The sequence below is a fragment of the Argopecten irradians genome, chromosome 1 (assembly GCF_041381155.1).
Source record: "Argopecten irradians isolate NY chromosome 1, Ai_NY, whole genome shotgun sequence".
Taxonomy (NCBI): domain Eukaryota; kingdom Metazoa; phylum Mollusca; class Bivalvia; order Pectinida; family Pectinidae; genus Argopecten; species Argopecten irradians.
Genome location: NC_091134.1, coordinates 1,725,678 through 1,869,856, shown reverse-complemented (window position 1 = coordinate 1,869,856; position 144,179 = coordinate 1,725,678). Strand labels below are relative to the sequence as shown.

General features: G+C 35.2%; 2 protein-coding genes and 1 long non-coding RNA gene across 8 annotated transcripts; 1 reads left to right on the top strand and 2 right to left on the bottom strand.

Annotated features, from left to right (window-relative positions):
• Positions 1 to 48,379: 48,379 nt before the first annotated feature.
• LOC138314830 (uncharacterized) lies at positions 48,380 to 104,309 on the bottom strand. Of its 4 annotated transcripts, XM_069255414.1 has the most exons (5): positions 104,156 to 104,309; positions 78,745 to 79,004; positions 58,961 to 59,287; positions 54,019 to 54,203; positions 48,380 to 53,329 (listed from the first exon to the last, which is right to left on the bottom strand). In XM_069255414.1, the coding sequence occupies exons 2-5, from the start codon at positions 78,983 to 78,985 to the stop codon at positions 52,367 to 52,369; spliced, it is 1,716 nt and encodes a 571-aa protein (XP_069111515.1). In that variant the 5' UTR covers positions 78,986 to 79,004; positions 104,156 to 104,309; the 3' UTR covers positions 48,380 to 52,366. The 4 variants fall into 4 exon arrangements, with proteins under 4 accessions (XP_069111515.1, XP_069111506.1, XP_069111524.1 ...); XM_069255405.1 differs by lacking the exon at positions 104,156 to 104,309 and having other exon boundaries at positions 78,745 to 79,234; XM_069255423.1 differs by lacking the exons at positions 78,745 to 79,004; positions 104,156 to 104,309 and adding an exon at positions 62,640 to 62,704.
• Positions 78,821 to 114,954, top strand: LOC138314854 (uncharacterized). Of its 3 annotated transcripts, none has more exons than XR_011207428.1 (4): positions 78,821 to 78,960; positions 93,287 to 93,363; positions 113,133 to 113,236; positions 113,557 to 114,954. It is a non-coding gene; the product is annotated as an uncharacterized lncRNA (long non-coding RNA). The 3 variants fall into 3 exon arrangements; XR_011207427.1 differs by having other exon boundaries at positions 113,544 to 114,954; XR_011207429.1 differs by lacking the exon at positions 78,821 to 78,960 and adding an exon at positions 80,754 to 80,817 and having other exon boundaries at positions 113,544 to 114,954.
• A 4,986-nt stretch (positions 114,955 to 119,940) lies between these two features.
• LOC138314823 (peptidyl-prolyl cis-trans isomerase H-like) lies at positions 119,941 to 128,228 on the bottom strand. The gene is made up of 7 exons (XM_069255392.1): positions 128,085 to 128,228; positions 126,922 to 126,986; positions 124,645 to 124,713; positions 124,202 to 124,244; positions 123,720 to 123,812; positions 122,217 to 122,304; positions 119,941 to 121,109 (listed from the first exon to the last, which is right to left on the bottom strand). The coding sequence occupies exons 1-7, from the start codon at positions 128,145 to 128,147 to the stop codon at positions 121,000 to 121,002; spliced, it is 531 nt and encodes a 176-aa protein (XP_069111493.1). The 5' UTR covers positions 128,148 to 128,228; the 3' UTR covers positions 119,941 to 120,999.
• Between the last annotated feature and the right edge of the window lie 15,951 nt (positions 128,229 to 144,179).

Sequence of the window (144,179 nt, the reverse complement as noted above, 5' to 3'; positions counted from 1 at the left end):
GTCAACTCTGATTTTACTCTACTACAAAAATATGTCAACTCCTAGGGTAGCCATTCTTTTTAAGGAAGCTTAACCAAGCCTTGAATGCTGCGTCGCCAAGCCAACTTCAAAATAATGGATAATGTACGTGTCGCATTCCGCCTTACTGGCGTCCTTCATCATTGCCCTATAGCCCAGGGGAGGATGTATGCTATCGTCATACAGGTTTGAGACAGATCTACAGCTTAACTCTTAATATCAGAAGTCGTTTTCATTACCAATATGCATTTATAGATTGGGTATGATGCTGCTTCTGTCCGATATCAGTTGCTAAATAAAATGATCAAGTCTTTTAAATATCAATAAAATGGTATATTTGTGATAAAAAAAAACAACGTATCGTTTCACATACACTATCCATGTTAAAAAAATCAAAATTTATGTGATTATATAATGCGTCAGTATTGTAAAGATCATTATGTATTATTATTTGAGCTAGAATGACTATTGGATTAATCTTGCACTATCTCGTACACGCACTTGGTAATACCTTAGCCATCATCACCCCCCAGAGTGAACATGACTGAGCGGCTAGTCGTGACAGGGATGGGAACACAGTCTACCTACTTGTATCTTTTAATCGAGTCATTTACTCAGCATCAGAACGTTTTATGACACATTACGTTTGTTTCTCCAGGCAGCTGAAAAAATCTGACTAGTCAAATGTTGAAAATTAATCTGGTCACAAATACACTTGGTGAACCCTGGAAATCAATAGGAATCTTTCTTTATTGTGAAACTTAGTCATTAAACCTTATATGTTTTACCTCATTTACCTCATGGGTCGGTCTGTGGTTGTTGGCTTCGAATGCCACGTAAATCACAAACAGGAACGAAACGGCTTAATATAAATGTCAATCAAAAGTAAGAAAGTAAGAATCTATCACTAGATAACAAATACGTGTGACTTAGAATTATACGTGAATTCAACAGATTTTCTCTTCAAAATTAAGTATATTCTTTGAAGCATAGATCAGGAACAAAGCTTGATCTGAATGATGGTTTAAACATTGGTTAGAAGACGGCGGATGAAATCAAAAATTAAAATATGAATAAAAGGATCGAAAATAAAGCAGAATTAAATTCCAAAACAATGTGTCGGAATAGTTGCGTGTTTTAGAAAACTGTGGAAGATTTTTTATTTAAACTACTTTTAATAGTGGAAACTAACGAAAGATGTTAGTATTGTTGTCGTCTGTTCCTTTATTTTATTGAATATGACGACGTATAAAACTTTTTTCTGATCGAAAGAAATAACTTGCTATTTAGTATTTATCTAATTACATAAAAAAATAATGATGTCAACAAACACTAATCTTTTCTGTATTTCTAATTTTGTATCTTTATGTGTTTTCATTTGAAACATAAAAAAAACAATAAAAAACAACGTAACAATGTTCTAAAAACAGACAATGAGCTAATTCACCAATAACGAACGATTTAAATGGGATGGAAGGGTGTCAATATGCTCTGACCGAAATAATTCTGCTGGTTGATTGGATGCCTCCAAATACAGGGGAAATCTCCTGATATAACACAGCGGACACTTACAGAAATTGATTTACCGCTTTCATGATGATTGCTTGGACTTGGTATTCCAGATAAACGTCACCCTTTACCCTTGTGGGTGACAGTCGGCATCACGAAGTCCCAAATAGCTCCGTAGGAAGGAAGCAAATTCTATATGAACCTCCTTTCGCATGACCAGGAAAGACAACACGATGTTTAATGTCTTTTATTTCTTTTTCACGATATTCATCTGAAATGTTTTTGTGTATTTTTTTTAAATACTTTTATTATTGCCTTTAACATAAACTTCGGCATTTAAACGTTCAAACTCGCGTTGTAATTGTTTGAGTTCTCTAAATTAAACAACAGTTCCTCGAGGTTTGAGGAAGGTTTCGAGTTCTCCAAATTAAACTACAGTTCCTCGAGGTTTGAGGAAGGTTTCGAGTTCTCTAAATTAAACTACAGTTCCTCGAGGTTTGAGGAAGGTTTCGAGTTCTCTAAATTAAACTACAGTTCCTCGAGGTTTGAGGAAGGTTTCGAGTTCTCTAAATTAAACTACAGTTCCTCGAGGTTTGAGGAAGGTTTCGAGTTCTCTAAATTAAACTACAGTTCCTCGAGGTTTGAGGAAGGTTTCGAGTTCTCTAAATTAAACTACAGTTCCTCGAGGTTTGAGGAAGGTTTCGAGTTCTCTAAATTAAACTACAGTTCCTCGAGGTTTGAGGAAGGTTTCGAGTTCTCTAAATTAAACTACAGTTCCTCGAGGTTTGAGGAAGGTTTCGAGTTCTCTAAATTAAACTACAGTTCCTCGAGGTTTGAGGAAGGTTTCGAGTTCTCTAAATTAAACTACAGTTCCTCGAGGTTTGAGGAAGGTTTCGAGTTCTCCAAATTAAACTACAGTTCCTCGAGGTTTGAGGAAGGTTTCGAGTTCTCTAAATTAAACAACAGTTCCTCGAGGTTTGAGGAAGGTTTCGAGTTCTCTAAATTAAACTACAGTTCCTCGAGGTTTGAGGAAGGTTTCGAGTTCTCTAAATTAAACTACAGTTCCTCGAGGTTTGAGGAAGGTTTCGAGTTCTCCAAATTAAGCTACAGTTCCTCGAGGTTTGAGGAAGGTTTCGAGTTCACTAAATTAAACTACAGTTCCTCGAGGTTTGAGGAAGGTTTCGAGTTCTCTAAATTAAACTACAGTTCCTCGAGGTTTGAGGAAGGTTTCGAGTTCTCTAAATTAAACTACAGTTCCTCGAGGTTTGAGGAAGGTTTCGAGTTCTCTAAATTAAACTACAGTTCCTCGAGGTTTGAGGAAGGTTTCGAGTTCTCTAAATTAAACTACAGTTCCTCGAGGTTTGAGGAAGGTTTCGAGTTCTCTAAATTAAACTACAGTTCCTCGAGGTTTGAGGAAGGTTTCGAGTTCTCTAAATTAAGCGACGGTTCCTCGAGGTTTGAGGAAGGTTTCGAGTTCTCTAAATTAAACTGCAGTTCCTCGAGGTTTGAGGAAGGTTTCGAGTTCTCTAAATTAAACTGCAGTTCCTCGAGGTTTGAGGAAGGTTTCGAGTTCTCTAAATTAAACTACAGTTCCTCGAGGTTTGAGGAAGGCCCCGAGTTCTCTAAATTAAACTACAGTTCCTCGAGGTTTGAGGAAGGTTTCGAGTTCTCTAAATTAAACTACAGTTCCTCGAGGTTTGAGGAAGGTTTCGAGTTCTCTAAATTAAACTACAGTTCCTCGAGGTTTGAGGAAGGTTTCGAGTTCTCTAAATTAAACTACAGTTCCTCGAGGTTTGAGGAAGGTTTCGAGTTCTCTAAATTAAACTACAGTTCCTCGAGGTTTGAGGAAGGTTTCGAGTTCTCTAAATTAAACTACAGTTCCTCGAGGTTTGAGGAAGGTTTCGAGTTCTCTAAATTAAACTACAGTTCCTCGAGGTTTGAGGAAGGCCCCGAGTTCTCTAAATTAAACTACAGTTCCTCGAGGTTTGAGGAAGGTTTCGAGTTCTCTAAATTAAACTACAGTTCCTCGAGGTTTGAGGAAGGTTTCGAGTTCTCTGAATTAAACTACAGTTCCTCGAGGTTTGAGGAAGGTTTCGAGTTCTCTAAATTAAACTACAGTTCCTCGAGGTTTGAGGAAGGTTTCGAGTTCTCTAAATTAAACTACAGTTCCTCGAGGTTTGAGGAAGGTTTCGAGTTCTCTAAATTAAACTACAGTTCCTCGAGGTTTGAGGAAGGTTTCGAGTTCTCTAAATTAAACTACAGTTCCTCGAGGTTTGAGGAAGGTTTCGAGTTCTCTAAATTAAACTACAGTTCCTCGAGGTTTGAGGAAGGTTTCGAGTTCTCTAAATTAAACTACAGTTCCTCGAGGTTTGAGGAAGGTTTCGAGTTCTCTAAATTAAACTACAGTTCCTCGAGGTTTGAGGAAGGTTTCGAGTTCTCTAAATTAAGCGACAGTTCCTCGAGATGTGAGGAAGGTTTCGAGTTTTCTATATTAAGCCATAGATCCTTGAGATGTGAGGAAGGTTTCGAGTTCTCTAAATTAATCAACAGTTACTCGAGATTTGAGGAGAGTTTCGAGTTCTTTAAATCAAGCAACAGTTCCCGGCGATGTGAGGAAGATTTCGAGTTCTCTAAATTAAGCAATAGTTCCTCGAGATGTGAGGAAGGTTTCGAGTTCTCTAAATTAAACAACAGTTCCTCGAGGTTTGAGGAAGGTTTCGAGTTCTCTAAATTAAACTACAGTTCCTCGAGGTTTGAGGAAGGTTTCGAGTTCTCTAAATTAAACTACAGTTCCTCGAGGTTTGAGGAAGGTTTCGAGTTCTCTAAATTAAACTACAGTTCCTCGAGGTTTGAGGAAGGTTTCGAGTTCTCTAAATTAAACTACAGTTCCTCGAGGTTTGAGGAAGGTTTCGAGTTCTCTAAATTAAACTACAGTTCCTCGAGGTTCGAGGAAGGTTTCGAGTTCTCTAAATTAAACTACAGTTCCTCGAGGTTTGAGGAAGGTTTCGAGTTCTCTAAATTAAACTACAGTTCCTCGAGGTTTGAGGAAGGTTTCGAGTTCTCTAAATTAAACTACAGTTCCTCGAGGTTTGAGGAAGGTTTCGAGTTCTCTAAATTAAACTACAGTTCCTCGAGGTTTGAGGAAGGTTTCGAGTTCTCTAAATTAAACTACAGTTCCTCGAGGTTTGAGGAAGGTTTCGAGTTCTCTAAATTAAACTACAGTTCCTCGAGGTTTGAGGAAGGTTTCGAGTTCTCTAAATTAAACTACAGTTCCTCGAGGTTTGAGGAAGGTTTCGAGTTCTCTAAATTAAACTACAGTTCCTCGAGGTTTGAGGAAGGTTTCGAGTTCTCTAAATTAAACTACAGTTCCTCGAGGTTTGAGGAAGGTTTCGAGTTCTCTAAATTAAACTACAGTTCCTCGAGGTTTGAGGAAGGTTTCGAGTTCTCTAAATTAAGCGACAGTTCCTCTTGATGTGAGGAAGGTTTCGAGTTTTCTATATTAAGCCATGGATCCTTGAGATGTGAGGAAGGTTTCGAGTTCTCTAAATTAATCAACAGTTACTCGAGATTTGAGGAGAGTTTCGAGTTCTTTAAATCAAGCAACAGTTCCCGGCGATGTGAGGAAGATTTCGAGTTCTCTAAATTAAGCAATAGTTCCTCGAGATGTGAGGAAGGTTTCGAGTTCTCTAAATTAAGCAACAGTTCCTAAAGATGTGAGGAGAGTTTCGAGTTCTTTAAATTAAGCAACAGTTCCTAAAGATGTGAGGAGAGTTTCGAGTTCTTTAAATCAAACAGCAGTTTCCGGCGATGTGAGGAAGGTTTCGAGTTCTCTAAATTAAGCAACAGTTCCTTGCGATGTGAGGAAGGTTCCGAGTTTTTCAAATGATGCAACAGGCCCTGGCGATCAGGGGACATAGACTGTATTTACTCTAAAATACATTCTACACACTCTTCTAGCGAAAACGCCATGATATAAAAATGATAATCCTAATTCGAAAGTAATTTAGTTATGCCCTTGTAAGGATATAATTTACCGTGTATCCTTACGCGAGAAGATATACGGAAAGGGTAGTGATTCGGTGAAGAGATATCTTAGTAAGTGATATCTGTTGTAGAAATATTGGTGAATTCTGCTAATAGGAAACACATCATTTTGTTACAACTTCTATATATGTAACATAGACAGTCGCTGAAAATCGACTGCATGCTTAATTTTGCTGATCTCGCATACTGAACATGCAACTATCTTAATAGTAATGAAATTGTTTGATTTTAGTGCTCTGTCTTAATTAGTAATGAAATTGTTTGATTTTAGTGCTCTGTCTTAATTAGTAATGGAATTGTTTGATTTTAGTGCTCGGCATCAAAACGTAATTGTAATTGTTTGATTCTATTGCTCTGTCTTAAATAGAAATGGAATTGTTTAATTATAGCGCTGTCTTAATAGTAATGGCATTGTTTGATTTTAGCACTTTGTCTTAAAAAAAAATGTTTAATTTTAGCTCTCTGTCTTAAATAGAAATGGAATTGTTTTTTTACTTAAGATACTATTAACAACTAAGGTCATATAGTCACAAATTGCTTCTATCATGTCTAGCATACTGCCAAAGACACCGAGCAACAGACCCCGCTCAGTCACACTGATGTAGCTAAGGATTATCTCGGCCCGAGGACATAACCCAGAGCCTTTCTCACAGAGTTAATGCTTAAGGTGCGGTAGACACTGGGAAGAAGAAACCTATTTTGTTAAGAGAGAAAAGATAAGTCTTTCACGTAATCGGGCAATGGATGAATGATATATAGTTCTAACGCGTTAGTGATAGGGTCGCATCGGTTGAGTAATAAACCCAATACACAAAAGGACAAAATAATCAATGCGTGGGTGGATGTTGTGATGGAAGTGCTATTGATTTTATATACAAGGTATGTATAGAACAATTACCTACATGCACCTCCAGGATATGGCTTCAAATCGTGATTAATTTCATGGATATATATAAGAGCTCGCTCGCTATTTAGCTGACATTATACAGTTATTTTCACCCTGTTTTTAAACAGTGCAATATTCACGTTTTGTATAAATTCTAAAAATATATGGCCATTGACATATTTAACGATTCTATGAACATCACTAAATATTTGAAAGGGTATGGAATAACTTTTTGCTTCGTTTAAATTCTGCATAGCCATTGGTGTATAAAGGTCAAGAGTTCCACTATCACAATGGACATACCACAGCCCCCCAAAACAAACAGACATAAGGAAGGCCGTCCTTAAATGACGTTTGTTGTTATTAGAAAGTTAAAGTGAACAGTCGGGCAAGGCTGGCTAAAGTCGGTAAAAATTGTGTGAGTGTATCCAGTATATTTTTTTATGAAATATAAAAATAAAATCTTTCGTCAAAATCTGCCTGCGTACGAAGAAATTAATTTAAAGTATAAAAATCCTAAAACGTCCTCCCGGCTGACTATGTCCGTGGTTACATTTCCACGTAGCCTCGCTTTCAATGCTTTCAACTTTTCTTTATTTCAATGGTCAGAACTGGGAAACGTAAGCAGAACTTGACCGTCGTATTAATATGTGAAAACTTTTGGAAGGCCAATGAACGCATTTAGACTGGTTTTCTTTGCCCGACTATTCACTTTAATCTAATACACCAAACTATATCATTGGTATAATATAATATGTATCAATTTAATCTACCTTTTTATAAAATATTTACAATTTTATAAATATACAACAAACTCAATGTACCCAGAAGTGAATGAAGAAAATGTTTTAGTTTGCATTTATTTATTTAAAGAATGACCACTGAAGGCAAAATTTGTGAAACATGACGATATCCACAAACTATATCCGACTACAATGTATACCAATCTAATATATATACAGTTCATTTACGAACACAGTATCCACAAACTATATCAGACTACACTGTATATAGTTCATTTACGAACACAGTATCCACAAAATCATATCAGACAACAATACATACCAATGAAATATGGATATAGTTCATTTACGAACACAGTATCCACAAACTATATCAGACAACAATGTATACAGTTCATTTACAAACACAGTATCAACAAACTATATCAGTCAACAATGTATATAGTTCATTTACAAACACAGTATCCACAAACTATATCAGACTACAGTATCCACAAACTATATCAGACTACAATGTATATCAAACATATTTATATATACAGTTCATTTAATTGACTGTAACAGTTTATATAGAGTAGCTACAATGTATCGATGTCCTAATGAACCTTTAATCGACAATTGTAATGCGATCACAGATTATGTCAATCCTAATCACTTCCGCCATCGTACTATTGGTGGAATCAGTGATCGGTCGGATTGTGCTCACTGTGGGGATTGATCTCAATAACGCTACCATTACTGGATGACCTTTTCTCGCAGCCATTTTACTTCCTAACTCATGTTGGCGCAGACTGGCGGTGATAATTACGTAATTAGTGGTAATTTGGCTCGGAAACCAAAGTAGAATCTGTCAATATTGTCGATTTCCCGTAACCTAATGGCGTGAAATGGAATCGGTTTGCAATAATCGGAACCGGTAATCGTTTGTCTAATTCAGGCATGGATTAATTGTTCCGTATTAGACTCAGGCCAAGGTACTTGCTGTGCCCATAGCACGGTCATAAAGTCGACATATGTTCTATCCCCCTGCCCTCGCGTCACCCTTCACTCTATCTCTTTATTTGGCTTTTTGCTCCTTTGAGGGAAGACTATATGTTCTGAATTGAATCTGTTCACTAATTGAGAGCCAATACATTCTATTGTAGAGTTGCCCCTACTGATCTTTTCAGGGTACAATGAATTGGACTGGTCGGTTAGTTGATTCGGTCCAGCTAGTGACATTAGACGTCCTTCTCTGTATGTACTGTGTTACGGCGCAGGGATGTTTGTATGTTTTGGGAGGCTGCGGTATATTGGTGTTGTGTGACTTGTGTCGTCGTGTAACTGTAAAAGTCTGGCCCCTTTTATGATACTATCTCATTGACGGACCAATCGTGTACACATATTCGGTCAAATTGTATTCCAAACCATTCAAAAACACCTGTGTGTGGCCCCTTACAGCTATACCAATTGTATGCTATATAATATCTCCATTAAAATGTCAGGGGAAAGACAGCGTTTTAGATAAACAAGATTTAAAAACTCATGGACAATTGAAATAATGAAATAGTTATGTTTTATTGTGAAGTAAGGTGTATCTTTTATTGACGCGAAACGACTGCACAAAAACATTGGATTCAGTTCTGTTCTCAAGACTTTATCGGACGTTCTGATTGATCAGTTTCTTCCCTTTATAAGTGACGGGCTGAAACGAAGGGAAAACTCAAAGCAATGCTACGTATTCTGATGGTAGTTAGCCATATTTGCATTCTTTATTTAACTCGAGTATTATTTTCTTACTCTAAATGTGTGTCTGGCTAGGTAAGAATATTACTTAAGTTAATCATTTAGCAAAATTATATCACAAATATCATAGTACACATTCTCACACTCATTCACACTGAATGAAAATGCTATTCATACGGGGCGCCGATTGGGACTTTATCTTTTTGTAATCAAAATCAATTTTGTCATTACGAAATCATTTTCGTCTTACAAAATTATCTTTCAGCACAAAAAATTCAATTTGGTCTCTCTCCACAAAATTCATTTGTCATGAAAAAAGTGAAAATTGAACGCAAAATTGATTTTTTTCTACAGAAAATTCATTTTTGTCATTACTAAATTCATTTTTGTGGACGAAATTAGGTTTTATTAGACAAAAGTGAAACTTGAAGACAAAGTTTAACTTTGTCACAAAAGTCAATTTTTCACCGAATCCAGATATTGATATATGCAAATGAACTGTCTCATTACGATTTTGTGACGTGGCCTCTCAATGGATATAGTGACCGTTGTTATGACACGCTCGCACAGTGTTAAACCAATGTGGCATTACATAATGGATAGGCTGTAAGAACTTTTGGAGAAAGCTTTGTTTGTTTGGTTAGTTTTACGTCCTATTAACAGCCAGGGTCATGTAAGGACGAGCCAGGTTTGTTGGTGGAGGAAAGCCGGAGTTCCCGGGGAAAAACCAGCGGTCAGTACCTGGCAACTGCCCCACATGGGATTCGAACCCGCATCCCAGAGGTGGAGGGTTTGTGGTAATATGTCAGGACAACTTAACCACTCGGCCACCGCGGCCCCAATTGGCACCTGTGCTTATATCATCCGTGTCATTCTTGTGGATGTTTAATATACTTACTTTAATCAGCAGATTATGCCACGACTTCTTGTGAAAGGCGCATGCTCTGGAATATCATTCATAAGGCCTAGTAGAAGGGGAGAGAGGTTACGATATCAAGTATAGGCCGATTACGTACATACAAAAATGCATACTCTATGGAAAATAGTCTTTCAAGGAAATGCACATGAATTGTCATAAGCATGATGATTGCGTACCTATTCAACAAATATTTGTTCACTATCACAACTTTCAAGTCCGGTTACCCTTCGCCAAAGATTGAGCGAACTGTAAACGCTTCAACCAATCGGTTAGCAGCTTACAAGTAAAGGACAAACATGGACTCATATCCATACTTAACTGACGAAAATGAATTCTGTCGAGACGAAATTGAATTCCGTCGAGACGAAAATGAATTCTGTCCACAAAAATGAAATTTGTCATTACAAAAATTATTTTTGTCCACTGAAAGATGGTCTTGTCTAATAATTTTTTTTTCATAACGGAAATGAAGTTATTATAAAAATAACAACATGTTTTATAAGACGAAACTGATTTTGTTACGACAGAATCCAAAGTGTCACGAAATTGAATTATGTCTACAAAATCGAATTTCGTCATGACTTTTGTCCACCGAAAGATTGTTTATATAACAAAACTTATTTTTGTAATGTATTATAAATGTTGTTTATCTGAATTCATTTTTGTTGAACAAAATTTATTTTTGTATGCACAAGATTGGATTTCGTGTACAAAATCACAAGTGTCCTATTTGGTGCCCCGTAATTCAGGGTTAGTAGCGAGCAACTGTTACACAAGGGTTGATAGATAGATATCTGTTTATCATAATCAATTAAGTTACGTACATTAGTTTAACTACAAACGTAAAATAATTAATCTGTTCATTGTTTTGTTGTGTAAGTATATTAACAGTTGCAATCCTTTGTTGGCTTACACGATCCATATATAATGTACATACTTTTTCATCTAATACTGATTACCATACCTACATACAAGCCAGAGATACAGTGACACTTTATCAGATTACACAATACCTCTCCTGACATTGCCTCGTGGTTCCCATGGCGACGGTCTAATACGTTTGTAACTATATTGGATATTGGGTGTTGAAATCAACATTTCTGTCCTCTGGTATTTAATTTTATACAATTCTAAGTCCTGTATCCAAAATAATCGATTCCGTCTGCAATATGGCGGACTGTGTTTTAGTAACATGAAGTCTGATTGGATAAAAAGTATTAAACATCCGGGTAATATTTTCAGTAAAGTTCTGGCTTTGGCAATCTCAATCTTATGTGTATGAATTATTGAGAAGACAAGACAATGAAATGGCATGGTGTCCGCCGCGGGATCGCTCAATAAATAGGCGGAATGTGTATTGGTTCTCCCTCACTATACCGCTCCGTGCCTGGCAATATTTACACACAAAACGGACAAATATTTACTATTTGTAGGAACGCATTACTTTTTACGCATACGTTTGTATTTTTAAATTTATAGCCGCAACTTTTCATTAAAGATGCTCCACCGCCGACAGAGCATAAATGATATTCATCATTTGAACAATAATTGGTATTTAATCGTGTAAATAATAGCCTAATTAACACAAAAAATAATATGAAATAATTTATTTTGCCTTTGGTGCATGCACATTCAGTACTTCATTCCATATAGGATATAGTGGTATTTTTTCGGGATGCAATTAATTGTTTTTTGTATTTTTAACCTGAAGTAAAATTAAAAGCTCAAACTTTTCAAGAGTGTTAATGGTGTAAAGTAAGTAACTTATGTAACTGAAGAAAAATACTAAATCGTCTGCTCCTGTTTTTAATAGTGAAAAAATACCATTTGTCAGCGGTGGAGCATCTTTAACGAATGCATTGAAGCAAATGAGAAAATGCTGGCCAAAATACCCGCTAGTTTATTTCAAACTGCACATTACAGACATGATGATGATAGAGCATGGAACACTAAAACACCAAAACACTTAATGGTATATGTGATCGCAGTGTGAATGAAGGTAACTCTATTGTTTTTGTACATTACAGAGTGATCTGCCCTTGTACGTTACAATCCATACCTACCCGCAAAGAAGAAAACTTTGTAGTATGCAAAGACTGAACAAAAAGAGTAAAAGTCACAAGGAATGGTCACTTAATGATGATGAATTTTACATTAATATACAATATGTATAATAATAAGAGGCATCGCTATCTGCATTTGTCAACTCACTAGAGTCTTCATTATCACCATTTAGACAGAGGCAGACTAGCATTGGGGATACGTACAAAGGTTATCCTATAGATAAAGTCAATAAATACATTATTGTTGTACCTTGACTCTGTCAATGAATACATCATTGTTGTAATGAATACATCACTGTTGTACCTTGACTCTGTCAATGAATACATCACTGTTGTACCTTGACTCTGTCAATGAATACATCACTGTTGTACCTTGACTCTGTCAATGAATACATCACTGTTGTACCTTGACTCTGTCAATAAATACATCATTGTTGTACCTTGACTCTGTCAATAAATACATCATTGTTGTACCTTGACTCTGTCAATAAATACATCATTGTTGTACCTTGACTCTGTCAATAAATACATCATTGTTGTACCTTGACTCTGTCAATAAATACATCATTGTTGTACCTTGACTCTGTCAATAAATACATCATTGTTGTATATTGATTCGGTCAATAAATACATCACTATTTACCTTGAATCTCTCAATAAATACATTATTGTTGTACCTTGACTCTGTCAATAAATACATCACTATTTACCTTGAATCTCTCAATAAATACATTATTGTTGTACCTTGAATCTCTCAATAAATACATCATTGTTGTACCTTGACTCGTCAATAAATACATCATTGTTGTACCTTGACTCTGTCAATAAATACATCATTGTTGTATATTGATTCGGTCAATAAATACATCATTGTTGTACCCTGACTTTGTCAATAAATACATCATTCTTGTAACTTGACTCTGTCAATAAATACATCATTGTTATACCTTGACGTTGTCAATAGATACATCACTGTCAGTGTTGTACATTGACGTTCTCAATAAATACATCGTTGTTGTAACTTGACTTTGTCGATAAATACATTACTGTTGTACATTAACTGGCCCTGCAGGTAGGGCGTTAGAATTGTACCTGCTGCCCCTATTGCATGATCGTAAAAGGCGACTAAATTTAGGATCTTATCTTTTCTCTTCTTCCTAACTGACTTTATCTTTCCTAATGCCTCCCTTGGCACCGCCTCACTTTTGGCCTTGAGTTGAGCGTTCGCCCCTGTGAGGAAGGCTCTGGGTTCTGTCCCCTGGCCGAGACACACCAAAGTCTATAAAAGTAGTAGTTTCTGCTCCTGCTTGGCGTTCAGCATACAGGGAGTGGGACGACTGGTTTGCCCGTTGTCAGTATAATGTGACCGGGTGGGGTGTGTTGCTTGGTGTCTTCGGCGGCATGCTTCAGTGATATAGCACTATAAAAAGGGCAACAGTTCCACTATACAAGAAGACACAACACAAACATACCGCAGTCTCCCAGTACACTCACCTCGCACAACATACACGCAACACACCGCATGCATGGGAGGCCGTCCTTACATGACCATAGCTGTTAATAGGACGTTAATAAATCAAACAAACAAATTGTACATTAACGTTCTCAATAAATACATCATTGTTGTAATTTGACTTTGTCAGTAAATACATTACTGTTGTACCTTGACTTTGTCAATAGATACATCACTGTTGTACCCTGACTTTGTCAATAAATATATCACTATTGTACCTTAATTTCTAAGTGATGTGATATAACTTTATGTGTTTTCTTTTTGTATTTCATGAGAAATCCTTAATATCTGAGTGATGTAATATAACTTTGGGCGTTTTCATTCTGTATTCCATGATGAATCCTTAATATCTGAGTGATGTGATATAACTTTGGGCGTTTTCATTCTGTATTTCATGAGGAATCCTTAATATCTGAGTGATGTGATATAACTTTGGGCGTTTTCATTCTGTATTTCATGAGGAATCCTTAATATCTGAGTGATGTGATATAACTTTGGGCGTTTTCATTCTGTATTTCATGAGGAATCCTTAATATCTGAGTGATGTGATATAACTTTGGGCGTTTTCATTCTGTATTTCATGAGGAATCCTTAATATCTGAGTGATGTGATATAACTTTGGGCGTTTTCATTCTGTATTCCATGATGAATCCTTAATATCTGAGTGATGTGATATAACTTTGGGCGTTTTCATTCTGTATTTCATGAGGAATCCTTAATATCTGAGTGATGTGATATAACTTTGGGCGTTTTCATTCTGTATTTCATGAGGAATCCTTAATATCTGAGTGATGTGATATCACTTTGGGCGTTTTCTTTCTGTATTTCACGTAGGAATTAATCACGTGTGACTGTTTTGTTTGAAGCTGATGATATGTAATACCAGTATCCATAGATACTTGGTCGGTTCCTCAAACAAAGTCAGGGGTTCCGTAAAACGACACTTATGGTCAGAACCGTAACAAGGCAGCATGCACAAAAACAGCGAACATGTGCACGTGTTGGTCAGTATGTAGTTGTGGTACAGAATACAGCACACCAACCACTATTGACAAAATGTTGATTATAAAAAAGAAATTATCAAACCGAATACTATACAAGCATCATCACAGAGGGGTCAATACGTTTTATAAAATTCGAACGATAGTACAGTTTTTACAATATATAAATAAACAGTTAAAAACCCACTTTGAGACGTCAGCAACGTCCCAATTTCTATGCACATACGCAATTCGCCGTCCTTAAATGAGCTTATCATTAGAACGTGAAGTTTTAATAATCAACAAAGATGACGGGAGTTTTCATTTGTCATTGAAATGTCGAAAGCGAGAAAGACTTACTTATTACTATTGTTATATGGTCCTAAAATATACATTGTTAACATATGTAAATTCTTCGTATGCAATTTGCCATCAAATATAATGTATGTTATAAAATAATTACAGCAATACGGATTATGTGTTGTAGAACAGCTTATACACATAACACACAATATACATGGGAGGCCGTCCTTACACACCCTGGCTGTTAATGTAATCAAACAAACAAATATAATAGATAATATTTCTATACCGAGGGGAATACCAATGTTGGATTAATAGATAAAAACACAGCCGTATTCAGATGATGCAGGTGTCGTATAGGTGAAGATTTATAATAGAATTTATCTGATGACCGTATATCGATTTGGCAATTCACTGTAAACACATACTGTCTTTAAAATACATGCATGGAAAGGGTTGCATTAATCATTTCAAAATATAAATTTTCATACTCTAGAAAGTAAAAATGATCTGGTAAAATCGATTCGGATATAATAATAACTATCGCCATAATGAAAACCCGTTATTATTTTAAAGGTCTCTATGTACTATACACTGCACCAGTAATTGCACATTATTTTACATATCTTTGTAACGCATATATCAATTTCAATCATTTGTTTTTGTTTTTTAATACCAAAAAGCTATGTTCTTGATGTATATCCTCCATCTATAGCTAATCTTAATAAATATATTGAACTGGAATTCTAATTCTTCCGTTATCTTTGTATTAAAATGAATGGCGTTTTTTTTCTGTCCATGTATATAAATGAATGGTGTTTTTTCTGTCCATGTATTTAAATGAATGGCGCTTTCTTTCTCTGTCCGTGTATTTGAATGAAGTGCGCTTTCTTTTTCTGTCCGTGTTTTTATGATTCCGTGACATTTTCTTTTAAAAATTAGTTGCGTATTTAGTTTCCGGTTCCGTTGTCCCTGCAGACTACCTTTACACGTTTTCTCCATTTATACAAGACCTGCGAAGGAACTAAACCTGATTTCGACATCGTGACTTGTACAAAACAAGCGTCATGCATTAGTCACCGCGCCTAACCCACGGATTCGAAATCTACGTGAAAGTGAACTGACACATCGGTTTACGTGGCGTTATTTATCACGAGATTTCTTTTTACTCTAAGAATTTTATTTATTTATCGAATTATTTCTTTCTATTTTCCTATTGTTATTGTCGATCGATGCTTTTTTACTACTAACAAATAGTGTTTGTTTAAATATCTATTTTACAATGTATAAGGAGGAAATGTATCTGATATCTTCTATTCCGTACCAGATTGATCAAACACCATGACTTTGTAGCAATATCGATTTAATGGTGACATCGGATTCCAGTGTAAAAACCCTCGGGTTTAATGCATATCCCCAACACATTATCCACTTCACACTTCTACTACAGAGACATGCATAATCTCATCGAACTAACACCACAGTACTGACAAATAATATCATGTTGGTCGACTCTCTTATCCCACGATGTATACGACCATACGTTAGAATTACATCATATTGAAGCTGCATTGGTGTATGTTGATTGTTGCGTTAGACTTGCATTGTCGTTAACAGCCAAATACAACATCAATGGTCGTAAAATCGCCATAAAAGGCACTTGTTGCATCGAGAGTATCATACTACAGATGCATATAAAATTAGCATTACAAACGCTGCCATTTGATAGTGAGAAAATAACAAAAACAAATGACATGGTGTTTCGCTTCCTTACTATATTTCTACATGCATTGACTGACTTGCTGTGGCGAGGAAGTAGAATATCAAGTGGGCAACCTTCATCCATGCTCAACAATCGCATAAAATTAGTATATCATTGACATTAGATGTTGCCGTTACTAACTGAAACAACTCCAGCCTTCAAAAGATATACGGCAAAATATTTCAATGAAAATATTGAACGTACGAGAGTGAAGAAATACATACAAATGCTCGATAACAATGCTTGCCATCAATCATTTCAATGATGTTGTAACAAAATAAACAATATCTACAGAGGCTAATGTTTTGAAAGAAAATGTTTGTACAGAAATACTAGGATATAAGTAGGTAACTGTTACAGCTTTGATATCACCATCCACACGTACTAAGACAAAAGGATCAAGTGTCGATCTGACAGGAAATCATGTCACGAGGTATCTTATGATGTTTAATGTGTTTATTCTACTCACTATTAGAGCATCTGTGTAGACTAGATTGCCTGCCGTAGTTTTTCTACTCTCCGCTAGGCTTCGCTCTGAAAATACAACTTAGTACTTATGAGCGCAGCCTAGCGGAAAGAATTGGTACTAAGGCAGGTTATCCAGTCTAAGCATCTGTGTAACCTGTGGTACCAGTTATGATCACAATTGATTCTACAAAACACAATCACAAGACGATCAGCACATTTGAGAGTTCTTCAAGGACTTGTAAGTTTGTCTGGTAAGCACACAGAAATACAAACATGGCTTCAAGCATCAATAGCTAAATTTACTATGCCTAAAATTATTTCGATCGTCATAATTCAGCAGAGAAAGAACAGCTCGGAGAATAGCATTCGTAAATATCTCAACAAAAATCGAGTATTCAACCTTTACCCCTAACCGATAATTTCTAATCAAGTTTTGTTTAAGTTTACGTTTGTGTGAACACATGGTAAACTGTGGGATGAGATACCGTTGTACCTTATATGTGAGGAGTCGGAGTATATAATGTACATATAGTTAGCGCAAGTCAAGTGTCTACCAATGTGCTTTTCGGTCATCAGTATTCTGCCCTGTCTAAACCGCAATAGAAGTAAAATTAAAATCGGTACCGATTTTTATATTTCTCTTGTTATATCACGAATATGAATTCTATCTTGTTCACTTGAGCTCGTATATCATGGGTAGGTGTCATGTATGAGATATCAATCAGTAGAAATGCTTGTTAATAAAACGTCATCTTCAACAATATCTTATGACAAATCTCGGATAAATATCACGTGATTGTTACATATTGTGAAATAGGGTTTGGATATTTCGGCATCAGATGTATAGGAGCGGAAACCACATCCGCCAAGGCAGTAGTCTTTCTGCGTATATTCACTCCATGAGATCAATAGAAGCGACACACCTTGTGGTGACTAGACTCCGGGTAATGTGTTTCTGGACGAGACGTATCTGTAATGACATGCTACAACCGAAATTATCGAAGATCGCCGAGAGGCCTTTAAGGCGATATCTATGATTAATTCAATGTAACTCCCGCCAAGAGTTAAGCATGCATCCATTGTTTGATTTGTTCTTAATGGAATATTTAACATAGGTAAGAGTTTGAATTGTTAGGCTTAGATATATGTCTTTTGATATTTTTCTTACATTACACCCATATATAATCTACAATGGACATTTGTCTTTATCCAATACAATGGCGATGCAGTTGTTCAAATCTCAAAAAATGTATATCAAATATGATGTCCTCTGGAAATACCAGGACAGGCATTTAGTTTGGTTTAATATATTTAGGAGGTACCAACAGCCAGGATCATTTAAGGCTTTTGCTAGGTCGTAAATATTAAAATAAAAAATAATAATATTCGTGATGTGTCTAGTTGAACTCTTGCCCTTTTAGTAGTGCTATATCAATGAAGGATGCCGCCGACGGCACCAAGCTACACAATATACAACACATTATACTGACAACGGACAAACTAGTCGTCCCACTCCCATTATGCTGAACACTAAGAAGGAGCAGACGACACTACTACATAATAAACTATATATGATGTGTCTCGGCCCGGGGGACAGAACCAAGAACCTACCTCACAGTGGCAAGCGCTCAACCGCAGGCAAAAAAATGAGGCGTTAGGAAGAAGAGAGATGATAATATTCTAAATTTAGTCGCCTTCTACAATCATATGATACGTGCATTTGATATAATTTTAACGCTCTATCCACAGAGTGAATGTCAAAGTTGTTCCGGTGTCGTAATTTACATATAACGCCCGCGAAAAAACGTCCGTAAATGATCCTTGCTGTCAATGGGACATAAACTAAAACTACACCAAGTCGTTACCAGTGTGACCGGACGGTTTGTATTGTTTGGTGTTGCTGGTGGTGAGCTCAATGAGATGAATTGGGTTTCCACTTTTTCAGGAGACATAGCAGAAACATTGCGCTCCCCAAAATCATATCGGATCTGTAAAAATACGTTTTACACTGAAACTTTGATTTCAGTTTGTTATACTGATAACTAGATTACATATCTAGTAAATAATGCACTCGATGCATAACCACCTTAGCACTATGTAGACTTTTTATGATAGTAAAGTTGGGTTTATATAACCCTTTACAAGGAAGTGATTGTTGATCTTGTTTGTAATTACTGGATGTCATATATGTGTGGTGATCAAGAAACGGATAGGAAAACAGAGAAAAGCGAAACCTGACACAACTATTGGAAAAGGAGGGGTTCTGGAGAAAACAGCGAGTATGGTCCGAATATTAGATAACGAAGATAATAAAAGCCCGCATATTTCCCATAGGATTTTTACCGGTAGCTCGAATGATCATAAAATGCTATTTATCAGGCCTAGTATTCATAAACCAGTCTCATTTGTTCCAATACGATCGAAATTTCAAGCCCAGCATATTACAATATGATTGCATTGTCCAGTTTATTAGAAAACTTGAGAATGGAACAATTACTATTTCATGGGCAGTAAATTCATTGTAGCGTCAGTAAAAATAATGTGACGTCATTTCATGAGATTTTATGAAATATGTTTCGAAAGTTAAAATGTTTACTCGTCAAGGGTCGCATTTTAGACTTAACTATTTATATTTCATGTAAAAAGTTCATGTTTTAATCTTTCTGAATAGATTTTGCAGAAAGTTTGTTCTTTCTAAATCAAGAAATGTATACATTTTAAAATATGAATTGGAGAGGACTTAAATAGGCGTAGCCTGATGTCCGATCTATTTGATGTATTTAATGTCAATAAAATATTGTTGAAATTGAAAATCAAGAAATAATGGGGATCTGTGTGCTTACGTTTTTGTCGAATTAAAATATTTGTTATTTTCCAATAATTTAAAGTTAATGCTAAAAGTGTAAGTAAATTAAAATGTAAAAAAATAATGCAAAAGTGCATTTACTACATCAATGGTTAATTCGTCAATTACTATGCACATAGTAAAGATATAAAGCAAAACTAGCGCGTAAAAAGGGGTACAAATTTGGCTCGACTCGGAGGAAAACATACTTAATATGCTATGTAGGTTACGCAATGACATATATCAGCATTGCATGGACAAAAATTATTTATATCCATTACCTGCATAACTTCACATTTGATTTGTTTTTTTGAATAGCAATGAAAAACCATGGACTATGTTCAAGTCATAGTTTCAGACGTGATAGATGCGTTTGGTATTGTGATTTAGAAAACTGTAGTAAACCATTTGTAACAACTTTCCCCTATATTACCATGCCAACATACAACCTACTAATCCAGTAACGAGGCAGTACACGAACTATGGCAGAATCAGTTGACTTCTCCCAGCATGCTGAGTCATTTCAACTGATGTTATATCCATTATAACAATGATATAGGTATTGTAAATAATATCCAACTAGGTTGTTTACACCAAAGTTATTGGCATTATCGATCATGGCTGATTATACATATAAATGAATATTAACGACCCTTGCAAAATCGACATGGTCATTAATACTGTACCCTTCATTTATAATTCATAAATAATTTAAATGATTCGAAGGAAGCTGTAAATCGATATTCCATCTATTATGGAGACATGTGTATTGCTGAAATGTGACATCCATCATAATACTTATAAGAAACATGACATGTTTATTGAATGCACTTAATAAGAGGCCTAAGAGTCCTACCCATTAGCATTCCATCCCTTCCGCGAGTTACCTGTTGCTAGATCGAAATCTACCTGCGGCTGTATATTGTATGTCTGTTGGACTTTCCTCCACAAAACAAGTCTGATAATCAAGACGTAATAGTCTTTGATGTAGATATTGATTTTAATGTTTAATGAATTATTTCATTTTTATTGGAAAACTAATTGAGGTACATATCAATTATTTAACTTTGAAATTATGTACTGTATGAGAACTCATTCATGCATTTGAACATCTGAATAAAAGGTCAGAATATTGTATTGTAATAATGACGACTACAACGTACGCCACCATCCTGCTATAAAATAAGAAGTATTGGTTGATCAGCATCGGATACATACAAGATATGTTATGATATTCAGAACTGAAACGGAATCATCAGATAACGTTCAATTGAACACTACATGCCATACGGTCATACAGCAATAATTCAGAAGGTCGTCATAGAAACTGACGAAAGACGAAAACTCAACAAACAATATAGAATTAAAGGACATTTAGAGAAAAAATGCAAAAAATATTGATAGTTTCGAATGATCGAAATAGACAAATTCTTATTTCGAGAAAATCTACCGATTTGACTGTTTTTCTCTGCTTACATTGAGGTAATGTTAACAATAAATACCTTTAGGTTCGACTTATGTTCCTATTGTCACTGTTCTCCTTATTGAGCCAATGGTACCAAGTAGTATGTTGTTAGATTCCTTCACTCTTTACATCAAATGGAACCGTTACCGCTAGCTTATGCACTTTCGAAATTAAGATATTACGTGCATTTTACATAATTTGGCATGAGAAATGTCATCATAATGAAACAACCGGCTCTATTTTCGTGATTTTTGTGACATAGATTGGGAATCGGGTCTATAACTCCCTGCAACAGCCTGTAACTCCTGAGCTAGTATCCCTCCCTGTGATTTGGCTTGGGGTCAATTCAACCTTTTGTAATATCATTTACTTTGTTACTTTTCTAAGATAATTGAATGGATCACCTGATTGTTCAACCACCATTTACCAACAATGGTCTGAGGTAAAACAATGGTATATGAGGTATAAAGCTCTGGAACGTACTGTTCTGGATTCGGGTATGCCGTCCTGTGTTTCGTTCCTCTGTTTGGACATTAGCGTATAGATATACCTGGTTATAGATTTTAGGTTTTATTTCTGTCCCGTTGAAGCCGAGGTATTAAGACTGGAGTTCCCGGAAATGTATGGCCGAACTGCAATACCCTATCACAGTTATTGGGCCATCCATTGAATATCGAAAATTTCGGGGACAATATTAGTAACACAGAACAATATAAATGAAAACTTATCCCTATAGGTCATGTGTGCTTTTGTCTAATTTGATCTGAGAGAGAAATGAAGGCATACAAGGTTATAACGCATTCAATATTTTATTACCTCAGGGAATCCTGTTTCATATGATGTTTATAATACGTTTCTATTACCCTACCACTTATTTAGCTTTGTAAACACCCCAGAGAGACGCCTGCAACAGTTAGTAATGGAAAGATAATGCCTCGCCATGGTCATGTTTTTAAACATATCGTAGCCTTATCAGTAATGGCGCTTTCCTCTTCCATACTGGATCCCTTTTGGTGCATTGAACTTTTTTTTTGTATACATACACCCCGTCAGATGCCTGTGAAATGATAAAGTATGTAATTACGGATATATGTATATGGAGATCAATAGTCAGTCATTATTCGCTGCTTATTTCATTTGCTCCATGCTATTTCCTTCTGCTTTGTAATAGAGTCCCGTGTAAAGTACTAACAGTTAGAGTACCACCAGCGTGACTGTATATATAATACTCTACATCAATAGATATTACCGTTCCGGATCGGTGATTTTACTGATCACCTGGTAACGGCTGGTGGTATACATATAGATCATCTCACAATACTGTGTTCAAACTTCCGTATCACATACATCTAAAACATTTGATACCCTACAAGAAAATACTGAACAAGATTTCAATAGAATAGTGCATTAACTATGTAAAATATTCTTAAATTTGGATTTTATCGCTTTATATTAAAACATAATTCTTTGATATCAGTTTAGCATGTGCTTTTCCGTTTATTCGGCATATTAACCGCCCATGTGTTGTATGAATATGATCTCTCGGTCTAAAACTCTTTCTTTATACCCCATCTTATCTGTTTAGTTCAAATATTTGTTCTCCAATCTAATTTTATTGATGTTTATCAATAACACATGATTTTATGTATCAAGCTTGAATTTTGAAGAAGTCATTAATAAATGACATTAACAACAAACATTGTCTCCATTATTATTCTTTTCAGTACAGCAAACATAGCTTCGGCCACTTTGCCCAATGTTGCGAAACTGAAATGACATAAATATGTATCTGAGTAAGATTTCCTTTTGCACCCCCCCCCCCCCCCCCCCCACACACACACACACTCAAATATGTTAAAGTTATGTTTTGTGTATTATTGTTGACGTATTCAATCATAAGTACATAAAGGGATAAATTTTTCCTTACTAAAAAAAGACATATCCTTTTTCCCTTTTTCTTATATTTGAGTGGGGGTGCAAAACATTTGAACTGTTGACCCCTGTCGTTGCTATAGACATATGAACTTTAATCCCTGTCACCAAAAGTAAATCGACTTTCGTTTGATGCTACCTTAATAGATGTTTGCAGTTCAATTGTAGATTATAAGACTCTTTCATATGTAGATTTGAAGGACAGGGATATTCTACCCGAGGGTCACAGAATGTAGTAAAACCCGAGGCTTGCCGATGGTTTTACGACATTTTGCGATCCCGAGGTTAGAATATCCCTATCCTTCATATTCACGTATGAAAGAGTATTTTTCTCTCCTACCTCGACGTTTTATTGCAATTTTACTACTATGATTTTCCGCCATTTTGAAATCAATTCGAAAGAAAACGGGACTGCAAGTCAATTCTCCATATATGCAAATTGCCTGATATTTTCCAATTCAATTCCCGTTGTTCGTATCTTATAAAGTAAATCTAGCCTAGTTTCTGGAAAAAAATGTTAAAATTGTACCTAGAAGTAGTAATTTTGTTAACGCTGTGACGTCACGAGACTTTATTGCATGGGTAGCCATGCAATACACCCTCAGGCGACATGAGTCCAGCCAGTATTACACGTGTAGGTATGAGAGAAAATAAAAGATTCTATCTGTTATATGTTATGTAAATACAAATATCACTTTACATACAAATTGTAGAGTCCTTAACATTACATTCTAATATCAACGTTATCACAACTATGGTAATGTTGTATTTATATAAGGTTTGTAGACCTTACCCAAGATCTCGAAATAACTAGTATTGTATTAATATAAGTGTATACCTTACACTCAATAGATCTAAAACATTTCTCTCTGAATGAAGTATGTGAACATTTAATGTAATGTTCACGTATATAAAACAGGTCTCCAGAGCGTTTGTTGTGTATACATTCTTAAAATGAACAAAAACACCTCCCACACACGCAAGTAGATAACAAAAATAACACCATTTCAATAAATAATGTAATTAATAACTCACTGAATACATATACAATGTAGTCGAAAAGCAGTTGTTTGATTACGTTTTAGGTAAAATAAAAAAAAAACTTAATAGAAGTTTTATACCCGGTCTATAACCTTTTTCCTGCATCTGCACGTCCGCCTACGATGTCTACGTGAGGACTGGGAGGATGCGACATAAGGCTTTAAAGTGTAAGGCTATTTCCATCTATAATAAATGATTTGGGTAGACTCTTACGTCACTACACATTATATATATACGATATTTACGAAATAAATCACGACAACAATTGAATGTTATATCAGAAATTCCCCTTTTATATAACAAAAGGTATTGTGAAAACCAATAAAATAACAGTCCTGATTTTAATCACCATATCCCCCAGATAGCCATGTACTCTAAACCCGAATAAAACATCAGCTTGAGTAATTCGTCCCCAGATGATAGCCAAAGATGTTCCCTAGAATTTCTATTCAGGGCTATATTGATAGTTTTACTTATACAATCCGATATTGATAAGAGAGAAGAGTAGATTGCTATTTAAAAGAGAGGGGATTTAACTGCAACGTAACGGCTTTATATTGAAAAGGGCCATCCCAAATAATAAGGAAATGACACAGATACTGTAGTAACAACTTTAAGAATGGAGAAGCTACAGTTGTCTTTACAGGACACATCGGGAACACGTTACTGCCGCTTTGTCACTCTAGGAATCGCCAGTGATTATACACACTATACTCTGCCACCAAACTGTCGTCAATCTAGAGTTCATTTATGTTCAAAGCATCACAGTTGTATATTATGAACTTTTTAACAAACTTGCAAACGCCTATCGACCATAAACTATTTTTGATGAATCATTTGGTAAGCTTGATTATTAAAAAACACACAAATTACGAGACAAGTGGTCTTAATGTGAGATGAAATTGGAATACACAGGTAAACTCTCGCAATCAGCATTAACTGGGAATTGAACTACCGGCCGTTTTCGTTGGTGATTTACAAATGTATGACCAATGTGCCATCCAGCCAACTTAGTTTAAATGAAATAGTGTAAAGAGAATACAAACAGTGAAATGCTGATGAAGTAAGGAAAGAGCGGATTACAATATCAGCAATGAGTTCTTACCACTGACATAGGGATTGATACATGATCAATTTACCAGATGTAGCTGATTAAATGCAGTGACGATAATGTAATACCGAATATCAAAGACAATATTGCTTCAGGCTGTCATCTCACCATTGACACCAAGTAGATTCAGTGATAAAATCGACCTAATCATATTGATTTATCCAAATTAATTTGCTAAAACGCCAAAGACATTTCATCATACAAACATGCATTCCATTTATTGTAGGATTTACCTATTAACTACGTTTATAAGTAGTCTATATTTAAACCAAATCAAATTGTATATGAAGAATTCATCAATATATAAAGTAGAAATAGTCACGTTTTGATTCCGTCTGATTTGTTTCCTTTTTACATAGGTTTCTTACAGATTCTGTTTACTTGCCCTTCTCTTCACAAAAAACGCTTCACTGCCATACAGGTAAAACGTTATAATTATGAACGACAATTAAATTTAGGGTATTAGTTTTTTTCTCCCTAACGTGTCCTTGGCACCGCCTTTTCGTTGGCTTAGGGTTGTTCAAACATTTGTTTGCGCATTGTCAGTAAAATGTAATCTGGCGGTGCCGCCGACAAGTGTTTCACTTTTACAAGAAGACACATCAAGAATATACCGCAGCCTCCAATACATACAGATATTCACTCACAAACACATCACGAATATACCATAGCCTCCTAGTACATACAGATTTTCAAACACGCATCACGAATATACCGCAACCTAATACATACAGATCATACAACACATCACAAATATACCACAGCCTCCAATACATACAGATATCCACACACACACAACACGAATATATCACAGCCTCCTTGTACATACAGACATTCACACACATCACAAATATACCACAACCTTATACATACAGACATTCACACAAAACATCACAAATATACCGCAGCCTCCAATACATACAGATATTCACACACACACACATATATCACGAATATACCGCAGCCTCCAATACATACAGATATTCACACACACACACACATATCACGAATATACCGCAGCCTCCAATACATACAGATATTCACACACGTCACATACCGCAGCCTCCAATACATACAGATATTCACACACATCACAAATATACCGCAGCCTCCAATACATACAGATATTCACACACATCACAAATATACCGCAGCCTCCAATACATACAGATATTCACACACACGTCACAAATATACCGCAGCCTCCAATACATACAGATATTCACACACATCACAAATATACCGCAGCCTCCAATACATACAGATATTCACACACATCACAAATATACCGCAGCCTCCAATACATACAGATATTCACACACATCACAAATAATACCGCACACACATCACAAATATACCGCAGCCTCCAATACATACAGATATTCACACACATCACAAATATACCGCAGCCTCCAATACATACAGATATTCACACACACATACAGACATCACACACACACATCACAAATATACCGCAGCCTCCAATACATACAGATATTCACACACACATCACAAATATACCGCAGCCTCCAATACATACAGATATTCACACACATCACAAATATACCGCAGCCTCCAATACATACAGATATTCACACACACATCACAAATATACCGCAGCCTTCAGTACATACAGATATTCACACACATACACACACACACACATCACGAATATACCGCAGCTTCCAAAACATGCAGACATTCAAACACACATCACGAATATACCGTAGCCTCCTAGTACATACAGACATTCAAACACACATCACGAATATAACGCAGTCCCGTAGTACAAACATACATTCACACACACAACGCATTGCATACAGCGAAGTCCTGACATGCCTTTGGCTGTTATTAGTATATTAAGCCTAATCGACGGAACAAAATTCATCACTTCAATCATCTATGTTACCATTGCTAATGCATTTCTAATTAAATTGTCCTCAAATGACCTCTGCTATTACTAGGATGTTTACACCAAAAACATCACTGTAGTATTCACAAAGCTTGTTCAACATTGCAAGATTATCCGGAGAGAGATCCTCTTACATACGTGGTTTCGTCTTAACACTTATCGACTTTACTATGTCACCAGTATTAACTTGGGGATATAGAGATAAGTAACATCCAATGTATGATGACTAGTACCTAGTTTGTTATGTATCGATCGAGTTTACCTTCTGCTTCTGGTCTACACATACATACGATATAGATAATTTACCGAGTGATAAGTCAGCGACGTAGTACAGTACATTGTACATCATATTGATTTATAACATTTAACTATTCATCTTAATTTGCGGTATTTCTTTTGAAGATTCAACTGAGTTAATTCAACGCTTCATCTTAATTTTTGGTATATTTTTGAAGATTAAAATTTTTTGAAGATTAAAATCTTCATCTTAATTTGCCGTATTTCTTTTGAAGATTTAACTGAGTAAATTCAAATTCTATCTTCATTCACGGTATTTCGTTTGAATACTCTACTCTTTATCTTAATTTTCGGTATTTCTTTTGAAGATTCAACTCTTCATCTTAGATCGCAGTATTTCTTTTGAAGATTCAACTCTTGATCTTAGATCGCGATATTTTTTTTCTCAAGATTCAACTCCTGATCTTAGGCTATATCGTGGTATTTCTTTTAATAGTTTAACTCTGTAACTTTATTTACGGTATTCCGTTTGAAAATTTAGCTCGTTACCTTATGTTATGGTAATTCGTTTAAGTATTCAACTCTTTATCTTAGTTTATAGTATTTTGTTTGAATATTCAACTCCTATCTTTATTTGCGGTATTTCTTTTGAAGATTCAACCGAATAAATTCAAATCTTTATCTGCGGTATTTATTTTGAAGATTCAACTGAGTTAATTCAACTCTTTATATTAATTTGTGGTATTTCGTTTGAAGATTCCACTCGTTATCTTAATTTTTTGTAGACTCTAAATTTATGTTCTTCTCTACATTTATGAGTTCTAAATTTATTGAGCTTCAAGTATTATAAAAAAGTTTACACTTAGTATTAAACTAAAACAAACTAGACGTTTCGTTCTTTGGGAATAGCAAAGAGTGCCTTGGGTAAAACCTTAATTATAAGGGGCAACTGCATCTAGGGCCTGCATTAAAAATAAAATAAGATCCACAGAAATTGCTTACGAAATGCATTATTAAAGTGGTACTTAGCCGCCCAAAGTGTATACATGTAATAATATTTGTTCTGAAAACACCTTATTAATGCGAGGTTGCTTACAGTGAATCTGCATAAACGATATGATATTTATTTACCCATTGTTCTTATGATTTGTCAGCTTCGTGGTTCGTTGTTTTTGGATAGGTCAGTGGAAAATATTCCCCTTGATGTCACAACATGATCTATTATTTTTTGAAAATGCTCATATAAATGATGAGCAACAATGTTTTCCTTTTTAAATTGAAAGTTTCAAAATAAAACTCAGATTACATCAAAGGGTAAAAGGAGGTAAAATTTTCATTTTTTCCACAAAACAGTTTACAGTTACATGCAATTTGTGAAATTTGATAATAGAAAAAAAATGACCGGAATCATTTCTTACATACCAAACAAATAAGTTCAACCGAAAATTACAATAAATAAGCGTATTTATAAAATATACTTTGGTATTTTGAAATTATATAATAATCTTCAAATTTGTTTAAAATTAGAACATATCAAAGATATATGAGACATATGCAGCATGAGCCAACGTAGTTTAGTTGGTTACCAACTGTGATAGAGACTTGCAATTCCAGTTGTAATTTTTATTGGATCTAGACGAGTAGTTTGGCACGCATACTCATTGCGGCGGTAATTGGATGGAACCGGGTGTCTCTCGGGAATTACAATGAATATTAACGGTATTCTACAACGAACAGTCGGTCTTGTAATTGAATCATTGAATTACTGTTATAGTATCCAGCATGTGTTTTTCTTACTCTGAATGGACGTGGGGTTACTTGATAAGAATTCTGCGTTTGACTTAGTGGCGGCTAGTTTGAAGCCCACTGTATGCTGTTATGATAATTAGTTGGCTAGGATCCAATAATCTTTATAAACATTCGTTTATTTATTCTCTTAATCAAGAAATAACATAGAACGGAGAACATGCTTTCATAAAGTCATACATAAATAATAATTTATGTATGACGTGACGCCTTTCTGATGAAATTGGTTAATAAATACAATTGGATATATGCAAATTATTTTATTTGTTTATAACAAGATATTTCATTGGCTTATAAACGCGTGTTATCAGTCCATAACGTAAAACTCGTTTATAACGTCTTATTGAATTAGTTGATATGAGAGCGTAAAGAGAAAAGAGTCCGTCAATAAAAGTGACATGACAGTTACACAGAATAAATTATAAGGGTTTAGATTTCACTGATGATAAGGCTTAGAGTACACTAAGATTTTTGTGTTATATCACCATAACATACACGTATATATTTCGCTTTAAATAACTTTTCTTGAAATTTAATAAAAGATAACGTATCGGCTAAAAGTCCGCAGAAAATGTTAGACTCAGTGCTACTGCGCGAATATTGTTTGCTAATATAGTGCTATATCACTGAAGTGTACAGTTTGAAGAACGGGCGTAAACAAACTCATCCCATCTTTTTTCAATACAATGGGCAAGGTAATGTCACAAAAGGTTAACCGAGAGATAAACAGCATGCAGGGTCAAACATGACATCATGATAACAGATACAGCATTTGTTACTAGCAGCTTTATTGATTTTCACATCAAGCCATAAAGCTTAGCCATAGTCAAGTAAGTACTATGTGGATGTGATACTAACAATACCATATATTCTACATACATTACCTGTTTTGTATTTCTTACAATGACTCACATAATCATTAACTAAATAATGTAATGAAATGTGTTTTCGTATGGGTTTGTTTTCAGCGAGGGGATTATTTATAACCCTAACTCTGGTTTAGAGTCAGATGGAGTATTAGAATAACAAAATTAAAAACAATGATACGATAAAAATAAGTTGGTGAAGAAGTACATGAATGCCAGGTTTTGCTAAGTTATGGCGTCGAACTTTAAAAAAAACGAATGTCATGATGTTCGGATGGTTAATCGGCTGTTAATGTTTAACGTCCTATTAAAGTGATTTATGGACGACCTCCCTTGTGAGCAAGGCGTTTCGTGTGTGAATGTTACTGTTTTGGAGGCTGCGGTATATTTGTGTCTTTTTGTAATAGTGGAACATTTTGTCCTTTTGAGAGTGCTATACCACAGCAGACAAAGACACTATTATTTCCCGAAAGGCTTTAGTGTAAGGCATGTGTGTTTTATAAGGATTATCTTGGTCATAGGTATAGAGGAGGTTTAAAGTCAATGGCATATGTCAGGTTTACATTTGTTAACGAATGTTGTTTCAGAACAATATGACGAAGTTGATACATTGTTGTGAAGTACATTTTATGACCCTAAGAACGTCATAGACAGTTTGTCGTCCTCTCAGGTACAACTGGTTTCTAGTAGGGAAGACATATCTGAAAATGATGTCAATACAGAATTTCATAATAATGATATAACAATAGAGTAATTGTTGTTGTGTTCGAAGAATTTTTATTTTTGAAAAGAATATTCACTAGGTTTTATATATATTTAAGGGCAGAAACACCACCAAAAGGCATTGTTAGGTGGTATACCACTAGAAATACCACTGCAGACTCGTAATATAGAATTGGAACAACTATCAAATGGCATTGTTAGGTGGTATACCGCTGGAAATACCGCTGCAGGCTCGTAATATAGAATTGGAACAACTGATAAAAGGCATTTTTAGGCGGTATACCACTAGAAATACCACTGTAGGCTCGTAGTTTAGAATAGGAACAACTATCAAAAGGAATTTTTAGGCGGTATACCACTAGAATTACCACTCTAGGCTCGTAGTTTAGAATAGGAACAACTAATGAAAGGCATTGTTAGGCGGTATACCACTGGAAATACTACTGTAGGCTCGTAATATAAAATAGGAACAACTAATAAAAGGCATTGTTAGGTGGTATACCGCTGGAAATACCACTGTAGGCTCGTAATATAGAATAGGAAAAACTAATGAAAGGCATTGCTAGGAGGTATACCACTGGAAATACCATTGTAGGCTCGTAGTTTAGAATAGGAACAACGAATAAAAGGCATTTTTAGGCGGTATACCACTAGAAATACCACTGTAGGCTCGTAATATAGAATTGGAACAACGTTTGAATGTTGTTGTTAGGAGGTATGGTATACCACTGGAAATACCACTGTGGCTCGTAACGGTGAATAGGAACCACTATCAAAAGGCATTGTTAGGAGGTATACCACTGGAAATACCACTGTAGGCTCGTAACGGTGAATAGGAACCACTATCAAAAGGCATTGTTAGGAGGTATACCACTGGAAATACCACTGTAGGCTCGTAACGGTGAATAGGAACCACTATCAAAAGGCATTGTTAGGAGGTATACCACTGGAAATACCACTGTAGGCTCGTAACGGTGAATAGGAACAACTAATGAAAGGCATTGTTAGGAGGTATACCACTGGAAATACCACTGTAGGCTCGTAACGGTGAATAGGAACCACTATCAAAAGGCATTGTTAGGAGGTATACCACTGGAAATACCACTGTAGGCTCGTAACGGTGAATAGGAACCACTATCAAAAGGCATTGTTAGGAGGTATACCACTGGAAATACCAATGTAGGTTCGTAACGTTGAATAGGAACAACTAATGAAAGGCATTGTTAGGCGTTAGAATTGTACCTGCTGCCCCTATTGCATGATCGTAAAAGGCGACTAAATTTAAGATCTCATCTTTTCTCTTCTTTCTAACTGACTTTATTTTTCATAATGCCTCTCTTGGCACCGCCTCATTTTTGGTCTTGCGTTGAAATACCAATGTAGGCTCTTACTGTACATGTAGAATAGAAACAAAATTGGAAAGTTATTGTTAGGTGGTATACCACTAGAAATACCACTGTAGGCCGGTAATATAGAATAGGAACAACTAATGAAAGACATTTTTAGGCGGTATACCACTGGAAATACCACTGTAGGCTCGTAATGTGGAATAGGAACAACTACCAAAAGGCATTGCTAGGCGGTATATCACTGGAAATACCATTGTAGGCTCGTAGTTTAGAATAGGAACAACTAATGGAAGACATTTTTAGGCGGTATACCACTGTAAATACCATTGTAGGATCATAATGTGGAATAGGAACAACTAATGAAAGGTATTGTTAGGTAGGGCGTTAGAATTGTACCTACTGCCCCAATTGCATGATTCTAAAAGGCGACTAAATTTAGGATATTATCTTTTCTTTTCTACGTAACTGACTTTATCTTTCCTAATGCCTCGCTTGGCACCGCCTCAATTTTGGTCTTGCGTTGAGTGTTTGCCCGTGTGATGAAGGCTCTGGGTTCTGTCCCCTGGCCCAGACACACCAAAGTCTATAAAAATGGTAGTGACCGGGTGGGGTGTGTTGCTTGGTGTCTTCGACGGCATGCTTCAGTGATATAGTACTATAAAAACAGTTCCACTATACAAGAAGACACCACATGAATATACCAGTCTCCCAAAACTCGCACCTTGCACAACATACAGGCAACACCGCATACATGGGAGACCGTCCTTACATTACCATAGCTGTTAATAGGACGTTAAATAATCAAACAAACAAACAAACAAAAAAGCATTTTTAGGCGGTATATCACTGGAAATACCACATTAGGCTCGTAATGTAGAAAATGAACAACTAATGAAAGGCATTGTTAGGCGGTATACCACTTGAAATGCCACTGTAGCCTCGTAATGTAGAATAGGCTGGTATTAAAGTGGAAGCGTTCATATGTGGTATGGTGTATCTCTGTCAGATCATGATGTTGTGATATATGTTGTACATGAAAATAGTGTTATTATTAAGTTTATGAATACAGTGGCACTAGATATGGCATCTCTAACATTTTTCGTCTTCTTATATGATATAATATCTACAGCTGTGTTCGCTAATTACGTAATTGTCAGACGGTAATTATAGAAATGAAGCTTGTTTTGTTGTGGTGATGGATTTTCTTTCCTGGCACGTCTCAATCGATGTGTATACAATGTACATGTGGTACACACTATCTTATGTCAATAATTCATTAGTTATGTCAGTAACAAACATTGCCATCAAACAAATCTTTAAAAAATATGAAATTACATTCAGGAAAGAAAGTGAGAAAAAATAGAAAACGTGATTAGAAAATTCTGAAAAATGAACTTACCTTCGGCAACTATGTCAAAGATAAAAAGTATCTCTATAAGGTATACAGCATCAACACGTAATCAGAACAAGCGGATATCCTTATTTTTCATAATATTAACAAAACGTCATAAAGAAACATTAAGCAGCTATCTTTGATGGATGATATAATATTTTGATAAATTAACACAAATATTTGTGTTTAAAGGGTTCTTACCTTTCGTCGTGGAATAATGTATCCAGGAGGAATTCGTTACGCTGATAACTAATAATAGTATTCCAAGGAATCCAAATAAGAAGGCAGCATAACGTATTTGACTAAAGTAGCGATGTTCCCAGTAATCTGTTAGAACACGCCAATCTCGCACTGAAAGGTGAACTTCAATACGACTGGGAAAATTCCTTAATTTCTTTTTTGATTTTTCAATAACGTGATACGTTTTATAACGCTGAATTCTGTGACGTCTTATATAGTTAATATCATCCTCCGAAATGTAGTTCCCTTTTAGATCCTCGTGCACAAACATGAGCCCTTCCTCCCGGGCCTTTTTGATAGGGGTCGAAGCCCTTTCTGTAGGTTCCAAATTACCATTGTCAGGCAATTCCAGTCGACGCCGAAACGACGCACGTCTGTCACGGGACCACTTAGTCCAAGCAGACTCTGGAAGACTCCCCAAAAACTTAGATCCACTCCTGGAACGGTAAGAGCCGATGGAGGTTCGGCTTTTGATTGAACTTCTCGGTGAGGACCGTCTATTCCAGCCATTGTTTTCTGAGTCGTTTATATTCACACCAGAAGAAAGATGACTCTGAGATTTGCCTGGAATGGCAAACAAATCGTCAAAATTTGTACCGTCCGGGTACATAGCTGATGATGTCCGTCTAGGCTCACATGATACCGTTGTGGAGCCCTCTCTGTCCTTTTCTCTGCCACCCCTGTCGCCTCTATCACGCCGGCCTCCACCACCTCCGCCCCCTGACCTTACCAATAGAGGCTTCGTGTCTGTCCGGTCTTTCATGGCGCTATTCACATCAGTTGGAGGCTTGCCAAATTGATCCTCTGCCGGTGCACACCTTCTGGGTTTTTCATTAAAACTATGTGTACTTCTTATACTCTCCTGTGAAGAAAACCCTGATGTAATAGTCTCGCCCAGTCCACTTGTTTCTGTAGAACTTTGTTGGTGTATTCTTTGTAGACTAGGAGACTTTTCCATCAGACCGCCATTCTCGGGTGATAGAAACTTTTTTTCGCCACTACCACTACCACCACCAGCTCCTTTTGCTATGTTGTTCTTGACGGTTGACTCCGTACTACAGTTCTTTTCTCCGTCCTTATTACCCATGATGAGCGTTCAATAGAACTATAGCGCTAGCTCCACGTGGAACACCTAATTTTCTACGTTCTACCTATAGCATTGGCGAACATAGTACTTTAGTGAGACAACATTCACTACTGCCTCTGCCTCTTACTGTATCTAAAAGTATACATCGCTGTTAAATGTTGAGGGGATATTAAGCCGGTATATAGCCGTGTTAATACTATGCGAGGCAAATAGCATTGTCCTGGTGGCGGGTGATTATCACTGACACACGGAGACAAGAGAATGATAACGTATTTATACAACTCTACCGTGGGATCAATTGACACTAGTGTAATGCTTTTCCGTGACGTCCATCATTCTTTTTCCTAAACGAACGAGTCCCCTGGTACGTTATGCGGTAATACGTTGTAAAGTACGCCAATATGGATCGCTGGACACCGTAGTATTAAATTGGATGAAATTAAAAGCACATATCATGTTGCTTTATCTATACTGTGTTAACAAGTCTGTCCAACAGCAAACAGGTGTCACACTGCTCTGTTGTAGCCAACGAGGCTGCATATGGGAAAATAGTAATTGTCGTTGCTATACATATTTAAACAATATTCAATTATGTCTCACAAATTCATATTGCAATTTGAACCTAGGACGTCTTCCAGTGCTGAGGAGTCAGAGTGTTTTGGAGTATGAAAGACGTTTAACGTTATCTTAAAGATAGCTTAATCCTTTTTAGCTCATCGTTATCGGTAGCGTTGCTTTTAAGAGCATCTCAGCGTGCAAACAAGTCTGAATGACTTCTATCAAGGGATGCGAAGAGAAAGGAAAAAAACACCAGCATGCCCTCTTGTTGTTTATTTCAATTCTATACGGCTCAAATCCCTACCTAAAGTGAAGCTTTCAGTAGCAGACGCTCGTTATTTACATGCTTTTCTGGGAAGTAAACCCCAATTCTTTGCTGTATGGCGAACAATGTACGAGCAGACGACACAAGATTGTAGCTTCAGATGACACCCGTAAAACTAACAACAACAAAATCGATTTTTCTCATGTGTACGGCACACTGGGTGTGTAGGCAGAGTACGTTAGCTCGCGCTTTCGTTTCTGACACGAGCGCCACCTACGGGAGACAAAACGACTCGGAGGCCGTGCTGCAAGCAAAACATAACACATTAGGTGTTCCGCATGCATTTGTCAATAATAAAGCACAGTCAGCGAGCTTGTGCTATCAATATCAATATAAAATGTTTAATCACGTTGTGAAAGCTATGCGAACTCTTCAGTTGCAAATGCGAAAGACGCAAATCGTAAAACATGTGGTGATATCCTTTGAAGACATCAAAACTGTAAAACAGTATCATCGAAATGAGAGATGCAGATACCGACGGGAAACCATATCAAACCATAATGTTATTGGACCTTAATTGTTGATCATTCCAGATTTCAATAATAACGCACTGATCGGATAATACATTGTGCCCGATTGAGACTGAAAGTATGAATATACTTAAATCTAATGGGTTTTTTTTTTAATTTATTTTATTAAGTGCAGTTTTTACTTAAAATTTTAATCGTATGCCTTACATTATGTGATAAAGTGCGTTTTTCATAGGTGAAGCTATCCTAAACAACATGAAATACGGATTTTCTAATAAAAATACAGACGTCATCCTTACCAATTTTAGGCTATTTAACACCATATTTAAAAATAGTCATATATATGACTTGTTACGGTAGTATACACTTCTAGTGGAAAATAGTCCCCAAGGTTCATGGCAACCTGTATACAGAACTACACCGGGATGGTACCGAATCAGTGACATCCATTTACATGTCACTCGTTCGTTAAAATCGTCTTCTTTCATCAATGTTTTTACTTGAACCGTATCTAGCAACTTTTAGGATGAGTTAGTTATTTCCCCTGAAATTGTTTTCATATGAGGTTGATCCTTATGCACATTTCACAAATATGTATGTGTTAAGAATTCTATTGAAAACTGAAGTCCTCGATGGATACAACGTTGAAATATTTGTTTAAAAAGATATTCAAACGAAATTGATTATCTTAATGCTTGCAGTAAAGTTTGCTTCATAGGCATTTTAGAACGTGCTTGAAATGATAATGTAGTTCAAAGACGGGTGGTAACAAATCGTTTTAGATAGGTTTTTATTGTAAACTAAGGATTCTACTTTGGATTCCAAGTAAATTAGCGCTGATGATATTCAAATTTTACATTTCGAAATGGAATATATTAAAGGCTGTATTGTACCATTCCCTTATGGTTCCCCAAATGTCAAACATGAAACAATTATGCTTTAAATGAAAAATAATCATTACACAAGTTAATAAAGCTCAGCAGTATTTAATTCATTTGTATATGAAACGTAAGCGCACATGAACTAACCATCGTATACATCATTTTTTCTATTAACGGTCGTATCTATTTTAACGTATTTAGTTTTGCCATCAGTCACATTTGTTTACTTTATATATTGCATTTATTTACAATAGCGATAATTTATTTACTTCTTCAAGCCACCATATAAAGTTCTACTTACGAGCGTTTCCTTTGCTTACCTATACGGCAGTGAAGACGATCTTAGTAACAATGTACAAAATTTTAACGATACTGTCTACAATGCTATTATATAGGTTTCCACCATTCCATTTGCTTTCTCGACCTATAATGAATGCCTTCAGGTTTTCGGCGAGCAGTAAAGAATGAATTATTCACAATCCTTGGTTGCAATTACGTGTATTGGTATCCCCCGAGAGTGCCTCGCCAACCTGTGATGCTATTGTATTAAATACTAACGGTAGTACACACAATCGATACATATAGCATGATTCTGTCCTTCGCTTTTATATATTTCTCTGACATGTGCGTACTTTGTGTTTGATATACAACGCCTTTATCCCTACTAAGAAATGTGTCCAGGTTCTGGGACAACATTTATAGCGGTGACATGTGAGGACTGGGGTCTTCGTGATACATGTAGTCACCAAGCTGGTTGGTAATATTAGTAGATTCCTTATGATAGTCACCATATAGCTGGCTGGTGATATCAAAAGGATTTTCTCCCACACATGAGAACTTGACAAGTGAGTTTAACTAAGACCATCTAGATGCTTTGTATTAAAGGCATCAGGGTGCATGTATTATTTATTATACACGCAGAGACTTACCAAGAACTCTCAAGGGTTATATGTAAAAGCATTAGCATTGTGCATTTAATATCCCGGAAGATCTTTACGTCGACCGCTTATATTAGTTGATGAAGCAAGGAAATTTCATCCGAAATACTTGCTGTAGCATTAACAATACCATTGCATAAGATGCTTTGTAAAAATGTTAAAAAGAGGTATCGCACACAGAGTAAAATTCCGCCAACGATAATGCTTTTTTTATTTTTGAGTTTAAAAAAGTTAGTTTCATAAATGCAACGTCTATAATACATTAATATTTAGCGCCCTCTACATTAATGGTGATGAATTAAAAGCCTCTCTTTTTGTGGTGATTGAAAATGCTACACATTTGTTACATTTTTAAAAATTAATCTCATCATTATAATATTAAATCAGATGCATAGAGATGACGAAGTCATTATTTCCCACTACCAAACGAATTAGTCCATGCAACGTCATTTATTTTGTCTATACAAATTACAAAATAAAAACCGTCCATATGTGCAAGTTACAAATGTGCGGCAGGTCCTTAAGTTATGTAAGGGTTGCTTTCTTCTGAAAGTAGTTAACTAAAGACTTTGATTAAGTTCAGGAACATTTCTGCTCACAACGTCCTATCAATAGTTAAGTCATGAAAATATCCTCCTCACTAATATGTTAGCATGTAACGATTATTCTATAGTAATTGTGATAATATAGACAGTGATATTCATTACGCCAGGTATAGAGACGATTTAATAAAAGGTTGGTGTACAATACCAATGTAGTAATTTTAGTTGAAAACAAATCGTATGGAGTCAAATAAGTCTTCTGAGGTTTATTACCTCATTTGTCGTGAAGAAGTATAAAAACATCCTATTCTAGGTTAGTCCTAGGTACGAGAAGGAAATTTTATTACGAACCAATGCTATGCTTAAAGCTATATTGCATGCTAATTTCGCTAACACGATATGTCACTAAAACATTGATATTTGAACATTGAGATGAAACTTGATGATTTAGCTCCCCAAAATCATATGTCGGCCTATAAGAGAGCCAGAATCTAAGTATCATATATTCCTGTTTTTGAATAAAGCGCCTTCAATTACCGCCACGTTGATCAGTGACTTCAGGTTTTGTCGGATTCCGAATCGTATCACGTGACTGACGTTCGACACGCCTGCACGTGGTGAGCCATGTAACTAGGGTAAGCGCAAATGTGTTTGTTTACGTTTTTCTTCTGGCTAATATGAAACCTTTTAATTCTGGTAATTGTCCACATAATGAGTATTTGAGACATTCAATTCACACATTGCCATAAAATAAAGTGTGTATCAAATATCGTAATATGCGAGCATTATTTTCTTTGTAGATCTAGTCTGCTGATCGCACACATGTTTTGTTTATGAAAAATTGTTGACATTTTCTCTTGGTTTCACAACTCTCGTGTTACTTCGAGATTGTCGCGACAATGTTCGAGAGAGTTCGGAATGATTCGGCATCTTTCGAGCCTATTTTTTACGTGTACACGTTGAAAAGATTTTTTTACTTTTATAATTAAAAAATACTTCCAGTGCTGCAACTTAATAAAAAGTGGTAAAATTAGAAAGTGTAAAATTCAGATAGACGGAGAAAAATATGTATAACATTTTAACAGTTTTCACTATGACAAAAACAGCGAAAGTTATAGACCATATAACTTTAACAACCACACCATGATGTGGATTTATCTTAATGTTTTACTGACGTAAGACTTACTGATCTTATCATCAGGTACAGCAGTAGTGCTGAACGGACCAATAAGTATCCGATTTTGTTTCCCTAGCGGTGACAAAACGCAGAAATGAAGAATCTAGCGAGGTATGTACGTTTGCCTTTCTTGAAAGTTGAAAGAAATTCATATCCTTTTTGTAAGTGGGCGTTCAGGATGTTAAGTTGTGTGTCAGCGACAAAACATACTAGTTCATCAAGACATACTCAAATAAACTAGAAATCCTCTGCATATCCCTGTATATAAACATTCATTCTGAACGGAGGCTAAAACTGGACATAACATTATCTTGCTCAAATTAGTGTTTGTTCTGCCTTATGTCTTTTCAATTTTAGCTAATGAGGTGTCCATTCGATAAAGGATATGATTTTATCTCACTACAATTACATGTAAAAATAAGAGTTCAAATATAATAGTTCGGTAAAATGAATGCATACGATCAAACCATGAAGCCAAGATGTGGCTGCAATTCCATTTCAAATTTGTTCAGTGTTATATATAATTGTAAAGCGGCTTGTGCAGATATGTTTTCATCTAAACTGAAGTAAACAAAATGTAACAAAATCGCCCAGTTATGGCACATATACATTTGGTATCTAGTTTGTAGTCTACATTGACACTCCGAACCAGTGAGCTTACAAAACTGGCATCGCTTTTTCCTGACTTCTTGATAAAGTTATGAGAGGCGTCAACTTTAGGCGAGTGTGGTGAATGGATTCCGCGTTCAAATAGGAGTAAGTAATAAAGAATGATTTTATTTCATTATTTATGATAACGTCATTAGCAAACATATCCTACAATGAGATACTAGCCAACGTTGGACTTCGTTAAATCGCTACTGTGTGTTAATTCAAGTTTGTTTTAAAAGACGATTTGTCATATTCCAATTTCCATTTTAAATATGTCTGAAACATAAAGGGCCAAAAGTAACGAGAATAATAAAATCTAATATATTAGTTTATTGTTTTAAGGAACTTGAACATGGTTATTTAAAGATGCTCCACCGCTGACAAATGGTATTTTTTCACTATCAAAATCAGAAGCAGACGATTAAGTATTTTTCTTCAGTTACAAAAGTTACTTACTTTACACCATTACAACCACTGAAAAGTTTGAGCTTCTAATTTCACATCAAGTTAAAAATATGAAAAATAATTAATTGCATCCCGAAAAAATTCCGTGGCACTATATTCTATATGGAATGAAGGACTGATTGCGCATACACCAAAGGCGAAATAGATTATTTCATATATTTTTTTGTGTTAATTTTTTCCAATGCACTAAACACGCCGATATCAGACAGAGGCTACATAACAACCAGTGACGTCATCGTTCACGCCGTGAGATGGTAATATTCATATTCTAGCCAATGAAAATACACATTACAAGCGAAATTGATTTACATTGTATATCTTCAATGATTTGTAAAACGAAATTGGCCATGGCAATCTGTGCTCGTGACAAAATCATTTGAACGCGTTGTTGTAAGGGAAGTAACTCCCAACATAAAATGTTCAGTACACGGCATCATTCATACCTTCAGATTGGATTTGTACAATCAAAACCTATGTTTACAAGCTGAATACTTCCTTGCATCTTTTATAATCTTTATCTTTAGCAAGATTTCGATGTTTATAACATGATCTTAAAGCTACATGTGTCGTAATTTTTAGATTAAAGAATCAAGGGTAGTTTTTTCATAAGCTATTCACCACCAAACATTACAAACATTTTGTGAAAATTTTACAACATTTACAATGCATGGGTTTTGATTTCATACAGACAAATAAGAGCTCAAAATGAATTTTGGCAGTACCAAAATCACTAATTGTCTATAGTGTAGTGAAATTAGAACCTATGGACAAATTAATGACGAAGTTTTGTTCTAGGATTTCAGTTAAGATTTTTAGAGCTATTAGTAATTGTGAAGTGAATTATGCATGTGTTTATTTAAACATACATTAATAACAAAAACAGTAACTTGTACTGTACAAATACTCTGGGTTGTAACTGATGTTTATGAAACATTGTGGCCTTCAATAGATTACTGAAGAGAAAACACCATAAGAAAATGGTTGCCCAGTTTTTGCGTTACGTTAATAACAAGTCGGTTTTTTTTCACTTAAAACTGTTTCAGGTGTGGTTTTTCCCTAGAGGTATTGCTGAAACAAAATATCTCGATACATGTGCATTATCCACCTGTTTGGCTTTGTGAGAACATATTTCAGATTCAATGAAGCAATACTACTTTTTGTTTAGTGTTCACATCTGACCCATTCTTACATCCGTAAACATGTAAGTAGTTTGATTTATAATTAAAATTATTTGTCGGCCATCCGTGAATTCAAAGTGTTCATGTGGAACGGTAACACGCGTTGATAGTTTCGATAACATTCTGGGCGTTTTGTATAGGTATGGAAAAGTGAAGGAAGATAGGTAGAACAAGTGTTATGGAAACTGCAACTAATGAGTAATACTTTTAATGTCATTTCTGTTAAGCCCAAGTTATCATTTTCAAATTCTACATGCCATATGATGATTCGGATTCCCAGGTAAATTACCCGATAACAGATAACTGTTGAAAGGGAAAATTATTTTGAGAAGGCTTCTCCTTGCAGATTTTTGTCTACAAAAGCAGAACATATCAACGTATATAATGAGTAAGCTGTTGTAAAGTGTTCTAACATACATCTTTTATTGCGAAGTTACAAATTTATTTTTTAAATGAGTTGTTCTGTTATCTTCACCAATAATATTGAAATTAATCGTTTCGTTATGAATGTTTTGACATAATACACAATGGCGGTACATGTGGTAAGCGTTATACCAGAAAGATATACCGAGATATTATCAGTTTATAATTAAGTGAAGGTGTGCTGTATTGATATGTAAAACAGAAAATATTAAAAAAGACAACTAAAACACGTATTTCTCTTTGAGAGTTTTTTTATGCTCCGTTGGCAGTTTAGGTGATACAAATCTCCATACATTTCATGTACGATTTACAACAAGTCAGCCCCGTAGAGGGGTTAAGGACGAACACATGCTACAACCGTATCGGGCGGGTAGTGCTAACAACTAATATAGACACTATACAATGTGGATTGGACCACGTACTTACAAGTTGGTTCTAAACACCACCAAACTCACGCTTTCAAATTAGGCTTCCCAATAATCAAATTCTTTCGCGCACTGGACTCGTTTTTCTCTCTGACTCTTAAGTTGTGTCATTCTCCAATCAATCGTTTTAAAAATGCAATCGGGAATCTTTTATTAAATAATTCCTTCTTTTTAATTTATTTAAACGCATACGAAATGCTATTTAAATAAGGTTTCGAAGTACTCAGTTTATTAATTATCGAGTGATTACATATAACATTCGTTTTTCTTCTTCGAATTTTGGAATGTATTTGGGTCTACGTAGCAAAGATTTTGCCAAACCATATTTTTTCCTAATTGTATAAAATGTCCTTGATAATATCTACATATATAGATATTTTAGTATAAAATTGTTATTGTAATATAAGCATTGTCCTTCTAGTGTGTTTCATTGAATTTGTAGTTGTCCAGTTGGCATTCATACTCTCATAACTGCTATCTGAATGCAGTTCAATGTTTATAAATGAACATCATAAACAATGAATTGCCTACAATAACTTTTATTTTGAAGTGAAACTGTTTAGTAAAATATTCGTTTTATCTAGAGTATATATGACTGATAGAAAAAAGGCCTTACAAGTGTTCATCAAAATTACAAAACCTTAAAAAATCCCGAACATTGTCAAAAATCCCAAAAGATGTGTAAATCTAAATGTTGAAACTGAACTAGATTTTGTATAGTTGCAAACGTTTCGAATCCATCGTTTAGTTTTAGTAATTTTAAAAATGAAAATAATTGTTAAATTTCGAAGACAGCTGTTGATATTTGTATACTTTACAGTATTTCGCATGACATATCTGGACACACAATATATGAATAAAAAACTGTAAGGAGTTATGATATTGATATTGTCCATAATGTGGTGGTTATGCCTAAACATGTTTAAATAAAAAAAATACACAATCACCGTGCAGATCAAAAATATTTCCAAACCATCATTGTTATAAAAGACAAATCGTAGAGAAAACACTATTTTGACACTGGGTTTTGTTTCCATCATATGCCATGAAAGATTGTTTATGGCTTAAGGTAATACCAGGTCTGAATAATATAAAAATAATATAATCATTCTTTAAAAGTGCACTACAGTTCTTACTAGCAGCTGTTTTCAAACAAATGTTTGAATATCAAACAGGTATTAGCTACCGCTTGTTAACCAACATCATTCTTATTTCTTATCACTATCCATACTAATTCTGTATGCATTAAAGATTTTGGTTCGAGTTCCTAAAAGACTAATTCTTATAAAGCGTCAATTGTAATTATTGATTTCCGCAAAATATTTACTTTTATATTTTAAAGATATGGTACTTAACGCATTCTATCGTTATGATATATATATTAATTAAAAATAAAACCAATATGTTTTTCATATTGAAATAATAAAGCTACAATGTTTCACCGCATTTCAGTAACAATCATTCATCTGCATTAAGATTTGGTTACAAATCAAGTGAAAAACTGAAAACATTACAAAAATATAATCTTATCTTATTCTTAAAGAAATGATACGATGTTTCTTTCTTTTCATGATGTTATATTTTCGAGATCGAATCCGGTCCCGTGTTGAGTCCAGTGTTACAGCGTTATACAACCCACTGATAGGGGGTCTCCATTACAAAACAATACAAAAACGTGCAACAAGAGCCCTTTACAGTCTTACAAAACAATCGTACAGGTTAAACGTTACTAAAATAGCTACCCTATGAACAACGCTACCATGTCTCATTCTGCATCACTAATGTCTCCTCACAGTGTTTTATACCGTAGTATCGTAGAATAATCCAGCTAAGCATCTAATGACAAAGCTTTGACCATCGAAAAGGAAACGAAGTTTCAGACAATATCTGTTACTGGTACAAGCTAATCAGTTTTTGAGACGTGATTAAATAGCTCAGTATGATGATAAAAAAGAAATTTATGATACATTTCATATTTCATGTTGCGGCTTCTTTAAAAAATGAGAAAAAAAAACTCAACATATTAGTGTAGGATTTTAGTTACGATTTAATCTTTTTCTAATACAATCCGCACTGCAAATGTCCCTATAATAACGTCAGTTTTATGTGTGTTATTTTCGATATATACCGCGATATTTAACTAATCCAAATGCCGCATTTTGTAACAAATGGAAAATCAGTTATACTGGAGACTTTGCAATATCAGTATATTAAACAGACTTTGCAATATCAGTATATTAAATGACTATCACTATTTGTCGTTAATGATATTGATATATGATAAGGTTTTAATATATCAAACATGTACATTTTTATTTTTAAAAATGATGCACATATGACTCCAACACACAGCGTTTACCTATTCCAGTCCGTTTCTAAAGCCTGTAACCTTCAGAGTTTTCGCGATAGCTGTCAACTACTTAGAGAGAGATTAGGGACACAGAGAATAGTATGTTAGTACCGGTCGTTATAGAAATATCTCCTCACATAATCTTGCTTCTTTACCTTATCACATGATATGGTTCACCTTGGCGATAGCGATCAGGCTTCGTCGATCATGTACTGTAACAATCTCGGACTTTCTATATCGCTTAGCTAAACAATAATGACGTTACGTTTTCGATTATCGTAATTATGTAAATGGCTAAGTCTAAACTTATAACAGTTACTCGCAACTATATTCATGATCTTTTAGTAGATGTACTAGGTGTTACAATGTATTTCTCTGCTTTTAACTTCAATGATAATAATTTTCATTTTCCTTAAATATCTTATCGTTTAGTTTCATGAAATCAAGGTTTGACGACGAGTTTTTCATAATTTGTTTTCTAACTTTCTTTGCCAAAGTTGGTGAAACACAGTACAAAATGTAATTTACTTGAGTAATGCCATAACGTGTTTGAGGCGCGAGTTATATATTCTGATATTGGTAATCCACAACCTGTTACCTCAACCTTCCCATACATAGAAAATAGTACAGAAAATTACATTGCAATGTTTAACATTGGCTTACGAAACTATCACACAAACTAAACAACACATAAAGTTTATCGTCAATAAAGACAAGATTAATATAGGCATAAGATTACATCTATTCCCAAACAATGAAAGCAACAAAAGCAGAACATGTTATTGCCAAATATATTGTGATCAAATTGAGATTGAAGTGATAATATAAAGGCTATGTTGAAATATACCATTAATTTCCTTCTTCTATTCCCCGTCTTCATGCTTATTAACGTATTACTGATCACGGAGTAGTAAAAGCTACATTAAATCGCTCACAAGTAAAGCCAATGCAATGAATCACTTGCCCACAAATCAATTAAATCAAGTCACGCAAAAGTGACAATAATAGCAGTATATGATTGCAAAGCTTTGATTCTGCTTATTTTAAACTTAATTTTAAAAATATCTTAAGTAGTCTTAATAGTTTGATATTTTGCATTACTGATAATTGTTGTTTAACTCTTCCTCTTAATGTGTAACATGAAAAAATTCGTCGATACTTTCTTTCCTGGGTAGAAATATCCATGGTTAATCTTTATAACAATGATTCCATATTTATACAATTTCGGTGTTACATAGCAACCACAAAAACATCGAACAATTCAACACAGCGAAAATTTCATGGTATGCAGTATTCCAGGAATTGTCTACATTTTACTGTTTAATGTATATCATTATATTTAATAAATTGTTATATTAAACCTAAACGTTCTCATGATATGATAAAGTATATCAAAAAAAGAAATGGATAGAATTAATTATAGCTATCAAATCATTTTTGAGACAGAAGCTGAATAAGAAAGTGTAAAAATATACAAATTTCAAATATAATTATGACACTATATTATGCAATCAAGTTATCAATATAAAGAATGCAACTATTTGGACATTTCATCTGAAAATGAAAAACGGTAAACTAAGGCATACATTGAACGGTGCATGCAGAAGATGTAGAACTGTAACAACCATAGAGTGAACACGGACTAATTGTAAAACAGTATTTACAATCTCTTACAACATTCAGTCAAATTCTATATATATATGTATATATATATATAGGTGTAAATAACTGATGATTTTTCTACATATTACAATGTGGTGCCTTTGGCAGTATGACATTAGTCATAGAGATATGAAGTATACAAACAACAGATAGCTCCCAGGTTACGGCGGCCACTTGGTGACCTTGTCCTGGCGTCAACACATAACACTCTCAGTGATTGTATTTTGAATACAGACATTTACACGATAAACCAACAAACACGTTAAGTTATATATATATATTAACCTTTACAAAAGACAAAAAATCTTGATAAAGAAAGAAAAAAACCTCTTTCATATTATGATCTCTGGTCCATATATATTTACAATATATCATATCTAATGTTAAAATGTACACAAATGCACCATAAAGATTTGAAATCGTAATAGCTTTCATTTGAAAACAATATTACACATTGTATGTGTATATGATATGAAAGACGACATGATATTGAAGAACATATCAATGATTTTTTCCTAAATTAGGGCACCAAGAATGTTGAAAATACAGATGCTTTAATGTTTAAAATATGTAAAAATTGAATAGGCTTATGATTTGACAAATCTTCAAATTTTCTCTCGGAAAGAAATGGAACCAAAGCACAGGAAACTTTAATTACAAAGTCAAAGAAACATGTTTCAACTCTTCAGCTTCTCTAAAAAGTATGAACTCAAATTCATCAAAATGTTCAAATGAAACTCTCAGAAAATTTTCAATAAAACATGGAGAAACTGCCTAATTTAAACTATTACAATTGTTTGGTTGTAAGCTATGATAAAGCAATCTCTTCCATGCTCTAAGCCTTACTTATAGGAAATATTATTGGAATAAAAATAAACATCTGAGCCTAAGATAAGATGAAAAATGAAAAGGCATTATATACTTAATGTAATAATATACAATGTTGGGATCCGCAGCTAAAAAGTTGTCTACAGAACACAATTTCTATAATAAAAGCAACATATTTCATGTTCTGCATGGTTATTTTAAAATCATAATATGTTTTTTTTAAGTTTCTTACCATATTGTTGTTAATTTAAACGGGACAAAACGTTTCTTTTTAAATTTCAAATGCTTTAAGCAAACTTATATTTACAAAAAAAATAAAAAGCAAAAGCTTGGCAAAAGAAATCAATCTTCTTTTCCCATGGATGAAGAATAAAATTGTTGATAAAAAAATTTGGCAAAGTAAAGCAATTTGATATTAATCCGCAATAAAGAAAGATTTCTGGATAAACTAAATGACAATATATTATATATTAGTATTGTACACAAACTTTAAAACCTTCTGGAGCAAAGGAAGTATCGTGGTGAAATACCAGTGTAGGTACACGATGTAAAATACCAGGTACACGATGTAAGGCAGTGCTAGATGAAGTGAAAATGTAACAGCCTGCCTATTAAATAGAATATAAAATGAACAGCAGTCCGTATAGAAATAATAATTTGAGCAATGTCTGGCAGTATTTAAACGCAATTTTGAAAAAAATGACAAGTGATATCTGACGTCGTGACAGCAGCAACAACAGCCTTCTTGGGTACTACTGGTAAAGTAATGGACAGGGAAAAATCTGACTCGAAATGTAATTGGTCCATTTTAACTACTATACACAACGATCCTAAAGGATAGGAATGGCAGGATATGTCTACAGATGATGTACTTATCATATAGTAAATTAAATAACAATATTTTTTCACATCAACCAGCAAATACGAAAGGTGATCATTAAACAAAGCAAAATAAATGTTTCCACTTTTTGTCAGTGGAAAAACTTTGCTCTTATACATTTCATATATTCAAACATTTTATTGACATTTATCAAAATAAACGAATGATTTTATAAATCCATGCTAGCTCGCATGAGGAGATAATTCTGTAGTACTGATTTTTGTTTACTTTGTTACAATATATATAGTGAAACATTTTCGTCTTTTGAAACATCTAAATATATTAGTCATTATTCAATTATTATACATGTAAGCTTCTAAAATAATGTTTTTGTATATGTAAATATTGCATCTGTCTCAATATGTTTATAAAACAGGACTTATCTACTTTGCAAATATTTTCTGATTAAAAGGGATTAGCTTAAAAAGGGGATAATGTTATATATACACTCCATACATTTTTTCACATTAAGCAATAATAATGCAAAAAATGATTAGCAAATATTCTACAAAATCTCCAAATGAATATATCAATGTTGATAAATAAAATTAAAGTTATTTCAATGAAGCAATGAGATCTTTTATAGTATGGACAAACAGCATCAGAAACTCAAAAGATTTAGAGAATAATTTGCAAGAATTGTATTAAAAAGTTCTGGTTCTTATTAAATGTAACAAATAATGTCAAACATAAATTCTGTATATTCTATGAAAATCCTTTCTATTATGCCAAAATTAAACATTAAAATATCTACATTTAAAAAATATTCAAATGAATTTAATATTACAATAATTATAATTGGTTTTTTTTTGCAATATTTCTTCCAAAATTCTTCCAAAATTTCCAAAAGATTTGAGGACCTAAGAGTCTTTAAATATCCAATTCAGAGGTGACATAGTAGTTTTCTTTTTCTTCTTATTTCAATTATAAATTGTGTTAACACACATTTTATCTTGATTGACAGGGGATAATATCCAGTCCAAAAGTATTAATTCGCAGAGACACCAAGTTCACAAATTTAAATTATAAATCTAAAACTCTTAGAACAAACTAGACTAACTGAGGATTAAGTAATCAAAAATCTACTGGATCAGCAAAATGCTTGCTGTTTGCAAATATCATTCAATTATAGAGACACAATTTCAATTTAATAAAGAACAAAACTGTAAATGCAATTATTCTAAAAAAACTAGTAAAATTATTTAAAGAATTGCCAATCCTAAGTTTTAAGTTTAACATCATTAAAATACTGATTTTCGGTGACTTCATGAAATCCTACTTGATTCATATCAATTTCCATTGCAATCTTTTTTTTCTTCTCGTTTTCCCCTTAATCAAGCACTCATCCCATTATTACAATCATATCCTCAATATTAATGAATATGCTATGAATTATGATAAAAATGTCATCATTATCTGTATATAGTTAACACCTACTGGGGAACAGTACAATAAGTCAAATGGATGTACGCAATCAAATAACCATAACTTATTGGTGAGTCACAAAGTATGAAATAAGGGCGATAAGTCTGTTGGCTGTATAGTCTGGTTATCACTTGGCAGTATATACACTAGTAGCTATTTAGATTAAAGAGATTAAACTCAAATTTGAAATCTTTCCTTCAAAATCCCCAACAGTAAATAAGAAATGGACTTATACAATGTATTTACAGTTCAGCATACAAATAAAATTACTTTATAGCTAATGCATTTGAGGCTGTAAAATCATTTTTGAATCATAAAAAGCTGTAATTTAAAAATAACAAAGTTTTTGAAACAAAATAATATAGGCTAAAAATGCTTATTAGAAAAAGTTAATCAGACAAAATGTCACATATTCCACTGACAAACTGAGTAGAAATGGTGACAGTTATTTCAAGTGATTGGCGTCCATAAACAACAGCGAAATAATAGGCAACAAAATAATGGCAATAAGGAATGAAAGTAATGCTGCATGAAAGACAAAGGATGATTATTCTTAAAATGAAACAGACAAACCATGGAAGGGATGTGAAAGCTAGTACTTCAATATATAATATTAACATTCTCTAAACAATTACTAATTCACAATTTCAATTATCTCATCTATATCTTCAGAAGTTTTTATGCAAATTAAAAATTAAGAAAAAAATATTAATTCAAAATTCATAATTACAATAATTTAAAAAAAAATGGCATAATTTCATAGTGAAAAAGGATTCAAACCAGAATATATGATTTAAAGTATAATTCATCATTAGAATTTTCAATATACATGTAGCCTGGGTAAAAAGGTATGATGTGAACTTTGAACTATGACCTTTTCTTGATAGTATTTACATATTGCACATTACCATTATTAACAACTTAAAATCACCTTCTACATTAACAGCAAGAGACAGAAAATACACTTATTACTTAAGGGTATACTGTATCCTTCATTCATAAATCGATCATTGAAAAATAATATTAAATGAAATAAAAATCTCGGAAAAGAACATTATATAGCACTTTTTTTATATGAAGTATGCAAATAAAACATAATTATGTAACAAAACGTACAGGTAAGTGGATGCATCATGAATTTTGAATTTCTGTAAGAGGAAACCCAGTAAAAAGCAAGGAACAAGTATATAACATTACATAAAGATTCCTGCATCAGGGGCTATATGATATGAAATTTATTACTTTTTAACAAATTTAATAATTTGATATGCCATAAGTCTTTATATCAAATTATTAAATTGTTAAATAGATTTCATATTACATAGCCACAAGTGTAAGGTTATATTCATCACATAAGTAGTAGTTATGGAAATATAGACATGATTTTTATTTTCGTGTCAAAATAATAAAGCTGAAATCAGACTTGAATGTTTCCATCTATGAACTCATTCAATCAAGACATTCAACGTCATATTTTGATAATGACAACACAATAGTAATATTAAGATATTTATGATATATGACCGAAAAATCATGAATTATGTAATAAAAAACCTTCATATCACAATATATAGCAAAACAGTGTGAATGCCATCAGTTCATTCTGGATACATAAGTTCCTTATCAGGTCTACAAAGTACACCAAAAATATTTTAAAATTCCTTACCATTAAATTATAATTTAACGATTTTACAAGTGAATAATGATCAAATTGAGACAAAATTTATAACAACAGAATTTCTTACACTTGACTACAAATGACAGTGTACATGCAAGAATTATATATTTCTTAATTACTTAAAACTTAACTGTTTTGTTTCATAAACAAATTCCCAATAACTGTAATCATATACATCTTCATCTATAATTTGAAATATTAAAATCATCTCTTACCAATTAATTATGTTTGGCATTCTGTAATCATCAACAAATCTCATTTCTACTGCATAAAGCATATTCAAAAAGACCATCATCTTCAAAACAGGAGAAAATCAATTGCTAATAAAAAGACAAAAATAATTATTTTTGGGTCAGAACTTAATATAAAAATTGAAAGGTTCTTTGATATGACTGATATTATAGCAAAATGTCTTGCTAATTATTAATAAATCTTACTTTGTTATATCATTTCTGATTTTCTTGTAGATACCATAATACAACATCATCAGGAACTAATATTGGCTAAGAAAAGGTGTACCTTAATTTAACTTTCATCACTGGTCAAAAAAAGAGAACTGTAGCTCCCTTAATTTGTGAGTCGTTGTGGTGACGAAGCTGTCGGTGAATTTACTGACATATGATTGGCTGTGGAGAAAGTATGCTGTGACGACATCATTTCCTGTATGTTGGAGAACACAGAAGCGTTGCTTGATGCTACAACAGATTCTAGTCCACTCCCCATCTGTGTGAAGGGTGGGAGTGATGTAGGGATCCGCATGGGCAGGTGAGCATGAGAGATATGTGGGGCGAGATTATAGGGGGAGGGGCGATAGTATGTAACAGGATCAACATTCGTATGAGCAGGCAGACTTTGTTGCAGGTCTGAACGAGTTGACGAAGACTCCGGATGGAGAAGATCTGAAGCTGTTAAACTCTTGTTATTCGTCGGAGTATCTGTGAGCCTATCTGAAATAGTCATGCACCTAGGTACGTTTGGTATCACCCGTGGTATCGGGGAATTAGCTGTCATTCCTAATGTGTGTTGTTGTTGACGACTGTCTGGCCTAAGCTGCAAAGATGAATCAAGTCCAGCAAGTCTTTGTAAGCTGTCTGATCGATGAAGAGCATCACGTTGGAGACTGTCTCCACGCTGTAAATCTCTTGATAAACTTTCTGCTCTTTGAAAGTTATCTGCCCTTTGTAACGCTTCATTACGCGGAAAACTGTCTGCCCTCTGTAGATTATCTGCCCTACGATAATCATCTCTGTGCAAACTGTCAGATCTCTGAAAATCGGCTCTTTGGAAAGAGTTAATACGAGAAAAGTCTTCGTTTCTTTGCAGTGCTTGAACTCGGCTGAAAATGTCTATTTTACTATCGTTCTGAACTCGACTAAAAATGTCTACCTTGCTATCACTACCATCGTCACAGGTGAGATCAATAGCCATCACTGGCGACGTACTGTCCTTCATTTTAGGCTGTCGCGGTTTCCTTGGTTTGGTGGGGAGTCCTGTGATTCTTTGCTCTAACGGCTTGATGTGTACATGCATCTGTTGGAGACAAATGGAACATTCATTTGGTGATTTATACACAAAGATAAAGTTTCACCAAGTACATTTACCTTGGACAAATTGACAGAAGGACCATGTGATACCCTAAATCAGAAATGAATGATAAGCTATTGGAAGATAGAGTAGTATAAAACATTTTTATTGACTTCAATTGCAACCAAAATATTTGTAGTTGTATCAAATCTGCATATTTGTAACATTTGCAAGAGGGAGAGGACACATACTGCACTGACTTTTTCCACAAAATTTTAAACAGATCCAAGCTAAGCAAATGTAGCGTCTGCAAAATAGGTCCATGCTTCATGAACAAGCCTGATGATTATTAATAAATACTAAACGTTTTGAAAAAAAATCAGTGGGCTTATTCCCATTTTGTAATACCAACAAAACATTTAAAGTTATGATGAGCTGTTTGAATATAAATCTTTGAGTTGAATCTACCTATGCAAGGTTTGTGTCTTAGAGCTGTTCTTAGCACTATTTATACCAATCTCAGGGTTCTCACTAAACTTTTTAATAGATGGTTGAAAATTAATAATAGGTGGTTGAGGGCCACAAGCCCCCATGGGGAACAATACTTATTTCTGACAAAAATAGCCGGCTATAAACAAGGAAATATGCGGCTGTTATGCCGGTAACCGGCTTTTAACGAGAAACCTGAATCTTACCTTAAGTGTATGAGACTTTAGACTACTCTCATTTGTATAAGCTCTATGACATATCATACAATGGTACTGTTTTGTCGCTGCCTTCTTGAGATGATCATCATGGTTCCGCATATGGTGATGAAGATTTGCCATTTGTGCAAATGCCCTATCACAACCTTCAAATGAGCACTTGTAGGGCTTTTCTCCTGCAATAAAACAGAATTCTTTTACATATAAAAGGGACAATTCAGTCTAAGAACACAATAAAACTTGCACAAACATTTGAAATAAACCAATTCCAATGGAAGTTAGATTAGTTAATTTGGTATTATTGTAATATGTCAGAAGAGCCCACCATGGTGAAATGTGCGTGAAATGTTGATACTCGCTTGCACAGCAAACTCTGGCACATGACACTGAGTACGGCATCTTTTATCTAGAAGTACTGAAATCACTCTTCCAATAGTGTGATTTTTACTTAAGTTTTTAAATAGATGCATGCTCTTATCTGAAAAACATTTCCATCAACTCGTCAGTGGTTATGTATTGCATTTCTTTAATGTAACGTGACATCGGGTCCAGTATGGGTACAGAGTATGTATTTTACATGCTTCAACATATTACTATATATGATTTGGAATTTAAAAGTCAATTAAAAAAACTTAACAATGTCGTGGAATTTGTCAATATTTTTTTTGTTTTATGTTTCAAAGGGAATGTCAAACAATACATTATGCCATATTTTGCTTCGTGGTTATGTAACAGAATAAGCCATTTAAATTTCCCTTTAATGCTCTTGAATATAAATAATGAGGTATATATGGATGACATGCATGCTTATACATGTACATACAGTATTATGATTTACATATGTCTGTACTGTAACAAAAAATGAGAATATCGAATATAAACTGTTCAGAACCTTGAAAACAGTAACGGTCAAGTACCTACTAGGTCTGTAAACTAAACAAAGCAAAATGCTTTTCACAGTACTGATCAGTTTGATGTTTACAGTTTGTTTATGGACCAGCAAGGCATAACCAATTTCTTATAGCTATGAGCAAAGCTTTTATTTTTAGGGCAGTAAAAACCAATCAACATTTAAAATTGGGACAGACAGACAGATTGACAGACAGACAGATGGACAGACAGACTATTATAATAGTAAGGCTCTCCTCCAATGCATGCCTAGCCCTTCTTAACAAAATCATCCTATACATTTATTCTTCACACATCTTCACACGTACATTTTACAGAATGTAGACAGCTACCAAAAAATACAGTCATGCTCAAATTTTGATAGAAATTCTGCAACATTAAGCCCTAACTAGAGTCTTGCTTTATTCAAAATTCTACAAATTAGCTCCATACAAGGTATATGCATTAGGTTGCAGAATCTGCTGAAGACCCTAATTAAAAGCTGTGGATTTGAATCGTTGCTGTGGATGCTATTGATCAGGAGACCTGATCCAATGCTACAACATGAGAAGGTTGCAGTAAAATTTATAACCCTTAGGGACCTCCGGGCTTCAGTCATTAAATCCAACCCCAGCTTATATATATATATATCTTCAAGAAAAATACCCTTACAAATCATATCCGTGATTTCTACAACCTTGTTTTATGTCTCTTGCTACATGTAACATATTAAATGTTCCATGTTCATCTAATGCGCCTCTATTGCACAATATCTGCTGTGAAGACATCAGCTTTTTATTTATTGATTTACTTGTTGAAAATTGTAGAATTTTGCTTCTGAGACATCTAGCTGCACAAGTTGTATAGAGATTAGAAAAATGGAATATGGTACTATATGGCAGAATGTTGGTGAGAGTCAGAACACAACATTTCCTGCAGGTATATTTCAAAAGACAGCACATTCCTACATTTCCAAATCAAGATAAAGAATTGAGCAATGTTGACTGTGATTACACTCACTGGAAAACTAGATTTAATATTTATTAGATATCTAAGAAGTGCTACACATAATATTTGTCTCATCCATTCTACAAATATTGTTAGAATTTATCTGACAAAAGAAAATCTGAAAAAAATATTTTCCGTAAGATTGATCCAATGTTCATGTCATATATACCACAGTAGTAAGAATCTGGCAAAGTCTAAATAAGACCAGATTTTAGATAAACTTTGTCAAAAAGTAGACATGAAAACTAATTCTCAAAATCCACAAAAAAATCTGAATTTTTCACTCCAAAACAGTGGAACCATGTTAGACATATTCCTCAAACTCTATCTCAAGTGTTCTGATGGAAGCAAAGTATACCTTGACCATTTTAATTTCAGTAATAATCAATTTATTGACACTAATTGTTAAAATGCACAAAAAATTTATAATTAAACATTACAAATGTCTCTTCTTTAACAAATTTTTGGCGTCTTGACCATCCTTAGTAAAGGTACATGTACATGGAGGATAATTAATTGTTTGAAAATTCAAAAAACTTTAGGTTTAGTCTCAAAATTACCAAAACCACATGAAATATTTTTCTTAATCTCTCTTGATCTCATGTGTTGCAAAAAGCAATTTAGCTTGTTGCATCTTAGTTTTTTAACAAAATATTTAGCTAAGTTTCATAAGGCTCCTTCTATCAAAGGTACATTAATGCATAATAACAGTTGTCTATGAATGTGCCATTGGGTTAATATCAATATTAGTACAATAAATAATTATAAAAATAGTTACAGCTTCCTTAATGCTATATCAATTTTGATTGGCTAGTTAGATGATGAGTCATAAACAAGGTTTAGTGACTACAGAGGAATAATCCTTACGTAATAAGTCCAAGCTATAATTTATATCTACTGCCTTATGAGTTGCTAGACTTACTTTTTTAATACAAAGTATTCATACCAAATGTACTTACCATATTCGACTCAATAAGCGCCCATGTCCCTATAAGCGCCCCTCCCCCTTTTTGAGGCCTCAATTTCAATTGCCCAGGCATAAATAAGGACCAAAACTACATAAAACGGTATAAATTTGCAATAATTTTGACTTATAAGCACCTTTTCATTTTTATCAATTTTTTAAGCGCCCTGGGCGCTTATTGGGTCGAATACGGTATTAAAGATATCCTACATCGCCGACGATTCTATCCAAACCAAAGGCAGATGAATATTAAGCATTTTCTACATACGCAAAAGTTACTTACTTTACACTTATACCATCATTTTAAAGTATGAGCTTCTTATTATGTTTCAGTACAAAAGTAGTTTAAATTATTGCATCCTGAAGACACTCCATAACACTATGCCCCATATCCTTTCGACGGCCGGCAGGATTCGAACTTGACTCAATTTTGATAGTAGGTTATTACAAATGCCATCTATGAAAGCAGTTTGCATCTAGATTTCGGTCTGATGCCATTTTCACAATGATTACAAACAGTACACACAACAAACAAGCAAAAACAGTCACCGGAAGTCCCCTACAGGTCACCACGCACGGGTCCCTGGGCGTGGAACTTGTTTTTTTTTTTTTTTTTTTTTTTTGAAATCGGTGCTATTTTCCCCTTCCTTTTCCCTTTCTCTCTATTTTCTATTACTTTGATATCTCTTCTATCGTTTAAGATCATCTGCCTGTCTGTATCTTGATAATTAAGCTCACAACGACAGGTTTCCGGGCACACACTAAAATCAGGATTTCAGACCTCAATTTTTGACTTATTTGGGCATGTTCAAAGGTGATTTGTGACGTCACTAATGCAATGACCGCATCAATATTGTCATGCTATATAGGGATGAACATCTTCTTTTCAAAAAACTAGTATTTAGTTTTCAACGGCCTCAGTGGGGCTCCAGAAGGGTGCATGAAATGGGGCAAATGAATAATTACGCATAACTACGTTACTGCCGTCCAAAGGATATACAAAGGATATAGAATGAAGTACTGATTGCAATGTGCAGACAGCAAAAGGAAAACAAATTATTTTAAATGGGTTTTTTTGTGTTAATTAGAGATATATTTATGCACGATTAAACATCAATTATTGTCCAAATGATAAATATTGTTAATGCTCTATAAGTATTGCAGCATCTTTTTTAACAGAAACCTGTTGAAAATCGTCATTCAAGGTACTCCTTTCCTTTCAAAATTATATCTGCTTCTGTTTGATGAAATAGAATGTCTCTACATCAGAGTTACAGGAGCCTTATATATGAACATTTTGGTTTTTTAATTCCGTGGAAACATTTAACTAATGAACATTATTGTCTGTTATTTTTGTGAAAACCTTGTATTTCATAAACTGTATTTGTGCATATGCTTTTAATTCTGATATTCATGCATTTATTTGTGGTTACCAATGTATTTACCATAAAAGTTCAATCCCTGTACCTGATCTATTAGATTTACATTTGTAATATATCTGTAACTACAATCCATGTAGTAATACACTGCATATATTTATCTGATTATCTTTCATTTGAATTATATTTACATGTCACTTTATGTTATTTTTTAATGTATCTTAAATTTTATGCATATGTTATATTTCGTTGTATTTATAATAACCCACAATTAAAATGATGTACCTGTAGATATCTGATTATCAATACTTGTATTTATTACTAGAACTGTAGTCCATTGGGCCAACTTATATCCATTCCAGAGTATAAAGTTTAGGAGTATAGCCCTTTTATTGTTTTTAAAGGGACATAACTCTGAAAAGAGTAGAAGTATCTCGTTCAAATACAGATTATGCACACATTGTAAGAATTATTGCCACCAAATGTCTTTGAAATTTCTTCAGTAGTTTAGGAGGAGTAGTCGGTCAATCATTGTCTCTAGATACTATAGGTAACAGCTTGAATGCAGTAAATCTCTCTCCCAACTTTGTATAATAGCCTATAATAATTACCTGTAAATGACTTATTTAATTACTTGTATCTGTACCATTGTCTGTGATTACTTAATTACCTGCACTTAACATGAACTAATTACCTGTATGTATTCGTGTATGCTGCTGAAGGTGACACAGCTGTTTGAAGGCCTTGTCACAATAGGAACAGATATACTTCCTGATGCCGGAGTGTACCAGACTGTGTTGAGCTAGCTGTTGCTTGCTTTTAAATCCTTTAGAACAGGTTGGACACAGGTGACTCCTGTCCACGGCAGGGTTGGTAGTGGATTCAGGAAGGTTCTGTTGCTGGGGGGAATGGAGGCCATTAGGTGGCGAGTTGAGGCCGTGAGTTTGCGAGTCACATGTACTGGACACGGCCTGTGATTGAGACGTCGTTGTTTCGGATATTGAGCCAGGATGGGATAAATCTGATAAAATAAGAAATAAAACACAAATATTTAGTATAAAAATTTGCATCTAAGTTAATTAACCATAGACTGATCATCCTCCTGTAATGAAACAAAGATCTTCATAACATATAGAATGGTGTAGACTAATAGAATCTTACATGGGTCTGTCAAGTGGACAAGGATATCTCTACCTCAGTGAAAGATTTTGGCTGGTCAACCCGAGGCTTGCCGAGGGTTGACGGCCAATATCTTATTTGATGCAGGAACGTCAATATGCATCAGAATTGATGACATCTACAATGAACGCCGCGGTTCCACCGCATGTATTGATGACGTTACGTAATTATCTAGCATTATGAGCTGTCTTACACCCCCCTGTGTAAGACAGAGATATCTTTTCCCTAGGAACCATGGGATATCCCTGTGAAGTAGGGGAGAATATATATATGTACATATGAAGCTGGTAACCTATAAGTTCAGGTCTAGATACCTAGATATATGGCCTCTTTAACTCTTCTTTTGAACCTACAAGGATCCTGGTCTAGAACTTGAATGTGCTTTGTCACCAAGGGATGGGGATGCTAGCTAGTTCATGTGTGTGAGAACTCTCTGAAACCCTTTTCTTCAGAGATCTCTCAGTCATGGGCAAACTGCACACTGGGTAGGATATTAAACTATTTTTGACATGTCCAGTCCAGGATTTGTCTAAGGAGCCACTAGCATCTGCTATGGTTAGATGGATGGTGTGTGTCTAATTACTAACTGTCATAAAACAACATAGTCACAGCATACAGTAATAGCTAATAAGAGGTACATGGACCTAATTACTGTCATAAAACAACATAGCAACAGCATAGTGTAATTAGCTAACAAGCGGTACATGGATCTTAACTGTCATAAAACAACATAGCCACAGCATACAGTAATAGCTAACAAGAGGTACATGGATCTTAACTGTCATAAAACAACATAGCCACAGCATACAGTAATAGCTAACAAGAGGTACATGGATCTTAACTGTCATGAAACAACATAGCCACAGCATAGAGTAATAGCTAACAAGCGGTACATGGATCTTAACTGTCATAAAACAACATAGCCACAGCATAGAGTAATAGCTAACAAGAGGTCCATGGACCTCAACTGTCATTAAATAACATTATAAGCCACTGTATAGAGTAATAGCTAACAAGAGGCCCATGGACCTCAACTATCATAAAACAACAAAGCCACAGCATACAGTAATAGCTAACAAGCGGTACATGGATCTTAACTGTCATAAAACAACAAAGCCACAGCATACAGTAATAGCTAACAAGCGGTACATGGATCTTAACTGTCATAAAACAACATAGCAACAGCATAGAGTAATAGCTAACAAGTCAGGTACATGGATCTTAACTGTCATAAAACAACATAGCAACAGCATAGAGTAATAGCTAACAAGAGGCCTATAAGCCTTATAAGCCTTAATGGTCATACCTCTTATTGGAATAATACAACACCTCAAAGAATATAGTAGTGGCATGTTGTTTAAAGATTTTAGCCGATTTGACCCCTGTGACCTTGAATGAAGGTCAAAGTCATTCACTTAAACAAACTTGGCAGCAATGCAATTGCCCAAGCATGTTACAAGTTCAATATCAGGTCTCTGGGCCTCTTAGTTATTCATAAGAAGTTGTTTAAAGATTTTAGCCTATTTGACCACTGTGACCTTGAATGAAGGTCAAAGTCATTCATTTGAACAAAACTGGTAGCCTTTCATGCCAGCTAGCATGTCACAAGCCCAATATCAGGTCTCTACGTCTCCTAGTTATTCAAAAGAAGTCGTTTAAAGATTTTAGCCTATTTAACCCCTTTCTTTGAACAATCTTTGTAGCCCTTCATTCTAGCAAGGCGCAGGCCCAATATACTGAGCCTTTTAGTTCTTAAGAAGGAGTTGTTTAAAGATTTTAGCCTATTTGATCTCTGTGACCTTGAATGAAGATCAAGGTCATGTATTTGCACGAACTTGACAGCCCTTCATCCCAATCATACCGCAGGCCCAATTTGAGTACCCTGGGCCTTTTGGTTCTTGAGAAAAAGTTGTTTGAATGAAAAATTTACGCACGGCAGACGGTGCATGACAACGGACAATGCATGATGGTAATAGGTCATCCTGACCCTTGAGGCTATACATGGAACATCTTAGTTGAAGCTGTAAGTTTATAATATATTCATGACAACGACTTTAAAAGGTCAAGGTCATTCCTTGTAACAAATTTGTATCCTTTTATCCTAGTAACTTTTTACTACAGTCCCTAAAATTAGTACTCTATGCCTCTGATAAGTTATTGAAAAAAATTGTTTTGAGATTTTGGACTATACATTTATGTATGACCCCTGTGACCATAAATGATGGTCAGGGTCATTTGATTTAGCCTTACTTTTCATCCTTTTTTTCTGTATTTTAAATTTGAATGAATCAAATTTTATAGAGTTGAAATTTTCACTTAAGTCAAAGTAAATTTGTAGTCTTTGTCCTTGAGTGACCCGATAATTTAGCAAAAAGGCAAAGATCATGACTCTCTACCTTCTGGTTAGACAGAAGAGATTTAAAAAAAACAGGTCCTTTTCAGACATGTACTTAATGTATACAGTAGCCCTCACTAAATTATAGTACTTCTTAATCCTAATTATGGTGTAGACCCCTAGTTTTGCTTATACATGGTTACTAAGGACTTAAAATGTAAATTGGTAACCTGAGAAATGCAGTCACATAATACTGTGATAAATGTTGACTGCAATAGTTTATTAATAAAGTCACTGAAGAGTTCTCATGTCTCTATATCGGTCAGGCGCACTTGTCCTGTACAATTTTTCATCAGTATATCTGTATACCCTTTACAATACAGTTCCGAGTACAAAAAGGGCAGATTGTTTACAAACCTGAACCACAGACATTAAATCTATACCAGTTCATGGCTGATCTGCTACTATAATCAACAAATCAATAATGTTAATAAATAAGCATATTTCCAGACAGAGAAAAAATACGGCTCCCAGTAATGTAGAATGTTTAAACATCAGGTGAAACTCAGTCAGACACTGCCATACTATAGTGTGTGCGGTAGGATAGTGAACTCGCCAGGTACATGTATATATAGCATCAATATATTTTCATAATAGTTTTTAGCTTGCTTTACAGAACTCTTTCGTCTGATATTCCACTATCAGTAAATCGTCACCAAAGAAATTTTGTTGTCAAATAAAAATAAAGTCAGTATATCAAATTATAAGTTAAAAGTAAAATAAGATTTAAAATTTTTGAAATAAAGAACATTTTAGGAAGCAATCATTCAAACTTTTTCGACTGTGAAGCTGTACATACTTTTGAAAGCTGCGCCAGGCCCAGACATAACATAACCAGACAGGGGAACGCTCAACATGGGCTGACTTTTGATAAAGTGAATGACGCTGTGTATATATATACAGGCTGCACATCGTGTGTCATTTACCTGTAGACTTCTACGGCTGTTTATATGTGCATGTCTGTTATCACCGGTGTGCACGAGTGCTAAACATTTCACAATTAACACTTAAGGTAACGTATAGTTAGCACTGGCAAACCACAGTTAGGCTATTAAAATATAAACTATAGGATCTGGTCGAAGTGCTGCATGTGTTATCTCTATACCTCTACAACTCTACTCATTACTACAAAATAGTAATGGAGTTTTCTTAGGTAACGATAGACATGCAGCTTAAAGAAGAAAACTGATTCCCATACATGTAATTGGATGGAAAGAAGAAATAAATCACTTTTTTGATAATAGTTTTATGTACTTAATATCCTGAACATATTTTTCTCCCACCATTCACTGATTTGTCTTCGTTTTTAGCCGTGGGAGATTTCACTGTCAACCCCTAGGGTATGACAGATTACAGATTACGCGCGCTACCCTTTTGAACCTGAAGACAATTACTTGACGTCATGACTTCAAGCAGTGTGACCGTGGCTTGTATTGTCGATGACGTCATCAATATTGACGTGCAGACGATGGAACCCGGATGTTCAAGTCGCAGTGAAAATGATTTTTTTTAGGCTATTATCTCTTCTATTTCTTTTGTATGTGGGAGAAAAAGAATCATTCCCTACCTGTGAGGATGTGACAACAAAATCACAACCCTCGGGGGAATTCCTGAATGTCCAACCCTCGGCAAGCCTCGGGTTGGACGTTCATGAATTACCCCTCGGGTTGTGATTTGGTTGTCACACCCTCCAGGTAGGGAAAGATACCATTAGTCTACATAGTGCTGAAAGCAGGATGTGACTATTGACTCTGCAGCATGGGTATCATATATAATAGAACTGATACAGTGTTCAAATCACTGACACATCACAACACAGAAAGTCTGATTTCACAGTGTATACATCCGAATTGTGCTAGATATTGAACTGCGCTAGTTCATTATCATAAAGAAGACAAGACGATGAATTGATAATAAATAGAGTTACCTGAACTAGATAAAATACAAGTTAAGAGGCCCAGAGGGCCTGTCAAGCTATTTCTGCTTGAATAGTCAAATTATGGACCTTAATCAAAACATCAGGAACAAACAAGAAACTCAGTCTAACACTGACACTGCCATACTAGTCCTAGTGTGTGTCATGCGGTAGTTGGATAGTGAATCAAAAAGAAATCGCCAGGTACATGAAAGAATGTATATATAGCATCAATATATTTTCATAATAGTTTTTAGCTTGCTTTACAGAACTCTTTCGTCTGATATTCCACTATCAGTAAATCGTCACCAAAGAAATTTTGTTGTCAAATAAAAATAAAGTCAGTATATCAAATTATAAGTTAAAAGTAAAATAAGATTTAAAATTTTTGAAATAAAGAACATTTTAGGAAGCAATCATTCAAACTTTTTCGACTGTGAAGCTGTACATACTTTTGAAAGCTGCGCCAGGCCCAGACATAACATAACCAGACAGGGGAACGCTCAACATGGGCTGACTTTTGATAAAGTGAATGACGCTGTGTATATATATACAGGCTGCACATCGTGTGTCATTTACCTGTAGACTTCTACGGCTGTTTATATGTGCATGTCTGTTATCACCGGTGTGCACGAGTGCTAAACATTTCACAATTAACACTTAAGGTAACGTATAGTTAGCACTGGCAAACCACAGTTAGGCTATTAAAATATAAACTATAGGATCTGGTCGAAGTGCTGCATGTGTTATCTCCATACCTCTACAACTCTACTCATTACTACAAAATAGTAATGGAGTTTTCTTAAGTAACGATAGACATGCAGCTTAAAGAAGAAAACTGATTCCAATACATGTAACTGGATGGAAAGAAGAAATAAACCACTTTTTTGATAATAGTTTTATGTACTATATCCTGAACATATTTTTCTCCCACCATTCACTGATTTGTCTTCGTTTTTAGCCGTGGGAGTTTTCACTGTCAACCCCTAGGGTATGACAGATTACGTGCGCTACCCTTTTGAACCTGAAGACAATTACTTGACGTCATGACTTCAAGCAGTGCGACCGTGGCTTGTATTGTCGATGACGTCATCAATATTGACGTGCAGACGATGGAACCCGGATGTTCAAGTCGCAGTGAAAATGGCTATTATCTCTTCTATTTCTTTTGTATGTGGGAGAAAAAGAATCATTCCCTACCTGTGAGGATGTGACAACAAAATCACAACCCTCGGGGGAATTCCTGAATGTCCAACCCTTGGCAAGCCTCGGGTTGGACGTTCATGAATTACCCCTCGGGTTGTGATTTGGTTGTCACACCCTCCAGGTAGGGAAAGATACCATTAGTCTACATAGTGCTGAAAGCAGGATATGACTATTGACTCTGCAGCATGGGTATCATATATAATAGAACTGATACAGTGTTCAAATCACTGACACATCACAACACAGAAAGTCTGATTTCACAGTGTATACATCCGAATTGTGCTAGATATTGAACTGCGCTAGTTCATTATCATAAAGAAGACAAGACGATGAATTGATAATAAATAGAGTTACCTGAACTAGATAAAATACAAGTTAAGAGGCCCAGAGGGCCTGTCAAGCTATTTCTGCTTGAATACAAATTATGGACCTTAATCAACAACCATACCACTTGAACAAACAAGTTATTAGTTTAAAAATAAAGTTTGGCTGGTTCATATCAAGTCTAACACTGATCAACTTCAGACCACTTTTATCTGCTAGTCCTTTTTTAATGAATACCAAGCTAATCAGAGTGTAACTTGGTCATGCACCCTTGTCAAATGGGGGGATACAATGTATTTTGTTTATTTTGTTGGAAAGTTTTTATTTTTTCCACATCAAAAACAGAAATCAAGTTATAAGATTCAATGAACTTTCGATTAAATTAAATTTTTCTTCATTATATTATATTAAAGATGCTCCACCGCTGACAAATGATATATTTTCACTATCAAAAACAGGAGCAGACGATTTAGTATTTTTCTTCAGTTACAAAAGTTACTTACTTTACATCATTTCCAACATTGAAAAGTTTGAGCTTCTTATTTTACTTTAAGTTAAAAATATAAAAAATAATTAATTGCATCCCGAAAAAAATGCGGTTTTGCATCAATCTTTAACATAATTTATATTTCGAACAGTGTAAAAAAACCACAAGTTATCTCAATAATAAAATTGAGAATTTGTCAAACACTACAATGTACTTTTATAAACTCTCCAACAGCTGTGATCATTCATACCTATTCACAAGAAGTCGTTAAAAATTTTAGTGTATTTGACCCCTTTGGCAGTCAAGGTGATTCAATTTAACAAGCTTGGAAGCCCTTTATCCCAGCATGTTACAGGCTTATAGTTATTCACAAGCAGTCGTTTAAAATATTAAGCCATTTTGACCCATGTGACGTTGAATGATAATTGTCAAGGACATTTTTTTTTAGTTTTAATGAGGTAAAAACGGTATAAAGCTAGTATATTAATATTCCGAAATAAAAGGCCAAAATAAATTCAAAGTAAAATCAAAATCATTTCTATGGAATATATATTCAGCGACTATAGGGCCTTATTCAGTCCAAAATAACACTAACACAACGTGTTCGTCTACATGTTTGTTTACATCTATTTTTTAGTTAAACAACTTCTGAGGCCCATGGGCCTTAACGGTCATGTGAGTTTGGAAACAGAATGAAACAAAGCCATATTAACACTATATATACTGGCCAATGAAGTCCGTCAGTGATTTTATAAATTTTACTTTTTAATCTATGATGAGCATTTTTTCCATCAAACCTGTGAATTCAAAATGAGATTTTTTAAATAGTCATTTTGACCCTGTTTGGCCCCGCCCTCTGGTCCCTCTACGGGTCAGTAAGGACCAATATGAATGAATTTTAAAATGCTTTATCTCAGGCTTATAACTCTAACCAAATTTGACTCATTTCCTATGAAAATTGAGCAAATAATGCTCATAAATGTGTTTTTCTACATAAACAATCGTAAACTTGACCCCCTCCCCAGGGGAAAATCTGAGATCGCAGGGTCATATAATTCACAATTTTTGTAAAGGACCTTAAGAGATATCCATGCATCTATAAAGATTATAGTATTTGATTCTACCATTTCCAGAATTTCAGAAGATATTTTGAAGTTTTGCCAATCTACCTCTTTTGGCCCCTCCCCTAAGGCCCCAGTGGGTTCAGTCATGGAAAATTTGTTAATAGGATTCACTGGTCATCTCATACTGATAATTCTGACAACATTTGACTCATTTCCTATTACAAATGACCAAATAATGCTCAAAAATTATAGGTCATCCTGATCCTTCAGTTCAGATGACCTCAAATTGGATGAAACTGATGATTGATATTTTGTTTATATTAAAAATACATGCATGAACAATAGTGTATGATAATTGTTAAAAGTCTCATTATCATCAGACAATCCCTACGTACACGTCTTTCAATCACCACTTATCAATATATTGAAATATTTACTTTCAACCATAGTTTTGTTGGTGGTTTATTTTTCACTGTTTTAATGAAATTCTTGAATTTCAAACATTAGCAAAATAAATGCTACATCATCATTACTATTGTCTAGGCTTTGTTTAATGTGAACCCTGTCCAAAATGGCAACCCTCTGAAGTGATTATACACAAAATTAATGGTTACAACAATATTCAAAATATTGACACCATAGAAACTTTATTGACCTGTGAATATTTGCATTTAGAAAAATTGGTGTACCACGAAATTGAGTCTCCTGTGAATAATGTTCAAATCAGGAAACAACGAAATATGGACACCACAAAGTGTTACATAATACCATATGAATCAGTTTGTACATGCAGACCCTCTTTCAGAAACAACAGAAATCTCACATATTCATATTTCAATTGAAATACAAGAAATTCATAAACCAATCTACTTCATCACGCATTAGGTGTATCGCATATCAATTCAACATTAAGTACATGTATACTAAATGTGATCATCCATATCATCAAACAATGACAAGTCTATTTATAAACCACAAAAAAAGTTAAAAGTTACTCTGGGAAGCCTCTATTACATCATTTGTAAAGTTTAGGATAATAAGTTCCAATGAATAATGAATGAAATTTCTATTCTATTTAAAACAACAGTGCAAAGATTTTTTTTGCCTACATGTCAATAACCCATCTGTTCAAAGGAGTATATTACCTACATGACACCCAGATAGACTATCCCATCACAGGGGTATAACACCTACATGACATCCACATAGACCATCCCATCACAGGGGTATAACACCTACATGACATCCACATAGACCATCCCATCACAGGGGTATAACACCTACATGACATCCACATAGACCATCCCATCACAGGGGTATAACACCTACATGACATCCACATAGACCATCCCATCACAGGGGTATAACACCTACATGACATCCACATAGACCATCCCATCACAGGGGTATAACACCTACATGACATCCATATAGACCATCCCATCACTATAACACCTACATGACATCCATATAGACCATCCCATCACAGGGGTATAACACCTACATGACATCCACATAGACCATCCCATCACAGGGGTATAACACCTACATGACATCCACATAGACCATCCCATCACAGGGGTATAACACCTACATGACATCCACATAGACCATCCCATCACAGGGGTATAACACCTACATGACATCCACATAGACCATCCCATCACAGGGGTATAACACCTACATGACATCCACATAGACCATCCCATCACAGGGGTATAACACCTACATGACATCCACATAGACAATCAATAACACCTACATGACATCCACATAGACAATCATCCCATCACAGGGGTATAACATCTACATGACACCCATATATACCATCTCATCACAGGGGTATAACACCTACATGACATCCACATAGATCATCATCTCATCACAGGGTATAACATCTACATGACATCCACATAGACCATCCCATCACAGGGGTATAACACCTACATCACATCCACATAGACCATCCCAACCCAGGGGTATAACATCTACATGGCATCTACATAGACTATCCCATCACAGGAGTATAACACCTACATGACATCCACAAAGACCATCCCATCACAGGGGTATAACATCTACATGACATCTACATAGACTATCCCATCACAGGAGTATAACACCTACATGACATCCACATAGACCATACCATCACAGGAGTATAACACCTACATGACATCCACATAGACCATCCCATCACAGGGGTATAACACCTACATGACATCCACATAGACCATCTCATCACAGGGGTATAACACCTACATGACATCCACATAGACCATCCCATCACAGGGGTATAACACCTACATGACATCCACATAGACAATCATCCCATCACAGGGGTATAACATCTACATGACACCCATATATACCATCTCATCACAGGGGTATAACACCTACATGACATCCACATAGACCATCCCATCACAGGGGTATAACACCTACATGACATCCACATAGACCATCTCATCACAGGAGTATAACATCTGCATGACCTCCACATAGACCATCCCATCACAGGGGTATAACACCTATATGACATCCACATAGACCCTAGACCATCACAGGAGTATAACACCTACATGACATCCACATAGACCATCACATGACATCCACATAGACCATCCCATCACAGGAGTATAACACCTACATGACATCCACATAGACTATCCCATCACAGGGGTATAACACCTACATAACATCCACATAGACCATCTCATCACAGGGGTATAACACCTACATGACATCCACATAGACTATCTCATCACAGGGGTATAACACCTACATGACATCCACATAGACCATAATCCCATCACAGGGGTATAACACCTACATGACATCCACATAGACCATCCCATCACAGGGGTATAACACCTACATGACATCCACATAGACCACCATCTCATCACAGGGGTATAACACCTACATGACATCTACATAGACCATCCCATCACAGGGGTATAACATCTACATGACATCCACATAGACCATCCAATCACAGGAGTATAACACCTACATGACATCTACATAGACCATCCCATCACAGGAGTATAACACCTACATGACATCCACATAGACCATCCCATCACAGGGGTATAACATCTACATGACACTCACATAGACCATCCCATCACTATAACACCTACATGACATCCATATAGACCATCCCATCACAGGGGTATAACACCTACATGACATCCACATAGACCATCCCATCACAGGGGTATAACACCTACATGATATCTATATAGAAAGGAATTTTGTCCTTTGGTTTCAAAATAATTATACAGTGTAATAGCTTAGTGAAATGCATCTGTAGTCAAATGATTCTACGAGCTGTAAGTTTCATACTCATGAATCAAGAAGAGCTTCTTATATTTCATTTACTTACAGAAGCAGTACCAATACTTTGAGAATTATATTTTAAAGGTTTTAATTTTACAATTACAAATATATTGCGAAAAAATCTAGCTAAATAAATCTGTTTAGTGTATAAAAGTTAACTACAGTGGACCCGCGATAATCCGGATGCCGATAGTCCGGAAAACTCACAATCCGGACGGAAATGTCAGGGAACGGATTTCCGTAACGTTATTTATACTCACTAGTCCGGAAATTCGTATTCCGAATCCGGAACTCCATTTTGGGAACGGAACGTAATTTTCGTTAATAAATTCCCGCAATAATCCGGACAATTTGTTGTCGCCACGTGCCGAGAAAATCCAAGGCCATCTCAGTCATGTGTACAATACACACTATCATTTGACACTGAGTGTGTTGTCATAATGATGGCTGCCAGGTCATAGCCACGGGCGTTTACCTGAAAACCTTTCACACGGTACATGCAGTCGTGTAACGGTTCATTGGTTTTCTATAGGAGATCAAACTTCAGTGTTGTAATTGAGATACGCAATATATATTTTTAGCCACACGCTTTTTAAACATGAAGTTTGAGATTGAGTATGGGTACGTATGCTGTAGATACATTACTTGTTTCGCGTGCAGAATATATCGATATGAGTATCAGATACAATAAAGTGAGATAATATTTACAAAATTAATAAGAGTTTCAAATGTATGTAAATCTATTATAATTCATCGTCTGTGGTATAAGATATAAAGGCTACGGCGCCCGGCACATTCCATAAAGTGTGTGACATTGTGCACGAAGTTGGAAGTGAACGCGGGCGCGTGGTTGTTACACACGTCTGTAAGTCAGAAAGCAAAGACTTGTAGAGATTGTCATTAAAAACACACATTATACAAAATAACAATTATTTGAGTTCCTAAAGTGTCCACAACTATTTGTTATCATAGTTTTTTTATGCCAAGAACGTAGATGATATTGATCCTTTGTTAGGCAATTTGCCGTACGATAGATCAAGAGTGGGATACGTTGCTATATCGTAGTACTTTCATCAGCTAGTTAAATCTGTAAAGTGTATAAAAGTTATCTATTTAGTAGCATGTTTATCATCTAGTTAAAATTGTTTTATGTATAAAAGTTATCTATTTAGTAGTACGTTTATCATCTAGTTAAATCTGTTTTGCGTAAAAATGTTATCTATTTAGTAGTACTTTTATCAGCTAGTTAAAACTGTTTAGTGAATAAAAGTTATCTATTTAGTAGTATTTTTATCATCTAGTTATATCTGTTTAGTGAATAAAAGTTATCTATTTAGTAGTACGTTTATCATCTAGTTAAATTTGTTTAGTGTATAAATTTTATCTATTTAGTAGTACTTTTATCATCTAGTTAAATTTGTTTTATGTATAAAAGTTATCTATTTAGTAGTCATTTATCATCTAGTTAAATAAAAGTTATCTATTTAGTAATTTTATCAGCTAGTTAAATCTGTTTTCTGTATAAAAGTAATCTATGTAGTAGTACTTTTATCAGCTAGTTAAATCTGTTTAGTGAATAAAAGTTATCTATTTAGTAGTACTTTTATCAGCTAGTTAAATCTGTTTAGTGAATAAAAGTTATCTATTTAGTAGTACTTTTATCAGCTAGTTAAATCTGTTTAGTGAATAAAAGTTATCTATTTAGTAGTACTTTTATCAGCTAGTTAAATTTGGTTGGTGAATAAAAGTAATCTATTTAGTAGTACTTTTATCAGCTAGTTAAATTTGTTTTGTGAATAAAAGTTATCTATTTAGTAGTACTTTTATTCCCTAGTTAAATTTGTTTAGTGTATAAATGTTATCTATTTAGTAGTACTTTCATCAGCTAGTTAAATTTGTTTAGTGTATACACAACTAGGGCCATAGGGAAACCTACAAATGAAATTTGAAAAAGATCACTTCTTTACTTTCTGAGAAATAGTGGTTACAACTTCAATTATCAAAATCTAAGATGGCAGCTTGTAGGCCTATCAGACCCAAAATGCAATATGCACAAATATGATCCTAGGGGAACCTATACATGTGAAATTTGAGAGAGATCCCTTCAGCCCTTTCTCAGAAATAGCAGTAACAAATTTTAATTTTCAAAATCCAAGATGGCTGCCTGGCAGCCATCTTGTGGACCGATTGGTCCCAAAATGCAATATGCACAACTAGGGTCCTAGAGAAACCTACATGTGAAATTTGAGAAAGATCCCTTCAGCCCTTTCTGAGAAATAGCGCTAACCAGATATGTTAATGGACAGAAGGACAGACTGACAGAAGGACGGATGCGGAACCACCGACAAAAAGAGATTTGAATAGCACACCATCAGTTGATGGTGGGCTAAAAATAACTATGAATGCAATCTATGAATATCTTTTTTTTTTAGGCTTTTAAAAATTTCCTAAACCAGGATCCCAGTAAGATTGTCAAATCCCGCCGGTATCCCGGTTAAATTTTCTCTTGGGCAGTGGGAAGAAAAATCCCAGTGGGATATTACTGGATATCCCACTGTAATCCCAGTGGGATATTACTGGATATCTCACTGTAATCCCAGTGGGATTTGAAGTCTAAGCTGGATCCTAACCGGATCCCGGTAGGATCCCATTCACATTTATCATGGGGTACAATTTCAGAAAGAAGTCGTTTATATGAAAACAGCCAAAATGTCTCCTTTTGGCTCCTCCTCTCAGGCCCCTGCATGGGGATAAAATGCTGGTCAGCCGAACTGTTTGTACAATTTTCAGTCAGTACCCAATAAGGATGCTACTAGTCAAATTTTGTTAATTTCTGACCAGCGGTTATAATGAAGATGTTGATTGACAGACAGATGATGTATATTGCAGTATCGCATAAAATGAAGACTTTAATTTTCCATTTTGGATTTTGATAACAGAATAGACTAATATCACCTGCTCTTTTATCACTTTACACATATGATTCCCTATGAAATTACTATTTTAGAGTGAAAGATTTTTTTTTGTTTTTGTTTTTGCCTATTTTTTGGAAGTAGATATTTACATATGTAAGCTGAGTTTCCATGAAACACAAGATACAGATACAAGTATGATATTACAATCTGCTCACAAACAGCTGCTTCATATGTTGTCTATGAATATTACATAATAAATAGCCATTTTCATCCTGTGAGAATAATCTAATTCTATTTCCAATGCTAAATTTCTGTCTCTAAAATGAATGTTTGAGAGAAGAACAGGTTTTGCAATTTAACTTAAGAGGTTCACCAATTTGGTAGATTATACTTAACAAGGACATAGTACCCCTTCCTCACATGATGTCTACAACAAAGTTTACCCTCAATTCTCCAGGGGTTACTATCACCGACGTCATATCCACCCCTGAACTTATCTCATAGTAAAACTGGAGAGAACAGAAAACATCAGTATTTTGATCCTTTGATTCACATTCGCATCAAAGGAATTGTATAACGCCGCATTAAGGCTGACTGTGTTGCTTTGTAGATGGCCGTCACTCTCTCTGTAAAGAAAGTCTCTGCAAGCCTCGGGATTGGTCAGGTTTTTTTCTTCTGAACTGCCTCCAGTTTTACAATGAGATCCTCCTGGGGTGGATATGTAACCTTGAGATCATCCTGGGGTGGATATAACATCAGTGATAGTAACCTTGAGATCATCCTGGGATAGATATAACATCAGTGATAGTAACCTTGAGATCATCCTGGGATGGATATAATATCAGTGATAGTAACCTTGAGATCACCCTGGGATGGATATAACATCAGTGATAGTAACCTTGAGATCATCCTGGGATGGATATAACATTAGTGATAGTAACCTTGAGGTCATCCTGGGATGGATATAACATTAGTGATAGTAACCTTGAGATCATCCTGGGATGGATATAACATCAGTGACAGTAACCTTGAGGTCATCCTGGGATGGATATAACATCAGTGATAGTAACCTTGAGGTCATCCTGGGATGGATATAATATCAGTGATAGTAACCTTGAGATCACCCTGGGATGGATATAACATCAGTGATAGTAACCTTGAGATCATCCTGGGATGGATATAACATCAGTGATAGTAACCTTGAGGTCATCCTGGGATGGATATAACATCAGTGATAGTAACCTTGAGGTCATCCTGGGATGGATATAACATCAGTGATAGTAACCTTGAGGTCATCCTGGAATAGATATAACATCAGTGATAGTAACCTTGAGATCATCCTGGGATGGATATAATATCAGTGATAGTAACCTTGAGATCATCCTGGGATGGATATAACATCAGTGATAGTAACCTTGAGATCATCCTGGGATGGATATAACATCAGTGATAGTAACCTTGAGGTCATCCTGGGATGGATATAACATCAGTGACAGTAACCTTGAGATCATCCTGGGATGGATATAACATTAGTGATAGTAACCTTGAGATCATCCTGGGATGGATATAACATCAGTGACAGTAACCTTGAGATCATCCTGGGATGGATATAACATCAGTGATAGTAACCTTGAGATCATCCTGGGATGGATAGATATAACATCAGTGACAGTTACCTAGAAGTATCAAGGATGACCGAAGGCCTGAAATGGTATTAGAGAAACATCCATTAGATAATGGCCAAATCAGGAAACAGCTAGCTCCCAACTAAAGCCCAAAAAGGCACAGGGACAGATGAACAGCCTTCCTTGAGGGGCAAAACACTTAAAACTAAAGACCAATTATGAACATAAAACAGCCTTTCTACCAAGGCCAAGCGCTCAACCATATCCAAAGGACAGACACAAAGGTACACAGGTGTTAACATCAGACTTAAAGCCAAATCGAAAAACATTGACGTCTTATAACATGGACAATACTCAACTGCAGGCCAAATCCTCAAATAAAGCAGTTTCTATGGAAACATTATGAATATAATGTTTAGAAAATGAAAAATAATATTATAATAAAGTAGGTATCATAATATACATTACTGAACTCATGGCTGAGATAAAGTGCCCTGCATTTAGTGATGGTTTTGAAAGACTGTGAAAAAGAAATGATAGGATATTTGATAACCTTAAACTAATCGGCTGCAGAACCAAAACAAAAAACGTTAAACATTTCTACCTTTGGTATCAAAAGGTAGCGTAACATCTAAGGTAAAATTCTGATGTTCCGAAAATATGCTATGTATTCTTTTGAAATGACACAAGATATGCTCTATTCAAGGACCCTACTTATTTTGAATGTGATGATCCATTCCACTATACATTGAAGGCCGAGCCATAATGTAAGATTTGTAATTCTATAATGGCAGTTCATCATCACTGATGCAGGAGTTTCCCATCAGGAACTTCTGCAGCCTAGAATATTTCATATTTTGTCATTGTTTATAATTTTTTTTTTTATTTTGTCATTATTTACAATTCTTTTTTAATTTTGTTATTGTTTAATTAGTCTTTTTGTATGAATAATTGTTCTTTCAATTATACCGATCATCATAATCTCATATTTTTCAACATCTATTCATTAAAGATGCTCCACTGCCGACAGAGCATAAAAGATATTCATCATTTGAACAATAATTGGTGTTTAATCGTGTATATATATATCTAATTGACACAAAAAATAATATAAAATAATTTATTTCGCCTTTAGTGCATGCAAAATCAGTACTTCATTCCATATAGGATATAGTGACACAGAATTTTTTCGGGATGCAATTAATTATATTTCATGTTTTAACTTGAAGTAAAATTAGAAGCTCAAACTTTTCAATGGTGGTAATAATGTAAAGTAAGTAACTTTTGTAACTGTAGAAAAATACTAATTCGTCTGTTTGTGTTTTTGATAGTGAAAAATTACCATTTGTCAGCGGTGGAGCATCTTTAAGCAAGTTCATAAGACGTGATTCTCATCTTAACTTTAAAAAGTGGGCAAGTTAGGCTAACTACAAATAATACCGGTAGTAACCATTACTGTACTGTAATGTTGACAATTTATTTTTGAAGAAATATTATCCTGAGTAATAAACAAGAGGCCCAGAGGGCCTGTATTGCTCACCTGGTTATTGTAATGCCAAGTAATGTTCTGAATACAGGATCATTGTTTCTTTTCTGAATTAATTTAAAGATTTTTCTCTAATTTCCCTATTGGGACCTATTCTTTCTGCTCCAGGCGGTAAGAGCCAAAATTTATACAAACTATGTTCCCCTTCCGCCAAGGATGTTTCTGGCCAAATTTCGTTACATTCCATGGAGAACTCTATGACAAGTAGAGATTTGAAGGCTTTACCTCTATTTTCCCTATTGGGCCCCGCCCTTCCTGCCCCTGGGGGATCAGAGCCAAAATTTATACAAACTCTGTCCCCCTTCCCTGAAGGATGTTTCTGGCCAAATTTGGTTACATTCCTTGTAGAACTCTATGACTTGTAGCGATTTACCTCTATTTCCCCTATTGGGCCCCGCCCCTCCTGCCCCCAAGAGGTAAGAGCCAAAATTTATACAAACTCCATGCCCCTTAGTCCCCCAAGGATGTTTCTGACCAAATTTGGTTACATACCATCCAGAAATCCATGACTAGTAGAGATTTAAAGGAAATGTTGAAGGACAAAGGGCAGACGGGTGGACGACGGACATAAGCTCACCAGCCCTGTTGGCCAGATGAGCAAAAAATAGCAAATTACTACAGTCACAGAAATATTGGTCTTGAAATTTTCAATATTTAGAAGGTTTAAATTTGGTATAACAGACTATTGTTGAACTCAAAATGAAAAGCTTTGCATTGCAAAATATCAATAACCCAGATTACTAAATATCTGTCTGTATTGTACAATGGGCAACAATGAGTGGGGAAAAGCTGTCAACCCAAGGCCAATAGATTCATAACCAACCAGCTATTCCAAATCATTCAAATTCAAATTCATTTTGAGTTCCATAATGAAATTTTTTAGACCAAATCTGAAAATCTCATTCAATATTTTGAGAGGAGAATAAGTTTAACATTATTGCTGGTAGCTTAATCCTATATAAAGATTTATATGATTTTCTTACTATTTTTTCAAACAGTAGAAAATCCAAATCTATTGCATTGGAAAAAGAAACAATGGCAAGTTGTGTGATCGTGATGGCAAGCCGTCTCTGAAAGATACCAAATTTTTTTATTTGAAAGCCAAGTTTTATTATATTTAGTATTGATGACCAAACTCCAAATGTGATGTCCCCAGCTATTGAATTGATACTAATACAGCCAAAATCTCTAACAGAAAAATGAAACAGAAAAGCACATTTAAGACAACATGCATACATTAAAAACTAATCTCAGTTAATAAAATGACAAAAGTCTTGTATGGAAAGTATAAGAACCACAAAACTAAAAAAGAAAATCAATACTATTTTATTTTTATTTCACGCAAGTGAAAACTTTCTTTCCAATATCAAAACATTTTGACTCATGAAACAAATTAAAATACATAATATTTTGAATTTAATATTCAGTGGTTTGCTGTAGGTTAATTTTTAGATATTGCAATAACCCCAAGTGCACACATATATATATATATATATATGTATAAATTTAGCTAAATATTGCACGGTAACCAATACATTGATGATAAATGTCATAAATTAAACAGATCTTGTCAATTATCTTATTTAATAAGCTAAATCAATTAAACATGCATCAAATCTAAATAAAGATAAAATCTTTATAGATTTTTCATTTTTTTATCTGATATATATTAAAACTAAATATTAATTCCTAAAATTAGCTCAACTACTTTATATAAATATTTTAATCATTTCAAAGTTGTAAAATACCTATAATAGAGTAATCCATATGGCATTGAGTTATATTAAGATAAGAAATAATCAAACGAGTCATTTGACGAGTCATTTGACGTTTTAATCTTATAACTTAAACAATGTTGTTATAATGCATGTATAGAATTTGAAAACATATCCATCAAAGCTGATGATCATGTCACAGAATTAGGTTATCTCATTTACTCTTAATTAAACGAATCAGCGAAGGTGATTGATTCGCTTTCATGCAAACTTCACGTAAATTTCAACATTCAAATTTCCTACACACATTTTCATGATTAAAAGTGCATAAATTGTATAGTTTTCATTATAGATAAATCTTCTCTATTGAGCACTTATTGTTTTTAATATTTTGATATTTCACATGATAAGTATTACCTATTTGGGAGTTATTACGTTTATGACATAGGCGCATGAACGTTATATTTTAACAAAAGTGCAGAAATGTCACAAATTAAGAATTAATATTCTTATACATTTTTTATTCAATATTCATAGTGTTTGCAAACGATAATTTAAAACCACAGCTATCAAGATTAACGAAATGTTAAATATCCTAGCTGGAAACACAAGTTAGGAATTATTTCTTGTGATATTTGTTTTAACCCAGTAAAACAATGCATTTTGCAAGAATATGCAAAAATAAAATAACATATTAATTAAAATATTGATGGTAGAAGTGCCATGAAGCGCATGTGAAATGTATGTCTAAAGAGTGCTTACCTCTATTGACAGGACAACTAGTGCTCTGTGTCGGCTGAGGGGGCATTGGTGTGTTGAGTGGCGCTGGAGGTAAGCTGTATGGCCCTGCCCCTCGGGCCAGGCTAGTCTGGGGTGGTGCAGGTCCCATCGGGCCCATGTGGCTATGTCCTTGGTGGGGTGCCGGCGGTGGCATCGGTAGGTGTGGCTGTAGGTGGTCGGCGTAATGCTGCGAGGGAGGTGAGCTCACCGTCGTGTCAGCCATGTTGATATTCACGTTGTCCCTGTTCGTAGACATTAGCCAGTAAGTCAGTAATATCTTGAAATTCTCAAACCATGGGTCCATCGCATGGCAGTAGGTTAAAAAGAGTTTTTACATTGTCAGTGCCGGAATGAATATCTGAGGTTAACAGAGTGGGTCACATAGATAGGTCAACGCCTCGAACCTTAAGTCATCACAACCTTTCACAATCGAGTCTGTGCAGTTTTATCTAACTAGTCATCTGCGTACCATTGCAGATTTAAACAGTGAGAAATTCATAACATTACCATAAACTTTATCAAAATTTCTAGGATTTCAGGTTACGCAGATTATGATAAGACTCCGATAACGAAAATGTTCACAAGTATCAAATGTTCAAATTCAACTTTCTAACTGATAAGCAAAGAAGAGTAAATAAAAACTGTTCTTGAAAAGCTGTCAAGTCTCGATAAAAATATAATGGACATGAATTTATAGAAAAATTGAGCAGTGTTCATAATATCAGCATTATTCATTTTTTCTTTGAATATATTACATTTCTATAACAAACATTAATTATTGATGTTTCATCAAAAATTAAAGAAACAGCACTATTAAATGAATTTATCAATATACATCTTTCACTTCCATATGCTAGTATATCGGCCGACACTCCAACAAAAGCTGCATGAGTTAATGTATAGCAGAACGATTGCGCCATTTCGTTAAATCCATCATAATGTTCATCGAAACAAAAAATTTAAATATTTCAATTTTCGATCCTTCACCGCAAAGTCCAAAGGCTTAGTACAGGATGAATATATGTACAAGATATGAGAACGCCCATGTTCGAAAACAGCACCTTGTTTACGATTGCGCATGCACATGTGCAGCGGGTGCTCGAAGTGTATGAAACCTACATGGTCACCTGAATATTAATTTCATGTAAAGGTTCACGGACTTGTATTTAGTTAATTGTGTATTAATTGAGTCTGCTTATTCCTTGAACTCGAGATTTATCCACATCCACAGAGGTTCTGTAATTGTTTAAGAGTGTAAATGTTGAAGCACACACATTCTGATAGAATCCAGTAGTTGTTTCCAGGTGAGGTTAGACTGGCAGTAGACAGGTATCAATACACTAGTCCTATATATCTAGACTACACCAGCGCACAATGCACACACAGTAATTCCCATGTATTACATAACAAGCGATGCACCTCAATGACTGCACTGTACACACATACAACACACAAGCTGTCCAATATATCACACAGGGGTAGCTTTAAAATCCAATACACACCAACATACCACCACATTTATATTCTAAAATATTTAATCACTCTCAGTGCAATGTACCATTTCACACTTGCCCTAATGACTGTCTGTCAGTGACTGCTTGTTTATTGGTCATCACATGTCCATTGTAACCTTCTTGACAATCAGTCTAGATGTGTAAATCCTGGAGCTCGTCTGCTCCACATGCTTGTTGTTAAGTTTCTTTAACATGCAGTTGTATGCACCAGGATAATAAATTCTCCAATAATATGCAGCAAATCAATTCCTTCTCTTGATATGCAGCTGCAAAATTTCCCTGTGTGCACATCTCAGGCTGCTAAGCACTGCTGCGGAGGTAGGGCTCAACTGCATGTACATCTCTACTGCAAATTTAAAACCTTCTAATGCACTGCACACATGTATACATGCACACTGCACTGTGCAGCAATAAGCATGTCGCTGATCCTACCTTTTCTATATCTAGCATGTTTAAATTTTCATTAGAATATCACATTGGTACAACGCATTCATATACACCGTTTTATCTCGCGCTGCACAGTGGGTGCACCAGATTGCAGGTAGTTGTACTCGAGACAAAATTTATTTAGATGATCATATTGGTATAGCACATTATTTACATGTATACTGCATGGATAATTCACCCTTAGTAATTTTAAGAATTCCATCCCTCTTTAAGTATACTGAACCCCTCCCTCCTTACATAATTTACCCTGCACATGCAGCCATTGATATTTTACAAGGGCCCAATTGGTCCAAATCGCTCACCTGTGTTCATGGTGAATACCAAAGGCTCAAGATATTAAATTTGTGATTTTTCCATATTTTACATTTAAATGAAGGTCAAGGTCATTCATTTTAAAAAAGATGGTAGCCTTTCCATCAGGCATGCCACTCAGTTAGAAGTCTGTCTTTTAAAGATTATAGCCAATATAAATTAAACAATGTGACCTTAATAAAGGTCAAGCTCATTTATTTGAACAAATTTGGCAGCCCTTTATCTCAGAATGTCACAGACACAGTATCAGGTCTCGTTGTCTTTTCATATAATTGACAAGAATTTTAAGAAATATTTCAGACTATATGACCACTATGACCTTGAATGAATGTCAAGGTCCTATATTTGAACAGATATCATAGCCCTTCATCTCATAATGTCATATGCCAAAATATGAGGTCTCCTTGGCATTTTATAGTTGTTGACAAGAAGTCATTCAAAATCAGTTTAGCCGATTTGACCCCTGTGACTTTGAAGGATGTTCAAGGGCATTTGTTAGAACTTATTTCTAGTCTCTCATCAGGTCTTTAGAACTGTTTATTACTGACCAGAAGGCATTCAAAGGTGTTAGACTATTTGACCCCTGAGACCTTGAATAAAGGTTAAGGCAATTATTTCTTTCAAAAACTTGTAACAGATGCAATATCATGAATCTGAGCTTCATGGCTTTTGGTAAGAATTCCTTTAAAGGACAAAGTTGATGACCAGACAGATGGAAAGATAAAAGTATGAATGAGGGATGCTGCACCATATGTCATATGCCCACTTGCCTTCAATAAGTACCTCCCATTTGAATACTACATATGTGCATATGTATGTATCCTGATCTCCACCCTTCACCACTAACCCCTGATTACCGTGACCCTTACACCATGACCCCAGATTACCCTGACCCCAATCCCCTAACCCCTAACATCTAACCCTAACATCTAACCCCTAACCCCTGATTACCCTGACCCCTAACCTCTGATTACCCTGACCCCTAACCTCTGATTACCCTGACCCATGAATACCCTGACCCTGATTACCCTGACCCCTGATTACCATGACTTCTACTCCCTCACCCTTGATTACCTTGACACTCACCTCTAATTACTTTGATCCCAACCACTCAACTCTGATTACCCTGACCCCTACCCCCTTCAACTCTGATTACCCTGACCCCTAACCCTGACCCCTGATTACCCTGACCCCTAACCTCTGATTACCCTGACCTCTAACCCTGGCCCCTGACTACCATGACCCCTACTCCCTCACCCCTGATTACCTTGACCCCTACACACTCACCTCTGATTACTTTGATCCCTATCCCTCAACTCTGATTACCCTGATTCCTACCCATGACCCGTGTACCTTGTCCTCTAACCCCTGACCCCTGATTACCCTGACCTCCTCTCGCCCCTGATTACTCTGATACCTGACCTCTAACTCTCGCCCCTGATTACTATGACCACTACTCTCTCACCCCTGATTACCATGATCTCTACACCCTCACCCCCGATTACCATGACCTCTACACCCTGTCCTCTGATTATCCCTAACTCCTACCCTCTCATCACTGATTACTATGATTCCTTCCCCTCAACTCTGATTACCCTGTCCCTACCCCCTAACCCCTGATTACCCTCACCCCTACACCTTGCCAATGATTACTATGACACTTACTCCCTCACCCCTGATTACCTGACCCCTGCTCCTCATCCCTAATTACCGTGACCACAACTGCTTAACCCCTGGTTACACTGTCCCCTACCCCCTAACCTCTTATTACCATAACCCCTACCGCCTCACCCCAGATTAACTTGACCACCACCGCCTCACCTCTTATTACCCTGACCCCTACCCCCACCACAGATTACTATGACCTCTACATCCTGACCCCTGATTACCCTGATCCCTACCCCTGACTCCTGTTGACCCTGTCCCCTACACCCTGACCCCCGATTACCCTGATCCCTACCCCCTGACCACTGTTGACCCTGTTCCTACCCCCTGACCCCTGATTACCCTGACCCCTACCCCTTCATCCCTGATTACCATGACCACTACCCCCTTACCTCAGATTACCCTACTCTACCCCACCTCAGATTACCCCCACTACCTCCTCACCTCAGATTACCCTGACTTCTACCCCTCACCTCAGATTACCCTGTTCCCTACCCCCTGACCCCTGATTACTGAACCCCTTCACCCTGATTACCCCTACCCCTCACCTCAGATTACCCTGACCCAACCCCCTCACCTCAGATTACCCTGTTCACCTACCCCTCAACTCTAATTACCCTGTCCCCTACCCCTCACCTTTACCTGACTTACCCTACCTCAGATTACCCCAACCCCCTGACCCTGATTACCCTGACCCCTCACCTTCACCCTGATTACCATGACCACTACCCTTCACCCCTGATTACCCTGACCCCTACCCCCTCACCTCAGATTACCCTGACTTCTACCCCTCACCTTGATTACCCTGATCCCTACCCCCTCACCTCTAATTGTCCTGTCCCGTACCCCTCACCTCTTATTACCCTGTCCCCTACCCCTCACCTTTGATTACCCCTCCCCCTTCCGCCTCTCCCCTGATTACCATGACCCCTACCCCTACACCTCTGATTACCATGACCCCTACCTCACTCCCTCAACTCTGATTACCTTGTTACTCTGACCCCTAACCCTGGCCCCTGACCCAAACCCGCTCAACCTTGATTACCAGTCCCCCTTTCCCCACACCTCTGATTACAAACCCCCCCCTTCAACCCTGATTACACTGACCCCCTACCCCTTCACCCCTGATTACACCCCCCTACCCCTTCACCCCTGATTACACTGACCCCTACCCCTTCACCCCTGATTACACTGACCCCTGAACCCCCACACCCCTGATTACACTGACCCCTACCCCTTCACCCCTGATTACACTGACCCCTACCCCCCACCCCTGATTACACTGACCCCCTACCCCTACCCCCTGATTACATGACCCCTACCCCTTCACCCCTGATTACACTGACCCCTACCCCTTCACCCCTTGATTACATTGTCCCCTACCCCTTCACCCCTGATTACATGACCCCTACCCCTTCACCCCTGATTACATGACCCCTACCCTCACCCTCTGATTACATACCCCTACCCCTTCACCCTGATTACACTGACCCCTACCCCTTCACCCCTGATTACACTGACCCCTACCCCTTCACACCTGATTACACTGACCCCTACCCCCACACCTCTGATTTACATAATCCCCTATCCCTTCACCCCTGATTACACTGACCCCTACCCCTTCACCCCTGATTACACTGACCCCTACCCCTTCACCCCTGATTACACTGACCCCTACCCCTTCACCCTGATTACACTGACCCCTATCCCCCACCTGATTCACCTCCCCACCTGATACCCCACTATCCCCACCCCTATTACACTGACCCTATCCCTTCACCCCTGATTACACTGACCCCTACCCCCACACCTCTGATTACACTGACCCACTACCCCCTTCACCCCCTGATTACACTGACCCCTACCCCTTCACCCCTGATTACATACCCCTATCCCTCACCCTGATTACACTGACCCCTATCCCTTCACCCTGATTACACTGACCACTATCCCCTTCACCCCTGATTACACTGACCACTACACTTCACCCCTGATTACACTGACCCTATCCCCCACACCCTGATTACACTGACCACTACCCTTCACCCCTGATTACACTGACCACTATCCCTTCACCCCTGATTACACTGACCACTATCCCCTCACCCCTGATTACACTGACCACTATCCCTTCACCCCTGATTACACTGACCACTATCCCTTCACCCCTGATTACACTGACCACTATCCCTTCACCCCTGATTACACTGACCACTATCCCTTCACCCCTGATTACACTGACCACTATCCCTTCACCCCTGATTACACTGACCACTATCCCTTCACCCCTGATTACATTGTCCCCTATCCCCTCACCCCTGATTACACTGACCACTATCCCCTCACCCCTGATTACACTGACCACTATCCCTTCACCCCTGATTACACTGACCACTATCCCTTCACCCCTGATTACACTGACCACTATCCCTTCACCCCTGATTACACTGACCACTATCCCTTCACCCCTGATTACACTGACCACTATCCCTTCACCCCTGATTACACTGACCACTATCCCTTCACCCCTGATTACACTGACCACTATCCCTTCACCCCTGATTACACTGACCACTATCCCTTCACCCTGATTACATGCACTATCCCCTGATTACACTGACCACTATCCCTTCACCCCTGATTTACACTGAACCACTATCCCTTCACCCCTGATTACACTGACCCCTATCCCTTCACCCCTGATTACACTGACCACTATCCCCTTCACCCCTGATTACCTGACCCTATCCCCTCACCCCTGATTACACTGACCACTATCCCTTCACCCCTGATTACACTGACCACTATCCCCTTCACCCCTGATTACACTGACCACTATCCCTTCACCCCTGATTACCCTGACCACTATCCCTTCACCCCTGATTACATTGTCCCACTACCCCCTCACCCCTGATTACACTGACCACTATCCCTCACCCCTGATTACACTGAACCACTATCCCTTCACCCCTGATTACACTGACCACTATCCCTTCACCCCTGATTACACTGTCCCCTATCCCTTCACCCCTGATTACACTGACCACTATCCCTTCACCTGATTACCTGACCACTATCCCTTCACCCCTGATTACACTGACCACTATCCCTTCACCCCTGATTACACTGACCACTATCCCTTCACCCCTGATTACACTGACCACTATCCCTTCACCCCTGATTACACTGACCACTATCCCTTCACCCCTGATTACACTGACCACTATCCCTTCACCCCTGATTACACTGACCACTACCCCTCACCCCTGATTACACTGACCACTATCCCTCACCCTGATTACACTGACCACTATCCCCTTCACCCCTGATTACACTCTGACCACTATCCCTTCACCCCTGATTACACTGACCACTATCCCTTCACCCCTGATTACACTGACCACTATCCCCCTCACCCCCCTGATTACACTGACCACTATCCCCCACACCCCTGATTACACTGACCACTATCCCCATTCACCCCTGATTACACTGACCACTACCCTTCACCCCTATTTACCCTGACCACTATCCCCTCACCCTTGATTACACTGACCACTATCCCTTCACCCCTGATTACACTGACCACTACCCCTCACCCCTGATTACATTGACCACTATCCCCTCACCCCTGATTACACTGACCACTATCCCTTCACCCTGATTACACTGACCACTATCCCCTTCACCCTGATTACACTGACCACTATCCCTTCACCCCTGATTACACTGACCACTATGCCCTTCACCCCTGATTACTCCTGAACCACTACCCCTGATTACACTGACCCCTATCACCCTGATTACACTGACCACTATCCCTCACCCCTGATTACCTGACCACTACACTCCTCCCCTGATTACCCACTGACCCTACCTACCCCCTTATTACCCTGACCACTACCCCTTCACCCCTGATTACCCTGACCACTACCCCTTCACCCCTGATTACCATGACCCCTATCCCTCACCTCTGATTACCCTGACCACTACCCCTTCACCCCTGATTACCAACCCCTACACCCTCACCTCTGATTACCCTGACCCCTACACCCTCACTTCTTATTATCCTCACCCCTACACGCCTTTTATTTCCCTGACCCCTACCCCTCACCCCTTATTACCCTGACCCCTACCCCTCACCCCTTATTACCCATACAGACTCCCATTCTCTAACCTATGATTATACACAATTATGACACATATTATCTAAATCAGATTATATGATATACAGTCCTTTTACACAGTATTAAAATAACTCAATTAGGATGGAGTTGTTGGAATAAGATTGGTATCTGGTCACAATATTGTCTAGATTGACATTATCAATCAGAATATGGATACATTTGTTTTCTTGAAATTAGGGCGCTCCTTTTGATGGAAACTTCAAGGCAAACAGAGTAGTAATTGCCTAAATATGGTAAATTTATATGTATATATATATATATATATATATATATAGCTAAAAACTTATATGATACCGGAAGCTATATCAAGCTGAATCTCATTTGCATATATACATATAATTAAATATTACAAAATAACACAAACACATTTGCATTATTACATCATAAGTTTAACATGGGTGCAGCAGATTGCAGATTGATACATACCATAAATCTCATTTAATATCCACAGTTATGTAATCACTTTACCCAGGGACGTCATATTCAAGGTAGCAGGTTTTAATCTTTCATTAAAGTATCAAATAGTCCGTACATTCATTTACACAATTTTATCATATTGCTGTGTGCTGGCTGCAGCAGATTGTGAGCTGCTGTATTACAAATCTGTCTTAATGAACTTTAGATGTGTGATATGTAGATACAACATCTAGTACAAAGATGCAAGAATTTCATTCTTTTTAAATTTCACTTTTTTTATAATTTGTCATGTCACGAACATGTCACATTGTCCCCACGAAGTAGAAGTTCATGTGAATATCACGTATAAACAACCCTTTCTCAAGGTCATGCCAACCTTTCAGATCTTACAAGTATCTATCTCAACAGAGTGCCTTCTTAGTTATAGAATTAAAAATCACAAAACCTGAGCTAATTATTTATAAGTTCCTTCAAAAATGTCCAAAATGAGCCCCCTTAGATGGCACAAATAATTGTAAGCCATTACGTTATCACACTTCTGTTACTTACCAAGATTACTGCCCCCACCCCCTCCCAAATGGCCATTAGTTGTTGGTCTCATGGCCTGGTTGGTTGTATGTAGAAGAATACTATCATTTAAAGCCAAAAAATAAAATTTTTGTTTAGGGTTGCATTGGCAAAAAAAATAGGGTCGATTGGTCGGGAGGATTTTTTTTCTCTTTTTCTTTTATAGTGTTTTTCACTCTAAAATGATGGCCGGAACCAGAGTCTGAGATTGAAATCCTGACTTTTTCATTTATTTCGTAGAAAAGTGGAAAAAAATTAGGGTCGAGGTAAAAAAATAGAGTCGGTCGGGTAACCTTAAACAGACATTTTTTTTTTTGGCCTAATAACAAAAAGAAACACAAAATTATTGTAATGACTATTAATTCATTCTTTCCAAATAATTTTTTGCGTAACTTATTCCTATGAAATATTTGAAAAAAAAAACAGTCTTGTTACCAAGGTTATTACTAGACTCCAAAGAATAGACATCAAGGTCATAGGATAGCTGATGACTAAAGACAGTGCTGTGAAAAGTCATTGATCTGTAGATTTACAGTAACGCCTGCAAATATCATAGCCATGGTTCAAGGTAACCTTCTAAGGTAGCCGCGAATACGGCAAACAGGAAACTCTGCAAAATGGCACGCTGCGTGTGATAACAAATACCAGACAAGACAAACCAATCAGATTACATAAGCATAGGAAAACAACTAAATGGTGTAACAATTGCTTCAGACCACCATTCTCATCCGGGCAGAGAGAAATCTTCACAATAATGTATTAGCAATCATTAGAGTTCACAGTTAAAGTTGTACATAATGTACAGTAAAATAATGTACCACGTAAATACACCCATCTCTGACGTTCTAAACATGTACATCACATCACCAAACAATTTTACCTGAACATATTATATACTACCTTAAATAGATACTATATAGTTACATGTATCTTTCATAATTAACCTATTCTCGACTTTATATAATGTTTATATATATATATATGTATATTTGATGTGTTGTTGTGTTTGATTAGAGGATTAAAATTTGTCTTTCCTGATTTTAATACATTGTATGTGAATATTGAAAAAATTGCCGGAGCTGCCATTTAGGTATACTAACAACAGTATATGGTACAACATTTGGCATTTCTTACACTATCCTTCAGCATCATTAAAGCTTGGGTAACAAAAATAATAAAGACTTTTAAGAATAAAATGCAATAATTAGTTTATTTAACCCTAAATGTGCTAGACTCAATATGCCTAGCTAATTTTGGGTCTATATGTATGAGATAGAAATTATGTTTGGTCTTAACATTAATCTATGGTGGAGAAGACAATAATACAAATCAGTTGAAATTTATCCATAAACCTGTATTGAAATCCCACTAAAGATTTCAAGGTTCTTTGAAACATTCAAGATTCTAGTCACTTGGCCATTAAAACTCTACATCATCAAAAACTTTTCATTCTATGAGCTTTGAACTACCATTACTGTCAATTCCCAAGACTCTATTGTTAAACTAAATAATACAGCCAACATTGGTAACGAAACACAACAATGCACCATCTGTAAGGCTCCATGATAGAAATCCTAAACCTCTGTTTAACTGAACAAAGTTACAGCATTGGTATCAAGCACAGTCCTTGCTAATGATCACAAGCAGGAATCTCTAACCGGAGGCATTTGATATGTTCATATATACCGTAGAGCACTTAACAGGCTCCTCAAAATTACAAATAATCATGATATCTATTGTACTGATATCTGTTTGCTCTCAAGTTGAAATGAAAGTGAACATATGAATACACATGTTGATGCCAACTCAGACTGTTGGAAAATCAAATTCTACCGATAAATCACCTTTTGTTGTTTTTTTGTGTGTTAATTTTGGTAAAGGTACTTAGACTTTATAAAATTACACATGGGTGTGTAAAGATTAAGAGTTTGCTGCTGAATAAATGCTTTGCCTTGTCTGGCCAGAAAAACTCTTACACAAAGGTTGAGGTATTATATCTGTCCTATTTTACATCCATCTTTCTTCACTATCTAAATAAAAATAATGAAACTTTACTTGTTTTCAAGCATTTTCATTTGGCCATCAATATTGTCACAAGATAATTGGTATACATCAATACTTTAAACAACACTTCAGTGTTTATTCAATATGGCCACTGTCCACCATCTTGTTTTTTGGATTAAATTTAACCCAAAACAGATACGCAACACTGAATAACCATCAATGCAGACCCTACAATTTTAATTTGAGGGAGACCTCTTTTGAAGTACTTTCTATGAAAGTGTAAAAATAGTAAAAATATATTCTTATATCTGCACAATTGGTTCCTGATCATTCACAAAATACATTTGGCAATTAGAACTCAATGAACAAAGAGGAACCACACCTTCAATATGAAATTTCAGAGAGATCCCTTCAGTACTTTGAAAAATGATAACAAACTTCAACATCCAAGATGGCTGCTTGCCTATGATTGTTCCAAAAATGTGATATACACAACTAGTATAGGGTCCAAGCTTAAGGGAAACCTATACATAAAACAAGAGGCCCAGAGGGCCTGTATCGCTCACCTGGTTTGTAATGCCAAGTATTGTTCTCAATACGGGTTCATTGTTTCTTTTCTGAAGGAATTCAAATATTTATCTCTAATTCCCCTATTGGGCCCCATCCCTCCTGTCCCCCTGGGGGTTAGAGCCAAAATTTATACAAGTTCTGTTCCCCTTCCCCCATGGATTTTTGTGGCCAGATTTGGTCACAATCCATGCAGAACTCTAGGACAAGTAGCAATTTATAGAATTTACCTCTATTTCCCCTAATGGGCCCCGCCCCTCCTGCCCCCAGGGGGTCAGAGCAAAACTTTCTACAAGTTCTGTTCCCCTTTCCCCATGGATCTTTGTGGCAAAATTTGGTTACAATCCACGCTGAACTCTAGGATGCGAAAGATCTACAGAGAAGTTTCTGATATATATGATATCAGAATGGAAGAATTGTTTAAGGACAGGCCTAAATTAAAATATTGTTTGTTTGCCCTCCTCCGACCGACCCATGAAAATCGGCCCGACTCAAAAAATTTTATTGAAATATTCTAGTGAAAATTTTTTTTATTGTCGTGTACTTTCCAGTGCCGTGTGAAAACCTTTGATGAATTGCGGTATAAATTTTTGTTTCGCCTTATTTCAAAATATTCAAATTCAAATTTACGTACATTTGTCTCAGCCAAATGAGCAAACAATCGTGATTTAACTTCAACGTGCCGACATGCACTGATGCAGTTGTTTGTAACATCGTACACACATGTGTAGGAAAATGGCGCCGGGTTGAAGCCATACTTTCACATTTTCACACCCGGTGTTTGGGAATTTGATCGGTATTGCTATTAATACGACGATAGTTTGATAATATTTCAGATATTAATCCAAGTATTAACTGCATTAAAACGTCGTAGCAAGTATTTTTGTTTCCAGAGTAAAATACTAAACTTTGCGTCTAATCATATTATACTGACTGCGTAAACAAAACATGGCGGCCGAAAAGTAAAGCATGGTTTCTCCAACTGATCGTGAACTACAGGTACGTTACGTTCACAAATAAACATATTTGAAACTGTAAATGCCTTAAGTAGATGTTTTAGGTAATGATTGTATTGAGTTAGAATCCACGACTGCAGAAACGATCTGCATCAATGACGAATATCTTTGCCGATTCATGTAAAAAATGACAAGCCATACGAACACTAAAACGTGTTGAAACATATATCGGCGTATTTTGTTGAAAATAACCTCCAAGTTAATATGAGCACTATCCACAATTCGTAGTTATTGATAATTAAATTAAATCACACGTGAATTAACTTGAATTAAATGACAAAAATAACAAGCACACAAACAGTTATTTACTACGTGATTTTTTCTATTAAAAACAAACAATTTTGTACAAAGTCGGTGATGTAATTACATTGCTCAAATCCATTCATCCAGTCGAAAAAATGGTCAGAATCCCCCCTAAGTCTGGTGTCAAATAGTGTCGGGTGGGGTCTTAAGAAAAACAGTAAAAGTTGAATCATTCCATGGATCTTCACCGTCTCGGTCACGTCAAAGATAGGTCCACCGTATATGGATATTTTTTTGAAATTTGGTTGATGTACGATGGTCCAGAAAATATTTAAAGACTTTTTCCCGAGGGTATAGACGTTCAATGCTAACCCTGCCCAGACAAAACGCCCATATTTGATTATTTTTCTTATACGTCTTGTACTTGTATTGACACATCATGTGTAGTGTGAGTCACAGCTGTTTATGACGTCATAACAATTGCATGTGATTTGATTGTTCTACACACGGACAATGGACATTTTCAATTGTTGTGACATCCAGTGATAAATCTATGTTTTGACAATGATGGGACAATTTGTGGTAATTGAGTCAAAACTATGTAAGTTTGAGTTTTGCAAAATAAAATAAAATAATTTTCCTACCTACCGACCCATTCTGAAAATTCCAGGTCGGAAAAGGGCAAACCAACATTATTTTAAGTCTGGCCACATACAGATCTAGAGGGACCATGGAGCGCGGACAAAAAGCAATTTAAATAGTCAACAACAATCAGATAAAAATAAATAGTGAAATCCTTTATATGGACCCCTTCAGACTTTGCATTAACAGAACTTCTAGTAACCAAAATGTTTTTAGCATTGGTTGATGGCAGCAAATGGGCCCATTATTTTTCAGTTTTCACAGCTGCTGGACATTTCTTGCCTACTCTTTGGACAAATATTGCAAAGGCATATTCACAAATAAAGCTTAGTGCTTAAACTGAAACAGTTAATTCAATTTTAGATTCCAATTTTATGTCTTATTTTAGATGTATGGAATCTAAAGGAATTAGCTAATTCCCTATTCTAACATTGAGTGAGGATGAAAATCCAATCATTTACCTGGATCAACCATTTCTGAACTGCTATGGGGGAAAATCAAAGCATACTGATTCAATATTACATCATAGAGTTCTTTAGGGGCTTTAAAAGTTTAACTTCTGCAAGGTCATAGAAGCATTGAGCTAACAATCAAATTCTTGTTCTCAGCTCATATTTTCTGTTAACAGGAATATCAATGCATAATGTCTGGAATACACATTCAAAAGAAGTGAGCTGAAAGCAAAAACTAAATATTAAACATTGACTTTGAGGCTGTAGAATTTAGGAGCTGCATCATATGTTTAGCAAAGTAGTTTCACTAACCCTCCTTTCCCTGGGTTACTAGTTTGAACCCCAATATTAAACTCACTACCTATTTTCTTTAATTTTGCTGGTTTCAAAAAAATACAATATGAATTAAGACATGGTAATTTTTTATCATCTGATAATGACTAAACCTGGTATTCTGCTTTCCAATGTACAGATACTGTCCTCTATTTCAGTCTGGCCTGTAATGCTTTGACATCCCGGAGGTGTTGCAGACTCACTAAGGGGCAGAACACATCAGTGTGAGGGTCAGGTCAGTACCGGTGGGTCATTCTACAGAAATTGACAATTTTAAGCATAGCTAAATGGAAATTTAAAACTTGAAGAAAATCAATTGCTTTTGTCACAGTAGAAGGAATACATTGAATTTAATTAAAAAAAAGGCCTGTATCACAGTTTTCAAAAATTAATTTTGACTTAATACAAATTATGTTATGCAAGGTCAGTAAAAATATCATTCCTGTTACTGCTTTTTAAATGACGAGAGAAATTATTCAGATAACACCATATATAATCATTATACCGTTTTAGTGTTTTTCATGAAATGTCAACATAACTTATTAAAGGATACCAAAAGAGCTCAATTAAAATAGATATAATGTCAATTTTTAATCATTCTTATGTTAGAAATTGATTTTAAATTGAAAATTAGCATGTTACATTTAGGATATTTTTGATAAATAATTGTCAAATGGTTGATAAAAAGCATATAGATTGTAAATTTTGTTATCTTTTTGCAATAAATGAAAAAGCCACAGAATCACAGACTGGGGCAGAACACATCAGATATCATTATAGATGTTACAGACTGGGGCAGAACACATCAGTGTGAGGATTGGGTCAGTGGTATCATTATAGATGTTACGACTGGGGCAGAACATCAGTGTGAGGATTGGGCAGGATTGATGTACAGACTGGGGCAGAACACATCAGTGTGAGTTGGGTCAGTGGTATCATTATAGATGTTACAGACTGGGGCAGAACACATCAGTGTGAGGATTGGGTCAGTGGTATCATTATAGATGTTACAGACTGGGGCAGAACACATCAGTGTGAGGATGAGTGATTTATAGATGGGTCAGTGTGAGGATAGATCATTATAGATGTACAGACTGGGCAGAACACATCAGTGTGAGGATTGGGTCAGATGTTACAGACTGGGGCAGAACACATCAGTGTGAGGATTGGGTCAGTGGTATCATTATAGATGTTACAGACTGGGGCAGAACACATCAGTGTGAGGATTGGGTCAGTGGTATCATTATAGATGTTACAGACTGGGGCAGAACACATCAGTGTGAGGATTGGGTCAGTGGTATCATTATAGATGTTACAGACTGGGGCAGAACACATCAGTGTGAGGATTGGGTCAGTGTATCATATAATAAGATGTTATTGGGGCAGAACACATCAGTGTGAGGATTGGGTCAGTGGTATCATTATAGATGTTACAGACTGGGGCAGAACACATCAGTGTGAGGATTGGGTCAGTGGTATCATTATAGATGTTACAGACTGGGGCAGAACACATCAGTGTGAGGATTGGGTCAGTGGTATCATTATAGATGTTACAGACTGGGGCAGAACACATCAGTGTGAGGATTGGGTCAGTGGTATCATTATAGATGTTACAGACTGGGGCAGAACACATCAGTGTGAGGATTGGGTCAGTGGTATCATTATAGATGTTACAGACTGGGGCAGAACACATCAGTGTGTGAGGATTGGGTCAGTGGTATCATTATAGATGTTACAGACTGGGGCAGAACACATCAGTGTGAGGATTGGGTCAGTGGTATCATTATAGATGTTACAGACTGGGGCAGAACACATCAGTGTGAGGATTGGGTCAGTGGTATCATTATAGATGTTACAGACTGGGGCAGAACACAATCAGTGTGAGGATTGGGTCAGTGGTATCATTATAGATGTTACAGACTGGGGCAGAACACATCAGTGTGAGGATTGGGTCAGTGGTATCATTATAGATGTTACAGACTGGGGCAGAACACATCAGTGTGAGGATTGGTCAGGATTGGGTCAGTGGGCAGAACACATTATAGATGTTCACAGACTGGGGCAGAACACATCAGTGTGAGGATTGGGTCAGTGGTATCATTATAGATGTTACAGACTGGGGCAGAACACATCAGTGTGAGGATTGGGTCAGTGGTATCATTATAGATGTTACAGACTGGGGCAGAACACATCAGTGTGAGGATTGGGTCAGTGGTATCATTATAGATGTTACAGACTGGGGCAGAACACATCAGTGTGAGGATTGGGTCAGTGGTATCATTATAGATGTTACAGACTGGGGCAGAACACATCAGTGTGAGGATTGGGTCAGTGGTATCATTATAGATGTTACAGACTGGGGCAGAACACATCAGTGTGAGGATTGGGTCAGTGGTATCATTATAGATGTTACAGACTGGGGCAGAACACATCAGTGTGAGGATTGGGTCAGTGGTATCATTATAGATGTTACAGACTGGGGCAGAACACATCAGTGTGAGGATTGGGTCAGTGGTATCATTATAGATGTTACAGACTGGGGCAGAACACATCAGTGTGAGGATTGGGTCAGTGGTATCATTATAGATGTTACAGACTGGGGCAGAACACATCAGTGTGAGGATTGGGTCAGTGGTATCATTATAGATGTTACAGACTGGGGCAGAACACATCAGTGTGAGGATTGGGTCAGTGGTATCATTATAGATGTTACAGACTGGGGCAGAAACACATCAGTGTGAGGATTGGGTCAGTGGTATCATTATAGATGTTACAGACTGGGGCAGAACACATCAGTGTGAGGATTGGGTCAGTGGTATCATTATAGATGTTACAGACTGGGGCAGAACACATCAGTGTGAGGATTGGGTCAGTGGTATCATTATAGATGTTACAGACTGGGAACACATCAGTGTGAGAATTGGTCAGTGGTATCATTTAGATGTTACAGACTGGAGAAACATCAGTGTGAGGATTGGGTCAGTGGTATCATTATAGATGTTACAGACTGGGGCAGAACACATCAGTGTGAGGATTGGGTCAGTGGTATCATTATAGATGTTACAGACTGGGGCAGAACACATCAGTGTGAGGATTGGGTCAGTGGTATCATTATAGATGTTACAGACTGGGGCAGAACACATCAGTGTGAGGATTGGAGTCAGTGGTATCATTTAGATGTTACAGACTGGGGCAGAACACATCAGTGTGAGGATTGGGTCAGTGGTATCATTATAGATGTTACAGACTGGGGCAGAACACATCAGTGTGAGGATTGGGTCAGTGGTATCATTATAGATGTTACAGACTGGGGCAGAACACATCAGTGTGAGGATTGGGTCAGTGGTATCATTATAGATGTTACAGACTGGGGCAGAACACATCAGTGTGAGAGGATTGGGTCAGTGGTATCATTATAGATGTTACAGACTGGGGCAGAACACATCAGTGTGAGGATTGGGTCAGTGGTATCATTATAGATGTTACAGACTGGGGCAGAACACATCAGTGTGAGGATTGGGTCAGTGGTATCATTATAGATGTTACAGACTGGGGCAGAACACATCAGTGTGAGGATTGGGTCAGTGGTATCATTATAGATGTTACAGACTGGGGCAGAACACATCAGTGTGAGGATTGGGTCAGTGGTATCATTATAGATGTTACAGACTGGGGCAGAACACATCAGTGTGAGGATTGGGTCAGTGGTATCATTATAGATGTTACAGACTGGGGCAGAACACATCAGTGTGAGGATTGGGTCAGTGGTATCATTATAGATGTTACAGACTGGGGCAGAACACATCAGTGTGAGGATTGGGTCAGTGGTATCATTATAGATGTTACAGACTGGGGCAGAACACATCAGTGTGAGGATTGGGTCAGTGGTATCATTATAGATGTTACAGACTGGGGCAGAACACATCAGTGTGAGGATTGGGTCAGTGGTATCATTGTAGATGTTACAGACTGGGGCAGAACACATCAGTGTGAGGATTGGGTCAGTGGTATCATTATAGATGTTACAGACTGGGGCAGAACACATCAGTGTGAGGATTGGGTCAGTGGTATCATTATAGATGTTACAGACTGGGGCAGAACACATCAGTGTGAGGATTGGGTCAGTGGTATCATTATAGATGTTACAGACTGGGGCAGAACACATCAGTGTGAGGATTGGGTCAGTGGTATCATTATAGATGTTACAGACTGGGCAGAACACATCAGTGTGGGATTGGTCAGTGTATCATTATAGATGTTACAGACTGGGCAGAACACATCAGTGTGAGGATTGGGTCAGTGGTATCATTATAGATGTTACAGACTGGGCAGAACACATCAGTGTGAGGATTGGGTCAGTGGTATCATTATAGATGTTACAGACTGAGTCAGAACACATCAGTGTGAGGATTGGGTCAGTGGTATCATTATAGATGTTACAGACTGGGGCAGAACACATCAGTGTGAGGATTGGGTCAGTAGTATCATTATAGATGTTACAGACTGAGTAGAACACATCAGTGTGAGGATTGGGTCAGTGGTATCATTATAGATGTTACAGACTGGGGCAGAACACATCAGTGTGAGAATTGGGTCAGTGGTATCATTGTAGATGTTACAGACTGGGGCAGAACACATCAGTGTGAGGATTGGGTTAGTGGTATAACTTAGGAAATTTAGTGGAAAAGGACTTATTGTGCCTGAGTTCTAGAAGAATAAACTTCAACCAACAGTCAGTTTTTTACAAACAAATGCTAGCCTGCCACTTTTTATGAAAGTACTCAGGGGGTGTTTCAAATGTAGTAGTAGCATTATTATTCAAAGTTGTTATCTTGGGTTAAATTTCAAATTTTCTTGTTATTCAAGAACATTATCTTGAATATGGTTAATCTTTATTAATAATAATAGACAGCCATAAGCTCATATGAACAGTATATGATACATCCAAACCTTTCTGTTGAGGCCAACTTCTCGGTTATTTGAACAACTTAATGTAACTTAACATATATATGTTACACACATTTCTATTGCCTACAATTTTGAGGTTATTTTCCTATCAACTGAAAGTTTTGTACGCCGAACATTATGATGTCACAATGACATGAAAATTTTTAAAGCGGCACAGTCACTGACCAAACTAAATTATTGGCTAGATATTGATGCGTCACAACTCAATTTGTTTTATTGTAAAAGTAAGTAAACGCTTAATTAGAAAATCATTGAGTTATTCAGATTGAATTATAAGATTATTCTCAATAAAGAAAACAGGAAGGACATTCTTCATAGACACTTTGCCTTTATCTTTGTGTCTATGAAAAAAGAATGCCAGTCTGTTATTTTCCATAGATGCCTATATGACTTCATAAAGCCAAAAGATATTGAGGAATAATGATAGTTAATTACTAGAAAACTGGAACAGGCATATAATCTATCAATGGTCAAAATTTTACAAAAAATTGTGCTTTATTTCTAAAATTGCTTTCTGTGCCAATATTTATGCACTATTAGTACATGTATTGAGCTGCTACAGTTTGCAGCCAACATATATATGATCATATTGGTGAATTTCCCTGCAGGAGCAGTAATACATTTAAGCTTTACATCACACAGCTGTGACATAACGTCTTAAAGTCAGGACCAGGATTTGTAAAACAGCTTCCTGGACAAGACAGTGCAGTGCATATGATGCAGTGGTTGTACATGGCTGCCTCGAGGTGACACCAAGGTTTACAACTATACGGCAGCAATCACTAGGCCTTGTTCAGGCGTGTACAACAGTAGAGGAGTTTGTTGATGGAAAATCAATGTCTTTCCATTCAGCGCTCAGAAGCTACTATAATGTACTATTCACTTCCCAGCTATGACATCCATACATATGCATTCTGTGCTGCACAACTCTATATAACATTAGCATGGAATTTTTCTTATGTTGACTTCGAAACTTCAGGATCTGTATAATCACTGACCAGTACTTAAACTCTAATCAATGTTATGTTTAAATAAATCTTCATTTGTCATGATATAAATCCTATGGGAATTAGGGTTTTCCATATATTGATGTATGCAGTGGCCGAGTGGTTCATTTTTTTTTTTTTTTTGTTCTAACATATTTTATAATTACCACTAGCTTTTCACCTCTGAATCATGAGTACTTGTGAGGCAGCAGTCCTTAAAGAGACAATTCACTCAGGCAAATACTTTTACATAACCAATAAGCAAAATATAGCATAAATGTATTGTTCTACATTTCCTATGAAACATATAACGTAAAACATTGACAAATTCCACGACTTTGTTAAGTATTTTAATTAATATCGTTGAAATATCAAATCGTTGATCAATACGATTAAGCAGGTACAATATTAACTCTGTACCCATACCCGAGCCAAAGTCATGCACGTTAAACAAATGAACTACATAACCACTGAGAAGGTGATAAAATGATTTTTAGGCAAGACAATTCACCTAATAAGGTAAACACACTACTGTCAGAGCGATTTGAGCAGTTCTAGCCAAAAGTTGCATTACTTTACGAGCAAGGGACAGGGTTCGGCATATAAGAAGTTCGACCACAGTGTGTAATGGCGGACAGCGAGCAAGTTTGAATATTTCACACACGTGTCACTACCATAGGCGTTTCAGGCATATCACAGTAAAACTGACTGAATTCTAATTTCCATTAGAACTTGTTTTATCTGATATATATACAAATTTTAATGTTCTCTTGGACTGAATTGTCCCTTTAAATGACTATAGGTCATCCAGACCCTTCTGGTCAGATGACCAAAAAATAGATTTAAAACGTCTTTTAAGATCTATCATTTTCAATGTTTTATAATCATAAGTATCAGCATGTGGAAGAAAATGGCAGGTTTATGAACTGACACATATCTATAACTTTAATTTACCATTATTCTGAGGAGTGATTTCCAGATTTGACCAGACCATAATTTTCAAACTTAAATGTATAAGGGGAGATAACCTAATATTAGAATTCTGCTGAGAATTAAAATCTAATCAGTAAATTAGGATCTGGTGCCAAGCAGACTGTCATAAGAGTATCAGAATCATTTTGGCTAAAACATAAATGGTCAGAGTTATAAATTAAGTTAAAATGCAATGAGAACTTTCTGACAAGTAGCGTTTTGAAGGAATTTTCCTCTATTACCCCTATTGGGCCTGCCCCTCCTGCCCCAGGGGGGGGTCAGAGCCATCATTTATACAAAATTTGTTTACATTCACCCTAAGATGTTTCTGATCAAATTTGGTCAAAATCCAATAAAAAAAACCTTCAGGACTAGTAGCGTTTGAAGGAATTTTTCTCGCCCTGCCCCTCCTCCCCCAGGGGGATCAGAGCCATAATTTATACAAACTCTGTTCCCCTCCCCCCAAAGATGTCCCCCAAAGGATGTTTCTGGCCAAATTTGGTAAGAATTCATGCAGAACTCTATTATTTGTAGCGTTTTAAAGGAAATGTTGATGGACGGACGCCAGACCATGACATTTAAGCTCACCAGCCCTTCATGCCAGTCGAGCTAATAATGCAGTACTAAGCATGCATCAATTTCTTTTACTAATTGAACCTAACAATGTTTAATCAAACAATCAATATTAATCATTAATGGATTTGTCAAATGCATATGCATGGACAAATCAGATTTGACAATTAAGGGGGGTGGATTAATTAATACCCTATACCTAATCATCAGAACTTAAACAGTTTTTTGTTTGTTTTTAATATATCTAAAAATTCAAATTAATACAAAATAAGCCTTAATAATATTAATTACTTATGTACATACAATCTACTTAAAATTCAATTAAACATCAAATTTTAATTAGATTGATGGACATATTATCATGAAATATTACTGTATGCACTATTCTCTCATTTGACATGGGTGTAATACTGGCTGGTCCAATGAATTCATGTCACCTGAGGCTGTATCATGGATACCCATGTAAATTACGTGCAGCCTGGTGATGTCACAGTGCCCACAAAATCACAATTTTGCGGTAAAATTTAGACTTTTTCCAGAAACTAAGCTGGTTTAACTATAAAAGATGTAAACAACCGGATATATATTGAAAATATCAAATATGAAGAATTGACTTGCAGTCACATTTTTTTTTTTTAAATGGCAGAATTTCATACAGGGTTACAGACTTGTAAAATTGCAATAAAACATTGAGGTACATTATATTCATATGAGAGAAAAAATTACATATCATATTAATAACATCTATAACCTGTAACTGATAGAGATCGGGTTATATCTCAGTCGAGGGACGAGGGCTAAGATTTTGTAACATGATCCCAACCGAGGCCTTAGCCAAGGCTGGGATGATACAAAATCTTTTAACCCGAGACTGAAATAATCCTATCTTGATCATTTACAGGTAATTGATTTTTTTCTCACACCTCTAAGATATAACAAGACATCTATACATATGTAGATGCGCTCAGACTGTAAAATTAAAAGCTAAATAAGCATTTCATCTGCGCTTCAAATTCAGTAATTCCACATAAAACTATTTAGTTTCGAAGAAAACCGATGATAGATCAGTACAAACTGTTTTAATAAGTAACAAGAGTATATAATGAAACAAATTTTAAAGACGTATAAACACTATATACTGGGCCTTGAAGTTGGAGAGTATATAGAGTATTTGCTCTCATCAAACCTGTAAACTAAGAAGAAGAATTTTCTGAAATTTTAGTCATTTTGACCCTGTTTGCTCCCGCCCCTCTGGTTCCCCAGTGGGTCAGCAAGGACCAATATGGATGTTTAAATGCTATATCTCAGGTTAATAATTCTAATCAAGTTTGACTCATTTCCTATGAAAATTGAGCAAATAATATTCATAAATGTGTTTTTCGTATATAAACTATAGTAAACTTGACTCCCTCCCCAGGGATTAAGTGAGACCCCAGGGTTATATAAGTCATAATTCTTATAAAACACCTGAAGACCTTTCCATCTATTAAGAGTATTAATATTTGATTTTACCATTTCCAGAATTTTAGAAGATTTTTGAAGTTTTAGCCTATTTGACCTTTCTTGGCCCCGCCCCTCTGCCCCCAGGGGGTCAGCCAGGACCAATATGGATATTATGTTAAAATGCTATCTCAGGCTAATAATTCTAACCAAGTTTGACTCATTTCCTATATATATATATGAAAATTGAGCAAAAAATGCTTATAAATGTGTTTTCCCTATATAAACTATAGTAAACTTGATCCCCTTCCCAGGGGGAAATGTGAGACCCCAGGGTCATATAATTCACAATTTTAGACCTTTCTATCTATGTAAGTATTTGATTCTACCGTTCCAAGAATTTCAGAAGAATTTAAGATTTTAAAGTATTAGACTATTTGACCCCTTTTGACTCCACTCGTAAGGGCCCTGGGGGTCAGTCATAGAATATTTGTTAATAAGATTTAATGGCCATCTCATACTGATAATTCTGACAACATTTGACTCATTTCCTATTACAAATGACCAAATAATGCTTAAAAATGTGTTTTCCCTATATAAACTATAGTAAATTTAACTCAACCCCTCTCCAGGGGGAAACAAGAGACCGCAGGGTCATATAATTCACAATTTTTTGTATAGGACCTAAGACCTTTCTATCTATGAATCGTATTTGATTGTATCACATCTGTGAGTAGAGAAGAAGATTTTTGAAATTTTAGTCAAATTTACCCTTTTTACCCCTCCCATGGGGGTGCATGGGGACCATATATAATTCACAATTTTGGTTGACCGCCTATACCAAGAAGGTTTGTGCAAAATTTCATTGAAATTGCTTCAGCAGTTTTGGAGATGAAGTCAAAAATGTAAATTGTTTACGGACATACGATGCACGATGGACGACGCACGACACACGATGGAAGACGCACGACGCACGATGGACGGCTACGGACAAAAGGCGATTAGAATAGGTCACTTGACCTAAAAACAACAACCAAACAATGCATTCATAGTAAATGACAAAATGCACATATTTCTAATAATATAGATTATCTGAAGCATATGACGGCACCGATTCGAGAGTATGATGTCACATGTGCTGACTGTTTATAATAACATGTAAAGGGAAAAATTCTGCAAAAAATCATGTAAAGGTACCAGACAGATCGGACGAGATAGAAAATCTAGCACAGCTGCGTATCAATGTGAGATATTTCCCTGTACAAGGTGTGAGAAGATTTATTATACAATATGTCCATTCTACTCGAAGAGAGCATCATTGATTGTTTTATTTACATGTAAAGATATATTTTAGTACTCTAGCTCCATTTTTTTCCCAGCATTCTGTATAAAATTTTAATGCTTCTAAAATTGTTGCTTCCGCTTTTTTTTACTGGGCCCCGCTTTCATTTTAACATGTGTTTCAACACGCTAAAGGCTATTTTTTTTGGTAAAATAGTTTCTCACTTATATATGATTAATTACAACATATATATTAAACTCTAAATCATTTAAATATTCCTGTATATTTTTTTCTTTCTTTCTCTCTCTTACATTATTTTAAATAAACAGTTGATAAAAATTTATCTTAATAATACATGTATGCACTGTATCTGGGTGTTTTCTTCAATTTAAGTTACTTTAACGTAAATTACAAACAAGCTCTTTGACAGAAACAACAAACTCGACCCCGTATCTAGGCTTAAACTAATTTGAAAACCAAATTTTTAAGTGAAATTCAGAGGGAAATATAAACACCGAATTTGAACTTTTCATATGTTATCAAATCTAAATAGTTCACCGATGTAATTATGCATGCACATGGTTATATTTCTACTTGCATAAATAAATTGAATTCAATCTTTAAAATCAAATTTCACGATGCAGCTGCACATTCATTTTGCACTATATTACTTCTGAGATGGCGCGAGACTGAGTGACAGCTTATTTAAAGCTGCACGTGAAAAATTAAAATCAAAATAAATGATATACACAGAGTGTTGATAATCAAATCTTACAAAATATTCAAGAAATTAAAGTTAAACTTACCACGCCACATGATTTCGCCAAATATGTCCTAAATTAGTCGATTTATATCAGTCTAGCCGTCTCTCTAACCATCTTGCGGAAATCAAAACATTATTGATATCCGGGTCTTCGTTGCCACTTATAGCATTAATAATGTTTCTGGAATTTCGGTAAGTTTGCCTTGGATATATCTGATGACGAAATATGAATAATGTTAGACAGCTTCTTCTATTTTGTTATCTTGTATTTGAAACAATAACTATTTTATCTAAAAAATAAATAAAAGTTTTCTAGTATATTAGGTGTGTGGATCGTCTCCCTTAGATTGCACTCTCCTGTGCGATGGTTCTTTTTGCCTAGACTACAACGTATTCTTAGCAGATTTTTTTATATAACGTTAGGCCTATATCGGGATGACGTATTTGGCGCCCATTTCGAAAACACGTCCTTTTTTCTATTTGAGAGCAGCCTAGGTTTTACCGGTTTTTCTTAAATTGTTGTTCCTTAAAGACGCTCCACCGCTGAGAAATGGTATTTATTCACTAGCCTATCAAAAACAGCAGCAGACGATTTAGTATTTTTCTTCAGTTACAAAAGTTAGTTACTATACACCACCATCGTTGAAAAGTTTGAGCTTCTAATTTTATTTCAAGTTAAAAAATATCAAAAATAATTAATTGCATCCCGAAAAAATTCCCTGACACTATATATATGCTATTTGGAATGTGATATACTGATTGCGCATGCACCAGGGAAATTATTGTTATATATCAAGGACGTATATGAGAAGGATAAGTCATACTGGGTTTTGGAGAAGTCCAAGGCAGGCGCTTTTGTGTTTGTGCACTGAGCGTGACGTTGGGCGACGACTAATTTTCGTTTGATATCCGCCGGCGCAGCCTTTGATGTAGCTTACAGGTGCGAGGGTTACTGTCTTACTTTCGGAAGCGGGGCCGTCATTTCATTTCATTTTTTTAACGAAAATTTAAGACATATCCTCTAAATATTCCGTCTTTAAAGCCAGTTATAAACGTCGTGAAATTTAATAAACTTTACAATGGTGTTTCGTTTGACTCGATAAGACAAGTATTTGTTGAGAAAAACGGTTTTTATTCCCGGTTCATAGGCGTCTCGCGTGGTGTTTTGTAATGCAAAGAGACAGACACGAATTCTTCTCACTTATAAATCCTTGTTATATATCTATATATATTTTTATATTTATTTATTTTTTTTTTTTTTTTGCGTTAACTAGACATATATCTACACGGTTAAACACCAATTATTGTTCAAATAATAAATATCATTTATGCTCTGTCGGCGGTGGACCATCTTTAAATCATCGGTGTAGCTGTAAATCTTTACTAGATTCCTGGTAATTAAAATATTAATTATTAATGTGTGAAATGATACATGTACCATTTTGTAACTTAGTTTTTACATTAAAAATGTTAAATTGAACACTTATTTTTTAATCTAAAGTATTGAAAAATAACATATTGTACTATTTTCATGTATGCATGTACATTTGTATTTGTAGGTTTATACTACATGTACATGTAATTTCGATTGATTTGTATTCTGCTTAAAGGATTTGTGCAGTCAAAAAATGATAATTTTAGTTTATTCTGGAAATGGCTTTATTAGCACGTGTAGAACTTCTCCGTGCCGCGCGCGACCGGAATAACCTGTAAGGGTCCAAAATTCTGACCGTCCTATTATGCATATTTTCTAGCTCTAAACCGTGTGACGTCATAATAGTCCGTGGCTTATAGCTGTACTATAACTGATGTGCTATCACTTACATCGAAGGTCACAGGAAAAGCCGATCAACGATTTTCTGTGGTTACTTTTGAGTGAAGATAATCGTACAATAACTTTGGCTCGAATGTAAATAGAAACTCTAATTTATGCTCCTATAGCAGGTATCTTCGTGTAATTATGAAAGAAAATCCACACAATAATAAAAGTTTCGGATTTTTTTTTGTCGAGAAGTTCAGCAACGAATAAGCTTTAATTAGATAATATTTTCCTGTAGTCTGTATCTTTGATACATTGTGAATTACAAAGTTTGTGACTGTAAAATGAAACTTGACGTAACAATTTAAGAAATCCTTGATTAAGGTATTGACGTACGTACACACCGATAATTGATCATTACAAACATTGTGTTGTGTGTTGCTAACCGAATAAATTGAGATACATTTATTAAAATACCGTAAAACGTTTCAACATCTGGTAGAAAGAATTTATTTTTGATAATATCAAAGATATAAATAATAATATTGAGATATTAAGCAAAACAAACTATTTTTCAGACCGTGCGGTCGCTTTCAGTTTTTAATCGATATACGAGTAGATACTCCGATATAGATATATAATTAGCCATGCCTTTGGTTTGATGGTTATGTAATACCTGGACCAGGATGTTGTTTACCTGTACACAACGCCATAATGACTTATCCTTTTTAAAAGCTGTACATTCCTCATACGACCCATATATACCGTGGCTTGCTGCTGAATCTTTGTCCGATATTAAGACCATCTACTGTTCGTGTTTGCCGGTAACCAGTGTCCGCTCTGCTCTCTGACTTTTGACAACGCTGCAGTTCATCTTTGTTCTGAATGTACATTCTACGACACCCTAAGACAAACTTTCATGGAAGATATTCAATCTGAACTTGATCTTTCTAGAAATTGAAAATTTGGATCATTCCTCCTTCACCATTTAGGAGCCAGTACAGGAACCCACTTCATCAGTGCTGCAGACCAAAGACAATTCTTTATAAAGTCAATTCAATATGTTCCACGCGTCACGCGATGCCTTTTGTGAACCATTGAAGATAACCAACGTTACTGAACCGCGTGGCTATATAACTTATTCATAAGTTGTATATTCCAGCAGCGAGCTCCGACCTATTTAACTTTTATTTTAATTATTCTTTTCTTTAATTTTTTGTGGATTTGATTGTATTCAATATCCTCTAACGGGGGAAATAAAGCTTGATGATGATTACTTCGATATAGATATATAATTAGCCATGCCTTTGGTTTGATGGTTATGTAATACCTGGACCAGGATGTTGTTTACCTGTACACAACGCCATTCATCGAACTCACCTGTAATTACTTGGCCGCGGGCAATTTGCTATTCGTTGGACTATATCGGGTATTTGCTATTGTCTTACTGTCAATCAGGTTAGGACATCCGTTATTTGGATTGTGATTTGAATTATGGAAACCCCATACATCTATGCTCTAGGGTTTTTATTGTCATCTCAATTTTTTTAAAAATGAAGATGTAAAAGCAAATGGAAATAATATATCCCTGATCATACCTAGGAATATCTATTACATATATATATCGTACACAGGTAAAACAATAATGGAAGTTGATTTATTAAGAAACAAAAAATGGTTCTAAGAACTATTTCAACTAAAGATTTAACCTGAAAAATTATTCCAGTCTAGTACTGTAATTACGGAATCGTGGCATATAGCAATCTTCCGTAATTTCTAAGGTATTAGTAAAAATTCTAAGCATGCATTTTCACCGTTTCGAATGTTCATGTATAGTCATACAAGAAGGTTACAGCATTACCACACTAAATATACTTATTTAAATACCACTAAGTATATTTTTGAAAACGTACAAGATATTATATCTATTTATAATGCCTGTATACAAGTAATTTAATTTTTCATTTGAACACTATATGTGGTTACTTTTTGGATTATACGATAAATGTTCATATAATATCATACTATTAAATCTCGGTATGATATACAAAAGGATCGACAATGAATACACTATTTTAAGGATTTAGTATAATTTTGAAATTATGAATTTAAATCTACGCTTATAATGTAATTTAGAAACATATATCAGAAATATCATTGATGTATTTCTGCTTTTTAGTAAACGTTATGGATAAAGTTTCAAAGGCAACAATATAGATATACATATTATTTTCGGTATAAGTTCGGTTCTGTTACTCCAATATCACATAACTGATAACCGTCCACATTTTATTTTTACTCAAAAACTACCGTGTTTGCATCGTTATGGCAGAAGTTTGAAATAAACACACGGATTCTAGATAAGTTTTGGGATTTTACTCGTGAAAAGATAGTGTTACATCATACTGGTTTTTTTTTATTACACTGAAATTTACATAATATGCTATCTAAATCTCAGTCCAGACTGATCCGAACATCATTTTGATATCGCTATCAAATTGGACTGATTATCTAATCTAAAGTAAGATATATGCTTGTTTGAATGTTTGAAATGGTGTAAGTGGAATGTTTTGAAAAATATCGACATCATAAAGCTAGAATAACCATTTACTCGAAAAACTCAAATTGTAGATCTAACGTATACGTGTATGTGCTGTATAGATGTATAGTACTAGGCTTACCTTGCAATTGTGTAGCCGCGGACTACTGTGACATCACAGGACCACGTGACCGCCTAGCTCATTATCTCTGAACCGTAGTCGACACCACCCGTAAATCACGACCAAAACCAACCGATAGCGCTAAAAGCTAGGCGATTCGTTGGGTGGGACTTAAAGGCCCATTAACTTCCGGAGCAAAATATAAAGGTTTCTTAAAAAACATTAATAACATCAGAAAATGCATACCGATGACCTAAAATAAGGTTACGACACCAAACATATGCAAGATTTACTGCGTAATATATGAAAACGGTGGAGAGTCAATTCGCTGTTTTGCCGTCTGGCGCAGTGATAGTCAACTACCGCGCGGTATTTAGGATGACGGCGGGAATCATAATACGACCCGCGTTATGAAAATAAATATTTTATTTATTATAATCAAATTGTTCAGAAGGTGATGATTAATGTAGTATTAACGGTAAGTTAATAATTTTTAAGACTCTACAAAATTATCGATCTTGTTTTACATTCCCATTTTAAAAATTAAAAGCCGTTTCGGTAAGGTAGTGGGCCTTTAATTTTTCATTCCTCCGAAGCAATATCCTGACGTATTATCAAAAAAAAAAAAAAATGACTGCACAAATCCTTTAATGATGTACATGTTGACCGTGGGATTTTAGTAGGGGTACACACTGGACCATTCCTTGATAATGATTTAATTACCTTGATTTGTGGTACTCTGTGTCTGTATGACAGTGTTTAGGTTTATGGCTCCGTCCCCGTAGTCGAAGCCTCTTAATTGATGTTCGGCCGCTCGAAGGTTTCGCCACTCAGCTGGGGGTCCTTTATAGTGTCCCTGACTACGTACATTGTATACCTTACCCACGGTCATCATAAACTCATCCCTGATTACTTTCTAAATGTTTACTTGTATGTGTATCCGCGTCGGTTTGCCCGACTGCTCCGACAGGATCCTACAAGTTATGTCATAGATACGTTTGCCCAACTGGGCAATACATTATTGTAAGGAGTGAGAGAGAGTTCTGGGAGTTCGATTTTTGATGTTCTAGGTGTTGCTACGTTCGAATGTACTATAGATTGCTATGCCGAATACAGAAGTCAGGAAACTTTTTAACTGTGTTTGATAATTTATTCCCTCGACAACCCACGACTAATTCTTTTATAAAACTCGGGTATTGCGGCGGGTGTACTCGCGGGAAGGTACGAAGATACACACCGCGGTGGCTGTCCAAGACAGTCCACGACCGACGGTGAAAAACGCTACAAGATGTATTTTGTTAAATTGGTATCTTTGAGTGACCGCAGCTCAAAAACGAGCACACTGACAAATGTTGTTTTTTTTTATTCCATTTTCTTCTATGGTATGAACTCTAATTTCCAAAAATCTACATTGTATATGAAAAAAAAGTTTCATTTAAGAAAATTTTTTAAATGACTTCTCAGAGGTGTACTTTCTTAAAAACTGACATGGTACACGTAATGTCAAATGTACTCACATCTCTCATCTCGTGTCCGTTATTTTTTTATCCAATATACGTGTATCGACAGGATCGATCGAAGTAGGTCAATTACTATGTACATGTATATACATGTACATGTACGAGTCACAGGCGCACGCATTTTTGTTTTAATTAAGTTTTATTATACATAGATGTATTGGCAGAAACATATATACATAATAGTATATGTTTTTGGTATTGGTAATGTTTACGGAGGTGCCAATACATATTTATTTTTACCAAGAAATGTGATGCTGTCCGATTATTCTTTCAGTCTGCAAATGCCCGTGGTACGTGTGCAATGAAAAATGTAGGTGTAGATGCAAAATATAAAGACAAGACTAGGCGTATCTAAATCACACTTATCAAGGATTCATCTACGTTCTTGATTATACAATGTAAAAACATTCTTGATCCAAAACGATATAATATTAATTTGCACAAGTTTTGACTAAACTACGAAAGGCGATTGGGCTCATTTGGTAGAAGAAGAAAAACCCGCATTATTACGCCAAACTTTCATGTTTAACGAACTATCTGGTTTTTACTCGAAACGTACATTACTTATATACATACGTACCATTGTTAGCACATATTTCTGTAGTAATGAGGAAATATTCCACAACTTTCAAATAAAACGGTTTATTAAATGACCAATGTTGTAAAAACGTGTACATTTTTTGAAGTCAATATTATATCATTCATACATTCAACGAGCTGATAACGAACTTAAATAAAATAATATTGATACAAATAAAATTGAAAACGAATTTCAATATGATAATTTGTATATCGATATTGATTGAATCGATAACGATCTTCAATACAACAATATTGATATTGATAGAATTGAGTATGAACTTCAACATAAAAATATGTTCCAACAAATTGATAAGGAACTTCAATATAATAATAGTGATATTGATAGATTTGATTAATACTAAAATTGATATTGATAAAATTGATAACGAACTTCAGTGTAATAGTATATTGATATCGATAAATTACTGTTTATCATGTACTACTGAACACCTCATTTTTCCATCTATGCATCATGTACTACTGAACGACTCATTTCCCAATCTACTTATCATGTACTACTGAACGACTCATTTTTCCATCTATGTATCATGTACTACTGAACGACTCATTTTTCCATCTATGTATCATGTACTACTGAACGACTCATTTTTCCATCTATTCATCATGTACTACTGAACGACTCATTTTTCCATCTATTCATCATGTACTACTGAACGACTCATTTTTCCATCTATTCATCATGTACTACTGAACGACTCATTTTTCCATCTATTCATCATGTACTACTGAACGACTCATTTTTCCATCTATGTATCATGTACTACTAAACGACTAATTTCCCCATCTATTCATCATGTACTACTGAACGATATATTTTCCAAAGAACAATTAACCGTCTTCATCTATTTTCTTTACAAAAAGACACCACAATATTTCTTACTTTGCTTGGTTCCATTTCAAAAGTAAATGCCTAGTGAAGACTGGGGTATTATTGACCATTGTTAAGCTCATAGAAAAGAAGAATGTAATTGTGACGTCAAAAGAATGTGGGACAGACTCCGTTCTAGTGTTCCAGTATCATCTGGGTATGTTATTGTCTGTATTCTATATAATTTCATATTAAAAGTAATGAAATGATACACGAACAATTATAAAATATGGAAGAATGTCAAACAAAGTTTTTACATGTACACAAAGAATATACCAACCTTTCAAAACCAAAACGACCAACTCGTCTAGATGTCTTGAGTGAACAGTAAGTAGTAAGCTTATTAAATGAGTAAATTGGCTTTATAACAGAAGTTTCCAAACTTCAAATGATCATTGGTTAACAGATGAATAAAATATGAGGATAAAATGTCATCATCTTCGTCATCAATTATCGTTATTAATTCAAAGGTTGTAAAATGTTTATATAAGGTCCATGAGGTGCCAGTCATAACACTCCGGTTGTCCGTGGTCATGTAGCTACAACTGCTAGGTTAAACGTCAGTATTCTTAATTCTGCTAATGTAAATGTTTAGCTGGTATTTGTACTATTGTCAGATGGTGTTTATGGATAGTATAAAACATGTTAAATTCAATATACTCTCGGGATCACAAAATGTTGCAAAACCCTCGGCAAGCCTCGGGTTTTACTACATTTTGTGACCTTCGGGTAGAATATCCCTATTCTTCTTATCCACATATGAAAGAGTCTTATATTATTCACTATCAAAAACAGCAGCAGACGATTTATTATTTTTCTTCAGTTACAAAAGTTACTTACTTTACACAATTACCATCGTTGTAAAATTTGAGCTTCTAATTTTATTTCAAGTTAAAAATATCAAAAACAATTAATTGCATCCCGAAAAAATTCTGTGTCACTATATCCTATATGGAATGAGGTACTGATTGCGCATGCACCAAAGACAAAATAAATTATTCTATATTATTTTTTTTGCGTTAATTAGAAATATATCTACACGATTAAACACCAATTATTGTTCAAATAATGAATATCATTTATGCTCTGTCGGCGGTGGAGCATCTTTAAGTTTTGAATTTTGACTTTTGCGAAAATTGGATTATTATAGTATATATTATCAGTATTTTATTTCTATTTTTCAGTTTTGTGTTATTTTTTTACATATTTTTTTTCTAAATATAAATTTTCAGCTATATTTGGAGCTGAACTGATTTAGTTTTTTGACATTTTTTATATTTACATTATTTTTATACATAATTTGCTGTTAGCTGTCAGTGATATCCTTTAGGCCTTATTGACACTGATCTGCTACAGACCATTCTAACTGTAAGTATGATGATTCAGTAAATACCCCAGGTAAGTAGTTAATTCAGAACTTGAATTCAGGTGTTTCTCCGTACACGACATTTTTACTATAATAAATTGACATATTTCCTTAAGAATATTTTGACCTCTCCGCCAGTTCTAGAAAATCCATACACGATTTGCCTTACGAACTCCATCCTGATGCAAGTGGACATGGACTGGCTACGTACCATGCTGTAATGTTATTTTTGTAATGTTTTAAGGGTCCATCCAAGCTGAAAAGGCTGCCATCAGACATGCTGATGTTTACAAGTGTATGCTGTTTCAGCAACAAGAAACACATTTTATATTTTAACAAGCGCATGGTGTAAGTGTATATTGTTACAAAAATGTTAATCTTTATGTATATCTCATCAGATGATCAGGTGTACCATGTTTATAGAGATATTTTGGAATTATCAGCTGAATGTTCAGTAAAAAGTATCATTAGCTTGCTTTGTGTTTTTGACGATAATATATCTTCGTAAACGCTATGCAGAATAATTCAGTATTACTGATTGAACATATAAAGTATATATGTAATAAAAAAAAACACTCTGTATACATTTTATGTAATTTTAATGCAAGTTATAGGTATGTCAGTTTAGTAAGATTGTTTTTCTATTGTATTGTAGTTTTACATTGTAGTTTTACCAACAAATCTACATGAACAAGACGCACCAAGGCGGCACCGTTATGCTTAACACTTATGAATAAAGGAAGTGAAATATTCAACGGTGTTTGGTCATCTGTCGGGAGCCCGTAGACCCTACGAATGTCCCATAACAGGAAGAAACGAGTAATTGTATATATCAGTAGAGGACTAAAAAAGCCTGAGAGGAATTACCCTTCACATAATATGGAATTTTCAGCTTTGAAATCGGCTGCTACGGCACATTCTATGATTATCTTCATGGAGCGAAATCCACTGTTGTCGCGCGTTTAACAATCCATTAACGCAATTTTTAACTTCTGCTAAATTAGATGCCACAGGGCACAGGTGGTTATGTTTAGCTACCCTGAGCTCATAAACGATTTCAACCTGAGGTACATGCAACAAAGGTTTTATTGGCACGGAATGTACAAAGAAGTTTGTGCAAAATTGTCCACGGTGTGTGAGGAGGAAGTCCAATCCATCGCAACAGGTGGCGCCACTGATTAATCTAACAACAGCTGAATCTTTGGAGTTAGTGTGCATTGACTTTTTGACATTAAAAACATCTAAAGGTGGATATGGAAATATCCTTTTTTTCATTATTATTTCCTTATTTGCATCCATAATGAAGATTACATTATAATACAACATAATACATTTAAGTAACAAATTACAGGTACAAATTACATGACATTTACTGAGAATAAGATAAATCCATCCTCAGTTAATAGTAATTAATAATTTTAAAAAACACACACAGAAAAGAAATCAAACACAAAAACATATTTGTTAATAGTGACATAAATTATACAATAATAGAAAAAGGGATACAAACACAAAATCAAGGAAATATAATACATCTAATATGATAATTCGAAAAAGATCAGTTCCATGTAAATACATCTAATGTATATGATTTTATTACATTTACTAAATTTTTGCACTATCGTTCGTATTGTAGGAACATCTTATTTATAAAATATGTAGAACACTCGGTTAACTTCATTCTATCAGTATGATTCATCTCGAAATGTAGGATTCCTCTTAGAAGTATATGAATAAGGTTATAATCTGAAAAAGATTGGAGGAACGTGCTTAATTCTGGATCAAACTAAGTACAAATAATATAGATCGTCTCTGAGGCTTTCAGTTTTGTAGCAGTGTAGAGCTATGTGTATTATACGGTCGTAATAAAAAATACCACAAAAATGACTTTATTTATGACTCATAAATATCTATTTTCCTTAAATAAACAATAATCATCTAAGATGTTCAGGAAATTTTAGATCAATTGACCACAAAATATGAATAAGCATAAATCTAGTAGTATCTGTATCATTTTGCATTCTGTTAAACATTGACATTTTGTGATTTCTTCAAAGTTATTGACAGCGGAAGATTTGGAAAAACGGCATCAGAAATAAAATTCGAAAGATAGTTGAACAAATCATATCTACAGAGTATTCTTACGATATCGGGTATCTGGCAAGAATTATTCAAATGATACATAAATAATCTCCCCGGGAAAAATGTACGATTTAGAATGGCTGAGATGAGTTTTTACGATGCATTTTGTTGAATTTGCGAGCGACGAAGGCGCGAGATTTTGGTGTTTGTGGGGTCCGGGGGGTCTCCCCCAGAAAAAAATACGATTTAGAATGGCTGAGTTTTACAATGGATTTTGATGATTTCAAAACGTTCTTAACACGGTAATTCTACGATTTTAAGTTACCTGCATTCAGAACTGATAATTGTGAGAGTCGTCATACCATTATGCAACCCAGCTCGATCTGAACATACCGGATTTACACCATCGGCACATTGTTGTGTAACTCAAAATGACAATGAATTGATTGTCTTGCTAAGATAATATAAACAAATTAATCTTTTAAGCAGGTTTTTTTTTAAATAGTATAATCCCTTGATGGATATCATTAGTCTAGTTCGTGTGTATTTAATTTTCATTATTAAAGGTTTGAATATTACGTGTTTACACGTTTTAGGAAACGCGCCGCGCAGAGGAAAATTTTCTAAATGGAAGCACAAAAAGGACCCCTTTTTCTTTCAAATGTGTATTTTTAGAACATTTTACTCTGCGAAAATGGAAGGGGGGGGGGGGGGCAAAGACATGGTTGCCCCCCTTCTGATGTTCCTACGTCCCTGACACCGTATCATCCACAAGAGAATTGAATGTGTGAACGATTATTGTTGAATATGTTAGGAACACTGGAACATGACCAAAAGCGACACGTAGGTCCTTTGGTACAGGCTTATAATTCCACACGACAAGAGTACAGGAGAAACTCCATTTTTAAATGTTCGTCAGACAACCTCTAGACTACCAATTGATTTGGCCTTCGGAATAAAGAGAAATTGGGAAAAGCAGACTTATTCGGCTTACGTCACTAACCTTCGCCAAAAGCTTTTGAAGTCTTATCAGGCTAACGCGCTACATTAAATATGACTGTATCCACATTGCATTCATACCACCGTAAACACAATAAAAACGCTTTTCAATCCCTATATAAATACAGTAATTACAAATAAGTGCTGAAGTTTGAAATGTTTTAAAACAAAACATTTGAACCATTCTATATGCCTTCTCTACGTGACTAAAACAGTAACTGATCATTTTGATAAAAAAAAAATCACTCTCTCACTCCCTACGCTCCACCTCTCCATTTTCATCCACTTAATTACATTCTTTCTCAAATATTATAATATACAAAGTGCTTAATGACATGGTATATTATATTGTTTGCAAGCATAATTTCAGTATTTAGGCACCAAATATTTCACTTTATTATTCGAAAAGTGAAAGTTTGAAAAATTAGGTCAGTCAGACATATTTTTTCAGTTTTCTCTCAATTTTTTTTTTATTTGCAACGTACCAATACAAAGGTGCATAATAATCAACAATATAATTTAATAATTTAATTTGGATTGGTAAAAACTGGACAATCACCGCCAGTATCATTCTTTATAAATTTTGTGTAACTGTATCGCTTATATTATATTTACTGAAGAGCGAAAATCGTTGAGCTAGCCAGATAATTATATAATATTTACCTTTATGTTTTTACATTGCCATGGAAACTGACGTTATATAACAATTATCTCTGATGTATTGACACAAACATGTAATCAATTAACAGCACAGTATAGGTCAGAGTTTATCGTGTTAAAGAATTATCACTTTTACGCTATGACGTATAGTTTCTCACCCACCTCATGTGGTGTTTTGTTCGCGGTATTATTTGTGGAAATATCGGTGATGACATTGTACACCATCACATGTCCTTAATTTCAACAGTAAAGCGATATTTAGATCTGGACGGAATGAGTGACATCAACATGACCATCACTTTGTGTCATTGTAAGGAGTTTGAAATTCGATAACAACTTAAATTATAATATCGACAAAAATCTAAATGAGTTCTGCAAAAATTGGGGAAATTTATAATATCGACAAAAATCTAAATGAGTTCTGCAAAAATTGGGGAAATTTAAACAAAGACGACATTACACGTCAATTTAAAAATCTCGAAACAAAATTACATATTTACAAACCTGCAGGGTTTTCCATGTCAAGTGATTTTTGTACGATGAGAACCGACTCAATATCATCTTACACAACCTAAAATAGCCAAAACTTTTTCGATGGTGAATTCGACATTTAGATTATCTTTGCTCGCTCGTGATTATTCTGATTTATCAATACCAGTTTATTTCAAATTCCCTTTATTTCAATACGTCAGTACAAAACGAAGGAAAGTACGGTGTAAATATTATGGATTAGATAAGCCAGTGACATGATCTAGAGTTTAAATGACAGAAGCACCAACAGAACAACAGAAATTGTCTCATCACATCTGAAAAGAAGAGACGACGTATATTATTATATGGTGGCCGATCTCGGCCATGTCACGCTGTCGCATTGATGCCAAGCGAAGAGTGACAATGCGTCATGCGACAATACGCTTAGTGAAGAGCGACAATCCGTCAAGCGACAATACGCCTAGCAATGAGCGACAATGCGTAAAGCGACAAAACGCCTAGCGAAGAGCGACAATGCGTCAAGCGACAATACGACTAGCGAAGAGCGACAATGCGTCGACAAACTGTCGCATGACGCGCGTAGTGTCGCTCTTCATTTAGTTCATTGTCGCTCTTCGCTTGGCTGGTCGCCAAAGCGACAGTGCGACATGATCAATATCATACATGTAACAGTTCATGTGTTTGTCAACACCAAAGGATAACTGTTCACAACAACAAATTACATAAAGTAAAACAAATATACGACCTTGGCCAACTCATTGAGTAGTTTGGAAAAAGTTATCAACGTTCTGTAGATTTTTTATGCCTGTATATGACCAGACAACAACCTGATTAAAATCCATACTACATGTGATTATGCTATACATTGTATTTACAATTAGAGTTGAGTTGGCTATATGTATCAATGCCACCGAGTCCAAACCAATATTACTCAACTTTATCTTCCGAGATGTAGAGATTGCATAACTTACATGTATGTCACGTGTAAATTGAAGCCGCAATATGTTGTCCTCATCATTAGCTGTTAACGTTTTCAGTACCAAAGGGCTAGGATGACCTATAGTTATCATGTTTCGTCCGTCGTCGTTCGCCGTCCGTCGTGTGCAAACTTTTAATAATTTGAAATTCTTCGGGTTGGGTTTAGCTCAAAATTACCTGAAATGATCCTGACATGGCCCTGACCAAGTGTTTTATTTTTCGGGTCGATCCGATATCCAAGATTGGCGCCTTCATGAAAACACATTTTAAACCTCTTCTCAAGTTCTACCAGTGCGATTTGGCTGAGTATTGCATCAAATGATCCTGATATTGTTCCGACAAAGTGTTATTATTTTTCGGGTCGATCCAAAATCCAAGATGATCGCCGCAGCCGTCATCTTGAAAACACATTTTGAACTTCTTCTAATGTTCTATCGGTCTAATTTGGATCAAAGTTGCCTGAAATAATCCTGGCATTATGCCGGACAAAGTGTTGTTATTTTTCGGCTCGATTTGAAATCCAAGATGGCAGTCGTCATCTTGAAAATACATTTCGAACATTTTCTCGTTCTATCGGTACAATGCGGCTCAAACTTGCCTGCAATAATCCTGGCATAGTCCCGAGAAAGTCTGGTTATTTTTCGCTAAATTTTCGGGGCGATTTGAAATCCAACATGACCGCCACAGCCGACAACTTGAAAACACATTTTGAACTTCTTATCACATTAACAATAATATCGGTCGTAAGCGATCGGCCGTATGTGGGTTCACTGTGCAGACGAGAACATCCCCAAGAACATTCACGGAACTATGAACGTTTGTCAGCGGTAACAAAGTCAAGATTGTTGTCATCGATTCCTTTTATACATATGATTCTCTCTTTTGTGATAAAATTTACATTAACAATAATATCGGTCGGTTATAACGAACACTAGGCGCATGTTAAGGTTACAGTATAGTGTACCAGAAAACGACTTCCGATCGAGTAAATCCGGATCGTAATGATCGATATTCGGTTCACTTCTCCAAACTGAACCTTCTCTAAACAGGACAAAATTCTATGCACCGACCATGTTCGGTTTGGGGAAGTTCCACTGTACGACTATCGCTAAATATAAGGTTGTCAGATGGCCGTTAAGGCCCTTGGGCCTCTTTTTCATAATATGCAAACGTGGGCCTCTTTTTCATATTATGCAAACGTCAGCAATCAAAGTGGTTTGCACTGTGATGTTTGCAACATCATATAATTAATAGAATTTATAGCTTCACATAAAAAAAAACCAGATATATGTTTCATCAGACGGAATTACTTTTATATGTGTATTGATAAATTACTGGTTATTCCCCCGAACTTCTAACGATACAATTCAATTTTAATCTTATAAATATCATCAACACAAAATGTTTTTAAGGAGTATTTTAGACCTTAGATAGAAGGATTAAAGTATCTTTCTGGTGGTTCTTTGAAGAATAAATATGAGAAAAGTATCTATATATATTTATTTCTTGTATGGACGCTTTGCAGTCTATTCCAAATATTGATACCCTTCGTTCTTCAATGGAACTGCGATACGTTAATCTTTAAATAATGCGTACTTAAGATACACCTGTATGATTTTACACCAGACAAGGGAGATAAACCAGGATAAGGAGAGGCAAAATGATGAAATAATATAGATATTTGATTACATTGATATGCTTTGAATTCAACAAAGTAAATTAGTGTATTTTGATGTTGTGTCTTCAGCCGATTGATGTGTATGATAAATAATCAAAAGGAAGAAAGAGATAGAGATGGTCAGAAAAATCTGAAGGAAAGCATTAAAACAATTTACAAACCATACTATAGAATCACCTTTATTCTGATTCAACATTTATTGAATACAAGTGTACTCTCTAAGGTAACTGGAACATTTAAATGTCCAGCTCAGTTGTGGCCATAATACAGACCTATTCCATAACAGACCATTGTTTTGGTGATACGACCAATTCAATGTACCGTATTCGACCCAATAAGTGCCCATGTCCCAATAAGCGCCTCTCCCCTCCCCATTTTTGAGGCCATGATTTCAATTGCCCAAGCATACATAAAGACCAGAAACTGTATAGATTTGCAATAATTTCGTCTTATTAGCACTTCTTCAATTTTTAAACGCCCTGGGCGCTTATTGGGTCGAATACGGTAATGATGCTGAATAAGCATAGCAATATCACCTGTTAGGATTTTCACCAACATCCTCTGAAAATACCTCAAGATTTCCATTACTTCTAAGTTCATTGTTACAGTTAATTACATCATGCAATCTACACAATGCTATGACTGTTGAACACCTATGCATGGTCCTTTAGGTTGTGTCAGGTTTGTTGATGAAGGAGATGTATATATAACCCATGTCTATCAGTCCGCAGTGATTTATGAGAACTGATACAGGACCGTCAATTCAAAAGGGCAGTAGTCTCATACTTTACATCATATATACCACAATCTTTACACAGTTACTAGGCTAAAACATACTTGTTCCCAAAATACTTGTCCCAATGACAAATTACGAAGAGATTAAGAATTTCACTGTTCTCAGAGCCGGCTTACAACGACTAGTTTTTAGTGAAGCAAAGGGAAGTACTTCAACGACTAGTTATTAGTGATGCAAAGGGAAGTAACTCTAATACATTGTACACTGAAAATAATTTTTCATGTTCTCTGATTAGATGAGACTAAAGTCTAAAAGTCGAAATTACTCTCTTCCTTATCACCCAGAAAACTCAGAAAACCCATGTAACATGGCGTCTTGATAAATGGTTTTGAAAACACTAAGCTTTGCAATGTCCATGTGGTACGATTTATGATTCCAATGAGTTATGATATCAATGCATTATAATGTCTATCATTTTACATGATGTTACATTTCTCCACATTCTGAGATAATCACTGCTATTCTTGGCTTGTTATTTGGCCCCGTTGGTACATTTTCAATCTTTCGTAGAACTAGCAAACCGTCGATCACTCTCCCTGGAAATCCAATAAAAATTCTATTATTTAGGTTGGTGTAAAGGCTCACAAACAAATGATATTCATGTACATATTTCAATTATAATTATATTGAATATTTGCAAAACAGAAGATATGTTGATGTCTTGATTTAACCACCAGATTATAACAGGCCTATTCAGCCATGTAATACATTTACAGCCAGTATGATAAATAGAATCTAACTCCTGTGGTTAAAAAATACATAATTTATTGAGTACTTAAAAGATGCTCCACCGCTGACAAATGGTCTTTTTTCACTATCAAAAACAAGAACAGGCGATTTTGTATTTTTCTTCAGTTACAAAAGTTACTTACTTTACACCATTACCACCATTAGAATTGTTTGAGCTTCTAATTTTTTTCTTCAAGTTTAAAATATGAAAAATAATAACTTGCATCTCGAAAAAAATTCCTTGGCACTATATCCTATATGGAATGAAGTACTGATTGCGCATGTATCAAAGGCAAAATAAATTATTTTTGTGTAATGTTTTGTGTTAATTAGACAAATATATACACGATTAAACACCAATTATTGTTCATATAATGAATATCATTTATGCGCTGTCAGCGGTGGAGCATCTTTAATACAGGCTCATGGCATATCAACTTTGAATTTGGATTAATAATTCTGTGTTATATAAGGAATAGCCATTCAGCTATATACCTGTGTTTCAGTTTAAAGAATACATGTAGTTGTTTAACTTCCGCTGCTATCAAATTTTGGGATTTGCTGTTTGTAACTTATTTGCGAAGGTTTATATTCGAAATCATCTTTGTAGCCTTTGAAAGTGTTCTTATTCATGTGATATTATTTAATACTTAAAACATTGGTTTTTTTTTAACAATTTCAAAGGGCTTTGAATTTCCCACATTAGGGTTAACCTATACTTATTTGGTAAAATTAAAAACAACACTAACATTAACAAGTATACAGTACTCAGTGACTGACATGTTATTGTATACATTCTTGTGTATATGGAAATAAATCTTAACTGGAACAGAAACTACACATGCTATGGTATATATTAATGTAATTACCAGGACTTATAAGAACCAAAATAACTTAAGGTTTGATGTACTCACCAAACACCACATGTTTATTGTCGAGGAAGTCACAGGCAGCACATGTGATAAAGAATTGGCAACCATTACTGTCTTTTCCACTGTTAGCCTGTAGAATAGAGCAGTGCCATTACCAAACAAGAATATACAAAACCAAGAATGTTAGGGATTACATGCCAGAATGAAAATTTTGGCAATATTCTCCCAGCAGTCACAATTGAGAAGTTTTCAGATAACCAGTACATACTACACATACCGTATTCGACCCAATAAGCGCCCGTGTCCCTATAAGCGCTCCTCCCCATTATTGAGGCCTTCATTTCAATTGCCCAGGCATAAATAAAGACTAAAAAACCGTATAGATTTGCAATAATTTTGTCTTATTAGCAATTTTTCAATTTTTTAAACGCCCAGGGCGCTTATTGGGTCAAATATGGTATGTACCTCTGTGATTATGATTGATTTAGAAGACGGTTATTTTTATCTTTTTTATCAAAACATTCTTTTACTCTATTCTTTGACTGCCACTTGAACAATAACTATAAAATATATTATTTCTCTATTACACCAGATTTTTTAACCAGTCTTAAATACTGAGTTTAAAAGAGGAAACTTAATTTTTTTCCTAGTTTTACTAATGTAAGAGGAAAACTTATGATTGAATACAGTAAAAAGGGGGTATCACGTTGCATATTTATGGCCATTCAAAGATAAACCAAATTTTTTGGGATCCTGGTCAGCATATTGTCTGTATTCAGAATTCCTTTTTTTCTGAGAGTCAAAGGTCGAAGGATGAAAATTCACATTTTCATTGTTTAAGTCCTTATTAACTAAATATCAGAAAAGAGACACTATTTTTTGTATGAGTTGGTAAGTTTTTGCATGTATATATTAGCTTTTAAATATGGGAGAACAGAGGATGCTTAGTGGACAGATTATATCATTTACTAAATATGACCTAATTTATGCATGTGACCTAGCAAATGTGACCCTAGGATGTAATCAGCTTATGCAGGTCATGTCAAGATCCATATGCAGTACTCTCAATCTATAAAATCATTGAAAAATCTTAGTTATCAGCGAAATATTTAAGTTTTTAATGCTAAAATGGAACAAATACTTAACTAGGTCACTGTTAACTTATTTTTATTTTTTTTCATCAGTTTTCTGAACTGAACTTCACAAAGCCAATATATACATTGTACATGCAAGAACTTCAAAAAATAACATCTCTATTCTAATATTTAGCTAATTAGGACTTACAATGAAAATGTGAATATTCACCCTTTGATCTTTGATCTTAAAGTTACAATGAGAGCAGATTATTCTAAATCCTGTATTCATCGTAATTAGGGCCCAGTACAAGTTAATCTGGATTCACATCGATGTCATACATTTTTATTTTTTTTTAAATTTTTTTTTATTGAATTAAACAGGGTATTTGAGATGCACTTTGCGTTCCAGTAAACCAGAATTGATTTAACGGATTCTATACCATTTATAACATTGTAGCACTGTACGCACCATTGAAAGTATCCCTGGACCACTGTGACATTTCTTGAAGTTTTCATCGGCAAATGTACCACCATATGTACTGCAAACACCCGTACCATCTTGCTATAAAATTTAAAACATACGGATTCTTCAGATTGATGCAGGCTTTCTTAAATTTCTATATTTTTTAAGTTAACTAAATAAGCAATGATAAATTCAGCCACAAATAACCTTGGGATAATCTCAGATTTCTAGATATCAATACTCTTTGTAGGCTGCATCCTTTTACAAACATCTAGATGATATGGTGAGCTAAATTTTAATTCAAGTTTGAAAATGTTTGTCATTATATGAAAATCTTTTTTTCATTATCTTGAAACAAAACTTGAAACAAAAAGAAAATGTTGCTAGCAAAATGCAGTCATGTTCGATATAAATTACAAATAATATATATATTAAATGATAAAACTGAGAGATTAGCAGACTTTTAAAATTATCAAAAACTCCCTTACATTTACAAAGTCACCTCCTTGCACCATGAAATCTTTAATAATTCTGAAAAAGGCAGAGAATATTATAAACAAAAATAGATCAAGGTGTTATCAATATGTAAATGATTAAAGCTATGGGCTTTATTTTAAGGCTCCCTAAATTAGTAGAGCTAGCCCATGTTTTAATTCCTCCAGTACAAACCAGGTCTGATGTTGAAAAAAACCAGTTCCTTCGATCACTTTCTTGAGCTCATCAAGTCTCATTTCATTTCTGTACATGGAAGTCAAACTATGTTTTAATTCCTCCAGTAAAAGCCAGGACTAATGTTGAAAAAAACCAGTTCCTTCACTTTCTTAAGCTGATCAAGTCTCATTTCATTCTGTACATGGAAGTCAAGCTATGAGCTAATCCTGATAAAACCTAGTATGTAATTAACATGTATCATAGTACAGTGTATATGTACCTGTGGAATACACATCCTTTGTAGCCGATAGGTACACCATCTCGTCTGTACTCTCCTGTACAAAGTTGCCTGAGAAAACAGAAATAACATAATGAATACTCTGATATAATAAGTTGACTACTATATATCACCATCTCAAATTTGTTTAAATAGTAAACCTTGATAATTTTTTTTTTTAAATATTTCAAGAATATTTAATCTTATTTGCATTTAGACACGATAATATAATACTACATGTATTATAATATTAATTGGTTCGCCTCCTTCCCTTTATAATAAGCCATCTTCAAAACTCCAGGCGTATCTATCACCGACATAATATCCACCCCTGGACTATCTCATAGTAAAACTTGAGGCAAGAGAAGACGTAGGTAATTTGATTCTTTGAATTACATCAAAGGAATGGTATAAAGGTATACTGTGGTTGAATGTGTTGCTTTGAAGTTGGGCATCACTCTCTCTGTAATCTTCAAAAGGAAGTCTATGCAGAACTGTGATTGGTCAGTTTTTTCTGCACTGCCTCCAGTTTTACCCTCAGATAGATTAGGGGAAGATATAATGTCAGTGATAGTAATCCCTGGAGCACTAAGGATGCCATAAAAGTCTCCCCTTTTTGGCCTCAATTTTGCTTACATGTACAGTGTCGTGCCAAAAGTCTTTCACATTTTTATGACACGTCGTCGGTCAATACCTGGAAGTAATTACAGTTTCTTTCCTTGCGATTCAAAAATTGGTACTAGAATCGGAACTGTTTTATGAAGTGCAGTGAAGCGGGCGGCTCAATTTAACAAGTGAACTGGGGATAGACAACTTTTTCGCCTATAATAACTAGTAAAACATGATCGTCAGCAAACATCGATGGATTTATCTACACAATTTAATTCATTTACTCCTGTTAAAGTTTCAAAACGTACTGTACAGAGAAGAATACATTTTAAGGGTTATTCCAGGCAGTCTGTATGTAAGATAATGTCGATATCGGCAGTTAAAAGGAATAATAAGTTGAGTGGTGCTGTGGACATAAAAATTGGACGATTTCTAAAAATTGGAACACTGTAATATTCTCTGATGAGATGAAAGTAATTTTAGGTACTGATCAAAAAGTGTATGTGTGGAGAAAATTTGACGAGAAATGGCAGCCTGAATGATTGGGGATCAAGACTGTATGTCACGATAGCTCCCGTATGTCTGTGTCGTGTTTGTGCCTCAGGAGTAGGTGTGCTGAGACCAATAGAAGGAAATTTAAATACAGATAAGTACATTGAACTATTAGATCAACATTTATGGCCTGTTGTCTTAAAAAATTTTCCTGATAAGCCTTGGATATTCCAAGATGATAACTGTCCTGCACACATGTGGGGAAGGGCCCAGCAGTGGAAAACAAAAAACAATATTAATTGTTTAACCTGGCCTTCTCAGTCTCCAGATATAAACATTATAGAAAATGTATGGAGAATGATTAACATTCTTCTACAGAGAGTGCACATTGCTATTAAAAATTGCCAAGAACTTATTGATGCTGTAACTCAAATTTGGACTTCATTTACTCCGGGGTATATTGCTGCGTAGTCCGCTAAACCTGCCTATATTATTAGGCTTTTCTTTTTTTTTTTTATTTCTTTTTTGCCTAATATATTAGGCAAAAAAAAAAAAAAAAAAAAAAAAAAAAAACCTAATAATATAGGCAGGTTTAGCGGACTAATTGCTGCGCTGTATGCAACTTTACCAAGACGAGTCCAAGCTGTAATTAAGGCAAAGGCTCATGCAACAAAATACTAAAATATCAGGTAGGAGTGTTTCATGGTTTTTGAGTTATGGTTTTCTAAAGTTGCAATATTCATAATTACAAGACGACGCGACGTTACAAAATTGTGAAATACTTTTGGCACATCATTGTATATATATAATAAAGGTACATTGACTTATTTAATTAAATACAGACTATGAAAACCTGTAGGTTTTCGTATTTGGTTTCATTTGTTAATTGATGAATATCTTAGTTTTTGCATCAATTTTACAAAATTTTGGCACAGATTTGGATCTGTTAAAGTGCCATTTCATATTTCATTTTTTTAAGCGCTCTGGACGTTTTTTGGGTCAAATAAATATACGGTACCAAATTTTTTTGGTAATATTTTATTATTTCATTTTTCATATATTTTTTTTTTTATTTTTTACCGACATTCATATCTAGTTTGCATGTGCTTTTTCATCTAATATGTATTATTATCATACAATTCTAAATGATAATATTAAAGTCTGATTGCGCAGCAACACCTGAAATTTTCAGCAGTTCTTGGTACAACATCTGCAAACAGCTCAAACTTGATGCGACCGACCTCCTACAAATAAAAGAAAATTACATGTCCTCAATGCATATTTTCATCTTTTTAATATCTCATGATCAGTAAAAAAAAAAAAACTTTGTGTCAAGATAAAGATATAGGAGATACAGGGTCTAGGTAAATGTGAGGGTTATTTCCCTGTAATTACATACATGTACACTAAATCAAAAAAGGGCCGTTTTCGTTTATTCTGAACAACAGGCCGTTCGACTGTTGGTTAAAGTCATTATTTCAAGTATAAATCCTGACGGACCAGCATTTTTTGATACAGGCCTGTGAGGGCTTTGTCAAGGCTCGTCTGAAAACAATATAAAATCACCAGGTCTGTCTTTTATTAATAAACGAAATAACGAACAACTAGGTCCAACCAGTCAAAACGTATAATCGAGGTCCAACCAGCCCTAGAGATACAGGGTCTGGGTAAATGTGAGGGTTATTCCCCCTTAATTACATACATGTACACTAAATCAAAACAAAAAGTAGCTAGTGAATGAAGGAAAATTTTAAAGTAGAGGGTCATGAACACCACAGCGACAGGATGTAGTATAACAACATAAAACGTATGTGATGGGATATTTATTACGTATTCTAAAGCTATTATATATATTGACAGAACATAAAGATACATGTAACTGCTGCAGTAGAATACTAGTCGATTTCTTGGTCACTTCTGCTTCTGCTGTTTGAGTATCCCAAGTCGACGTTCCGACTGATACTTTGGGTGAGTGTGCGAAGTGCATTTAAAGAATAGGTTTAAAATCTTATTAAGAATAATGTCCCGAAAATCACAAACGATTTAAATGTCTGTTCTTTTATAAATGCAATTGGAGTTAATATTAAGGATTCGTCGTAAAAAGCTAAGAGTGTTGTACGTTTGGCTTGTGACAAATCGACGTTTCCGATATGCTCAGATGCTTCCCCCAGGTCAAGACACTGACACTGACAACAGACCTGTAATCTGTATGTAGTAAGCAGTAGGCAGGTAGGATATATGAACCTGAATATCAAGCACCTGTCGGTCCTCGTGTAACAAAGGTAGAACTAAAGAAAAGGTCTGCAATAATGAAGATTGCCATTATTATGTTAAGTACTCACTGTGTTCCCAATTGTTATATCGAAGAACACGATTGGGTTTTCCTTCGATGTCTGATCAAGCATGTTTTCTTTTCAAATTTAGTTTCCGGAGTCGATCATAAACTTTGTTGAGGTAGCGTCTGATCCATGCTATGAAAACCTTCAAACGATGCAGATTGCTTTATCTAAATTTAGACTCGAATACTTCTGTAGTTTTCCGGTTGTAATTTAGTCCGCTAAACCCGCATATATATTTTTTTTTTATATTTTTTTGCCCAATATATAGTCTATACAGTTTATTAGGGAAAAATATATTTAAAAACCCTAATGAGAGCAATGGAGGGTATTATCGTCAGGCGGTAGTTATCGCCAGTTTTTCCTTGATTTAAAATTATTTTGATAAATGGTACAGTCCGGTTGCTATAGTTTTCATCAAAGCAAAATGTTGTTCTTTTGCTACCTTTCTGACCCTACCATCATTCAGGAAAAGCTTATCTGTTTGTATTTTGATGGTCAAACCTTTTTAATATGTTTTCCATGCTGTATTTCGGGTCGTCTTTGTGTGATTGAATAAGGCCAGACAAACACACTCAAAATCGTAAAACAAATGCAAGAATATACATGATCAATGACAAGTTCAAATCAGAGATTTAAATATAGTTAAATCTCTGTTCAAATCGACTAGCATTCTGTGTTTATCCGGGATACTTCAATGCTGTAAATGGGCCTGGCGATAACTAACTCACATTGTACACTGGAGGAAGTTATCGTCAGTTTTCTTAATTAAATAAAAAAATGTAAAAAAAAAAAAAGAAAAAAAAACTGATCTCAATATACAGTTCTGAAATAAAACTCCAATTGAATGAAATCGAAGGGAATAATACCGTGGTCACAATCCATGCAGAACTCTAGGACAAATAATACTTGTGGTCTTAAATCATTGGACTGAGAATTAGAGAAATGTTACTATATATATGTAACCTTGCTTTCACTTCGATGTAATCCGCTATAAGTCCATATGGGTCATGTTTATACCACCAAAGAATTTTTATAGCATCTATTTAAGCATTGAACGTCTTTAAGTTGGCATTCATAGCCAAAATGAATGCAAACTGGACAGAGGCAAATTCCATGAAGCGCGCTAGCGCTTCATGTTGAATTTTCCTCTGTACAGTTTGCATTCATATTGGTTATGAATGCCAACTGAAAGACGTTCAATGCTTATATTTACATTTGGTTACAATTTTATGATGAAATCCAAGGAATTTTGCATATATAATGAATTAATCATTCGTTATCGTCATGGATGGAACAATAGCCAGGTGAATTAACAAAGACTACCCCTCTTCCGTTCATTTAATGAATCTCCTCCCTCTTTATCACGATTAACTGCTGAAAAACGAGCGCACCTATTACGAACTAGGATACCTCCGTATCAGACAACTCATCATCTTGTCCGGTTTACAGCCCTCTTTAAACATGATATTTTTTGCATTTAATACAAAAAGTGAGTTTAAAACAAAGAATCAAAAATAGTTCCCAAATCAATTTCATTTAATATATTCGCGGCAGGTTAAGTAATAAAGATTTTTCAATGTGTATTATAATGGGTTAAAACTTTATTTAACTTGTTGCTAAGTTTTGTTTTTTGTTTACTGTCCACTACTTCGGCCCAGTAACTGATCATTCTAACTTTTACATTAATACTCAGTGGGTATTTCCAAAGCTCACCATATATCATATGATTTGGTGTTGAAGTTTTAACTTTCAAAATATGTTTACCAAAAGTTGAGATGTAATCTCTAATAATTTGAAGGTACAATATCCCCAAATTTCATATCCATATAATATTACAGGTTTTATAATTTTATCAAAAATATCAAGTTTACAATCAATTGAAAGGTTATGTTCTCTGCATTAATGCCCCTCGTATACAATTCTTCAATGTTTTTCTTGTGTGTAACTCCGTTACTTGTAAAATGAACTCGTAGATACTTGAAATAATTTACTATAATATTTCTATGTAATTTCCATTATACACAAGTTGCATGTTATCTGGTACATGGCCTCTATCTCAAATCATTACTTTAGTTTTATCGATAGTTACTTTAAGGCGTCATCTGTTGGTATATTCATAGAAATTAATCAATTGTTTTTGAAGTTCGTCTGCTGTATCAACTAGAGATATGGTGTTATCTGCATATAATAGCACATATAGTTTAGAAATACGTTTAGACCATTTTCTAATTTACTTGATATATTTGCCAAACCTCTACATCCGTTTTCAGTTAAAATTCGTCCAAATCATTTAAGAATATAGAGAACTAGAGAGGGGATAAATTTCCCCCTTTTCTTACACCAGCATTGCATGTGAGGATATTTAAAATTTTTCCATTTTTATTAACTTTGGCTTTAATAATACCATCATACATATTTATTACTATTCGGAAACATTTTCCATCAATACTATTATCAATAAGTTATTTCCATATAACCAAGTCTCCAAACACTAACGAAGGCCTTTTTAAAGTCGATGAATGAAGCATATATCTTATTTTTATTCCTTTTTCTTTTGGCTAGTTCAGTTAATGAGTATAAAGAGAATATGAGATCAATAGTTGAGTAATTACGTCGAAATCTAGCTTGGTTCTCCAGAAACAGTTCAACATACTCTGCATGTTTATTAAGTCTATCATTAATGATAGAGGTAAAAGTTTGGAGTTCAACAAGGGTCTGTAATAGGTCCGATGTTGTTTGTTGCATACATAAATGACCTCCCTGATACTCTGCACTCTGGGACATACCTGTTCGCAGATGACACGAAAATATTCAGAGTTATCACTGAAGATAATAATCAAACTATTCTTCAAGAAGACGTCCATAATATGGTAGCAAGGTGTGATACATGGCACTTGAAATTGCATCTTAGTAAATGTGTACGCATGCACTTAGGACGGACAAGTGTAAACAAATGGCACGTACCAGCTTGCTGATACAAAGACTTAGGAGTAATGATCGATAGCAGCCTCGAAATCGAAAACCATATATTTGAAAAAAACGAAAGAGTAAATATGATGCTGGTTATAATAAGAAGAGCATTATAAATTTGGACAAAGAAACCTTTCTATTATTATATAAATCATTAGTGAGAACTCATCTTGATTTCGAATGTGCTATCTGGTTTCCGTACAAAGCGAAATGCATCGAAAAAGTCGAAGGAGTACAAAGAAGGGCAACAAAGCTGGTCGCTGAAATTAAAAACCCTTCATTGATAGACAGACTAAAATATCCACAGCTACTAACATTAGCGTTCAGGAGACAGCGAGTAGATATGATAGAAATCTACAAAATAACCAACGGAGTGTACGATAATGAAATTACGGGATATTTGAAGATGTGGGAAGATGTTTCGTCACGGTCCGGATATAGTGGAAATTCTTTAAAGGTATACCCTCAACAATGTAACACTGTAAAGAGAAAATAGTTTTTCACTACGTACTGCAGCGGTGTGGAACAACTTACCAGGGAGTGTTGTTTGTGCTAAGAACTTAAATTGCTTTAAAATGAAGTGGATAGACATTGGGAAAATATCGATTTATTTTATGATTTGAAGACTTATTGACAACCTGAGATGATATTACAATTTATAACTGTTATCATAAAGTATGCATTGAGTCTGGTGTACTGTAGAGGATATATTATCTTGTACCAGAAATCTGTCATTAAATATCATTAAATATTAGATATCATTAAATACTATAAAACATAAGCGTTTCTTCAGAAGATAGACTCATGCAGATTGCAAATTGTTTGAAAGAATGAGAATGTTATTAAACATTATACTACAACTGAAGAACTATGAAAATAATCATTTTTTCTAAAATTGTGGGAAATTGCTCTGAGTTTTATTGATTTTAAAATTTCGTTAAATAATATACGGTAAACTTCCGTTTAATTCGAACCGTCGGATAATTCGAACATGTGTTTTTTCCCGAAAAAACTCAGTCTTTTTTAAGCTAGTGATAGTTCGGACACTGGCTTTTTATAACAAATCTTATTTCTGCTAGTTCGAACAGGTCTAATTATGAACGTAAAAGTAAGATTTTTGTTTGTATACGTTTATTCACGTATGCACCCCAGTCGCTCGATATGCAAGGAGGTCTATTTTAATTGAACTACATTTAGTTACTAGTTATGATTTATTTGTATATATTACATGCATTTTAATGCATATTTGTATGTATGCATATATCTATATATGTTTGTCAACAATATAGAAAAGACCTTTTGAAGTTATATATATATATATGTTTTGTCAACAATATAGAAAAGACTTTTGAAATTTTTGAAGTTAGGACCTAACTTTGATTTTATCTTTGATGTGTTCAATGGACAAACAAAATCAAGAACATCACTGAGATCAGAAAGAGAGCGCCCCACCACTCATTGTATTTATCACACTTAGACATTATGAACTATATAAATACGTTACTAAAATCTATTTGATATATAAACTATGATAACTTAGTAAGTTAACGTGACTAATACGTCAACTGAACGCATTTTATAACGTGCATCGGACACGAAGTGCCAAGCACTTCTAAGGTAACACCAGCTCCAAAAAACAAAATATTTGTTGCGGAAAAAAATCTATCTAGTCAAATGAGGGTTTTAGGACAATGACAGATACTGAGAATGAATATATGAAAAAAGAAATAAACAGAAAATATGAGTGAAGGCAAAGCCTTAAAAGGTGCAGCCAGATGTTTCAGTAACCATTAATTATGCATTGTTAAAAGGTGCAATTTATGGAAATCACGGAGCCGAATTTTCTGTTAATTTTTTATTCATATATTCACGCTCTACCTTTGTCCAAAAATGCCCATTAGAGAAGGAAGCCCCCATTAGAGACGGAAGGCATTTTGTTTCCGTTTTGGTCAGCTGATTATATTGGAAGGTGGTCTAAATCACTTGAATGCTTGCAAATAAATGACGATAGCACTGAGCTTCTGTGGATGAAGATTACATTTGTCAGATCATAAGAGCGTTTGAACTGCTCGATTATATAATGAGCTTACTTCAAAGCACCGCATTCACGCAGATACATAGGGTAAAAAATGGCGCCCATGGTGATTACCCATGATTCCCCTCCCCGTATGTTTAAAAAATTCAATTTGAATTTAATTTTGAATATTGTTTTTTCTTCTTATATTTTCATGTATATTTTACCTAAGAAATGCTTTGCACTTCGTGCTCTTCGGGCAATAGCTCTTTTATCGTCCTGCTCAGATTAAAATGTTTTCAAAAAGCTTATGCTACTCATGTCTGCAACATGACCACGAATATGGTTTACAATGTTACATGTATTTAAGAAAATATCTAAGAAAATATTAATAATATCAAAAATAAGAAAATATAAAAAAAAAAAACCTAATATAGATTAGCGCACCAATGGTTATACTAGAACACCCAATGTATTGTATGTTACACACCAATGCATGTCAAAAATATGACAGCTAATGCTTAAATGGACATCGAAAAAGTCTACGTTCGTCATCCTCATACTGGATGCTTTAAATACTATGGGAAGATCTTTTTCTCTAGGCAGTATTAGTTGGGACGTAACTCTTGAAATATACTTGCTGTTTATAAGGACCAGTGAGAACAATGAGAAAATTTCTCTTGAGAGGTCAATAACCCATCTTTGTCTGTTATTTTCCTTGTCAGCTTTATTTCCACTGGTTGGTATAGGATGAGAAAACCTCAGATAAGCTAAACGTCTGGATTATTATCTTATAAAGGAATATTGTTGGCAAAGCAGGTATGGTCTCCGACATTTTATCCTCAACTGTCCATATCTCGCTGTCAAACCAAAGTGGGAAAAACAATTGATTGGTGGTTTAATCTGGGAACTCCGGACTCTTAGACTACTTAATTCAAACACGGGTTTACATAACATTTATCTGAAACCTGATGTGGAATATTAACAAGTCATTCTACTTTGCTTGTAACGAACATTTTCATAGGCTTAAAATTTACTTAACCAGGCCATAAACGAAAAAAAATAGCGTCGCTACTTGAAACAGTATAACGATTTGAGAGAAAAAAGTGTCCCAAAATCAATTTCGAATTTTGAAAAGATTATCTTTAGTAAATTAATTTTTATGATATGAAGATATAACAAAAAAAACCCACAAAAATCTGAGTGTATACTCATCATGAAGCGGTTAATTTAGAGTACATGTACGCTCAGATTTTTGTGTTACATTTTTTTGTATGTCTCAATTACATAAAAAAAGGCTTTTCAAGTTAGTTATCCTTAACTCAATTGCATTGTGAATGGAAATTAATGGATACTGCATCAATTGAACGATGTAAAATGGTGCGTACATTTGGGACATGTTCTCTTTATTTTAACTCTCCCTCCTAAGGTATCCTATGGCAGCACCTCACATTTGGCTGTGATTTGAGTGTTCGCACTTGTGAGGAAAATGGTGGGTCATACCCCTAGCCGAGACCCACCCTATATATTTTTTTAAGACAACGCAGTTCGACCATACTGCCGACTCACAGAACACACAACCATAAAATATGTAACAATAGCCACACGCAACGCATTGTATAAGCATAACCAACACACCTACCCAACTAATTATTTTCCACGTGTAACTTTTTCGTGGATACATTGAAATTCAGATGTTAATGATATTTGAATGATTAAATGTACACACCCATTTTTGTCGAATTCACGGCCATGTGCACTGAATGGCGACCTGTTAGACAACGCGAGTAATAATGTACTATACAATGTAATCAGTACTGTCTCCTGGAGTAAACAGGAAGTTCCGCCGTCCACGTAACGACATTTCACTGTTGAAGTAATATCGAGTTTTGTATCGTGCCGTAATATTTGATTTGGTGGCGAGTTATATACCGTATCTCATACGGAGGGATGACATAAAAACCCTTATATACGAATACAGACCACACAAAGGTGGAGCCAAAGAGATATTACATACTATACATTATATATATATATATTATATCCTCTGTAGGTGACATCCGCTAAGTTATATCATACGTGTGTACCCTAGTAGGGTTCCTCATCCGTTATAAAACCACTATCCACTGGATCTTTGAGTTGGACTGTTAATTGAATCCTTGCAGTGTACGTCTTTCCTTTACGATTTAAATGCCTTTGTGATCATTGCTTTCAAAAGTTCTAACTTTCACTTACGAATAAAGAAGAACCTTTAATGTTTTATTCACCACCAAAAATTATCAACATTTTGAGAATAGCAATACTTACAATGGTCAGGGTTTAATTTCACACGTACAAATAAGAGCTGGAAATGATTTTCGGCAGTACTGATAGTTCACTTGTATCCATATTTTACAGTGTTATTAGTAATGGTAATGTTATATTTGCAGGCGTGTTTCCATCTAAAGATACCTTATAAAATATAAAACAATTACAATGCATAAATTCTGTGTTGTAGCTAATGTTTATAAGGCATCAAATACATGTATGAATTTTTGTCCATTTGAATGATTTTTACAGCTTAATTCATCAAACCTGATGGTTTTCAATAGATTACCGAAGTAAAAACAACAAGTCAAAATATTTTCAGTTATTGCACATTAAATACGACTTGAAGAACAAATGAGAATTTTTATCTTGTAGGAAAACATGCAAAATGACTAAAATTCGCTACTTGCATAAGTTTCAAAATGCATTTAATTTTGCAGCTAGAACTAAATTGTTAGCACTAAAAATTGCTTGATGATAAATAAATCTCGAACAATTTAAACCGAGGATTAAGACATTCGTCACACATCTGCTTAAAGAAAAAATCCTTTTCTTATTCCATGGGTAACTTCCATTAAATCAATATCTATTTGATTGGTAGTGAACTCGGAAATCAAATTCATGCAAAACTATCCCACCGTTTTTTATAAAACGATCTTACCAATGGATTATTGGTCAAACCGCTGTGATATTTTAAAAAATCATTTTTTTACAATAGATCAACATAATAAAGTATTGATTTTGTTCACATGATTAGAATTTCTGATAGACTAGTGTCAAAAATAATAATTTGTTGTGCGTATATATGTGTAATTTGGAAAGCAAATGCATGGCTACAAATACAAATGTACTCTTAATATTTTCCATGTATTTAATTTATAGTGCAATCTTACTGAATCGTACTGCCTTATAAAACTCATTTAAATCACTACTACTAGTTCTAGGGTACACAGCTAGGTAATGTTATGATGATATGTGAACGATCCAGTTATTAAACGCCATAGTAATATTGTCAAGGGAAGCACCGAAGTAGAGCAATCAGTTTGAAATATCCAGCTCACTTAACCCAGAACACTGAAGAAAATCCATACCTAGAGGAGCCAAAGCCAAATATGTATTGAAGTGGTCTGATAATGACCCTGTTTAATGGGTTAGGGTTGATTGGGTCGACTATATAGATAGAAGAGGCCAGTAATTACCATATTTATGTCTCCCTAGGATCTGTCATCTTCACGGACAGGTTCAGCATCGAGTTAATATTCTATTTTGTTTTTGCGTTGATGAAGTCCAAACTATTTGTAGCCTAATATCAGTGTACCATTGGGACCTATTTAATAGTGATAAGAAGACCATATGTCAAGATCGGTCTAAGTCGGGTATATTTAATCGCTAATGCATTCTCTGTATAATTGACAGAATCATTCTTTACTCAAAAAATGTAAATTTAACAAAAATTACAAATATATTGTTTCATTACATTTTTCCAAATCATGGCATATCCAAATGCATTTTAAAGAGTTATCGAAAGTGATAATTTAACGTTTATCGCTAATTTGGCGCATTTTGTGCAGGCTTCATGTAAATTAAAAATTAATTTCACTTTACATCAAGGAATTAAAAAAAATAAGTGCAACTTATGAAATTCGCTGAAAATAAAGTTTTAACATGCGTATTTATATTCTAATGTTTCTGTAATGTCTTAGGCATTATATCATGTAAAAATTTGAGAAGAGCGACGTCCATAGAGTTGCATATCTTTGTTATAAGGTGATTTGGACATTGAATGTCGTTTTTATAATAATTGTTCTCCTAACCTGATCATAAAGCCCGAAACTAAAATCCAAGAAAATACATTTACATTATCAAAACATCTCTTTTTGTATAATATCCCCAATAACTGGAAAATCAGACGAAGCATGCATTTTTCAATCAGGCATTGACCAGGTTTGACTGTTCCCGACGGGGTATATGAACTCTGACTGACACCAGTGGCAATATCGGTAGTCTATAATGACCAATACATTCACCTTAAGACTTAATGTTAATAAACCTTATTCCATAGCATATGTAAGATGTGGGTGTTTACAAAAACTCAATTTCAATGTCATTCAGTAAGTATCATCTTTCTGTAATCCAGCGATGAATATCTCATATCCCTTTCAACATAACATCAGAACCTCCTTGAAATTGACATAAAACCGATGAACTCATTATAATGAACAGATTTTATATAAAGACTTCTATTTACCTAAGTGTTAACAAATGCATGTGCACGCGTACTTTTTATATCAATATTGATTATTGGTGTATTAACAAAACGACTGTTATTATAGATCTTATTGTTCTATTAGTAAATATTGCCAGCAAAACTGTCCTTATGGAATAAAAACTTAAATCCCGCAAACGACTCATCTCATGGATTGTTGTCACACAAAATTAGAATATGATATGATATAATTTTAATTTTTTTCTATTGTAAAATGTAAAAACAATATTGATAATATAGATGACATTTATGACATTATAAGTGTTATTTAGCTGAATTTAAAGATGCTCCACTGCTGACAAATGGTATTTTTTCACTATCAAAAACAGGAGCAGACGATTTGGTATTTTTCTTCAGTTACAAAAGTTACTTACTTTACACCATTTCCACCATTGAAAAGTTTGAGCTCCTAATTTTACTTAAAGTTTGAAATATATATAAAAAAAATGAATTGCATCCCGAAAAAATTCCCTGACACTATACCCTAGATTGAATAAAGTACTGATTGCGCAAGCAACAAAATCAAAACAAATTATTTTATATTATTTTTTGTGTTGACTAGACATACATATACACGATTAAACACCAATTATTGATCAAATGATGAGTATCATTTATGCTATGTCGGCGGTGGAGCATCTTTAAAGTTGTTACATATGTATCTAACTTACGACCGATAGTGGATAAATAGATGTTTTTCGAGTGGTTGTTGGATGAGGAAATTATTCCACAGGAGCGAATTAAATGTTCAATAGTAACGAAAGACACAAGCTTTAGCGATTATCATGCGTAACTTGATTTTTTTTTTATATCTTTAATAACTTTTAAATTCACACTTGTATGATACAAATTCCATAGCCAGGAACTGCTCGTGTAACCTCTATTTCGTCGCAAGGGCTTAGAAAAACTACGTGAACTAATCTAAAATATATTACATTGAAGTCTCTAAATTATTTTTTTTCAACAAAGGACGTTTTGTTACGTCCCAATATCCGTATCTGTCTTAAATGTTTCATGATTTAGAAGAATGTTGAAAAACAATCCTGTTGTAAATCATGCAGAGATAGGACTAAATCGAAGTCAAGATGAGCGATAATGATGCGGAAACTTTTGATAAAAATCAAATAAATATTGAACGTCGCTAGGTGGGTCCCATTTAGTCAAACAGACCTTTTAAGGAAGTAACCGATCGGTGTTTCCCAGCCAGTCAGATAACTATGTATACAATTATCACTTTTACAAACAATTATAACTTAATAAATAACTATTCTCCTCTCCTATACTCCTCTGTCTTTCCCTTTTCTCCTTCATTCTTAAAATAGAAAATTTTGATTCATGTTATATAAATGTATTGTCTTCATTGCTGTCCATTATGTATATATTCATATTATATATTCGGGAGAGGACGTTACTAAGTTGGCAAAACTTGTGTCCAATCCCTGTTGTCAATAATTTACGACAATAAAAATATGTTTAAAATCAAACAGACCTAAGGTAGTCGACATTGTAACGTCGTTGCCGTGAACATCATGTGACTACCGTAACTATGAAACTTCTGTCAGAACTCTTCCGAGAACGAGTCATGAACTTTCCGACTTCCGTTCGGTAATAATCCTCACGTCAATGGCGACCAGTTTAAAATGAAGCCAATGAAACTTTATCTTCAAACACTAACAATATCGGTGTCGAATCTAACTTGCTATTTTGTTGGAAGTTACGGATAGTGTATATGTGGCTTTAAGGTTAGTGACATATGCAATATCGTGACGTGACAAAATGATTACTTTTGATCTCGCGTCTGATTATACTGCACTATGTTGTATTTGTGAAGCCAATCGGTAATAGGTGTTCTCATTCGTGTTGTGTCTATCATTCAAATAATAGAAAATAGATCATATATTACACCAACAGATCACTGGATCATGCACTGCTGTAATGCATTGTTTTCAGATTTTCGGCTTGATTGTTAATCTGCACCTCAGTCCCTTTGTAGTCTGTTGAGTACATGACCGCAAAATAAGCTTCTCCTTCGTCTGTGGCAAATGACACTACATTAACGTAGTGTTAATTAGAACATTGCATCCGGAGAGAGACTTTCATCATGCCAGCCTTGGCAACAGAGTTCGTATCCCCGAGCAGATACAGCTTTACGGCAAGTTTAAGGTCGTTTTGGGACACTATATTTCAATTATTAAAACGAGAGCTTGCATAAGGAAAATATGGAGCTCGTTAGATGTAGATCATTACATAGGGGGACGTTATATAGAACGTTTTATCAGGTTCATTTTGGAAAAGAAAACTATCATTTAAGATATATTGATGTAGATTTAATCTGAATTCACATGGGCCACCAGGTTGTTCATATCAAAGGAAATAATAGCATTTTATAACAGTAAATCTTTCCATTCTGATCCTGATAAGAAAGAGGACGCTTTTAACGAATGACATTTTCTACTGAAAAATTTGTGCATTTTTTATTTGTAAATTGGCGATCTTTAGATTCATTGTACGCGATATTTTAGTATATAATAATAATTTTTGCTTAATGTATACATTCATTAGTAATTCCAATTCCGCTGACATTGTATTTGAGATATCAGTACGATGACAGGATTTTCAATTGCGATAACAAAGGAGGGGATCTCCCGTCAAGTACAGAGTTTGCCACGGTCACGTCACTTCAATACCGGTATTGTTACAGAATACGCACTAAGCAGTCAGAGAAAACATAGCCTCTTTTTCTTGTTTTAACAAAAGAGTGTGGAAGAATATACCTGTAAATATCGTGATAGTCTACTCACGTATAGTTATCCATAATTAGTCACAAAGTCAACTCAAGGCCAAGCCGATATCAGAGATACCTGAGACATTCAAGAGTCGTACAGAAAGAAGAAAAGGATACGATCTGACATTTTATCGTCTTTTAAAATCATGCTCTGCTATCATCAAGTACAATTCAAAGATTTATGATTATTTAACAATTAGAAGATTGCTAGATTGCAATTATGAGAGATATAAAAGCAAACTGGGTGGTGGATAAAAAGAACAGCGCTCGTATATCTCCATATACTGCAATCTTACAATCTTTCAATTGCTATTTTGAATCTTTTTTTATTTCAGTGTAACAAATTTAAGGATGTACATCTCTAAGAAGTCGAAACTTATATTAAACTTTTTTGTCTTTAGTCATATAGACTTTTGAGTTCATACCATAGCAGAAAATGGAAGCAGAAACATATGTCTGTGTGATCGTTTTTGAGCTATTGTCACTAAAAGTTACCTAGTTGACAAATATTGGACTTTTAGGAATTTTATCATTTTGACTATCTACACGAGAGATTGAAGTCACAACGACCTAATGAGGTATTTATTTTCCATTTAGTAGTTTTTAAAGACATAGCAGTTAAGATTAATGAGACTCATATTTTGGTTCAGAATAATAACATATGCTAACCCTACTCCTTCATTTTGAGCTACAAAATTCACCATTTTCAGTTATTTTTGCCAAATTAAAACATTTATAGAAAGTCTAGTATTAAATTTTTGAAAATATTTTGCATATCATTAGGGAAAAGGTTGCTCTTATTAAATCAGGCAAAACATAAACATTGGAGGGGGATCCGTGTGCTTACTTTTACCCCCATTCAAATAGTTCTTATTTTTCAATATTTTAGAGTAAAAAATAATAGTGCTTAAATTACCATTAAATGTAAAAATCAAGTGACAAAAATGTATGATTTCACATACATATTAACGCTTAATATTTTAGATTACAAAGAACCTAGTAAAGATTTACAGACAAATTAGCTAGATACAGATACAACTACTGGCGCAGTGATGATTTAATAAAAGCAATGGTAGTCTCTGGCAAAATGTAAATCTTGTTTCATAGAATGTTCTTGCATATACAAAAGTGATTTGATTGCAAAAATCATATATCGGTCGGTCTAAAGAGGGATTCAGTGAAAATATTCAATAAAATACGTAAACAAATGAATTACCTATATATAATTTTACCTATAGAGATACAGATATAAATTTACAACTAGCTAAAATCTTAACAAAAGCTATATTATCAACACGCATTTAAGTTACAAATCGAAATCCAGAAATCTAAATAATTATGTGCTTATATCACTTTATAGAAAAGGTCGAATAAAGTAACAGGTTAGTTAATCATGGGATGTGAGCAAGTGTCCTAAAATAATCCAAAGTATCAGTATTTCATATATCTAAATTCAATATTCCGTATTTGAATATTACAGAGTGTTGCGGAGAGGTATCGAATGTGACGGAATTATTTTCTTAGCGAAACTCACTTCGTTTTTCTCTAAAAATATGACAAAGACATGAAACCACTACCAATACCTACTTTCAAAGACACATAAATCTCAATAACTCTATACCAAGTATAAAAAAAAGTTTTAATTAAAAGCATATTTAAAAACAATATCAAATACATGGTATACGTGTATGGATCATTATCCGTAACCATAGAAACAACACTGTTTATATTGGTTTCCATTGACTACTGTCACCACAGGGCTCTGTGTCCTTAGGGAGACGTGAACCATTGTCAATCAGTGTAGTTTTATAGATTTAATCTATACTTATAAACACGCATTTCCGGCAGAACGCTATCTTCCTATAGTAAGAACAACAATGTAAGTACATGCATTTAGGTTCAGTATTGAATACAAAAAAATCATAATATAGAAGATATTCGTGAAAAATCGAGATTTAAAACATATTAATAGGGATTACTTTATTATGTAGCAAATTACTTAAAGCGATTATGGCAATCTACATATATCTCCGGCAACCGAGCATCTCTCTATCCTTACATCATTTGTGTTAGGATATTCCGGGCTTTAAACATAGTCTCGGAGTTTGAACAAAATGTCCTTTCGGTGGAACATATAGAGGTATTCATTGTTTCTTGATGAATAACAGGTATATTTCATCGAATGACTTTGAAATTTTTATATTTTTCACGTGTGCGAAGCACGAGTGAAAAATATCAATGTTGACACCTCATTTTTAGGTCTCTCTATATATTTCAATCAGTCGCATTTTTTTACGCATATCAAAAATGATATTTTCACTCATGTGAAAAATACAACATATATTTGCACCATAAAACCTTATAAGTGTCAGAGTAATTCAACATTAGAAATCGATCCACGTGAAGAGAAAATATACCAGTCTCCCAAAACATACATAATCGCTGATCACGCTTATCACGTCACATTACATGTGAGGCCGTCCTAAAAAGCTGTTAATAGGGACGTTACGTAAAATTAATCATCCATCTTACCAGAATATAAACAGGATAACCTACGTAATCAGATAACAACCAAAAAATCGGTCATCAGACCCCTGAAATGCTGAACCTTAAGCAGCCTGAGCAGTCTATCATTAATTAGATATCTGGGCCGTACCCGGTGGTATTGGAGATATTCGTGACAGACAGTATCCAAACAGGTTTAATTGCTCAGAGCGAAACGCTTACCGTGTTCAACCAGTCATAATTTTGCATATCAATATCCAATAACTGGAAGTCTTCACAGTATTTAATGAGCAAATATCGAATTCTCATGATATAACTAGGTATGGTCTTACCGAACCATATTATTGGATAATCCATAGATGTGACATCCGCTTAACGCGAAAACACAGTGCTACCCTGTGAACGTTACAATCTAACGCTGGGCATTGCATGGTGCATTATTGCAAGAGAAGGTAAGTTAACTTTACATTTCAGTTTTAATGATTCTGTTAGGGAAACAGACATAATACGGTGTATCATTTTAAGATAAGGTTATTTAGATCTACATTTTTGTTTATTTTCTCCAATAGAGAAAAAATATTATACGGTGTATCATTTTAAGATAAGGTGATTTAGATCTATATTTTAGTTTATTTTTTCCAATAGAGAAAAAACCCATTATATGTTGTATCATTTTAAGATAAGGTTATTTAGATCTATATTTTAGTTTATTTTCTCCAATAGAGAAAAATACATTATACGGTGTATCATTTTAAGATAAGGTTATTTAGATCTAAATTTTAGTTTATTTTTTGTAACAGGAAAACAGACATAATTCGGTGTATCATTTTAAGAGAAGGTTATTAAGATCTACATTTCAGTTTACTTTTTGTAACAGAAAAACAGTCATTATACGGTAAATAATATTAAGACAAGGTTATTTAGATCTATATTTTAGTTTATTTTTTCGAACAGAGAAACAGAAATTATACGGTGTATCATTTTAAGATAAAGGTTATTTAGATCTATATTTTAGTTTATTTTTTGTAACAGAGAAACAGACATTATACGGTAAATAATTTTAAGATAAGGTTATTTAGATCTATATTTTAGTTTATTTTTTCGAACAGAGAAACAGAAATTATACGGTGTATCATTTTAAGATAAGGTAATTTAGATCTATATTTTAGTTTATTTTTTGTAACAGAGAAACAGACATTATACGGTGTATCAATGTAAGATAAGGTAATTTAGATCTATAAGGGAAACGCG

Coding starts and splice junctions, on each gene's coding strand:
- LOC138314830 (XM_069255405.1), bottom strand. CDS start 79,066: ATGGACCCATGGTTTGAGAATTTCAAGATATTACTGACTTACTGGCTA. Junction 59,288..78,744: donor TAGTTGTCCTGTCAATAGAG/GTAAGCACTCTT, acceptor TTATTTTATCAG/ATTTATCCCATCCTGGCTCA. Junction 54,204..58,960: donor GCATACACGAATACATACAG/GTAATTAGTTCA, acceptor GTTTTATTGCAG/GAGAAAAGCCCTACAAGTGC.
- LOC138314823 (XM_069255392.1), bottom strand. CDS start 128,147: ATGCTTGATCAGACATCGAAGGAAAACCCAATCGTGTTCTTCGATATA. Junction 123,813..124,201: donor AAGGAGGTGACTTTGTAAAT/GTAAGGGAGTTT, acceptor TAAATTTTATAG/CAAGATGGTACGGGTGTTTG. Junction 121,110..122,216: donor CAATAAACATGTGGTGTTTG/GTGAGTACATCA, acceptor TTGGATTTCCAG/GGAGAGTGATCGACGGTTTG.